The sequence below is a fragment of the Parasteatoda tepidariorum genome, chromosome 8, assembly GCF_982258835.1.
Source record: "Parasteatoda tepidariorum strain Cologne lab strain chromosome 8, Ptep-v5.0, whole genome shotgun sequence".
Lineage (NCBI taxonomy): Eukaryota > Metazoa > Arthropoda > Arachnida > Araneae > Theridiidae > Parasteatoda > Parasteatoda tepidariorum.
The window spans coordinates 111150632-111272527 of record NC_141762.1 but is presented as its reverse complement, the minus strand read 5'-3'; the positions used below and the strand labels follow the sequence as shown (position 1 = coordinate 111272527).

The 121896-nt window shown below is 31.8% G+C and overlaps 3 protein-coding genes and 1 long non-coding RNA gene across 4 annotated transcripts in view; 3 read left to right on the top strand and 1 right to left on the bottom strand.

Annotated features, from left to right (window-relative positions):
* Window positions 1–1484: 1484 nt before the first annotated feature.
* LOC147806690 (uncharacterized) lies at window positions 1485–7859 on the bottom strand. Its single transcript, XR_015428512.1, has 2 exons — window positions 7664–7859; window positions 1485–3443 (listed from the first exon to the last, which is right to left on the bottom strand). It is a non-coding gene; the product is annotated as an uncharacterized LOC147806690 (long non-coding RNA).
* A 6765-nt stretch (window positions 7860–14624) lies between these two features.
* On the top strand, window positions 14625–106190 carry LOC107441917 (paramyosin). Its single transcript, XM_087149334.1, has 16 exons — window positions 14625–14944; window positions 33807–33863; window positions 39413–39499; window positions 42824–42990; window positions 48241–48319; window positions 54855–55100; window positions 61044–61240; window positions 66926–67058; window positions 70470–70686; window positions 90317–90557; window positions 91117–91312; window positions 91477–91605; window positions 95972–96136; window positions 98890–99096; window positions 101854–102054; window positions 105372–106190. Exons 1-16 carry the CDS (start codon window positions 14831–14833, stop codon window positions 105573–105575), a joined length of 2640 nt encoding a protein of 879 aa, XP_087005460.1. The 5' UTR covers window positions 14625–14830; the 3' UTR covers window positions 105576–106190.
* Window positions 106191–113859: 7669 nt separating this feature from the next.
* LOC147806689 (acid-sensing ion channel 2-like) lies at window positions 113860–115575 on the top strand. Its single transcript, XM_087149704.1, has one exon. The coding sequence runs from the start codon at window positions 113860–113862 to the stop codon at window positions 115447–115449; it is 1590 nt and encodes a 529-aa protein (XP_087005830.1). The 3' UTR covers window positions 115450–115575.
* Window positions 115576–121435: 5860 nt separating this feature from the next.
* LOC107447272 (bile acid-sensitive ion channel-like) overlaps window positions 121436–121896 on the top strand; it is a 1803-nt gene continuing 1342 nt past the window's right edge. Inside the window, exon 1 of the mRNA XM_087149703.1 lies at window positions 121436–121896. This exon is cut by the window's right edge and continues 1342 nt beyond it. Coding sequence (XP_087005829.1) covers window positions 121436–121896 — 461 coding nt within the window.

Sequence of the window (121896 nt, the reverse complement as noted above, 5' to 3'; positions counted from 1 at the left end):
CGGTATCTTTTTCAGGAGGCAAAACCTTGATTGAAAAATATTAAAATGAAGTAACTACAGTAGAGTCTCGATTATCCGAGCCCCGGTTATCCGAGTTTCCGCTTTAGCCGAGCTATCAAATATTTCAAGGATTTTTTTTTGTTCTAGTTTATTTTTAAAAAAACCGCTGAAAAATAAATCTGAATTTTATCTTCCAAACACTCAGAAAAACAAAATCCAACAACTTGGTCTGATGAAATTATCGTTAATATCGTCAATAATGATAATGAATCTAGCGAAGATGATGAAGACAGCGATTATTAAAATCAACATATAAAAATCTCTCATACAGATGGACTAAAAGCTATCGAATGTACTATTGAATATATAGAACAAAAAGAGGCGACACCAACCTTCCTGTTATCCCTAAAAAAGGCAAAACATTACAACAGAAAAGCGCCAAAGTTACGTAGAACGAAAAACGATTAAGGACTTTTTTTAAGTAAAAACTATTTAATTATCGTAAAGTATGCTTTTTAAATGTTTTTAAGTAAGCTTTTTAATCATAATATGAATTGAATGTGTTATACATTTTGTATTTCTTAAATATATTACATTTATACCTTCTCTTTTTCTTTCCGTTTTTATACTCTTCGCTTTAACCGAGTTTCAGTTATCCGAGTTTGTTGCGGTCCCCATTAACTCGGATAATCGGGACTCTACTGTAATTATAAAACTGTAAATCACTGTGGTAAACTCTCTCGGAAAAATCAAAATTTCACCCCAATGTTCAATAGTTGAAGTAAAAATTAGCAATTCTATTTCTGCAGGAACCAATGTATTAGTACAACCCATTAATTCCCAACACAATATTGAAATGAATCGTTCTATATGTACCGTGAAGAAAAACAAAAGTATTTCTTTGGGTGTCAATAATATTTCAAATAACAAATTACATTTAAATATAGTAAAATATCTCATATTGAGCCAAATATAGATATTAAATCAAATGAAAATTTACTCGAATTGCGGAGACACGATCTTAAAGAACATTTTGATTGGTCAGGTGTTCCTTTGCACGCGAAACAGAAATTAAAACATTTAATTTTCAATATTCTGATATTTTTAGCACAACAATTAAAACAATCAATAAATGCACTCTCGAAGCCCCCTCCAATGGAAATCACCAATTCCACACAGAATTGAATGGACACAAAATTTAAATATTTATAAACATTTAAATTCACTTTTAAGGTCAATTCTTTACAGTAAATAATTTTTGTAAGATGAGTATCAAAATAATTTAAGCAATGCGCTAAATTTTATAAATTAATCTCAATCTGGAAAATTAATTTAACAAAATTAGTATTTAAAAAATCCCTACGAAAGGTTAAGAGTATAAAGAGCTAACCTCAGTAATGAAAAGAAATTTAAAATCTAATCAAAAAGACAAAATTAGCTATGCGCTCGCTTAGCAGGCAAATAAAGTATTTGAGATTTCATCTTAAAATGTTATTATTTAATATGAATCAAAATATACAATATGATTGAGAAAAATTGACTAATGTATGAAAGTCAATCGCGTAAATATAATTTTTTAAATTTAAATTTCGCCTAACCTCAAGGAGTATCGCATATTTTCTGAATAAAATAAGTCTGTTTCAGCAATTTGCGTAATTTTAAAAGACAATAAATTGTACAGTCATTGCTTAAATATTACTGATACATTTCTTTGATCTATCCAAAAACTTTCCATTATATAACTGTCGAAAGATACAAAACAACTAAGTTATTTGCAATCTCATTTTTACTTTATTTTTACAGTATTGTCCAGACACGCAACATTCTTACACGAAGAGTTTTAAAAGAAAAGTAGTTCAGCAATTTTTAAAGTTACCTACGAACTTGTTTTTATTTTTATAAAATTGATTATGCGTGCAGATGAGAAATTTTTACTATACTTTTTAGCGTCGAGAAAGCTTAATCCATTGCCACAAAAGTCGACAATCAGAAAATAATCATAAATCAAAATTCGACTCAAAATATCAGTGCAAGATTATAATGTTCAAACTTAAAGTAGAGCTCTGCGCTTAACAAAGACTAACCTACTTCTTTAAACTACAACCTGCAATTTTTAGTGTGCATTACATTGAATGTAAAATTGATTTCACTGGTTTAGCATTAGCCTATGTTACAAGTTAAACTAGTGACAATTCAGCTCTCCTCAAATATTTAAAATTAATTTTTAAAGAGGCATTTCTGTATAGACCAAATTTTTAAAGAGGCATTTCTGTATAGACCAAATTTTTAAAGAGGCATTTCTGTATAGACCAAATTTTTAAAGAGGCATTTCTGTATAGACCAAATTTTTAAAGAGGCATTTCTGTATAGACCAAATTTTTAAAGAGGCATTTCTGTATAGACCAAATTTTTAAAGAGGCATTTCTGTATAGACCAAATTTTTAAAGAGGCATTTCTGTATAGACCAAATTTTTAAAGAGGCATTTCTGTATAGACCAAATTTTTAAAGAGGCATTTCTGTATAGACCAAATTTTTAAAGAGGCATTTCTGTATAGACCAAATTTTTAAAGAGGCATTTCTGTATAGACCAAATTTTTAAAGAGGCATTTCTGTATAGACCAAATTTTTAAAGAGGCATTTCTGTATAGACCAAATTTTTAAAGAGGCATTTCTGTATAGACCAAATTTTTAAAGAGGCATTTCTGTATAGACCAAATTTTTAAAGAGGCATTTCTGTATAGACCAAATTTTTAAAGAGGCATTTCTGTATAGACCAAATTTTTAAAGAGGCATTTCTGTATAGACCAAATTTTTAAAGAGGCATTTCTGTATAGACCAAATTTTTAAAGAGGCATTTCTGTATAGACCAAATTTTTAAAGAGGCATTTCTGTATAGACCAAATTTTTAAAGAGGCATTTCTGTATAGACCAAATTTTTAAAGAGGCATTTCTGTATAGACCAAATTTTTAAAAAGGCATTTCTGTATAGACCAAATTTTTAAAAAGGCATTTCTGTATAGACCAAATTTTTAAAGAGGCATTTCTGTATAGACCAAATTTTTAAAGAGGCATTTCTGTATAGACCAAATTTTTAAAGAGGCATTTCTGTATAGACCAAATTTTTAAAGAGGCATTTCTGTATAGACCAAATTTTTAAAGAGGCATTTCTGTATAGACCAAATTTTTAAAAAGGCATTTCTGTATAGACCAAATTTTTAAAAAGGCATTTCTGTATAGACCAAATTTTTAAAAAGGCATTTCTGTAAAAACCATTTGCATAGTTCAATATAGCGTAAGCATTTAAATATAAAAAGAAATGTTTAATAAATAAGTAAAACACGACCTGTATTTAAGCAAAGCTCCATTTTGAACCGGTACCATCAGTTCTAACCGGAACGGGATTAGGTTCTCCAATTTTAGTCATTCCTCCAGGGAAGGGATCCTGTCGAAATAAATAATGTTAATAATGTTCTCAGTATAGAAAACTTAAAATAAATGAAATACGTATACACTGTTTACAATTTTGGAAACTCTTCTGAAAATCAACCAAGAATAATTAATAAAGTTTAAAGCAGAGATGGGAATTTGTCATTCAGAATAATGGATAAATAATGATTAATGATTATTCAAAGTCTTCTTTATTCAGGAATAAAGATTTATTCATTAGTCAGAAATATTTTGAATAAAGAATAAATCATTCATTATTCAGTATCCTTTATTCATTAGTCAAGAATAACTGAATAATTTCACTGCTCAACAAAAATGGGCACGGAATACTCTAATTGACTAAGATTGTGACTACTGCAATTAAAACATGCATGGTAATAAACTAGTTGTAATTATTTTATAAGTTACAAGCAACGATTTCAGATAAAAAGTGGTTATAATTAATTGTAATCACAACAAGATGCTATAACTGGCATATTGTTACAAGTGACTGAAATCTTATTTTAAACAATAAACGGTAATCAATATGTACTATTATAAACAGTCACTTTTATCAGCAATCATGATCTAACGAATAATTGTTCAGGTTTGTCCAATGAGTGAATAGATTTACAATGTATGTAAAGCTAAGTATAATTACAATACAATGTATACAACTTATGTAAGCTATCTAAATTTCAAAACTGTAATTATTACAACCACTAATAACAACTCAGGGAATTTAAATTACTCTAACGATATTTAAAAAAAAAATCCTTTAAGTATTTTTATGAATTATAGTATTTATATGAAATTAACTTTTGCATAACAAAATGCATAGTTCAGAGTAATGTTTTTATGACAAAGCCTATAATTTTTAAACTGAAAATAAGTGAATTTAAAATGAGATTTTTAAGCGAATTTAAAATGAGATTTTTAAGCGAATTTAAAATGAGATTTTTAAGCGAATTTAAAATGAGATTTTTAAGCGAATTTAAAATGAGATTTTTAAGCGAATTTAAAATGAGATTTTTAAGCGAATTTAAAATGAGATTTTTAAGCGAATTTAATATGAGATTTTTAAGCGAATTTAATATGAGATTTTTAAGCGAATTTAATATGAGATTTTTAAGCGAATTTAATATGAGATTTTTAAGCGAATTTAATATGAGATTTTTAAGCGAATTTAATATGAGATTTTTAAGCGAATTTAATATGAGATTTTTAAGCGAATTTAATATGAGATTTTTAAGCGAATTTAATATGAGATTTTTAAGCGAATTTAATATGAGATTTTTAAGCGAATTTAATATGAGATTTTTAAGCGAATTTAATATGAGATTTTTAAGCGAATTTAATATGAGATTTTTAAGCGAATTTAATATGAGATTTTTAAGCGAATTTAATATGAGATTTTTAAGCGAATTTAATATGAGATTTTTAAGCGAATTTAATATGAGATTTTTAAGCGAATTTAATATGAGATTTTTAAGCGAATTTAATATGAGATTTTTAAGCGAATTTAATATGAGATTTTTAAGCGAATTTAATATGAGATTTTTAAGCGAATTTAATATGAGATTTTTAAGCGAATTTAATATGAGATTTTTAAGCGAATTTAATATGAGATTTTTAAGCGAATTTAATATGAGATTTTTAAGCGAATTTAATATGAGATTTTTAAGCGAATTTAATATGAGATTTTTAAGCGAATTTAATATGAGATTTTTAAGCGAATTTAATATGAGATTTTTAAGCGAATTTAATATGAGATTTTTAAGCGAATTTAATATGAGATTTTTAAGCGAATTTAATATGAGATTTTTAAGCGAATTTAATATGAGATTTTTAAGCGAATTTAATATGAGATTTTTAAGCGAATTTAATATGAGATTTTTAAGCGAATTTAATATGAGATTTTTAAGCGAATTTAATATGAGATTTTTAAGCGAATTTAATATGAGATTTTTAAGCGAATTTAATATGAGATTTTTAAGCGAATTTAATATGAGATTTTTAAGCGAATTTAATATGAGATTTTTAAGCGAATTTAATATGAGATTTTTAAGCGAATTTAATATGAGATTTTTAAGCGAATTTAATATGAGATTTTTAAGCGAATTTAATATGAGATTTTTAAGCGAATTTAATATGAGATTTTTAAGCGAATTTAATATGAGATTTTTAAGCGAATTTAATATGAGATTTTTAAGCGAATTTAATATCAGATTTTTAAGCGAATTTAATATCAGATTTTTAAGCGAATTTAATATCAGATTTTTAAGCGAATTTAATATCAGATTTTTAAGCGAATTTAATATCAGATTTTTAAGCGAATTTAATATCAGATTTTTAAGCGAATTTAATATCAGATTTTTAAGCGAATTTAATATGAGATTTTTAAGCGAATTTAATATCAGATTTTTAAGCGAATTTAATATCAGATTTTTAAGCGAATTTAATATGAGATTTTTAAGCGAATTTAATATGAGATTTTTAAGCGAATTTAAAATAAGATTTTTAAGCGAATTTAATATGAGATTTTTAAGCGAATTTAAAATAAGATTTTTAAGCGAATTTAAAATAAGATTTTTAAGCGAATTTAAAATAAGATTTTTAAGCGAATTTAAAATAAGATTATCGTTTGCTTTCAAAAAAGATTGGAAATTTAGTTTTATGGAACAAAATTTTAACATAAATTTAAGTAACTAAACTGTCATAAACTACTTTTAAGCACTACTAAATACAAGAACTTGTAAAACAATAATGTTAAGCTAGAGTAAGTTGGAATGACAAAAATAAACATTCATACTTGTTTTAGTTTCAAATGTTATGGTTAATTCACTTGTTATGGTTAAATTCCTAAAATAAGACGTTTAAGATCGAACAATATTTTGCATCTCTATAGACAAAGACATCTAGTTATAGGAAAAGACATAACCTTGATGTGCAAAGAGTTTGACAAACATTCACATAATGTATGTATATAAATTGTAAAGACATACTGCATCGAAATCTATACATTCATATATAGATCTTATATGCCTACTTACTTACATAAATGTACATGGATACGTAAAAATAGTTTAAAATAAATCTATGTATGAGCAATTGTACGCATGCTACATATAAATATGTACGTCTACATACATACAGCACCTACATTAATAATTTGTATTTATACACAAGCGTTAATTCTATGTACAGAAAAATATGTCAACACATGCAAACATGCATACAAACTGAATAAGCATATTTTACTGAATGAATAACTGAATAAGCATGCAATCTTAATTACTTGTAATAGTATATTTTAAATGTCACTATTGCATGTATCATATTTTGATTACTCAATCATAATCACTCTTAATCGTTTCGTATTTTGATGACAAGTAATCACACTATAATGTTATTCACGTATTTTCGTACAAGTTTAAAAGTTTTCATTTAATAAACGAAATAATAGTAAACTAATCAATTCACTTACATATACAATTTATGCAATGTTTTAAAAGTATTCAATTAACCTACAATACCTATTTCGAAATAATCAATTCCTCCTGAAATTATGATAACATCTACTCGCGCTGTAATCAGTAAAACCCGGAAATTTACTTGTCTGGAATGATTACTTGAAGAAAAAAAATCGAACAACCATTTCAGAACTTATTCATTTCCCAGATTTTTAAATTGCTTTTAATCTGGTTCATTCTCAAACATACTATCAAAAAAAAAAATTTAATTTTCAGATTAAAATCGCGAAGTTTCAGAATATTTTAATAAAGTAATATAAACACATCTTTTTAGATTTGAGAAATTCTAGAGTTATATTAAATTATTATAGTTTGAACAGATGAAACTAATTTGTTAATTGTAAACTTTTTTTCGCGATGAGCGCAAACAAGTAGAAAGCATTGAAACTTAAAAGTTGAAGCGTACCAATTGAACGTCATCAATTAAATCTTCAGGTTTGTGTATAATATTTGAAAATAAATTAACATTCAACCTATGAAGATATAATAAGTGAATTTTCGAGTGTTTAAGCATTCTAAAAAAACGTCTATTTTTAACAGACAGATTTCACAGATTTTTAAAATGTCTCTTGTATAAAAGTTAATTCAAAAATTTAAAGAGCAGACACAAGCGAAAATTCAACAATAAAAGAGATATGACATTTTTTAAAAAAAGTTTATGACTATTCTCAGCAACCAAGAGACTAAGCGAAAGCAGACTTACCCGTGAATAATATCCTATGCCACGATACAAGTTCCCGACATCGTCCGACAAAAGAATTAGAGAAGAGAAAAAAAACTGGATATTGGAGTTATCTCGGCGTTTGGAGCCACTAACCGATTCATTGAATCTATTTTCTCGCATTCTAGGAGGTCCTAAATATCAATGAAGTTAAGAGGGAATAAAAACGAGAAAATGATGCACTTTTATAGAACGATAACTACTCATGAGAACGCTTCGATCCTCCGGTTTTTGTTCACATCCGAATTCACAAATATTAAGTTAGTGCAAAGCGTGGAGGTAGCGGGTTCGAATCCGGCTGCTACCCTGGATGTATCTTCGTGCTGCAATTCTCTGTATTGTGCTATCTGTCCTTGTATTTGACAAAGGTTTATAAGCCTAAATTGAGCACGCAAGCCTACAGATGTATGCCAATCCAATGAAATAATTAAGTTAGTGCCGTCAAGGGGGTCCTCCATGGCTGAGCGGTATCACCCACCGAACGCTGTGTGAAGCCTGGAGAGGGCGGGTTCGAATCCAGTAGTAATCCCGGATGTATTCTGCTCGTTGTTATGTTTTGAAAATAAACAGCAATTGCTGCTACTATTTTAGAGATGCAACATACAAATATTTAGTATATAACCTATACTGCTGAACGCAGAATATTAATTTCGGACGAGTAATGGACGAAGCGTCTGCCGAAGACAAAACTTAATTCGTTTACATCTGTCTTTCTCCCCCCACCCCCTAGGAAGGGTTTATTCGATTAACAAAACAATAATGAAGATAAATAAACTTGTCAAGGGTCCGATTAAAAGATAAATTATTTTGCTAAGGGTCTGTTTTTACGAAAAGATATTTTGTGAAGGCTCCATTAAATTTCTTCTAAACAAACCCCATATCTAGCACACACGTGAATAAGTAAATAAAAAGATTTTATGTGGTTAGGGGGCTGGGATAGCATGGCTGGTAGGTCTGAGAGGTCGTGAGTTCGATCATCGCCGAGTGAAGACTCTCCATGTTTCCCAGATCGACTTCAAGTGTGCAGCTCCTAGGGCTACTTTAAAAGAAATACAAGCACCAGTAGCAGTTATGTGTTAAGACATTGATAAAATGATTGCAGGAAAGAATATAGTTAAATAATAGTTAATTCGTATAGCAGTGAAAAGAGAGGGCGTTTTAATAGTGATTAAATAATAGTGGGTTCAAGCTTTGAACCAAAAAAATGAGTTCAAAAATTAAACAAATGATAATAGGTAAGGTTCATGTACCGATTAAGAGATTGTAGGTTTGAGTACCTACGTAAAGATAGTAAGTTCATGTTTTAAACAATGTGGATTGTAAAAATGGATCAAATGATAGTGGGTTCAAGCAACGGATAGTGGGCATCAATAAAAAGAGAGTGGGTTTAAAAACTGTCTAAAGGACAGTTGGTTCGAGAAGCTTAAAAATTATTGTGGGTTTGAAAACTGATTAAATGATAGAGGGTTTGAGTAAAGATGAAGGTGGGTTCGAGTACCGATAAAAAAAATAGTGAATTCGAGATTTAACTAAATGATAGTTGGTACGAGTATGCTTATAAAATCTTTTTAGATTTGAGTATTTATCAAAAAGATTTATGGTTTCTAAATCTGTTGAAATAATATTGGGTACCAATAAAAAGGCTGTAAGTTAGAGTACTGATCAAATGATAGCGGGTTTTATTGTTGTTGTTGTTTATTTACGTCGCACTAGAGCTGCACAATGGGCTATTGGCGACGGTCTGGGAAACATCCCGGAGGATGATCCGAAGACATGCCATCACAGTTTTGATCCTCTGCGGAGGGGATGGCACCCCCACTTCGATAGCCCGACGACCTGCGCGCGAAGTCGAGCACTTTACGGTAGCACAGTTTAACGAAGACCCATACCGCACACCCTCGGTCCCGACGCATACTGATCCAAGTGGTCACCCATCCGCACACTGACCGCAGCCAGTGATGCTTGACTTCGGTGATCTGCTGGGAACCGTGTCTTAACGATCAGTCCACTGCGGGACGATAGCGGGTTTTAAGTATCGATAATAAGGTAGTGAACTCTGAACAAACAAAATGTGGGTTTAATCAAAAGTTATATAGAGTTATATCTTAACTGAACACATTTAAATGATATTTCAAAGCTATTTACATTCTTTGTGTCGCAATTTTGTTAAAACTTATTTTGAAAAATGAAAAAGTGTCGTAGTTCACAGTTGCAACACAATTTGTAAGTTTACAAATTTTTTTTATGAATTTATAAGCTCATTCACTTTCTCATAAATAAATTAACTGCTGTTAATATACTTACTCGTTGTTAATATGCATATTCACTGCTCTTAAAGCAATGTTAATCTTAGACATGAAACTTAAAACAATTCTTGATTGTTGAATTCCTTGCTTATTGAACATAAATTGACATATTGAACATTAACATAAATTGATTAGACAGATTCAGTTGATAAAATGTTGAAAGCAGAAGTTCTTTATAGAATATCCGTAGATTGGTGCCATCTGAAGCAATTGTTTCTGATTAAGCCAAAAATTGAGTTTTACAAATCATTACCAAAAGCTAGTTTCCCAAATATTTCATACCTAAAAAATCAGGGCTATGTTTGCTTCATTTTATTTAAGTGTTTTCATCGACGAACCCGAGAAAAAAATCATTTCAAAAGTAGAATAACAGACAAACATTTACCCTTGTTCCTTAAAATAAGTACATCTCACTTGGAAACCTTACTGTAAGGAATTTTTAAAAATGAAATCGTAATTTCATTCATCTCATTAAATATTTATATTGAAAATTGCATATAGTATTTAATTTTTATTTTAGATGTTTTTACTTAGCCCAACAAATTTTTTTTTCTTCGATTTTTTGCCCTCGATCAGAAAAGTTTGCCCATCCCTGGCTTAGAGAACACATGCGGAACTGAAAAATAGGAAACTAAATTTTCAAAAAAAAAAAAGAAAAAAAAAAGATTTTTCTGCTGTGCATTTTTCTTCCCGTCTTTAGTAAAACTTATATGTGAAGAATTTTAATGCCAGGAAAGCTAACCTCAGATTATATGATTAAAAGAAACCTATAAATATATTTTTCAAAGTAATAATGTTTTTAAAAATTAAAATATTAATAATTTGTGAGACATAAATCTGGATCTTGTTCGTGGCTTTTCTAACCAGACACTTCGGGCAGTCGGCCGCCTTGCCCGTCTGAACTTTTGCTCTTGGATTTTACCTTTCCTCCTTGTTTTTTTTAAAATTTTTATTGTGTCTTGACTTTGTTTTAACTTAGTTTTATCAATTTACCATTTTATACTTTTTCTGGAGGTTTGTAATGTTTTGCTGCACTACACCTCTTTTTAAACTTGTATTATTTTACTTGCGTTCTGCTATGCTATTGTCTTTCTTTTTTGCTTTATTATTTTTATTAGGGCCAGTTGGACTGATTTGTCATTATCTTCTGTTTTATTTTCGGTATCTGTCACAAATATATTATATAAGCACTGGTTTACATTTTTTACTGAATTTTTATAATTCTGTTTTCGTGTCCACCTCTTATTCTGATTTTTATACTCGTTGTTTTTGGAGTTTTATGTATGTATAATGTATTATTTATGCTTGTATAAAGTATGACTCTTCTCTCGCATGCCCTTCAATAGGGCGGGTCCAAATAAACATATACATGCATTGTAACCTATAGGGCCACATTGTGGGACCCTTGTACCCGGTAATAGAATAGGTCAGGGGTGGCGAACCTTGATGCACCAGCGTGCCTTTTTTTATAAAAAAAAAATTGTGTAATGAGGCCATAGACGTGCCGTCAAATAATTTTGACTTCGTGATTATTGGGAAAATAATAATACTAAATACTATCAACTCAGAACTCTTTATTTACTATGAAAAATAATACATTTTGCAATGTCTCAGTTGCATGCTTAATTAAACTTAAAGTAACATCAATGTGACTTATGTTGTTGCGGATTAGATGACAAATAACTTATATTAGATTGTAAGATGTTACTTACTTATCCTCTACGTGCCTTTGAGCACTTAAGGCCTCTAGCATATCCCTCCAACGCCGCCAGTCTCTAGCAACAGATCTTGCTTCCTCCCAGCCAGATATTCTACATTCTTTTAATTCGCCCAAAAACATGCGCTGGATATTAAGTCTGGGTCTTCCTCTTGTTCTTTTACCATCGGGGGCCCATGTAAGAGCAACAGATGTAATTTTTTCTTTGGACATTCTAAGGATATGTCCGAGCCAGCTCCATCTTCGTTTTTTTAATTTCATCTTCTATTGTTTTTATTTTAACTTTCTTTAATGGATTTCGACTTGATACTTTGTAAGGCCAGAAAATTTTACAAATAAATCTTAAAATTTGTTTTGAAAGGTTTCTAATTTTTGTATTTCGATCTTAGTCTGCTTCCAGCTTTCTGCGCCATATAATAGTATTGCTTTAACAATAGCTTTGTGAACAACTATTTTTGTCTTTATTTCAATATTTGACTCTCTCCAAAATTAATGTAATCCCTTAAAACATGTTACTGCTTTGATTATTCTCTGTCTAATATATGCACTACTTCCTCCCTTTTTTTTTATCTACAATAGAACCTAAATAGCTAAATGACTCTATGTCATCTATTTTGTGATTTTCGATTTTAATTTTGTCATTTTTCCTTTGATTTATTCTCATTTGTAAGATGCTAGTTCAAGCATTACTGTTAATTTTTTGCTAGTTATTTATTGTTAGCTTGTTTTTTATGCTCATTAATTGTTTTTTGGCATTAATTGTTAATTATTTGGTTAAAAATTGTTTATTTTTTTGTTTGTTTGTTGTGAATTTTAATTTAATTGTTAATATGCTTCATAGTGAGACTTTGTGATGGGTGGCGTGCTCAAAATATTGTGCCATTGGTTCGCCATCCCTGTAATAGGTTGGTCCAACCTGAATATTACGAGACAATATGACACGGCTAAAGTTGTTTACTATGTATGTTACCGTTAAAGTATGAAATCCGTTATTTTATAGAATACCTAATTATTCCATGAAATGACTGATCGTGTCCGTTAAAGTGTAAAACTCTCTTGTATTTCATGGTTTAACTAGTTATTTCATAGAATAACGATCTGCAGCCCGTTAAAGTGTAAAATAATCTATATCATATATCTTGCACGACAGTTTAAGTTTAGGTACTGGTCAGGGATTTAAAAAATGTTCGTGTAAAACCCAGTGTGTCAACAAAAAATGTTTTTGTTTTAGAAATAATGTTCCTTGTAATTCCAAGTGTCATTTTAGTAATCCTTGTTGTAACAAATGATTTTATGGTGCGTTTCCATAAATACCATTTATGCGCTGCATAAATGAGATAAATTGCTTCCTTTTCATTTTAATTGTCTATCATTAGCTTATTTATAGAATACCTAATTATTTCATTTTAGATAAATTGTTTATTTCACACTTTAACTGTCTCTCATTAGTTAATTTATAGAATACCTAGTTATTTTATAGAATAACTAGTTAAAGTGTCAAATTAATAACATATTACACACTTTAGCGGACACGATCAGTTATTTAATGGAATAACTAGGTATTCTATGAAATAACTGTATTATATACTTCAACGGTAACATGTAGGGTAAACCAACCAGTGAAGGAACACTACCCAGTGGAGGAACATTTCAAATATATTGATTAAAAATAAGAATTTGAAAGTTTCTCTTTAGATTGATTGGTAACAATAGCTTACTGCCAAACAATAGGAAGTCATCAAGCAATGTTTCGGATTACCTGGTCAAATAGACTTCTCTGGAAAATTTTTTGAATTTGTTATTATCTGTGCAACACCTTGTTTCGTTGAAAAAAATTATAGGGTGAGTTTCTGTATTTATAAGTTTGAAGTTCAATTAATAGCATGTAATAGTTTTATTTTTCTCACGGTGAAAAAGAGAATTCAAAATATAGTTATTGAAGTTACGTTTTATTTTTTTTTAAGCATCAATGCATAATAAAGTACTGAGATAAGGGGGTGCTTATTCACTGGATCACCAAACGAAGAAAAACCAGTGAAGCTCCTTTACTGGGTTTAATGAAATAAAAGTTAATGAAAATAATAGATAAAATTTAATTTTCTTGTACCTTTCGTGATGTTCCGCATCAAAAGTATGTTAAAAATACGAAAAACAACTTCTAACCAGTGAGGGAACAGGCATGCTCCTTTACTAGACATAGATTTCCCAGTAAATGAACAGTATGTGTTAATATGTTGACACTTTAATTTTCAATTCATGATTACAAAAAAAAGTTAACATTTTCCAAGTATTTATATGTAATAATTTCAAGAATAGGCTTGCTTTTAAATATTTGTATGGCTTATAAATTCATAAAGAACATTAAAAAATAACCATAATTAAGTGTTCCTTTACTGAGTGTTTATTCACTAGTAAGAGCTGTTCCTTCACTTGGTGTTCTTGTTATTTGAACCTCCAAATTTTTAAAACAATATATAGCTCTCTAAAAATTTTTTACATAATTTGCAATTAGTAACAAATATGTTGACACTATCATTTAACTAAATTTATTGAATTAAAATTATTTATTAAAATTATTGAACTAAAATTATTGATTACGAATTTTGAAAATAATATGATTTTTTAGAAAGCAAGCGAAGCTTAAGCGTTCCTTCACTGGTTAGTTTACCCTATGTCAAACAATTCTAAAATTATTTAAAGCGCCTAACTGATGAAGTGTTCTTTCAGCTTATTGTAATAAAAATGAAATGTTGAAATATAATGACGAAAACTTCATTAGCATCCTTCAATATTTTGATAGATTTCCGGGAGAAATAATTCGAAGAATAAATCCTTCGAAATTTCAAGGATCACACAGACCGAATCAGCAAGGTTATTACTAAACCCCTCAAGGAAGTAAATCCTATAAATAAACATTAACAGTTCCCACAATGCACCTTACCGCGAAGTGATGGTGGCACTAACCTCGTCTCAGATTTAGGATCTTCAACTATCGAAGGGGGAAAGGATTTCTCTCTGCGATTTCTCTCTGAACTCAACTAAAGAGTCGTCCGAAGAACCGTCTTCCTGCAGTTTTTCCTGCAACGCTCTCTCTTTCTCTCAGCTGTGGTTTAAACCAGTAATACCATGTCCACGACGGTGAAAACCACGAAATACACCTACAAATCAAGTACCGGTGGTGCGACCAGCGACGTCACCATGGAGTACGGAACAGATGTCGGTGCATTTACACGTTTTGAGGTAAATTATTCAAAATTCGAACATTTCGTTTTTTTCTCCACCCCCAGGAGTTGTTTCCGATTTTTAAGCTTGATTCTTTTTAGTTTAAGGGGTCACAGTACCTTTGCAAAGGTATAATCATTCATTTTGTGGATGCTTTACATGCTCATTTAACTTTTAATCAACAATTTATCTTCAAAAATAATTAAACTGTTTAGTTTTTTTTTAAATTTAGGAAAAAATTTTAAAAAAATCAAAATTTTTAAATCCGTAAGACTTTTTTATTTTAACCTATTTCCAAGCAAAATTTTATTCTCTTGAGCTCACACTATTCATCTTCGCAATTACGTGCATTCATTTGTTGATATATCAGTTAGAATATTTTTTATCGATTATTTGTTAAAAATGTTGAGAAAAAAAGGCTAAAAATTCCTGTTAGGTATATATAACATGCTGTAAAAATTGTAGTACTTCATAAAATGCCGATACCATGCACAGCCTAAATAAGCGTATTTCACTTAAGATAAAACATTTTACTTCAAAGCTTTATCTTAAATAGAAAATGTTCCATAGGGATTTAATTAAGATTAAAACCCGAAACTATCATCTATGAGAAAAAGCACTTTAAACTCTGTCTGCAGAGTCTGTATTTGGGCAATCTAAAATCTTTCTTAACTTTTTTAAAAACGTAAATAGAGAGATGATGTTTGTTTCAGTGCATTTGAAATAGTTCGAAGTTTTATTATTAGCAATAAAAAATTTCAATATTTTGGTCATATTTTGGGTATTGTGACCCCTTAAATATATAAAAATTAATTTTATGAGTGTCGTTGACAAAATTGCTACTACAAAAATATGGACCTACGTAAGAATAAAATGTCGTTAAATATCTAAGGATAGTTAGTGATACCAAAATTTCAATATCACTGCCTAAGACAACGAAGAAATAATTTTGATAAGTAAAGATAATATGAATTTAAAATTGCACGAATTTTTTAAATTTTTATTAAAATTGTAAAAATGTTTTCGATCAAGATTGATTCTTTTTTTTTTGTTTAAATATATAAATTAACTTTGATTTTATAAAGGGACGATTTTTAATTTAGATTGGGTATACTAGGTTTGAATTTTAATGTCATTGATTTTAAAACTCGTTATGTTTGCGTATTTTTAAAGTTATTCACTTTTGATTATAGCATGAATTGAGTATTTTTAAGGATGCGTTATTGCTCAAAATGTAGGAAGTAATGGAAAAAAAAGTTTTGTTAACTTCTCAATTTTAAATGGAATTACTCTCTAATTTCTAAAGCGTTAGATTCTAAATTTGAATGCATTTATTCCTCTTCAAATTTGAAACGTGCTTTTGTTTCCAGTTTTAAATAAACCGCTTTCAAAATTTTAATTGTATTAGCTTTTAGTTTCCTTAATCTTAAATTGTATGTTTAAAATGAAGGGTTTTGTAACTTGTAATGAGAATTTGAAGATATTTAAATCAAGTTGATAAATAAATTCTATGCATTTTGTATCATAATGAATGCATTAAAATCTGTTGTCACAACTTAACATTAATCTCAGCAACAAGTAGATGACATAATTGAATATTATCCACATATTAAATGTTCATTTAATGTTACAGAAATAATATGTTACTGTGAAAAATATCTAATTGACACAAGGAATGGTACAAGGACCTACAAGTATAGTGAAGAAAACATTTAAGTGGTGGGTCAATATACAGGTATAGGACAAAATAATAGGAACACCTGTACATAGTACCGCTATGCACAGGTGTTCCTATTATTTTGTCCTATACCTGTATAGCAGATGAGTGGGCCAATAATAATTACTATTTACTAACGTATTTAAGACTACAGTGCTACATATTTAAGCTCTTTAATAAGTTCTTCTTAAAAAATGATGTTACATTGCTGTAAATGACAGGGATTGCTTATATTTAGAAAGAGAACATTAAAAAAAAATAATTGGATACATAATTCATGCTACAACACGAAAAATGTAAATTTTTTCAAAGAATGTGTCGATTTATGTTGAAGTTTAAATAAGTTCCTTGCGCTATATTTTCCCGTAAATTCAAAGATTGTTTGTTCATTTCAACTCTATTTATATTTCTCTTCGAATTGTAGGGAAAAAATTGACACATTTTTTTACTAATTTGTATACAAAAAAGCAAGTTTTGGAAAAAAAACACGAAAATTGTGTCCCTATGAACATTTTGAAACATTGAAATGACTATAAAATATGTTGTGGCACATTATATTGAAATTATTTCTCTACAAGTTTTTTTTTATTGATGTAGAGATTGCGTCAAAAACGCTTCATGGAATAGTTATCAAAATTACAGCTCTTTATTTCTCGAAGTTCCTCGTTGAAATGCATTGATATTTCGTGAAATATGAATGAATTTTAAAATAAATATTTGTGCCGATTTTTTAAAATAAATAAATATCAATATCTTAAAGACCAATGAATATACTGGATATTGTATTTACGAAAAATACGAACAACTCAAATTTCAGGATTATTCACACTATTCAATATGGATTCCGATAATGAAACACATATTGCTCGTAACAGTAATTAGCAAATACGGTATTATCGCGATTATTATAACAGTAGAGTCAGATACTATCGTAAGTGCTGATGACAAAATATTGCTACCAAAAATAGTGACCTATGTAAAAATAAAATGGTTTCCCTGGAAAAAGATGACCTTACATCGTGAAATATCGATGTTTTTTTTTAACGATATGCAGTGATACTAAAACTTCAATATCACTGGCTAAGACAGAAGAAATAATTTTAATACGCAAAGCTAAACATAAGATGAATTTAAAATTTCTCAAATTTTCTGGGATTAAGTTTTTTAAAAAAATGTTTTCAATAAGGATTTGCAAAACTCTTAATTTGGGAACATTGAACAATAACTCCTGAACAATAAAGTAGTACAGCCGAAGTTTTCCATTATTGGCTTAGAAACGTGTCCAAATTTCAGGTAGATACTTTATTTACGTCGTGCTGGAACTACACAATGGGCTATTGGCGACGGTCTGGGGAACATTCCCGAGGATGATCCGAAGACATCGCCATTTTGATCCTCTGCAGAGGGGATGGCTCCCCTGCTTTAGTAGCTCGACGACTTGCTCATGGAGTCGATCACTTTACGATTGAACAGTTTAACGAGGATTGATACCACGCACTCTCGGTCCCTAAGCAGGCGGATCAAAGTGGCCACCCACCCGCTTACTGACCGCAGCCAGTAAAATTTGACTTTCACGACCTGCTCATGGAGTCGAGCACTTTACGGTGGAACAGTTTAACGATACCACGCACTCTCGGTCCCTAAGCAGGCGGATCAAAGTGGCCACCCACCCGCTTACTGACCGCAGCCAGTCATATTTGATTTCGGTGTCAAAATTTAAGACGTCTGACAACGATTAAAAGCAAATCTGGTTGAAGTTTGAATCGATCGGTTCCCCAATTTCTTTGCGGCTCTGGAACCTTAAATTATGGATTTTGAAAAGTTTTATTAGAAATTTTGGTTAACATGTTAAGTTAAGAAAGACTACTCATAAATTTTGAAAATATTGATCATGACATTTCTTCGTTTTATTATTAATGATCTTGGAAATTAGGTTCGTCTGATAGTCTAGTTCTAATTGATCTTGATTTGCACAAATAAGCTGAATTATGGTTTGTTTTGAATTTATAATTAGAAATAGAATGCTAGAAACGTTGAGAATGGTTATCAGAAGTTAGTCATCATTTTGTGCATAAAGCTGAAAGTTAAGTTCTAAGTTAAGTTCATTTACGGAATCTCTTTAACCGTCATTCATAATAGTATATCAATGTAATTTGCGTCAATAATTAATAATTATAAAACGGTAAATAAGACTATAAACACATCAAAATAACTTCATCTTTAAATGTTACGTATGATTACATTATTCTAATAATAACAATAATTAAAACTTATCCATCTAAACCCCTAATTTACAAATCAAAAACGTAATAAAAACAGTACAGATAATTTCAACATAAAACATAAATATTTATAGGAAAACAATAACTTAAATCAATTTTATGCTGATGACAACCAAACCAATCTGAATGTAGAAGAACTGGATCCTACCACGTGATTTCCCAGCCAATAAATATCGATCAGATTTATATATATTGTAAGATATTCATCATTCGATTTTGTCAATGTATATTTTTATTTAAATTTTACTTTTTCCCAAGTATTTTATTAAAATAATTTCATTAAGATTATATTAATTATTAAATTTGATTATTAATTACTTAATTATAAATGCCATTTATCAGGCAAATTTAGATTAAACTAGTTTCAAATGAAGGGGTAGGGGAAGTTCTTAAATAACTATTATCATTAAATTAAGTCTGAGTTTTAGAGATGAAAACATCCATTGGAATAAGTTTAAAATTTTAAAATTAGTTTAAGTTAGATAAGTAAAAAATAATGATCTCTCTTTTTTTAAAAAAGTTTGGTATGTTTTTAAAGAAAACACTTACATAATTTCGAAAAATCCTTCGCACTAACCAAGGTATTTTTTATTGTGCTTAAGATAAATTTTTTCGAATAATTCACTTTTCTGGAAAAATGCTTTTCGTTGCTATGCAACTGGAAGGGGGTTTCTCATTGATGCTGTTTCTCCGCCTGAGCTATAGACTTGTCTGCGAAGATATTTTTTCTAAACATCGTAGTCTTAGAAATTTGATCTTTGTGAAATTGAAGAAATGAGTAGGAGAAAGAACCAAAGTAGCGTTTGGGTTTAAAAATATAGGTTACATTCAGATAGGTGCAAATAGAACAGTGATTCTCAACCTTTTTTTTGTAGCGGCACACTTTTAACGATTTCGAAATTTGACGGCACACAATGAAAAAAAAATAGGTTAAAAGTTGTTTAATTACCTATTTTACACTGTGTTAAATTGTTTGTGATAATAATTTTGAATGTGAAATAAAATAATGTGTACTACAAAAGCACATTTATTAAGGGATTCATTATTTCCTTCGATTAATTTTTTATGAGTTAGTAACAGTTATTTATTTTTTTGCTAGTTATTAATTGTTAGCTTGTTTTCTATAGTTATTAACTGTTAGTTTTTTTTTACATGCACTGTTATTTTTTTGTGATTTCTTGTTAACTAGTTTTTTTGCTAATTATTAATTGTTAGCTTCATTTTTGCTAGTTATCCTTTGTTAATTTTATATATTTGTTTTTTTTTAGTTATCCTTTGTTGAATTGTTTATTAATTGCATAGCTTACTTTAATGATTAGCTCTTACAACATTTTTTTAAAATTGTGCGTCATATACAATTTAAACACTTCCATCTTATTTTAAGATTGTCAGAGACAAGACAATCGCCGACAAAGATGTTCACGCGGTTAAAGCGTGGTATTTGTATTTATTTTTAACGTATTGTATTACGAATTTTAACCAATTGATACATAAGAAAGATTTTACATAGAATCTCACAGTGCGTCTAGTCATTTGGCAAGGTACTGTATGTCAAAAAATAATCTATATTAGTTATTGTTGCATTTCTGATTGTTAAAAGAGGATTGTGAAAACGCGTGCTTTATATACCCGAGTTAATAATAATAATAATAATAATAAAAAACATTAATTCATTAATGACTTTTTTACGCATGAATTAATGAATAACGTGCTTTTTCTATTAATTATCTAAGTTATTTATTAATAATAAGTTCATAACGCATTCATTCTTTAATAAGAATTTAACTAGGCTATTTTTTAAAGCGATGTTTTGGCGGCCATATTCTGTTGAGCTCAGCTTAGAGAATTATCCGATCTCTCGTGCTAATCAAGAAAAAAGAAGAAAGCCGGGGGGGGGGGATAAAACTCTCCTTCAATCTGGAACTTGTCAGGATCTAAATTAAGATCATCTCTTCTTCTTCGGTTAGGAAGAAAGAAGACACACACAATGATTGTAGAGGAAAAAGAATTCTGGCAGAGAATAAGTTTGCAAGAGAAGCACATTCTTTGTTCCAACGAGAGCTCCCTCTATCTGACACAAAAAAGATGCCAACCTTATAAGACTGTACAACAGGAGATGGGAGTTTTTAAAAAAATCTTAAACACTCTTTGATCCTCAGGTCCTATCAAATAATTGTTTTTCTCTCTTAATCGGTTTCTGATTGAATATTTATGCGCGCAGATGGACATCTAAGCTTATAAAATACATACTCAATCAGAAATGTTCCTGCTCTAGGCATGCTAGGCAAAGAAATTTTCTAGGTCTGGTGTTTACTTTCATAATAAATCAAGGGAAAGAGCTGTCGCCTTCCAATGAGGTGAACCGAGTTCGAATCCCAGCGATGGCGGATCGAAACGAATTTCTCACCAGGCTCGCACCGACCACAGTGCTGATTCTAAGTGGTAGGCGGATCATGGGTTAGAGATCCCCTTGCCGTCAGGCTAACCACGGGAAGTCTTCGTGGTTTTTCTGTGACGCAAATGCTGGATAGTGTTGTTGTCGTTTGACAAGTGTAGTAAAGTACAATTCAAATGGGACCGAAGGCATGGAGCACAGCCCTGGCCACTTCCCTTCTACCACCCACTGGTAAACCAGTGGAGGCATTCCCCTATCCGCCACCTTGGGGACGCGCTCTCTAGGGGTTACCTGGTAATGCTGGTTAGTTCTACTCCAACAAAAAGTCCTCCACGTAGGTAAATTTCTCCCATTACTTGATCCTGGAGTTCCCTTGTCTTCATTGTCTTCATCCCAAAAAATGGAGTCCGCTGTTCAACGACGGTTATAAAATGAAATTTATTTAGACCACAGTAGTTTTTCAATAATATACTGAAGGGATGTTGTTGTTGACGTATGCCTATTTTAGGCAGAGGGGGTGCGAGGGGGTTCTTGTTTTTTTTTTTCAGTGGCGCAATGTAGGGCCAAGAATTCGACTTCTGCCACACCATACGTCACACCCGTTTACAGGGCGAACCCATTCATACATCCATTCATTCATCCACAGATCGTCATTTTGATCTGAAATCAGAGAATGATCGATCTCCAATCCAGTACCCCCAGAGGTATTGATTTGTTAGGGGAACATGGAGGACTTTTGTGACTCGACAGATTGAACGTGCATCAGTCACTTTACTACACGGGGAGTCTTCGGCCGGCGGGGTTCGAACCCACGAACTCTCGGACACAGCGCCCTACTAAAGGGATATTTCCAGTTGGTAAAAAAAAACTAAAAAAACCTGCTATTTAGATAATTATTATTTCTCTAATAGGATACTAAGAAATCTGTTTTGGTTGCTCTATATCCGATTACAAAATATTTTGGCTATCATCATGGAGACTTCAACAAAAGTTACTTGCTTGTAAAATTGTTTTCGCTTCATGTTATGGATAAACAGTCATTGAAAATTTACCGCCTTTTGGTCACCTATTTTAAATATTCTATTCTATGTTACCAAACTGTTATTTATTGTCAAGTTTTGATGTCATTTAAAATGACGTGAATAATGATTTTACAAGAATCGGAGCCATGTTTAGCGCTTACGATGCAAAAATGTCATTTGGCGACAAAAAATTTAAGGTATTCGCTTTCAACTGTCGCAATAGGTGATGGCTCAGAATCCATCTACATTTATAAACTTTCCATAACTTTATAAAAATTTAATTTAGGGTATCAGATTTTTTACCGGATTTAACATAAGTAGGGGAGAAGGGGGTCAATTGTAACATTTTTACTTAACTATTTTTAACTAACAAAAAATCCAATATATTATTAGTATTAATTGACAGACGAGTAAAGTAGACTATCCTCTACTAGAAAAAAAATAAATACCTTATTTCAAATGTTATTATATTAGTTATTAACAATTTTTGACAGTCGTGCACTTGTTACAATCGTCCCCACTTACGGGGTCAATTGTAACAGCTCATAAATTCAACTAAAACATAGTTAATTATACATAATATCATAGTAGTGATATATTTTTTTATAGATCAAAATAGTAGTGATATTTTCGGAGTAAAAATAATAATGAGCAGAGACCTAAAGGGTTAAACTTTTAATTTTAAGGGGTTAAAAATTTTAATTTATGCTGTGAAAGGTGACAAATAAAATAATGCACATGCAACATAATATAAATGATATAGGATTGGTGGTTCTTAAAGAGTTAAGTAATGGTTTGTAAACATAAGATTATTTATTTTCAGCTGTTACAATCGTCCCCAAGACGCCATTTCAGCTTCATTTGTTAAAAACAATGTTAGTTAATTAACAAAACTAATCTTTTTGTTTGAAATGATAATTAAGGTGTTCACTTACATATTCGGTTTATAATTTTTATTTGTTTAAATCAAATTACTTTATTACAATATAATATTCTAATACCAAAAAAAGTACTTACGTAGCGTGAAAATATCTTTTGTGATGTAACTCTTTCAAAAGTACATAAAAATAGTTGCCAGCAGGGGTGTACATGTAGATTTATTAAATACACCTTGTGCGCCACCTAGGAACCAAATCTAGAACTCGACACTCGAAATTTTTGCTCTGTTACAATCGTACCCTGTTACAATTGACCCCACTCTCCCCTATTATTTAAATGTAAACGCGTAAGTTAATCAATGATAAAAATTTTAATAAGCTGATTTCTGTTAGAACTAAAATGCGTCGAAAAAAATGCTGGTGGTTTCTGCCGAGTACGAAAAAAGCCATGCAAATCATATGTCAATGCCTTAATGTATCACTAGTATTATTAAATATCAATTTACTAGCATTCAGCTATTTTGTGAAATAAGTAAATTCCAAATTCATAATATATTTGTTGTTGTTGTTGTTAATTTACGTCGCACTAGCCCTGCACAATGGGCTATTGGCGACGGTCTGGGAAACATCCCTGAGGATGATCCGAAGACATGCCATCACAATTTTGATCCTCTGCAGAGGAGATGGCACCCCCGCTTCGGTAGCCCGACGACCTGCACGTGAAGTCGAGCACTTTACGGTAGAACAGTTTAACGAGGACCCATACCGCACACCCTCGGTCCCTACGCAGACTAATCCAAGTGGTCACCCACCCGCACACTGAACGCAGCCAGTGATGCTTGACTTCGGTGAAACCGCGCGGAAGAAGTCAAACTTCGCAACCTGCGATGTTAATTGTAGAAGAATCAGCAGTCGTAGAGAGATCACTAGTTCTATTCAACGACTCTTTTTCCTGCTCCGCTCGCTTCCGTGCTCTGTAATCACGGTAATATTGTGCATTTTTCCCTCGCGGACCTCTTGAACCAGTGGAAGTGCTTGTGGTTGCCGTCTCGCCATGGAAAATGTATTTGTATTAATAATGTATGTGAATGCGTCATAATGTAATTTCAAAAGAGAAACAATCAATTGATATTCACAAGAGACCTACCTTGACATAACCTTAAATCCGTCGCATTGTCCGTGCGATTGTTTTCACTCATTTTTTACAATTGTTATCCACTAAATTTGAAAATAAAAATGCTACCCAATTGGGTATAATATAGCCTACGTCACAGGTTGTGTTGTTCCTACTAAATTTAACCCATGAACGGCATTTTCTGCGAGCCTAACTTCAAGCCACAAATAAACAAACGAAGTGTTCGATCGTTTAAATAGCTGCTCGCCAGATTTTATTGCATTATAAAGAAAAGTTATTGAAACTAAATACAACTAAATAAACAACAACAACTAAAACAAATAACAACAACTACTAATAACAATAACTAAATAAACAACAACTAAATTCCATTCGTTTAGCATTGCGTCATATGTTGTTCCTACTAAATCGAAGTAGTTGTGTTTTTTTCATATTATACCCAATTAAATTGTATGTGTATCAAAACAAACTAAAAAAAATATTTATAGAAAAACAATATTTTTATGCTAGTGAGAACCAAAACACTATGGAAATGAATGAGGGAGAACTGGATCCTACCACGTGATTTCCCGGCAAATAAAAATGTAGCGTTAAACGTTTAACGCAACCTTGTTGGAAGTCGCATAAGAAGTATAACTTCAAAAAACAAACTTTTTTACCATGTCTTTGACTCTAATTAAATTCTTTTCTCCTTTGTACATTTTCTTTTGTAAATTCTTAAAAGGCCCTTCGTGGCCTCTCTTAGTTCAGTGAAGCATCCAGGAAAGACTACCACTACGTTGCGACCACCTCTACTGACGACCATTCTTGGGGGGGGGGGGGGGGCACGGAATTTTTTCTTCTTCCATAGACTTTGTGTGTTGAAGAAAACCTTTAGGTGAGATCATTAAAACCTCTCCCAGCAACCTCGCAAACATCTGCACAAAATGCGGAAAAGGAAAGGAAACTCTAAAACAATATCGAAACAAAATATTTAACGAAACAATTAAGTAGATTAAAATGTATTCAAAATATATCTAATTCAGAGAGCTCTTTCTGACTCTCATGCTGCTATCAGAGTGCAGTAAAGACGATGCTTAATAATTAATTTTTAGAGTTAAATTAGAAACAAAAAGTTATTTTAGGAAAAACAAGCATCTCAAATAAACCACTTCTCATCTTCTAAAGCTAACTCATTTTTTTTGCTATAAAATCAAATGAAAACTTAAACAAGAGACGTATTTGTTTACTTGTGTAAAATAACTTTGCCTTTCATAATTGTTAAATTTGTTTTTACGCATAATTATATCGCTAAGGATTCTTTTTATAGACGCTTCATTTTATTCCTCGATCTGTCTTTTCATGACGTCAGCGGAAGTGACGCACCAAAAAAAATGACACCGACAAAAATTTTAATTGCATGCGAAAAATCACGTGTTTTCGATAACAATTTTGAAGTCAATGGAGGTAACCTTTAAGAACGACTAAACTCGATCAACGACCATTTTACTATAGAACGGTGGGTGGTAGCTCCCGAGAGGTTATACCGTATTTTAAAGAGTTTAGGTCACCTTTAACCCCTTGGGCACGGGTGATTCAGAAAAACATTCGTGCAAAAGAAAAGCATTCGTTAATTACAACTTGATTCGTGCGAATCAGGATGTAATTAAATAAAAAACGGTAACTTAAATGTAGTCGTTGCTAATTTGACAGACTTACTTTACTTTAATTATTGTTAGTTTAGTCATACATATAATCAATGTTAATTCGAAGTATAACTAAATAGTTTTATTTTGAACAAAGTAATGGTGAATAAAATAAATCAAACAATTTTAACTCCGCCCACAAATAAACTGTTAAAGAATTACTTTGATTACCAGTTTCATCTTTTTACCCTGATTGATATGGTTTTATGCTGGCACTTATTTGTGACAGTCGGCGCGAAAGAGTTAAATTTCAATTGCTGAAACTTTTGTTTCACACTTTTGTTGCAAACAAATTAAAAGCAAAGGTTCATTAATAATTTGTTTCCTTTGCCATTATTTGTTTGAATTTAAATATTTTGGAATTATTCTTCCCTCATTTGAAACTTTATGGTTTATTACCCATTTGTAAAATGGCTCTTGGTTTGAATTTGATTTCGTCCACACACTTTTCAGCTTTGTTCAACAATAATAGTAAACAGTGCGCATGCGTTGCTATGGCCACCGCTGCTGTTTTTCTTTTCATTTTCACCAGCAGTCATTCTTAATGTATTTACATAATAATAATTTAAAGTATTTTTATATTTTTTTTATTATTAAAGTATAATGACTGGCTTGACGGTGATTTTGTAATAATAAATATGAAGGAAAAATCACAAGTTCTTTTAATTAATTTTTATTGGTGATTTTATTAATTTTTTTCTCCTAATGTGTTCGTTTGAATGTCGATGCAGTGCAGCGATAAATTTGATATTCTCCATAAAGCTGAATTATCATAGAATCTTGTATACATTCAAGGTATTTAATACTTTCCTTGCCTGTAAGGAAATTTTATTTAGAATAAAATAATCTCCAATTCTCAATTTGTCGGAACTCGCTTTTTTCTAAACCTTGCATTTTAAAATACCAGTGGCGGCGAAACATCCATAAAGGGTTTGTAACGCAGTGTAGCGTCCTCTTTAATCCATGTTGTTATGTTCTCTTTTTGTTCTTCAGTAGTTGTTCTCTTAAAGAAAAGAAGGGAAAAAAAAAAGAAAAGCACTTTCTGCCGCCTGCTTAGCTCATTTTTCACGCCGTGTTCGAAAGAGTTTTAAAATAGCAAAGGCTGCGGCACCAAAAACATGCTGGCAATTTTTGTTTTAAATTTAGATCCGGTCGAACATATTTAAGGATAAGTTTTCGGCAAAGTGTTCTTTTGTTCACCCCGGCTGAACACAGAATATAAATAAAATATTCTTTTTGTTAAAAAAGTTTTATTTCTCATTTTTATTTCGATTATTTTTTTTTTAAAGTTCTGAAAAGAAAAACTTGATATTTGACTTGAAAAACTTGATATTTGACTGAAAAAATAAAATTATTTGATCAATATAATTTTTTTGTCTTGAGTTTTTTTTTTGTGTGCTATAACTTTAAAAATATTCAGTAGAATTTGACAAAAGTTTTGGAGCAATTTATAATTAGAAACGCATCGTTTCAAAAAAAAATTCCTAATTGTTTAGACACAGGGACCCATCAAGACTAATTAAGAATTGTTAAGATATAAAACTTTAAAAAAGGTTGGTATTAAAACTTACACACAAAATGTTCAATTGAGGTTTGTGTGCTGTACTTGCATTCGAATGGAAACTTAATAAAATAAGGATTATATTTTGCTATATAAGTTTTTTTTAATATTAAAAAGCAAAGTAACAAGCATTAGAAACAATTTTGTTGCGTATCATTTCGAATCTTCTCTTAATCAGAAACTTAGAGAACATTTTTTTTTTCTTCTTCTTTTTAATTTAATTCTGAGAAAAATAAAAAATTTTTTGCAGACTTATTAGGATTTGAAGCAAAAAAGAAAAAAAATTTCTCGAGCATCTGAAATTAATTTTGTTTTCTTTTCCGCCCTATTCGATTCAAAGACTTTAAATAAATATGATATTCATTACCTCCTCTATGCGTTTTAAAATATACAAATGTAAATATTTTCGTCCAAAATGAGTGGTTTCTAAAAGTTAAATGGGAGAATTTCTTCGAGAAAATTTCTGATACGCACGTGCTAAATTATATTCACAAAATACAAAAAAAAAATTAAATAAGAAAGAACAACATACACGATTATTTTTGTATTTGAATAAATATTTTCTTGGATGCAAAACCTGAGAAATTTTTTTTTCACCGTTGGTTTGTTAAATTTCGCAGAAACGAAGAAATTAGTTTCTTTTTTAATGAAGTAAAAGTATTTTAAACAAATATAGATTTTTTACGAAAATTGTCCGAAAAAAAATGACAACTAATATATTTTAGTATGCGGGCCACAAAAAAAGGGCTTCGAGGGCCGGATGCGGGCCGCCACTTGGAAACCCCTGATCTATAGTCTGTTCTTAGTTTGAAACGAATGTGTATTTCGCACTCCCAGAATTTTTTTTCTTTTCTTTTCTCCATGATGGCTGATATTTGTCTTCACCAAGATTGGCAAGACGATATTGAAAATTTTCATTATTTCACTTATGTGCATTCTTTGAAAATAGGACTCGCGCATATCAAATATGAAACCAAGTTTCAAACGAAGCCTACTTCGCAAAAAATTATGTAACATTCGTCACGCCTCTAGCTTTAGTGTAGCTCTAATTCTGCTCCAGAAGTTGTCTGTTCATTATTTAAGTGTGGTGTAGCTCTAATTGTGCTCCAGACGTTGTCTGTTTATTATCTAAATTTTTAAATGATTTCTTTAAACATTTTTTGACATAAATGGGTATTTTCTGAAAATGATAAGACTTTATATGAAGCAAGTTTCAAAATAAATCCTGTTCTGAAAAAAAATTATAAAAATCGTAAAATATCCAGGTTTATTGTATCTCTATTTATGCTCTGTGTGTTTATGGAATAAACTCAATTTTTTTAAATGATTTTTTTTAAACATTTCTACACATGATTTGATATTTTGTGAAAACCTGAAACCAGTTTCAAATGCTTGCAAAAAATTATGATAAATTTTAAAATTGTCCACGTTTTTCATATGTTTATATGTGGAAGTATGTTATAAGTAGAAATGACGTGCCTTGAACTAAATTAGATTTTAACTTTCTATAAAGATTTCGACGTTTTTTAAAATATATGAAACTCTTAATAGCAATGCAGTTTTTTAAAGAGTAAAACACGTTTTTTCAAAAATAAATAAATTATAAAATTCGTATTATGTTCACCCTTACATAAACGCTGTGAAATCTCTGAATTTTGTAAACTCTAGAAAATTGTGATTTAAATTGGCTAATAATTGTAACTTTAAATCAAGGATTTAGCGCTTGACTTTCATTCCCACTCATAACTTTATTATCACAAAGGGTTAAGCATAAAACTTAAATATAGCTCGTTTTACCCTCTTTTGTATTGGTACCAGAAATGTAAAAATTTTTTTTATTTATATGATATACATATATATAAATATATATAGTTTCAAAATGAAGATAAAACAAAGGAAAATTACAGACATATGAAAAAAGGGGGGGGGGGAGAGAAAATAATAAAAAATAACAAACAACTGGGGAAAAAATTAAAAAAATGATAATTTTTTTTTAAAAAAACCGGAAAATAAAAGATATAATCTTTTCATCAGCCCACACGATTATATCCGCAAAAAAGAGTGCTTTCTGATATTGTATCAATGTAGCCAAAGCAAAATATATTAATACAATAGTGTGAGGAGGATTCAAAAAAAATTTTTACAAAAATTACAACAAATAAAATAGAACACAAAATGTAAAAATAACGCGTAAAAACAGAAAATAAAATAAAAGGAAAAACAGAATAAAACATAGATGAAATATAAGTTTCATCTATAAAGCGAGCAGCGAATTCAAATGTACTTAACATAGACGGGAAATTTTTCAAGAATGATTTAAAAAATATTTTCGTAACAAGATTGCCAGATTGCAAAATACGAAAACAAAAGCGCAAATATATATATATATTATTCCTGTATTGTACATATGCGTATGTGTTCTTAATTAAATACAACACTCTTTAAACCTAACATAGAATAAAATTTTAATCATACAAACTGTCAGCAAATACATAAAACGATAAGTAAGGGTGTTGCCAAGACAAGAAAGGTAAAAGTAGTAAACTAAAAAACATGACGCAGGTTATGCACTTACGCCCGGAACAATTCATAACTTAAACAGTCGAAAAATTTATTTACATAATTTATTTGAAATAAAAAAAATATTTAAAAATATCGCAATTATGAAGGCTAGTCATTTTCTTCTCCTAATAAACATGTCATTTTTGTATCTTCAATTCTAGTATTTTGTTATTACATAATATTAGGTAACTTGCTCAAACAGCGAATTCTTAACATGCTCGTTGCATCGAATTCACTCCTTAAAACGGTACTTGCTTAAATACCGAATTCTTAACATGCTCGTTGCATCGAATTCACTCCTTAAAACGGTACTTGCTTAAATACCGAATTCTTAACATGCTCGTTGCATCGAATTCACTTTTAAAACGATCGTTTTAAAAAAACGGAACCTTATGAAAGGGTTTTGTTAGAGAAGGGCCAACTGCAAGTAGCCAAAAACTAAACTAATGAATGTTAAGGTAATGAATGAATGTTAAAATAATGAATGGTATCTCTCTTAAAAAGAATTCTGAAGTGAGTGTCCTAATTATAGCGACAGGTTTGAAACAAAAGGGAATGTTACCTTCCTTTTGACCTTGGCCTACTTTCTTTCCTCCCCGCGAAATTGTTTTGAGTAGAATAAATTTTATTCTCTTTTACGAGCACAAAGAAATGAATGCTCTGCAGATTTGAGAAAAAATATCTGTTTACCCTGCATTGATCTTCCGCATTCAGATATCGGGAATATCAATCGATTCGCAAACATATGTCCATTAATTTATTCTAAATGTGAAACTTACCTTTTCGATGGGTTTAAAAAATGATGCTCTAAAAAAATATGCAATTTTTAATTCAAATAAATTATCAGTATTAATATAAAATGGAATTACGATCAGTTTGATGATGTTAAAACATAAATTCAATAAATAATTGAAAAATTTATTAAAGAGAAGGAAAAAAAAAAACGGAGAGCATTGTATACACTCATTTTTGTGTATATGTTACTGAGAATGACAGAAATGGGCAGTTGTTGACTTCCACCGGTGAATGTAGACAATCACATAGTCGCTTTGGTCAACGTTCGAAGTATAAACTAGGTCTAGTTAAGGGCCACTGCCCGGTATACATTTGCCCGGTATGCCCTACAGGAATGTTTTTTAAAGGATTAGTGCCTCCCGAACATTGATATTTCTCCTATTCTCTCCTCAGCAGATATTAAAATATCGAATAAATATAATAATATCGTCGAATAAATTAATATCAAATCAGATATGGCAAATATATATTATATTTCTTAGAGCCGGGTTAGCCTGGTCGGTAGGGCGTTCGTGGGTTCGAACCCCGACGGCCGAAGACTGTAGTAAAGTGACTGATGCATGTTAAATCTGTCGAGTCGCGAAAGTCCTCCATATTCCCATAACAAATCAATACCTCTGGGGGTACTGGATTGGAGATCGATCGTTTTCTGATTCAGGCCAAAATTACGATCTGTGGATGAATGAATGGGTTCGCCCTGTAAACGGGTGTGACGTATGGTGTGGCAGAAGTCGAATTCTTGGCCATAGATAGCGCCACTGGAAAACCAGAACAATCGAACCCCCTCTGCCCAAATAGGCATACGTCAACAACAACAACAACAACATTAAATTTCTTAAAAATAATAATCTGTTGATAAAAAAATTATCACAACACAATGGGTGTAGTTATTCGAATTCAGAAAGCTGCATAAAAATTCTAAGAATTTTGTTAAATAGTATAAAATTGGGTAAATTTCCTTTTATGAAATTTGAATTAATACTTATACTTGAGTTGTTTTTTAAGTAAATACCTGATTTCATTAGAATAAATATTCAATGACTCGAAATTCGGGCGTAATTCGTTTTCGAATCAAATTTGACGTAAATTCATACAATGTTCTTTGCTTTAAGTGGTGTTTTTTTTTCTGGCGACTTTTTTCAAAAGCTCTTTTTTTTCCGGTTCTTTACGGTATTTTTTTTCTTCTTCTGTTTACCATTTGCTACTGTGAGAATGATCAAGATGATACTTTAAATGATAAGAGTACCTTATTTTAAAGGATGTAATATGTGACCGGCAAAGTTTGAAATCCGGCATTCTATAGAATGCCTAGGCATTGTATATGATACCAAAGACTAGCCGGCAATGCATGAAACGATATATATTTCACACATTTCCTAGACATTCTATAGAATGCCAAATGAAAAACCGGCAAAGTATAAAATCTTCTGTGGCCATGCTAGTAAGGGTGACGAAATGGATATTTTGTGCAATATTTGCTTTCAAACTGAAAATAATTGTGACTTAAATGTGATTTTTTTATATGAACATTTTGTTTCCCTTAACACTAGATTGCATAAGGATGTCATTTTGACGGCTTTTAATTTCAATTAGAAAAACAATGATGTAAATAACGACAAAATTTCTCAGAATTTCGTACAACATATAATTTTTTTATTGTTAATATTAACTTATAACTTGTTATATAACTGTAAATAATGTAAATAATATAAAAAACAAAATAAATGCTTTGGGGCAATATAGGTATATACTAAGTTTCAGTATTTCTAGTGTTAATAAGAAAAACATAAATTATGTTTTGTACAACTTTCATTTTTCTTTACACATTTTGAATAAATTTTTTTAATGGCACTCTCATTATTATTTTGGGATAACATTTTAATTTTTGAGAAATGCGCATCATTTACATAATAACCTCATCAGGACGTTATTTGTCCTACTTTGCCTAAATAGCATTTGTCATTCTATAGAATACCTAGGTATTATACACAATGCCTAGGGAAAGTATCTAATACTTCTCATATTTCATACCTTGCCTAAAAACATCCGGCATTGTATACAATACCTAGGCATTTTATAGAATGCCGGCGTTTCATACTTTGCCGGTAACATATATATCAAGATGGGTACTTTAGATTAGGTATGAATTTAATATGTACTGTATTTTGAACTAGAGTTTTTCTATACAGTATATTTGTTAATGTGAATGATTGAAATAGATGGTTGTTGATTTCCACCAGTGAATGTTGATAATTGCATACTCGCTCTGGTATACGTCACAAATATAGACTAGGTCTAGTGAAGTGCCCGGTATGCCCTACATAAGTGTTTTCTTTTAAGTTCAAGTGCCGCTAGCCAGCATGCATTTAACCTGTACTCCGAACACTGATATTTCTCCTAATATATCCTCAGCGGATATTACAATATCGAATAAATATAATATAATCATCGAATGAATTGATATCAAATCAGATATGATAAATATTTCGTGTCATTCACAAGTAAAAGTCGACATTCTGTTGATCTCGGTCATTCCCAGTTTCATATACAAGGTTATTCATAATTCCCTCTGGGGGTTTCGAAGCGTTATAGTTAAAAAATGAAGACGAATATGGCAAAAAAGGAACATATGAAATTATTCCGAAAGTATTCAAGTTTTTATTTAAGCAGTTTGCCGGTAGATGGCAGTAACATGTACCACTGAAGCCAGCTGTAGTAAACATAAAAGCTGTAGTAAACAGAGAGAATTATGAATAACCAATATGCTCTCGACTTTTATAATGATATTTATTTATTATAAATTTCAGTTATATGAATGATTTCATTTTTCTTCTTTTTTTTCTTTCAGGACAAAATTCGTCTGCTTCAAGAGGATTTGGAATTCGAAAGGGAACTCCGACAAAGAGTAAACTCTATACTATTCTATTTATTCTATTCTATTTATTTTATTCTATTTATTCTATTCTATTCATCCTATTCTGATTATTCTATTTATTCTATTCCAATTATTCTATTCTATTTATTCTAATTATTCCATTTATTCTTTTCTATTTATTCTATTCTACTCATTCTATTCTATTCATTCTATTCTACTCATTCTGTTCTATTCATTCTATTCTATTTATTCTATTCTATTCTAATTATTCTATTCTATTCTAATTATTATATTTATTCTATTCTAATTATTCTATTATTCTATTTATTTTATTCTAATTATTCTATTCTATTTATTCTATTCTATTTGTTCTATTCATTCTATTCTATTTATTCTATTCTATTTATTCTATTCTATTTATTCTAATTATTCTATTTATTTTATTCTATTTGTTCTAATTATTCTATTTATTGTATTCTATTTATTCTATTCTAAATACTCTAATTATTCTATTTATTTTATTCCATTTGTTCTAATTATTCTATTTATTGTATTCTATTTATTCTATTCTAATTATTCTATTTATTCTGTTTATTGTATTCTATTTATTCTAATACTTCTATTTATTGTAATCTATTTATTCTATTCTATTCTAATTATTCTTATTATTCTATTCTATTTATTCTAATTATTCTATTCTAATTATTCCAATTATTCTATTCTGTTCTATTCTATTCTAATAATTCTATTTATTCTGTTCTATTCTATTCTATTCTCGATTTTATTCAATTTGATAACTCGGATAAATGCCGATTTATTTATGAATGCTAATTTCATTTTGGTCATTATTTCTTTCACTATGTGAATGATAAAACATACAATCACTGGAACGATTTAGATCATTTCTATATTTGTTTTTTAACATTGTATTCTTTATGTGTTTTAAGATATTGTAAAGTGAAAACCTCAAAGCAATTTATCTATCATTATAAGCACATAATGTCAAATACAATGTGTCTCTAGTTGAACAGCGTTAAAATGAAGAAATTCGAAGGGTGTTTATAAAGTCCCGGACCCATTTTGATGTTTAATAACTTATAAAATAATAAAGATAGATTGATAACATAAATGGTTAGATAGACTCAAAAAGTTTCATGACCTTTTTCAATGAACTTCCACGTGTGGATGGAGAATCTTTTTGGAAAATTCTTCTGCAATTTCTCTGTATTTGCACTATCGATTTCGTTTCTATGAACCACCATAAATTCTGTGCTTTCTCTTGTGGTGTATGCATTCTCTTTAATATCCGCTCAAATATAACATCACATGGAAAAGTACTACATAGAACAAACAAATCAAAAGTAAACATAACATTGCAATAGTTGCCAAAAACAAAAGAGAGAAAAGTGCAATTAATAAGCAGACGATATTTAGAAAAGTACAGATATTTAGACTGGAAAATAAAATTATCTGAAATTAACCACACGAGCAGACGATATTTACAAAAGTAAAGATATTCAAACCTGAAAAGGAAAATAATATGAGTTATTCCATCAATAAATGCCATAAGTTTGTTTATATCTCCATTATTTTACGAGTTATTAAACATCAAAATGGGTCCGAGAATTTATGAACACCCTGTATTGAGTATTACAACATAGCCCGATATCTTATGTTAAAATTGACCCATAATATTCAAATTGGACCACGTATTATATTGCCGGGCACTAATCTACCCTACCTGAGGGAATCATTATAGGCTTAATAGGGGGTTCACAATGTGGTCCTATAGGTTACTATGTATGTTTATATGTAATGGTGTGTTGAATAGTGTTAAAATGAGGAAATTCGAACCAAGATCTCGGATTTTTCCTTGAAAAAAGTTAGAACATTTCATCATTCAATAATTTCATACGAATGACTATTAAAACAGTTTGCTTTATAATTTATTTATTTCTGAATTACCAGGTTGTTAACTATAAATATTCTATCAAATACTTACGTAAATTGTAAATGTACAAGGTTCCAAAAAAGAAAAGGAAAAAAAATACTAGGCTTACATTAAATACCAGGTACTAAATACTAGGTACAAAATACTAAGTAACTAATACTAATTAAATACTAGGTAAAATTTAACCCCTATGAAATGGTGTCTCAAATAAATGATTATCAAAATTATTTGTTTGGCTGTGAAAAATATTTCACAATGTAAAAGCATTAGTATTTCATGCTCGGAAATAATAGGTTAAGATCGAACAGTGGGTTAAGATCGAACTGTGGGTTAAGATCGAACTGTGGGTTAAGATCGAACTGTGGGGTAGATCCGGGTAAATCGTTTCTGGTGAAATGTGTTCTCTTTATAAAGGATAAACTCTAAATTACTTTCTACTATTGCTTGCCTAAAAACTTTACTCCCTTCAAAAATATATTCATTGAGAATAATATCCGACATGTTTCAAGCGCTCGAAAACAGACACCCATTTTCAAGACTTGCCAGACGTGAATGAAAAAAAAAGTGATTTGAAGTATAAAACGTTTACGATACGTTTGTCTTTGTAGACAGTGATACTGATTTTCAAGATCTGGCCCACTCGGTTGCCCCCAACTTTCAGAGGCTGAACTTAACTTTAATTTACCTTTTTTAGATGTTCTTACCCTGCCTTGATTATGTTCCATCTCTGTTTATCATGTTATAACCACCGTTGAACAGCAGATCCAATTTCGGGATTACGACCACTAATGTTCAACTCCGTAGCCTTGTCATTTTCAACCCAATACAGAAGACAAGGGAACTCATGGATTTGGTGAAATATTGGGTGGAATTTTGCCTTCGTGGAGGACTTTTTGAGAGAACTCACTCGCATTTGCTTCACATGGAGAGGAAAACCACGAACATATTTCATGGTTAGCCTGACGGAAAGGGGACTCATGATCCGTCTACCATTGTGGATATTTTTAGGCCAGCACTATGTTCGGTGCCAGCCGGATTCGTATCGACCATTATAAATCCTAGAATTTTTTAATTTTATTATTTAATTTCTTAGATTTTTAAAGCTAAACTATCATAACAAATTAATACCTTTTAAAAACTCTTACAATTAAAATAGATGTATAGAATTATATCCGAAATATTTTCGTTACATTATTTATCGCTCCATAGAGTTGTAAATTGATAAAACAACAACCATTTGCCACAAGGTTTAATCATTAATAAGTGATTAAAATTACAAATTAGCGAAAGAGATTATGTATTTTAAGAATTCGCGCTTAGTAAATCTCTAAATTGTATACTTAATTGTTAATGAAAAAACTTTTTAATTATTGGAAAAGTTGCTTGTCATGTATTTATTGTGCGAGACAATTCATGAAGAATTGACAATTTATCAAAACCAAATATAATTGTATAAGATCATCAAAAGAGAACAAGACGAATTTTATTTCTTTTTTAAATTTTTTTCAAAATGTCACAGATTGAATGCTTTTATATTTATAGTGGTTCTTATTGTAAAAAGTATTTTTGAATGAAATCAGTTGAACCTCGCTAACTCGAACCTCGATTTCACGAATTTTTCGATACTTCGAAGAAAAAATAATTCCCTTTAAATTTCCTATACACTCAACGTAAAAAAAAACCTTGATTTCTCGAATTTTTTTTCTTCTAATACCTCGATAATTTGAATTTTTTTTCCATAAATAGTGGATTTTTTTCTGAAAATAAAAAAATATTTCAAAAAAATTTTAAGAATAGATAACTAATTATCATAATCACAACCAATTCTCAAACAAGCACTTTCTGCAGTGGACACTGTAATGAGATTTATTGAGAGATAGCCGAATATGTCGGAGGAGACATTTAAAGCTACAGTCCACTTAGAAAGTGTTATAGACAAACTTTCTTACACATCTCTAAGGCAAACAACAATTGAATTTTTTTAAATGTAAAAAATGTTTTTAGAATAAATATGGAATAGTAAATAAGGTATGTAAAGAATATATTTATTTATTCTACCATCGACAACATGCGATTTTCGATAATTCCAATTTTTTCTCCTCTCCCTTCAAGTTCGAGATATCGAGGTTTGACTGTATATATATATATATATATATATATATATATATATATATATATATATATATATATATATATATATATATATATATATATATATATATATTTCATTATTATTATCCTATGGAAGAAGGGGAAGTCAGGAAGAAAATTAAAACTTTATCAGAAACGCCATCGAATCACTACTGAGGTACGCGGAATGAAAAGCATTAAAACTTGTTTCATTGCTGGAGGAAACCTGGAGTAGGTAAAATGTGATTATTTCTAAAGATTTGAAGCAGAAAATCAAAACGATCTTGATTATTTTCTTTTCTTCCTTCCTGTTAGTGAATGGACGGAGTTCGGCAGCGTTTTTGTTTTATTTCCCGTAGTTTAATTATTAATTTAAGTAACCCAGATGAGCATTTCTTTTATTTTTGAAAAGTATTCAAAAGTCATTTATTGAGAGTGGCTATTACGGAGTTTTCTGTAACTTCGGGTTTTTATTTGTAAATCAAAATTTAAAATTTGGAGAAAAATTGGTAATTTTTAAAAAAAAATTTATGTCCTGAGTCGTGGTGGCTCAGGGGATAAAGCGTTCGCCTCGCAATGAGGCAAACTGGGTTTGAATTGCAGAGATGGATGTTCAATGAGAATTCTGCACCCGTGCTGACACAAAATATCCTCAGGGTTTAGATTTCCCTTGTCGTTAAGCTAACCATGGGAGGTTTTCCTTAGCATGGGAGGTTGTCGTTAAGCAAAATTAAAATCTATGTATCGACACTGAACATTCCATTTACAGAAGAGTGTGCTGTGGTCAAATCTTCTCTGTTGCTAAGCAGCTTTAAAGAGTATAGTAGAACAGATCTAATTCATACCAGCGCAAGAAGAAATTTCCTCCAAGCAACGTAGAGTGTTCCCTTATCAAACTAAAAAAATTTACTAAAAATATGAATTTGCACCTTGCAATAGTATCGAACTTGTTGTTTGTTTTCGAAAAATTTATGGGAAAAGCACGAATCTCTCAGCTATTTCTGAATTTTGAAGCGACTCATATTTTGTGATGCCTGTTTCAATGACTTCGATGTCATAATTTAAACCTTTTCTTAGTGTTTTGCTCTCCTATATTATTAAATAAAAATTCGTTAAATACAAATATGAAGGTGCATTTCGACATTTTTTTCTCAATTATATCATATAAAAAGCAGTTTCCAACTCTGATATGTATTCCAGACATTTTCACCCATCCATCGTCCCCACAGAGTTGCAAAGTTTGTATTAGTATTGAAAAACATATAATGTATGTTTATTTAGTGTTACATTTTATTTTCTCAAAATCCCGCGAAGTTTGTCTTGAAAAATTTCAGAATTCTATCACCAATTTTAGCGCAAAGGCTGACTTCATAACTATTATTGGATATTTACGAAATTTGGCTTTGAGATAGTGCAGAACTGTTTTATAGTGGTAATATTTGATCACTGGATTAAAAGTTATTAAAGTAAGACTAAAGAAAGAATGTTATTGTTTCAGATCGAACGCGAGAAATCCGACTTAACTGTCCACTTGATGCAGTTGACTGAAAGACTGGATGAAGCAGAAGGTTCTTCAGAATCACAGGTCAGTCATTTTTGGATCGTTATGTATATATATATATATATATATATATATATATATATATATATATATATATATATATATATATATATATATATATATATATATATATATATATATATATATATATATATATATATATGTTACGGTGTGAAACACCGAAATCTGGAGAATGTCGACATTCACGTAGTCGCTTGGTGTATGTCCGAAATATTTGCTAAATACCCTTATTTCTGACTCTCACCGGTAAATGTCAACAATCACATAGTCGCTTTGGTGAATGTCCGAAATATTTGTTATATCCAATTTTATATTAATAGATTCGTTAATATTATTATATTTATTTAATATATTTATATTTATTCTATATTTTAATACTTACTGACTATAGATTAGAAGAAACATCAGTGTTTGGAGTATCGGGCACATATATACCGGCAATGGCACTTGACTTTAAAAAAACATCAGTGTAGGGCATACCGGGCAAATGTGTACCGGGCAGTGGCACTGAACCTTAAAAAAACATCAGTGTAGGGTTAAAATATCGAATAAATGTAATTATATCCACGAATAAATTCATATAAAATCGAAAGTAATAAATATTTCGGACATTCACCAAAGCATATCTGTGATCGTCGACATACACCGCTGAGGGTCCGAATGTACAGGAATGTAATGAAATATTCGATCTTTCACTGCCGTATTTGGCGTTTGTCGACATTCACCGGTGAAAATCAACAACCACCGATTTCGGCCTTTTGCTGTGACATTTTATATATTTATATGTATGACATATGTCATACTTATCATTTTTTATCGTGTTTTTTGTATTTATTTAATACGCTATGTATGTGTGTGTGTGTTACCATGAATGATCGAAATCAAGAGAATGTCGACATTTACCGACGAATGTCAACAATCACACAGGGTGAATGTCCTAAATATTTGCTATATCTGATTTGATATTAATTTATTCGTTGATATTATTATATTTATATCTGCTGATATATTACATCTGCTGAGGATTGATTAGGACAAACAGCAGTGTACAGAATACCTGTTACTGTTCAGTGGCACTTCACCTTAAAGAACATTAATATAGGGCATACCGGCCAATGTATACCGAGCAATTGCACTTAACTAGACATTTACCGAAGCTATTAATGTGATTGTCAACATTCACCGTTGGAAGTCTACAACCACGCGTTTCCGTCATTCACATTAACACATTCACAGCAAATAAGTATTTTTTTGAATGTAAGTAGATGTCTTTTGAAGACTGATTAATATGCAGAGATTAATTTTAATGCTTGTGGAAGCGAACTTTTAATGCATATTCTGATTTTTCTTAATAGAATATAATAAAATTATATATTTATTATTATTATTGTTTATAATATGTTTATTATTATTAATGTATATAATGTAGCGATTAACAATGTTTTCTCAGGAGCTTAATTCTGTGATAAGTTAAAAATATTGACAAAAATTATAAAGTTTTTTTAATGCAGTTTTTTCAAAAAAAATAACCTCTTCATAAAGCATCATCATAGCACAATGGGTTTAGTTATTGGAGTTCAGAAAACTGTTTAAAATTCCTTAAAAATTTCGTGAAGTAGTATAAAATATGTGAAGTTCCTTTTATGAACTTTAAGTTAATGCTTGTACTTGAATTATTTTAAGAAAATATTTTAAGCTATCTTATTAGTTATGTTTGTTATTTAGTTGTTATCTTTGTAGTTTTCTTGCGCATTTTTTTTAATTCGCTTAATATCTGTAATCTTATAAATGAAAGAACTTGTGAAGAACTATTGTTAAAGTAATTTGTTGACAAAGTTGTTGAGATCGCTCGATTTCCATACCAACTGCATGTGACGGTGGTTAGCAGCATTTCTTAAAGGCAGTTCATGGCCATTAAAACAGTTTGATAGAAATATTTTTGACTGAATTTATCTGATCAACCAACGATTAGTTTTATAGTCAAAACGTTTACAAAATGTCTTCATTGACGAAATTCACTTTTTAGGATTAAAAAACAATTTTATTATATGAAATATGTATATATATATATATTTACAATCGGACCTCTATTTAGCGAAGTCGCTGAATCCCGATAATAAGTTCGTTATATGGATACCTCATTAAATGGAAAAATCACCTTTTAAAGAACTTGAACAACGCAAAACAGGTTTTAAATTCAGAAACATTAGGCATCATTAAAGTTGCAACGGAAGCGCCTTTATCTTGTAAACTAGTATCTACTATTTATTTTATAAGTCTTAACCATAATAGAAAGTTGTATGGAAAGCAAGAATAGAGCAAAACATTATCCAGTGTTACGCTATCATGCGACATGCATTTTCAACTAAAAAAAAAAGCTAAATTTATGCATGAATTGATATTTATTACAAAAGTAATTTTAAACATACATTATTACCGCATGCGTTCTTTACTGATTCCTCTAGAATAACTTTCAGAGAAGGCAGTAAAACATAAAGTAGTGGAAAACCAATTCAAGGTCGTTTCCCCCATAAAATGCGTTAACAAATTTGGAATGTTCTGAAATATTTTGGAAAATAGGGAAAGTGGCTCTCAATGAAAAGTTCGTTAAATAGGAGTCCGAATATATATATATATATATATATATATATATATATAGTAGATATATATATATATATATATATATATATATATATATATATATATATATATATATATATATATATATATATATATATATATATATTGAGAAAATAATAAAAAATAATGACAAGAGAAGAAAATTAGTAAAAATAATTTTTCAAAAGTATTTACAAAAAATATAATTTTTGATATCCAAAAAAAAGAAGAAAAAAAAAGAAAGAAAGAAATTAAAAAAGCACTCCTTTTTGCGGATATAATCGTGCGGGCTGATGAGGAGATTATATCTTTTCTTTGTTTTGTTTTCCTGGTTTTTAATTTCTTTCCTCCTTTTTTTTTTTTTTAGATATGAAAAATTACATTTTTTTAAATACTTTTGAAAAATTATTTTTAATAATTTTCCTCTCTTGTCATTATTTTTAATTATTTTTCATATTTTCTCAATATTGTATGAGTTCTATATACTTGCAGCTTACGCGCAGTTAATAAAACTTATTAATTTTCTTCGTTTTTCTCCTTGTTTTTATTGTGCTATATATATATATATATATATATATATATATATATATATATATATATATATATATATATATATATATATATATATATATATATATTATATTATATATCATATATATTATATATATACATGCATACATTAACATGTATACATAAATAATGTTCCAGTGTGAGATGAACAAGAAGCGTGACACAGAGTTGTCGAAACTGAGGAAGCTGTTGGAAGACGTCCACCTGGAGAGCGAGGAGACAGCCCACCACCTCCGCAAGAAACACCAAGAGGCCATCGCAGAAATGCAGGACCAAATGGACCAGGCAAACAAGAACAGGGCCAGGTGACTTTATTTTCACACACACACTGTATTTGCATGGTTTGTCTGGTGTCTTGATCAGTGATGGGCATCATTCATGAAAATTTTATCCATGACTAAATTTATTCTGAATGATTATTCATATAAAAATTTAGTCATTATTCATCATTCATTATGCAAATGTATAAAAAATTTTGAATAATGATTGATGAATAAACTCATTAGTCATGACTAATTTTTTTGAATAAAATTTCGAATAACCAGCAAAAAATGCAATCGATATGTCTTTGTCTATAACGAGATGCAAAACATCGTTTGCTCTTAAACGTCTTATTTTAGGAATTTAACTATAAAACTAAGACAAGTATGAATATTTAGTTATATGTTATTCTAACTTACTCCAGCGTAACATACTTAGTTGTGCTAAAAAAGTAGATTTATAACAGTTTAGTTACTTAAGTTCATTTTAAAATTTTGTTCTAAAATCGATAAAACACAATTTCTTATAGTTTTTGAAAGCAAACGATAATCTTATTTTAAATAAGATTTTAACTTAAAAAATCAAACGCTTTTTTGTCATGTAACCATTTCTCAAAGGTATGCATTATGTTAGACAAAAGTAAATTTCCTCAAACATTATATAAATATACTTGAAAAGGATTAACGTTTTATTTGTAGTTGTCATAATCGTAGTCAATTAGAGTATTCCGTGCCCATTTTTGTTGACCAGTGAAATTAGTCAGTTACTCTTGACTAATGAATGACTTATTCTTTATTCAAAATATTTCTGACAAATGAATAAATCTTTATTCATTATTCAGATTTTGAATAATTATTCATTATTCTGAATGACAAATGCCCATCTCTGGTCTTGACCAACATTCGAAGATCTGGGGGGGGGGGGAGAAAATAACGAATAAAGGTGTTTGATACCATTCCAATGCTGTAAGAAAATAGTCAAGTAATTATTAAAGTTAGAGAATCTAGATATGGTTATTTAATTGTAATAGTAGGTATTGCTGTTATTGTGGTAATAGGTACTGTGATTATAAGTACCTGATATCGGAACTGTGGTAATAGATCTGTAACGGAACACCCAAAACTGAATGGCACCGACCCGTATGGATACTTGTTTAGAGTTTTCAGTGAGATCAAGTTTTTTTCTTCAAATATTCAATATATCCGGCTTGAAAATATTTTCCAATAAATGCGTGAAAGTATTCCGTACTTTACTTAATGCTTATAATTTTCTTTTTAGAGAATGCAATGCGCACTCACTTATAAGAAAAACCAGTGTATCATTATTAACAAATCAAGTGGGAGAAAAACTGTTACGAGGGTTGCTATTTATATTTCTGGCCTTGGCAACAGTAAGTGTTGCTAGGCGACCGCAGGCGATTTTAATCGAAAGCTTGATATTTTTAAACATAAATTCAGCAGACGATTTACCACTATAGCTTCATTTGTGTTGTTGACAGTAAATTGAAAAGTTCTTCTCTTTCAAAAAATGGAATTGAATTGTGAACATTTTCGTGCCATTATTTTTCATAACTTTCGACGTGGATTGTCAAGACAAGAGTGCTTCGATGAACTTAATTCTTTATTCAGCGATAAAGCGCCATCCTACAGCACTGTAAAAAATTGATATAACGAATTTAATCGTGGTCGATGTTCGAACCAGGACGAATCCCGTGCAGGTCATCCAAAATCCGTTGTTGTGCCAGAAAAGATCGATGCTGTGCGTGAACTGATAAAGCAAGATCGTCATGTGACATACCGTGAGATAGAGGCGTCTTTGGACATTAGTATGACTAGCATCAATAAAATAGTGCATGAACATTTGAGCGCAAAAAAAATTTGTTCGCGTTGGATCCCGCATAATATGACAAACGCTCAAAAAAAGGCTCGTGTCGATTGGTGGTGCAAGGAAAGGTTGGAAAAATACGTTCAAGGTACATCAAAGGCTGTGTATAACATCTACAAAGGTGACGAATCATGGATCTATGCATATGAGCCGGAAACAAAACAGCAATCAAGTGTATGGGTCTTCCAAGTCGAGTCAAAACCAACAAAAGTTGTTCGAGGAAGAAGCACATCGAAACAAATGATTGCCTGTTTCTTCGGCATTAACGGTCATGTGGCAACAGTGGCGTTAGAGCAACGCAGGACGGTCAATTCTGAATGGTACACGACCATTTGTTTGCCAGAAGTCATCGGAGAAATTCGAAAAAAGCAGAAGAACAGGCGAATCATTCTTCATCATGACAATGCGAGCTCTCACACATCGACTCAAACAAAGGCATTTCTGACGGAGCGAAAGATCGAACTGATGGGTCATCCACCGTACAGCCCTGATTTGGCACCCAATGACTTCTTCTTATTCCCACACATCAAAAATAAATTACGTGGACAACGATTTTCGACCCCCGAAGAAGCGCTTGATGCATTCAAAACGCATGTTTTGGAGTTACCTCAATCGGACTGGAAAAAGTGCTTTGAAAATTGGTTCAAACGCATGCAAAAGTGTATTGATCATAATGGAGAATATTTTGAAAAACAAAAAAACCAATTTCGATCCTACATATTTGTTTCTTCATTATTAGGCCAGAAATATAAATAGCAACCCTCGTAGAACTGCAAAAATTTCAAACGCTTTGTGGTTTATGTTTGGAATCGTCGCTCCCATTTTGGAACACCTAATTAACTTCTCAAGTTTCATTAGGTAGCGCAGTAAAGAATTTTTTTTTCTCATCGAAATGAAACGGATTTTAAATTTTAAAGTTGAAACACAATGATTTCATATGAATCAAAATTAAATTATAAAGTTTCAAGTGAATTTTTTTCCTTCAAAATATCATTATGTTGGAATTATAGAAGACAGAAAGTTATTGTTTGTTTGCAATATGATAATTAGAAAATTAAAAGAACTTTCAAAATTTAAAATGTCATTTTTTTTTGTGGTTTAATTTAGCCTATTTTCATCTATTCATTAAAATTTTAAAATACTAATGCAGTTAAAAGAGAATTAGCCATGAATGGTTTGCCGTGCATGGGGTATAGCGTAAAAAACTTGTCTCGTTTGATTTAAATTGTCAGATAAAAACCTAGTTCGTTAGCTCGACGGTATTCGAAATTGACGTATTCTCTCAAAAATAAATCAAATTTTATGAAAAAAAAATAGTAGTATTTGCGTGAATTACTTATGAAACTCCTTTCATCCATTATTACAAAAATCCTTTAATAATTGTTTTTAAGTACAATTATTTATTTATTTGATAGAAATGAAGAATTTTTTCTTTTCTTGTTAACATGTTATGAGTTAACGGAAGAAGAAAAATATCTAATCTAGTATTTACAATATATTACAATTCGTGATAATTTAATGCGAGGCATCGTGAATCATCGATGTTAATGGTTTTAGTTTAAGGTGGTTTATTAATGGATTAATGATTTTTAGTTTATACTCATGAAATTCTCGGCAATTATTACTGGAACAAACATTTTACCACATAGAAAAAACACTAAATAGTGGATTGAGTATGTTAGAGAAATATGCTGTAAGACTCGTTTTGTATTAACTTTCGATCGGATTTCCATACAAACTTAATGGTTCGAAGACTTTTCTTAAGTTGTCCGATTTATTCAAAGCAATTATTTATGTTTTAAGATACAAAGCAGCCGTTGAAACAAAAAAAAAATACTATCTCTGAAAAAGCGTCCTTTTTTTTCGTCGCCTTCAGTTTCTTTAAACCTCAAACTACGGGGGTGAGGGGGTGATGGGTCAGGGGATAGAGCGTTCGCCTTCCAATGAGATGAACCGGGTTAATATACCAGCGATGGCTGGTCCGCATCCAGCTAGCACCGACCACAGTGCTGATGTAAAATATCCTCAGTGGTAGACGGGTTAGAGTGGTAGTCTGGCTAGTCGGGGGAGGTTCTCGTGGTCTTCTTCCCTATGTAACGCAAATGAGGATTAGTTCCAGCAGGAAGTCCTCCACGAAGGCAAATTTCTCACACTACTTGATCTAGGAGTTCCTTTGTCTTCTGGATTGGGTTCAAAATGACAAGGTTACGGAGTTGAACACGATTGGTCGTAAATCCAAAATCTGCGTCGGCTGTTTAACGACTGTTATAAAACAAACTAAAATCTGAGAAACACGATTGTCATAATTTAGTCAGTTAAATCTTGAGTTTCTTAAAGTTAATTTTTGTGCACTTTGCTGTATTTCCAGAAAGGTATATATTTCTAGAAAGGTATATATTTCTAGAAAGGTATATATTTCTAGCAAGGTATATATTTCTAGAAGGAATGTATTTCCAGAAAGGTATATATTTCTAGAAAGGTATATATTTCTAGAAATGTATATATTTCTAGAAAGGTATATATTTCTAGAAGGAATGTATTTCTAGAAAGGTATATATTTCTAGCAAGGTATATATTTCTAGAAAGGTATATATTTCTAGAAAGGTATTTTGAGAATCGATGCTTAACAAATCTTTCCATCTATTCACAAAGTACTTTTTTAACACAATTTTTTTGTCAGTAGTATTTAATAATGATGCAATAAGTTGTGAATGATTCGGTATCTAAATGAACGTCATATAAAATGGCTAAAATTCCAAAATTTAAACAAATGGTTCTGAAGAAGCGAAAATTTAAAGATACGACTTTTCGAAGCTGTATTTCTCAAAGACTATTCGATTGATTGCTCTAAATTTTGAAATATTGTCATTTACGATTGGTTTAAGATTCTCATAATTCAAGAGAATGCAAAATGTTTAAAATAGTTTATGCATAGCAACTAGTAATAATTCTTCAAAATAATCATCTGGATTGGATTATCTCAATATAATTTCATTAAAAGCTAAACACTGTAAAAAAATCACCGTTTAAAAAGTTTTAGAAATGTGGTGATGTAGACAAAATAAAAAACTAAATTTGGAGATCCTTTGCTAACTAACGATTACGACCACACTTTACAAATTGTTATTTAACCACCCCCTCCTTTGAGGTTCTCCACAACTTTGAGTCAGGATTTTAAATCTGTTCAAGAAAAGAGATCGTGATTTGAACATTCGAAGTATTCCGACTCATTGGAATAGACAAAATAGTGAACGAAAATCTGATTATTGTAGCTATAATTATCTGCCTTATATAATGCGTGTTTTTTTCCTGTACTTTATGTTATGTGTGCATGAGTATTTGTAGAAATTATTTGTTCTTAGTAATGTTTATTTTGTTCATCGCATTAAAAATTCTCGTGTATTTTGTAGGGTCGAAAAAGAGAAACAAAAATTTCAAGCAGAAGTATATGATTTATTGGCACAAGTGGAGAACGCCCACAAAGACAAGGTATTTCTCAAGATGTATCAAATCAATAACACCCGTAAAATAGCTTTTTTTTAAACAAAAACCCGTCTCTCACTCATTTTCTTTGTAAATGACGGCAAGTGTGTAAAGATAAGGAAAAATATAGCATTAAATGCGCTAGCATAATTCGACTTTGTGAGCAAGTATGTGCAGATGGGAGGAAAATCTATTATCAAATGGGTTAGTACAATAAAACTATATGCACAGGCCGCAAAAAAAAAAAAACTAATCACCCTGAATAACTTTCGTTTTAATGATCGGATTTTGACGACCTAAATGCCAAGGGTTCTTGGGGGTGACCTCAAATATGCTAGTTAATTAATGCTAACTATTAAGTTACGAAATCAGACACAAAAATCTACTTTCTCTGAATAAACATATATTTTTTTTGCATACTTGGATTCTTCAAAATATAGGGGGTAGCCGCAATCTGGGAAATAGGGTCCCCATAGTTTGGTCAGGAGAGCGATTCAAAGTTCGTACCCTTTAATGTTAATTTCACTTTTTACGTTTTTAGTCATATTTTTAAAACTAATGAAGCAATTCAAAGAAAATTGCACCCAGTCATAAAACTCATTTATCCAAAGATAATTTCATGAAAAAAATAATTTTTAATAATTACTAATTATTTTTTATTATTTAATTGTATTGAGGATGAAAAAATTTTGAATTATAAGGTATGAATTTTTTTATACCATATTAATCTACATATTTTTCAATTGAAAAATCTAAAGTTTCAACTGTTTTTATTTATTAGAAGCTGAGAAAAATTAAAATTAATTATTTTTAAAAAAATAATTTGACGACAGTAAGGAAATAATTAAATGGGACGATTAATATTAAAATGTGATAAACTTGCGAGGAACTTGACTTCGTGTAAAATTTCATTCATATTTTTTTCGCTAATAATCATTTGCATTTCTTTTTATTTTTATTTCTTTCAAACTATAAAATAAGATGTTTCTTTTTTAGTCGTTTATTAATTTATTTGCAATTTAGTAGAGAAATTTGTATAAAAAATACTTTATTCAACGAATATCTGGTTTTATAAAAGTGTGCTTCTGATAGAATATGATTATACACCAGATTGTGCTTATTTAATGTGATTATTTTTTATTTTTTGATTTTGTTTTTCAATAACTGATACAATTTCAATAATATACATACGTATGCATAGATTTGGAATAATATATTTATCAATTTCTTGAATATATATTTTATAAATATTAATAAAAATACGTATTCAGCATTTTATCTTGAAATAAATTTGTAAATTATCTGTCTGCGCTTGTTTCGCAGAATTATTTATCTAACTTTTTAATTAAATTTTAACGCAAAAACTTATTTTTTATTCTACCATATATATTATTTTCCAATAATATACTAATCAATCGTTTTAGTACTTTAATTTATGTTTTCCTTTAAAATAAAATTACTTTTTAAATTATTGCTAAGTTCTTATTGAAAGAAAATTTAGATTTATTGCCAGCTATCTGAGAATTAAGTCTTGTTAAGAAATTAAAAATATTCTACTGATCACACACAATATCATTCGATGCAGAACAGCTGACTATTTACTAAGAATACTATTGTTTACGAAAAATGAAGATAAATTATTACTTTTTTTTATTGTTTCTTATTTATTCGAGTAATGAAAAGTAAATGCGTATGTGTACACAGCAAAAAACTACAACTAATTGTTTTTTTTAAATGAACAAAAAACTATGGACATACAATTTTATTTCAACATTCAAAGTTATTCGTGTGCGCTAACTTAAAGAAAGTTACCCCTTTCTTTTAAAAAGTTGAAAATATCTGCTTGAAAAGTTGTTCATATTATTTCGCAACTTTTGCACAGTTCAGAAAAATATTACTATATCAGGAAAATGTTCGATATGCCTTGATTTGTTAAACAACTACTAAAATAAAAAATTGTAAAAAGATCCGAAAAACGTGCTATTTTTAGAATCCTCATTTCAAAAATTGTTCTTTTTCTAACATTAGGATGTACTTAAATAACCTGTAATAATAGTTTTAATACACGTTTTGAAGAAATAATGAATACAAATTTGAATCTAATATTTCGTAATAAGGAAACAAGCATATTCATTGATAATTGTTTCATTGCACCGAAGTAGTTAATTCTTTTCGAAATAATCGGCCATGCAACTATTTAACTTTGACTCTTTGAACTAGGGGTCATTTCAGCATGTCATTCGGCTTTAAAATTTCAAATATAAAATTCAAAAATTACAAGAATGCGTAAGCCGTCTTTAATTAATCATAAAAACGGACAAAATCGTCGCAAAAGAAGTTATCTCATAAAAAGAATGTCAGAGTTAAAAACTGTAACAAGTGCTACTCTTGTTTAATTTGGGGTATTATAAACCTAAATTTTCCTTTCTTTTACTTTTTTAAATTATTTTTTAAATAAACTAAAGAAATGAGTATGTAAATAATATCCATTCGTTTTACTAGAAACCATAGTTTACTTAGTATCATTCGCAAATCATATGAAGTGCAAATTCTTGAGCTCAGGTGTAGGGTAGGATATTTCATGCATGATCAGTAGCTTCAAGAGTGAACTCTTATATTAGAAGGCAGCTAACTTCTTTAAAAATTCTAATTCGGAAAAATACTTGTTATTTTACAAATGTTATAAGGCATGTGTATTTTTTGAATGGTTATTTATACAATTTTCACAAGTGTGAATGGCCATTAGTTTTCCCTTGATGAAGCAAAAACGAAGCCAAAAACTAAATCAGTATGAATTTTTATCTTTTATCTTTTTTTTTTTTGAATTCTCTAACCTTGATATTTAAACTCTATGATCCGCTGTAATATGTTTTTGTTTGAGTCTAAATATTTGCATTTTTTATATTTTTTACGATTAACATACATCAACATAGTGCAAGAAATTAACATTTTTAAAAATTTGAATTCATTTTTTCAAAGAGCGAATCTCTAACAATACTTCGGTGAATCATAAAAAAATAATTTAGCACAATTTCTGAATTAGTTTATCCTCTAAATACTCCCCCCCCCCCAATTTAAAATGAGATGATAAAATTGATTAGTTTTTGTAAAAAGAGACTGTTTCAAAGAAACAAAAATAAAGGAACTGACAGGAAAGAATACATAAAAGTTTGCTACACTACACTATATAAATTATTTATATTAAATAATCAAAATATAAATTTACAAAATATTTATTTGTTTTATATAATTTTTACATTTAAAAAAGAGAAGTTTTATGGTATTCAACTAAGTTATGCTTTACAATATTTGCAATGTTCGAAATGCTTAAAAGATATCCACTTAAATCCTATAGGAAGGAATTCAAACATTTTTATTCTACTTACAGTTTTCTATTAATTAAGTCACAGATTATTTAACCAAAAAATGTTACTGACTTATTCATCAAAAAGTTAAATTATTAATTTAACTCAGTAAAACTTAAAAGAGTAAACTACCACATATGCATTAAATTTCAGATAATTTCTTTTATTAAACATTTTTACCTTATATAAAGCGGTGGGTTGAATAGTTCCCACCAACAGCATTAATTTTTAAATACTGTTGCTGGGCTATTTTTTCATCTATAATTCAATATACACCATCTTTCTATTAATTTCAGAAAATAAAAAAATATCAATAAAAGGATATGTTTGCATAAATGCTGGAAACAGTTAATGGTAGAGGGGTCTTATTATTTTCTCTAATTCAACAATTAAAACTAGTAAAATTCTAATTAAAATTGGCAAATCTCTAAATAATCTACAACTGAAAAATACAACGATAAACTCTTAAGTAAAATTGATTCCAACTTATGACGAATTTCAATTTTTTCAAAGATTTGAAACTCTTTTTTTTTATTTGACCTTTCATTTAAAAAGTCAAGAATTTAGTCCTTAATAAATTAAGAACACTGTGGTATCAGTATCGATAGTAATTATAAATTTATCATTAAATTAAAATTAAATTTTTAAACCCAACATTTTGTGACAACAAATTTACGAGTTTTTGAAATTAAATATTGAATGAAATATAGAAATTAGAGTGAAATGACCTTTAACAATAAAATAAAAATACAAGTAAAATTTACTCTTATACTATTATATATATACTAGTGGGCTGCGCCCCCTTCTCGCTGACGCTCGCCAACCCCCGAAAAATGCTACTCAATCTTATATGGTTTGCTTCGCAAACCAAGCTCGCCTCGCTCGCTACTAACTTAGATACATTGCAAATGCACAAAATTCTAAAAATTCAAAAGAATCATTCAAATCCATAAAAAAACCTTTTTAAAAAAAAATTACATCTTTTTAGTAAATACTAAGTCAATAAAATAAATATGAATTCAAATAAATGACATGCAATTCGTTAAACTTATTAGAAATGTGCTGTAGTATAATTCGTGATATAAATCAAAAATCGTCAAATAAATTCGTAATATATAAATTCGTGAAAAAAAGCGCTTTCGATAAAATACTAAAATAAAGATCTATCGACAAAGACTACTCATTTCTGCCTAGCTTAATAGTATGAGATTGCCGCAGCTGATGCTCTCTGGTTACTCCAGTTTCCGTTTTTAAAAGCACTATATGTTGAGCCACCTCACCTAGATTTGTCATGTGACATTTTTAGCGGCAATCATGGGTCGATTTTCTAGCGTTGCCATTCGGCGAGTTGTAATGAGGTTTTTTTTGTCGCCGTGTAAGAGAAATAATAACGTAAACAAAACAAAGCAAACGTTGCCAGCGACGGAAAAGAAATACAGCCAAAATTTGGGAGCCACGTAAGAGAATTATATATATTATATAATATATATATATATATATATATATATATATATATATATATATATATATATATATATATATATATATATATATATATATATATATTTCAATTTTATAGAAAAGAAATACCGTGAATTTTATGAAACCTTCTGATCGCGCAGTGCCCCAAATTTTTCGCAGTATCTCTTTTTTCTATTCCTTACCTGAAAGACTTAAACTGAGTTGTAAAAGCAATTTGTCCTACAACTCTTCATAAATTTATAATAACTTAAGTAAATTTGGTTTTAGAACAGCATTTTCATACAAATAATATCTTTAAAAAAATAAAAAATGCCAGTTAAGAAGTTCAACGGTCAAATTTTGAAATATTGGAAAATCAAAAATAACTTCATTTTCATTTCTTCATTTAAAATTCACATTTTATTTTCAAAGTATTAAAACGAATACTATTTTCTATGCCCAGAAATCAAATCCAAAAATTATCTTCTTGGTTGCCTATAGCAACAGAGAGACACGATGTTATGACGTCTCGTCATTCATTCAGTTTCTTCGTGGTTGTTTTAAATTTTTCCACTTTCTATGGCGAGGTAATTTGGCATTTTTTTAAACTTTCGCTACATATATAAATCGTTATTGCGGCCCAATTTGAGACCCAATTTTTTCGAAATTTCGTCTACCCCCCCTCCCCCCTATTTTAAGGGTCAGGATTCCAAATATGTATAAAAAAAAGGTTATTCAGAGAAAGTACGTTTTTGCGTCTGATTTCATAACTTTATTAATAGTTAGAGCTGATTAATTAGCATATTTGAATTCACCCCCTGGAACCATTAAGATTGACACTTAGTTCGTGAAAATCCGATCATTAGAACAAAAATTATTCAGAATTATTCGTTTTTTTTTTTTTTTTTTTTTTTTTTTTTTTTTTTTTTTTGCGGACTGTACAAGTGTTTAAAGATAAACGGAACATTTATTATTAAATACGCTAGCACAATTAGACCCAGTCTACAAATATGTAAAGATAAGGGAAAAAATATATTATTAAAGGTTTTATTATTTATATATATTATTAACGTTAGCATATTTCGACTATGTATGCGAGTAAGTAAAGATAAAGAAAAAAAATCTATTATTAAATGAGTTAGTATAATTCAACTATACAGTCCCTGGTGGCCAAATTATTAATTATAATTATAATTATATTAACTCATATATATTCACCAAATTATAATTTTTTTAATGTATTATTATAGCGATTTTTCACTTACGGTTTCTTTTCTTTATGGTGCTTCTGTGTACGTCACCGCTTCAGGAAAGCATTTCCGACCCCACATTGCTATATGATTTCGAGTCGTCAGGGTGCCCCCTACCCCTCTTAGAAGTTCTGAAACGCTTAACTGAGACACCCTGTATATATGTATATATATATATATATATATATATATATATATATATATATATATATATATATATATATATATATATATATATATATATATATATATATATATATATATATATATATATATATTATTGCCAGAGGAGAACGGGTTTATAATCACGCTGAATCAATTTTCAGACGATGAGATTTAATGCAAGCGACGTGCGTAATTCGATCCTAAATGGCTGTCCTCCCTTGTCCTCGCTTGGAAGTATCCAATGAAAACATTTCTATACTTTTCGGAAAATTTGCCCATTAATGTTCTTTATTGTTTCAGCTTATAGCTCAGAAGACAGTTGAGAAGTATGAGGTGACCATCCACGAGATGAACATCCGTATCGAGGAGTTGAGCCGATCCGTTACAGAAATCACAGCTCAGAGGTCGAGACTGAGCTCAGAGAACTCAGATTTGATGAAGGAAGTGCAAGAATATAAAATGTCACTCGACAATGTGAATCACATCAAGTCTCAATTGGCATCTCAACTGGAAGATCTGCGAAGGAAACACGAAGACGAAGAAAGGGTAATTCACTTTGTGATGTTTGCTTCTTCTAAATGTCTCCAAAATAGTCTATAATAACTAAATGTAAGTAGTCTAATGACCAAAATAGCTAAATGTCTCCAAAACAGTCCATAATAACTAAATGTAAATAGTCTAATAACCAAAATAACTAAATGGCTCCAAAATAGTCTAATAACTAAATGCAAATAGTCTAATAACCAAAATAACTGAATGTCTCCAAAATAGTCTAATAACTGAATGTAAATAGTCTAATAACCAAAATAACTGAATGTCTCCAATGATTTCAAAAATATAATTTTAAAAAAATTGGAGGAAAATACAGTTAGCTGTGCTGCTTAGGAAACCAGACCAGAAGAATGTGCTACCCATTTTCTCACCCAAATTTCAAAATCAGTTACAAATTTCGTCAAAAGATGGCACTGTTGACTGTAAAAATGATAAAATAATATTTTCGATTGCATATAAGACCATTTCAACTGAAAGTATTAAAACGGACGTATTTTTTTTTATTTTATTTTATAGCCATCGTTGAACAACCATCCCAATTTTTAATGTTCAACAACGTAGCCTTGTTATTTTGCACCCAATACAGAAGACAAGGAAACTCCTGGACCAAGTATTGGAAAACATTTGCCTTCGTGGGGGGCTTTAGGTGGAACTAACCCTCATTTGCTTTACATGGAGAGGAAAACCTCTCAAGCTTAGCCTGACGACAAGGGGACTCTAACCCATGATCCGTCAACCACTGAAGATATTTTACGTCAGCTCTTTGGTCGGTACAAGCCAGATGCGGAATTCTAATCGACCATCCATTGCTGGGATTCGAACTCGGTTCACCTGATTGGAAGGCTCTATTCCCTGAGCCATCATGGCTCGGCTCGGCTGGTGTTAAAAATTGAACTAAAAATGATTAAAATTCAAATATTTATAGCAAAACAACACATCACTGATTTGTTGATAGGCTTGCAATAGAACTTAAGATTAACATTTCAGCAATATTCCCTGATCTATATCCGTAAAATAATATTTTCCATTGCATATCAGATCGTTTTAACTGAAAATAATAAAACGGACGTACGTTAATTTTGCCCTTGGACTGCATCGCGTTGTTGTTGCAAATGCTGGTTGCTTTAAAATAGTGTTTACGATTGTTTAGTTTGCTACGCCCTCTGCTGATGAACTATGTAACTAATTTTGAAACTTGATAAAAACTATTCTCTTGTTTCTATGTAGTACGCTGTAAAAATTCTTCTGTTTTACCCTCTTCCTTTTTATTTATATATTTTGATTGATATTTGCAACTATCGAACAATTTTATTGACACTTTTTTGTTAAATTTATTATTAATCTTATTATTATCTCATTATTATTAATTTCTTATAAATGGATGTTTATTTAATATATAGGGGAGAGTCGGGTAGCCCCGCCCACTTAAGGAGTATTGCTTATATTTCTGTATAATATTGAGTTATAATCAATATTTTGTATGTTTCTATTGTTTTAACATCTAATTAAATAATGCAAAAGGAATAAACCAAAAAAAGAATAGTTTAACTTAAAAAAATAGAAATTAAAAAAAACATGCTTTTCAGCTCTTTTCAAAATGTGTCGGGTAGTCCCGCCCAGTTACAAAAATTTTGTTTTTTGACTGTTTTTTCAGGTGTAAATAAAAGTGACCAATGTATTGACAATAGATAAACCTCATTTATCATTTTTATCACAAAATTATTTTATTTATTACATATTTATATACTTTTAGTGAATTCTATCATTTAATAACAACAATATTTGTTGTTAAAAATGCATAGAACATTCAAATTTGAAGCAATAAAATAATAATCTTTGCAACCGTACATTTATCGACGAAATAAAATTGGGCGGTGATACCCGACATTCATGTGAGCGGGGCTTCCCGAAATCCAATTTTTTTGTAAATTTGTAATTACTCGAACAATTTTTCACATATAAACTTCTTTCTTTGTGCAAATTAAACTTAAGACTACATACTTTAATGCTGTATGCATAGAAAAAATTATTTTTTTAGTATTAAAAGGAAGTTTAATCGAAGCATTCAACCAATTTTTCTTAATTTCATGACTACTGTATTCAACATATTTTCGAAACTATTGTTTAGCATGTTAACAGCTGCATAAATAGTTGAAACTTTGAAAGTAATTTTTTTTAATATAACAATTAATGTCCGATGGCCCATTGACTTGAAAAAATATTCTATACATATGAAATTGACTGTGGGCGGAGGTACCCACTGGGGGGGGGGCTACCCGACTCTCCCCTATGTATAATAAATTAAATAAATATCATTTAACAAAAGTCATTTTTTAATAGTGATTTTTAAAATTCTATACTTCTTTTGAAATAACTACTTCATTGAAATTTTTTATTTAATATATAATATGATACAAAAAAAATATCCTTTTTGCTAGTTTTTACTATTTTGAACTCATTATTAGGTGATTCACGTGACCCTGGATTTAAAAACTGGAATGTTCCAAAATCCCTCATTGATACAAAATATTGAAACTTTCCAAAGTCAATGAGGGTTCCAGTTTAGGTTGAATGAGGGTTTCTCAATTTATGAGGTTCAATGAGGGTTTCCCAATTTAGTCAATGAGGGTTCCAAAAACCCTCATTGACTAAATTTTAAAACTAAATATTGAAACTTTCAGCAAACCCACCAGCGAACTCAAAATTGTAATTTAAAATATAATATAAAGTCTTTTAAGTAAGGTTTTCCTCTTTTTTTTGTACTGTATCCTCCCTTTCCGAAATTCTTCATGCCCTTAAAAAATACACAATTTTTACTGCTCAAAAATTAAAATGATCACTGAAGACAATTGAATGGTGGAATGAAATAAATAAAAAATTATTGAGATAAAGCAGTAAAGATATTTTCAAAACGTAAAATGAAAAACTGATATTGAAATACAAATAATTTTAAAAAAAACATCAATTTTTTATTATTGGTATGTATTTCTTATTAAAATAATTAAGCGAGATCTTTGATGCAGAAAAACGTTACGTTAATTTCCAGTTAAGGTTGGAATTTCACCAACCACCAAGAATTCCCGTTTTATACTATTACGCCTATTTTAAGTATTTTCTCACAGCTATTCATATTTGAATCAAACAAATGTCTCCTGGCCTTTACGAAAATATCTTTTCAAAGCTGTGTTAAAATTTATAAATTTGAAAATTAGTATTTTAAAAGCAAAGTTTTCGATTTTTAAATTAGTAAAGTTGGGACGTATTCTACTGTACAGTGCGCAAAATAAAAGAACAGATCACACTGAATATCTTTAGATATAACGATCGAATGTTCACGTTCCATTACTCAGTTTTAATGGTTCGACCTCAAATATGCCAATCAATTAGTGCAAACGATATTTTAAGTTACGCAACCAGACACTAAAAACGTCCTTTTTTAGAATAAACGAACTTCTTTTTCCGATGGATTTGGATTTCCGCCCCTCAAAATATAGGGGGTAGCCCCAATTCGGGAAATAGGGTCCCAATAGTTTGGTCAGGAGACAGGTCCAAAGTTTGGAACCCTTAATGTTAATTTGATTTTTTCCGTATTTCGCCACATCTAGAGAACTTTTTAAGCGAATTGAAACAATTTTGAACGCACTTATAAGACTCGTTTGTCCAAAGAAAATTATATGAAAAAAACAACAAAATTTCGTAAATATTTCTTATTTTTTTATAATTTTATTTAGTAATAATTAAAAAAAAATTAAATTGTAAGGTAAATTCTTTTTTTGCATCAGATTAAAGTTTGAAATTATTCAAGGTAAAATACAGAAAATAATCAAATTCGTTTGAAGAGTTTGTGAGAAAGAGAATTTTAAGAAAGTTGTATATTTTAACCCTTTAACGGGCCCTTTATTTCTAGTAAAGGTAAATTAAAGTATTTTTGGAATTGAAATTGTTTTAAGAACAGTAATTGATATCAATTACAAAAAAGAACTAATTTAGTTTATAAAAAATGCCATTTTTTTGGTGGTAAATATATTAAACATGACCTATTAGGAACTTACTAACTTTTATTTTTCTTTATTTATAAAATAAATTCCTTAAATGCTACACACTTCAAAAGGAATTATGTATTTTATAACTTTTGTACGCTTTTTTGAAAGTGACAAATGGTTACCAATTTTATTCAAACTCACTTCAAGAAAGCTGAAGTTATTGAAAAATGGAAACCTAAATTAAAAGTGGTAAAACGTGGCGGTAAGTATACTTACCACGTCCTTCAAAAGGGTTAAATTCGATTTCTCAGAAACTATTCAGCCCATTTCGGTTGAATTTTGTATTTTGCCATTTTAAAATACGTACTTTAAAATGATGCAAGCATTTTATACCTGACAATTCAAAACTTCTTGATTGTTACTAATTAAAATTTAAAAAAAAAAGTGAATATTTACACTGTTTTTTTTTTGCATGGAATTATTGTTGGACAAACGAATTACATAATTCTGCGAAAATTCTTTTTAATTCTCTCAAAAAGTTCTCGAAATAGAGCGAAATTCGCAAAAAATCGAATTAACATTAAGGAGTCCAAACTATGGATTGTGAACATGTTTCCAGATTTCAGCTACCTTCTATATTTAGGGGGTCAGAAATCAGAATCCGTCTAAAAAGTACGTTTTTGTGTCTGATTCCGTAGCCTTGCATTTTTGTCAACGTTTATTGAATACCATATTTACACCGACCTCAACTTCTGCCATGGCACCCCTTATTCCGTAAAGTAGGAGATGTGGCCAGGGATGTGCTCCATGCCTTCGGTCCCATTTGACTTGTACTTTTCTGCACTTGTTAAACGACAACAACAACAACAACAATACCATATTTGAAGTCACCCCCTCGAACCATCGAGTCCTAGAACGTGAAGATCCGATCATTAGGCCAAAAGTTATTGACGGTGGTCGGTTTGTTTCATTGCACACTCTACAAGTTGATGCGTTGTGACCACTCTTAATAAGCAATTTTTAAAATCGTTATCGATGTTTAGGGCTGAAGAATTCTTACGCGAATGAGAAACAAAAACACTTCCAAAATCTAATAAATCAAAACAAGAGAATGGAGGGAGGAAACGCATCAAAAATTGTTTCATTGCCGAAAGATACAAAGAAGTTTTGAATGACCTTCACTAGGAACCATCGGGTAAAATGTAAAAAAAAATTACTGTCGACCAGTGGTAGCATTTTCAACAATGCCTTCTTTTTTAAAATCGGAACATTTTAATGTTGATAATATTAAGGTATTTCTTTTCGACCATTTCCAACAATACCGTAAACATTACTATAGCTACACTTCTGAAATGTATGTTGAAAGAAGCTTGAAAAAAACTAATTTTCAGAATATTATTAAATATAAAGTAAATATTTAACTGTTGTGAAGAGGCACTAAAACTGGTTTTGATGTTTCCCAATGTACCTTCGTTTATTAGATAGCGTTTTTCTTTCTGTCCCACTGGAAAAAAATTTTTGTCATACCTAATTTGCATATTTTTCAAAAAGATATATATATATATATATGTTACAGTGAATGACCTAAATCAAGACCACCAGTGAATGTCAACCATCACATAGTTGTTTTGGTGAATGTCCGAAATATTTGTTACATCCAACTTGATATTATATTATATTTATTCGATATTTTAATATCTACTGAGGATAGATTAGGAAAACATCAGTGTTTGGAATACCGATTAAATGCATAATGGGAATTGGCACTTGACCTTAAAAAACATTTATGTAGGGCATACCGGGCAGTGGCACTAAACTAGACCTAGTATATATATTTCCAAAGCGAGTACGTGATTCTCAACATTCGCCGGTGAAAGTCAACAACTGACCATTTCTGTCATTCTCAGTAACTAAGATACCTTTATAGTATAGTACAAATTATGTTTTTGTATAGAGACGCTCCATGTTGGAACAAACAGTCCACACCTTAGAGATGGATGTAGAGTCCTACAAAGTACATTTGGATGAAGAGTCTGAGTTGAGGATTGACATCGAAAGGCAATTGGTGAAAGCAAACGGAGAGTGCGCCACCTACAGAACGAAATATGAAACAGAATGCTTGGCTCATGCTGATGAAGTGGAAGAACTCAGGTAAGCACGGTCAATCTATTGTTCTCAGAGTAATTTTCTGTATTTATGGTGTTTCCTAATGATCGCCCTTGACGCGCTGTATTTGAATCTTCGCCCTAAATAACCTACAATGGCAGTCCCGACCCATGAGGTGATCCAGGATAAAATATGCATTTATTTTTAACGCATTGCATTAAAACGTTAAACCATTGATACACGAACATACAACAAGTAAAAACAATACAGCTGCATAGATAATTAAGATTTTGCATAGAATCTTACTGTGCGTCTAATGATTTGGCCAGGGACTGTTGTACTCGAATCCTCGCCCTAAATAACCTACAATGGCCGTCCCATGACCCATGAGGTGACCACAGGATCGAATTCCAGTGATGGTCAATGTAAAATAATTCCCAGTGAAAGATGAATCCCATTGGTTAAATTGCTGTCGAGCTGCTCGTTGTACAATTTCGTAACTCCCTGTAACGCAAATACGGATCAGTTTCATTAAAAAGCCCTCCACGGAGACTAGCTTGCTCTTAACGCTTGATTAAGGAATTCTCTTGTCTTCTGGGGTGGGATCAAAGTCAAAAGGCTGAACATTGATAGTCACAAACTCAAAAATGGTCCCGCTTTTCAACGCTGGATATAAAATAGAGCATAAAATATTAATCCCAAAGAATAAAAAGATCTATAACTAATTTTGGAGGTGAGCACAATTGGCTTTGAAATTTCAAATCTATTGGATAGAATCATTTAAATGAGTCTAACCAATAAAAGTCTCCTCTTTCAATATGGAAAATAAACTAGTTTTGATGATTATTAATAATGATTCATCGGAAAAGCGGTGATTTTTGGAACTCAATATTCAGGATGGAATGTTGTACCTTAATACCAAGATTGGCACTTCTAACCTATTTCTTCTTGGAGATTAGAAGTAAATGGAAGAAAAAAAAACCCGGAAGAAATGAAAGAAACAAAAATGATCAATTCTAGTATTTTGAAATAAGTGCTATAGAATAGCTCAAATTCACGTAAATTAAATTTAATATATAAAAAAAACTATGTTACAAGCTTTTATTTTTTTTAAAAAAGTAATTTTTTTCATATTTTTATTTTGGTTCCACACAAACTAAATGTTGTGATAAATGCGTTATCACAACATTTATTTTAATAAAAGAAATGCAATTTAAATGTGTTATCACAACATTTATTTTAATAAAGGAAATGCAATTTAAACGTGTTATCACAACATTTATTTTAATTAATTCGTCTGCAAGGAACTTGTTTTATGACTTATAATAAAGAGGCGATATTTTTTTTTCCATTACTAATTTTTTTCTTTTTTCCCCTAAAGCATTTGCTTCATTATCCACTAATGCCTTTTATGCTTTTCTATTATGCTTTATAAATTTAATCATTTTTAGTAAAATTTCCAATTCATTAAAAACATTAATGAAAATTTTTAATTTTCATTTCTTTGCTTCTGTTCTTAAAAATGAATAATGTCTAAATTGCATAATTGGGAGTTTCTGGTATTACTATGAACCATTCATGTAGCAATAAATGCTCTCGTAGTATGTGAAATAACCATTTCTTTAAGGGTACAAGGGACCTTGAAAACAAATTTTTTAAGTTTAAATCCTACATTTATGAAATTTACAACATTTACTTATATCACATTTAGAAATCTGTGTAAAAAATTTTATGCAGATTACTTCAGTAGTTTCAAAAATATTGAACTTTTAAAATTTTAAAATAACGAAAAAATTTTAAAGTTCAAAACATCCCATGCGCAAATAGTATGATTATAAATATGCAATTTTTTGGTAAGATACTTGTTTCATACCTATAAATAAAAGTTAGCATCATTCATTAACTAAATATTTTGCATTAGCCAAAAAAATTAAATTTGAAGGAATTACACTGAAAATTTTCAAAAATTTTATTAAAAAATAAATATTTAATGTCAAAATATTTTTTTCACTAAGTTTTTACACAACCAAACATGCTAACTTTTAATGGTATATAGTTAAGGTATCTGTTTGTAAAGTTTTAACACAAACAAAAAAAAATTGAGCCGCTTGGAACATTTTGAAAAAGTAAAATCACTAAAAATTTTATTTTGAGAAAAAAACATTTTTATTAATATATACTGTTTAACATTTTTATTTTTGTTTTAATACCTTTTAGTTCATAATATTAATATACACCAACTTTCATCATTAGTTTTTAATTAAAAATTTAAAGAAAAAAAGGTTTGGATATAATTCTACATCGACATAAATGGAAGTATGTAAACATATTATGTAAACAATTATTGCATAAAATGATTTTTTTTTAAAATCCTCCAGGAATGTAAGTAGGTCCTTCTTGTTTTATTGATTTTTTATCATTAGAAAGTTTTTTATATTTTTTTGAGCTTCTTTCCAATTTAAATTGTTGAGAAGATTTACGTTTTTGTTGATATGCTCTACGATTGTCGCGTTTTTCAGCAATTGTGAACGAGTTGTTGTGGACAGCATTTGGAGCATTCATTTTCATCGTTTCCACATAACCAAAATTGTATTCACTAACTGCAGCTGTTATTGCCAGTTCTAGTCTTTTTTTCGAGACAAATGTCTCCTTTGGACATTTGCGCCAGATGCAACTATGGATGCTTTCGTTGGTATTTTGGGTTTGGGCAGAGGTACACCGCGAGAGCATGGCATCAGACGCAAGGCGCTGATACACTGGTAGTATTTTCTCCACAATTTCAGCCGAAAGACTAGTTTTCATCAGTTTGTGGGATTTTGGTGTTTTATTCATGGCTTTTGCTCTTTTGTAAAAGCACCATGAATATTCACCATCGGGACAATTGTGGTGTTGAGGCTTGCTGTCAGTGGACATGCAGTGAAAAAGAGTTGCGTACACTGATGCTTTCATAAGGGGCATGTTAGGAGCACAACTAACAATTGCTCTTCTGAAATAATTTTGCAACTTTTTAATTGTTGCCTCTGTTAATTGGCCCCGTTTTTTACCCCCGAGTGTCACTTTTTTGAGGCGCCATTCCTTCACTTTATTTCTAAGTGCTGTACCTAGTCTTTTGGCGACATGGTTTACACAGTCTTCTTTTTGAACTTCTGTGTCTCCATACACTTTATTTTCATTGAGATACTGATGAGTTTTTGCATCTCCATCAGATAAAACAGTAGTGTATCTCATTTGGCATTCAGATATGGATCTCTGCCATAGCATGAGAGCACCTTTCATCTCCATGCTACCAGAAGAACCTTCAAAATTCTTCTGGCATAATGCTAGATGGGAAGCTTTCCAAAAAGCAAACTCGGCGGAATCCTTTCCTAAGTGTTTTGCTGTGATAGTGCAGTCATGGCAGTATTTGGAAAGAAGTTCATAGTCAATTATGAGTCCTGTTAATATGTCCACTACAAGGCCAATACCATAAAGAGAGGTATGACCCCTTTTATGCCATGTCCCATCATAAGAGACATTAATATCAATGATGGCACCGGCTTTCAGTGAGGGATTTGCTCGAACATGAGCTTCCCGAACTGTTTCACGCGAAGCACGTAGCATATCAGCTTTAACAATGTCATTTTTTTTGCACAAATTTTCCATACACCGTGAAAATACTCTTTTGTCCATTGTTTTCATTCCCAGAATCGATGAGAAAGTCTCCATCGCTGCATATCCTTTCCCTACAGCTAGGAAAGCAGACACTAGTTTTGAATTGATGTCAAACTTTTTCCCAGTCGTCTCTCTCGCACTGGTAAAAGTTGAACCAAAACTCTTTTTGCAACTTTCACACGCTAACTCTAGTTTAGTTGCATATCCAAAAGATATGTCCTGTTCTAACACCTTCAATGTACATTCATTGCATCACTACAATTCACATTTTGCAGTAAAGTAGCTAAGGAGGATATATCAATGAAGTTATAATGTGTAATGTTATTAGTATCACTGCTAGCTTGTGATTGTAGTAGGTTTGAATTCACAAGCTCCCTTGATTCACTAACTGCAGAATTATCCAGGTTTTCTTCCATCAAATCAGTGACAGAAGAATCTTGTAAAGGTTCATTCTGAGCCCATCTCAGTTTTGCATTTTTAGATGCAGCACGTTTCCTTTTTGTCATTCTTCCTTTAGGTTTCCTCCATTTAGAGGAAATTGCATCCATTATTGAATAACAAAATTTAATTAAAATGTAACAAAAACAAAGAGAAACGTAATGAAACAATTAATAACGTAACAAAAACAAAATAAGATAAAACAAAAAGAGTAGCTTTGAAAAAAGCTGTTTTGAAAATATTGAAGAACTACACGCTAAATAACGGCAATAAAAACCAAATAAAAGCATAAACAAAATCAATCTATCAACTAGACAATATGCTGCCACTTTTAGTTCGACAAATACAATATAAAAACTAAATAATTTGAAGATTATCTGCAATAATTAGCTTTTAGCTCGAAACGAAACTAAAAATTCGTCTGCCGTCAACTACTGACTTCAGCACTTTCATGAGTAAACAAAGGGGCGTGGCCTCATGAAAATGCTAATATCTCGGTAAAAAATGGTCCAATTTAAATAAATTTTTTTTTTGTTTGAAAGCATATGATGTCTACTATCCAAATATATAAAAATCAAAAATTCGATATTTTGATCATTTTTATCGAATTTCAAGGTCCCCTGTACCCTTAACTGAGATTAGGTTCAAATAAGATAACCTACATTGTAGGTATGAACTGAGAGTAGGTTCAAATGAGATTACCTACATTCTAGGTGTGAATTGAGAGTAGGTTCAAATAAGATTACCTACATTCTAGATATGAGCTGAGAGTAGGTTCAAATAAGATTACCTATATTCTAGGTATGAACTGAGAATAGGTTCAAATAAGATTACCTACGTTTTAAGTATGAACTGAGATTAGGTTCAAATAAGATTACCTACATTCTAGGTATGAGCGGAGAGCTACTGCTCCTTGTGTAATACATCTGCAATATGTGCAGTAAGAGTCTGTTACAACGACAATGCACAATAGCAGACTTAATTGTCGTTATAGTGAGCTCATCTTTATAAACGAATACATATATTTAATTTAACAGCAAAAACAAACTAAATGATGAAAGGCGCACATTTTCCTTCTTTCTTTCCATTTTGAACATCGATTTTAATTTAAATTGCGTTCCGCAGTGGACCGATCTTTCAGACACGATTCCTAGTTGAGCACCGAAGTCAAGCATCACTTGCTGTGGTCAGTGTGCGGGTGGGTGACAGCTTGGATCAGTCTACGAAAGGACCGAGGGTGTGCTGCATGGGTCTTCGTTAAACTGTTCTACAGTAAAGTGATCGACTTAGCACGAAGACCTTCGGGCTACCGAATCGAGGGGGGACATCCCCTCTGCAGAGGATCAAAATTGTGATGGAATATTTTCGGATCATTCTCAGGGATGTTTCCCAGGCAGTCACCTCTAGAATGACGTAAATAAACTACAATAATTTAAAGTACATATTTAGAATAAACCGCTTTTGTCTGAAGATTGCAGACGAGGCAGAGACTTTTTTCAAGAAATAAAATTAATTGCATTTGACCCTAATTCGATACTCAGATCAGAAAAAGAAAATAATAAAGTAGACTTTTCAATTATCTTCCCCCCCCCAGAAAAAAAGTGTGCATTTTGTACAACTTGTTTGTTCTCTTGTGTGCAGACGTAAAATCACCCAGAAGACTGCTGAATATGAAGAACAACTGGAAGCTCTCCTCAACAAATGCAGCTCCCTCGAAAAAGCAAAGTCCAGACTGCAGAGTGAAGTGGAAGTCCTTGTCATGGATCTCGAAAAGGTGAGTCGGTTTTTTCATTCAGCCTAGCAGGAAAACCTGGTAATCGACTCCTTTCCGAATAGCTAGAATGCTCAAATATTTTAACTATATCTCCAAATCTGATGACAATATAAGTTTCCATCACTTTCTTACTTATACAAACAGAAGTTTTTGTCATTTTATGCCAAACAAAAGTAATATTAGTCAAAATTCCGACCACTTTATGATCAGCTGAGGAACTTGTGCTCGACTACAATACAAGTTCTCATTATTAGTGGAATTAATCTTCCCCATCTTTGTAACAAATGTCATGAGCAGATAGGGAAAACCTGGTAATCGAAATGTCGACTACTTTCCGACTAGCTAGAATGCTCAAATATTTCAACTGTAGCTCCGAATCCGATGCAACTTTCTTACTGATGCAAAAAGAATTTTTTGTCATTTTATGCCAAAAAAAAAATTTATATTTGTCAAAATTCCGATCACTATCCGCTAAATAACTTGCTCTCGATGACAAGTTTGTTTTATTAAATGAACTAATCTTCCCATTTTTGTAACAAATGCCTTAAGCAGATGGTGCTTATGACAAAAACAAACAATATTTTTCATTGAATGGCAGACCAATCGAAATATTTACACTACGTCTAAACCTTAATCATTTGTTTAAAAATCTTGTAAAAACTTGGTGAGCATTTTTTAAAGAGCTCGCAGCAAACCTTAAATCCATTCAATTTTTCTCTAACTGATTAGGTAAATTTTTGGAGCTCATATATTTGACCATTTCTATCGGATAGGATACGATCGGATTTCAATAGGATACGAAGAGAACTTTTTTCCTATGTTACATGATACAAATTACGTTATGGATCATAGGTTCAATGTGGTAGCTGTGGAAACTATAATTTCGAGATGAAGAAATTCGGTCATTTAAATATTTTTTAATGGGTCATTATCAAAATTCTTTCGGGGGAAAAAAGAAGAAAAAAATGCTATAGGAGAATATACATTAAAAAAACATTTAGACACATATAGTACTATAGTATTTTTATGGAACATCTTTTTCTTATTCTCTTTATTTTTTTTAAAAAATGGCAACAGACCGTTTTAAGAAAATAAGAAAATACATATCTTCAAAAAAATATGCATTTAAATTTTATGTAAATATGACTAGAAGCCGTTGAAATAACAATTTTTTTATTCAACTATTTGTGGCAAGAGACGAGACATAGCAAAAAACACACACAAAAAAAGTTTCTGCTTTATTCGAGCATAAAACATTCGAAATAAAAGCTTATGTTTTTAACAATGACAAGGGCTGCCGATCATTGTTGTTCGAAAAAATTGTAAATGAGTGAGAAATATAGCATGAATTCGCCTGTTTGCAAAAACTTCTTTTTTCATTATTTTTAGAATATAATTGAACGAATTTAATACAAATATGGCAGAGAGGAGAATGTTTCGTTTCGAGAAAGAAAAACCTTTTAAGTTTTATGACAACTATGCTACCGTGAACAACCGAAGTCAAAAGAATGTCGACTTTCACCGGTGAATGTCAACAATCCCATAGTCACTTTGATCATTGTCCGAAATATTTGTTATGAAATTAATATATATGAAATTAATTTATATGAATATGAAATTAATTTATTCGCGGATACTAATTTATTCGTTGATATTAATTTTTCGCTGATACTAATTTATTCGTTGATATTAATTTATTCGTTGATATTATATTTATTCGATATTTTAAAATCTGCTGAGGATAGATTAAGAGAAACATCAGTGTTTGAAATACCAGTTAAATGCATACTGGGCAGTTACACTTGACCTTAAAAAAACATTGATGCAGGGCATACCGATCAAATGTATACCGAGCAGTGTTACTGAACCTTAAAAAACACTAATGTAGGGCATACCGGGCAGCGACACTTCACCTTAAAAAAACATTGATGTAGGGCATACCGATCAAATGTATACCGGGCAGTGCTACTGGACCTTAAAAAATATTGATTTAGGGCATACCGGGCAAATGTATATTGGACAGTGGCACTTAACTAACATACACAAATGAAATTTTTTACCTTTTGAGGCATCGTGTTCAGACAGACAATTATTTCGGTCTACGTTTTCATAAAAAAAATCAGTTCAATGTTGATTCGTAATGTCAATACTTTGAACCCTAATATATCAAGCGAATTTGCAGTAAGTTTCATTATTTATTGAGTTAGAGCCCTATTTTGTCTCAATATGAGCTATTACTTCGTGCATGCAAGTTTAAATAAGAATAACTTGAACAATCGTTTGAAATAATTTGAAAACTTATTGTATCAAATTTTTCTCGTGAAAAAGGCTCCGTATTTTGTAAAAATAAATTTCAATATGTATGTAAATTTAAGGAACAAGTACTACTGTCCATTAGTCAATTAGGACTATAATCTAGGTTTGAGAGTCCGGGAAAGCCTGGTGGGTAGGGCCCATGTCCAAGAGGTCGTGGGTTCGATCCCGGCCGGCCGAAGACTCCCCGTGTAGACTGATGATCGTTAAATCTGTCGAGTCGCAAAGTCCTCCATGTTCACATAACATATCAAAACCTCTGGGGGTACTGATCCAGAAGGTTTCTTGTCTTCTAAACAGGTTTAAAACTACAAGGCTACAGAGTTGAACATAAATAGTCGCAAACCCCCAAATTGTGTCGGCTGTTCAACGACGGATATAATATAATACAATATATAAGCTAGGTCTAGCCATACAATCGCTTGCCAGTCTCTTTAGAAACGTGTTTTACCATACATAATACCATGCAAATGGTCTGTTTGATGTCCAGTTAAATGTTATTGTTTCGAAAATTGAGAGTTTGCACGCTTTTTCACACTATAATATTGAAAAACAGGAATGTGAATAGAGTTAAAACCTAACCTAGCTTAATATTTTAGTGTGGTTTATATTGGAGGCGGCTGTCATACCATGGTTCAAATACTAGTTAAATCGCACAACTATGATTTTTTTTTATCAATGTTTTAAGCTTAAATGTTCATGGGCTGCAGACATAAAGGATAATACACTTCATTGCATAAAGCAATATTATGATGTGACAATACCAATATTTTTTTTCAACTGTGAATACGATCTTGTGATAGAGAAATCAACACAAGCGAATAAACTTTGAAATTGAGATTTTTTTTATATTTGTAAATTTTGTAGTGTAAGCTACATACTTCAAAAAAAAAATTTTTTTTTGCAAATTTTGGTTTCAAAATTTTTTCAAAAATTCAATTTTTAAAAAAATTTTTTTTTTTACAAAATTCGGTTACGTTTTGCTTATTTATCTTGTTTCTACACTCGCAGGGCAGTATCTTGTTGAAAAAATATCAATGAATTTTTTTTTTTAATTTACTAGCGGTTTAATGTATGATTTTTGTTTTGTTTGCTCAGGCAACCAGTCACGTGCAAGTCTTGGAGAAGAGGGTGGTCCAAGTGGAGAAGATCAACGTTGAGTTGAAGACCAAAGTGGACGAGATGACCATCCTGTTCGAGACCTCACAGAGAGACCTCAAGAACAAGATTGCCGATCTCCAGAAGGCACATCACGAGATCGAGAATCTCAAGAGTACCATCGCCTCCCTCACACGAGAGAACAAGAAACTAGCAGGTCAGTTTCCCTTTTTTACAATGCTACAGTATTTGCGATACACGGAAAAAGAAAATTATGAAAATCTTATGTTTGTAAGATCAACAACCCTGGGGAGGGGTCTAATCTGTAACTTAGCTATCATTGGGATGACTTTAAGGCAGAACTGTGGTTGAATGCTCCCATGGAGTAGTATGTGAATCCGCTGTCTTAGTTAAGATTTGATAAGGGGTACTTGTGGCAAAAATGATACCAAAGTCATAACTGTCCATACAAATGCTTTGGGAAAAAGAGCCATGTTGCTCAAGGGATGGAGCTCTTGTCACAAGAAAGTGACACCAAAGTCATAACTGTCCACACAAATGCTTAAGCAAAAGAGCGAAATTACTCAAAGGTTGGAGACCTGTCATTAGAAGGAGACACCAAAGTCATAACTGTCCATACAAATGCTTCGGGGAAAAAGAGCGAAATTGCTCAAGGGATGGAGACCTTGTCATTAGAAGAAGACATAAAAGTCATAACTGTCCATACAAATGCTTTGGGGAAAAGAGCGAAATCGCTCAAGGGATGGAGACCTGTCATTAGAAGGAGACACCAAAGTCATAACTGTCCATACAAATGCTTCGGGGAAAAAGAGCGAAATTGCTCAAGGGATGGAGACCTTGTCATTAGAAGAAGACATAAAAGTCATAACTGTCCATACAAATGCTTTGGGGAAAAGAGCGAAATCGCTCAAGGGATGGAGACCTGTCATTAGAAGGAGACACCAAAGTCATAACTGTCCATACAAATGCTTCGGGGAAAAAGAGCGAAATTGCTCAAGGGATGGAGACCTTGTCATTAGAAGAAGACATAAAAGTCATAACTGTCCATACAAATGCTTTGGGGAAAAGAGCGAAATCGCTCAAGGGATGGAGACCTGTCATTAGAAGGAGACACCAAAGTCATAACTGTCCATACAAATGCTTCGGGGAAAAAGAGCGAAATTGCTCAAGGGATGGAGACCTTGTCATTAGAAGAAGACATAAAAGTCATAACTGTCCATACAAATGCTTTAGCAAAAGAGCCATGCTGCTCAAGGGAAGGAGCTCTTGTCACAAGAATGTGACTCCAAAGTCATAACTGTCCATGCAAATACTTAAGCAAAAGAGCGAAATTGCTCAAGGGATGGAGCACTTGTCACCCATTGAGGTGACTCTAATCGCTGCGATGGCTGGTCTATTGTTCCCGTCTCGCATTGATTACAGTGCTGACCGAAACTGTAGAGGCCCACTGGTAGATGGTTCATGAGCCCCATTGTTGTCTGCTAATCATGTGATGGTTTTCTCTTGATGTAATGCAAATGTAGAGATTGGTTCTACTCAAGAGTGTGTCGTAATGCATGATCCAGCAGTCTTCGGATTCGAAATAACTGAACTACAGAGTTGAACATCCGATATGATTAAGCCTGATCGTAAAATGTTCCGCAATGCGCATCAAAGGTAAAAAGAGAAAGAAAGAAATGCCTCCAATGCCAAAGAAAAAAGTTGCTTGCTATAATTCCAGAGGTGGGTCTTAAATCATTATCACTATCAATACGCAAAAGTTTGCCTTTTGCCATTCATTAGAGGGTTATGACCCCTGCTCGCTTCGCTCATCAACCTAGCAACAATTGCTGCACATTTTTTTTCATTGTTTCTGGATGATGAACGGATTGTTACTTCTAAATAGAATGAAATTTTTTTTAATAAAAATTATTTTGCTCGGCAAATTTATCTATAATTTCAGTTTGATTGAAAATTTTTCACTCAAGTATTGGTTACTACAAAAATCCTAAAAATGTTTTTCGCCTGAAAGATTATTAAATAATAGTGCAAAAAAGTTAGTTTAAAAAAAAAATAAAGTTTTGAAATTTTGTTTTCGTTTTTTTTTAATGACACACGTTGAGTGGGCACAGTTTTACGCATATCTTGTAATACATGTAAATATAGATAATTTACTATTCCATTACAGTTAATAAAATTAATAATGATTTAAATATGCTTATCAAGAAGTGTTGCGTAATAAAGTAATATTATAGGATTTCTTTAAAAAAAATTTTTATAACCGCCGTTGAACAGCCGACCCAATTTTTGGGTTTACGACTACTAATAACAAGCTTAAGCCCGTCCCGCCCCCGTAAGGGGGCATCCGGGGGCACTCCGAAAGTTCGAAGTGAGCGTAACAGTTCAATTACATGAGCAAACATATTCAAAATTTCAAATTAGAGTTTTAACAAATAAGCAGAATATTAAATATGAAATCCAGAAAACAGTGCTACTTAGAAATAAACTAAACTAAAATAACTAATGCAATTAATTAATGCAAATTACGAAATAAACTAATGCAAACAAACATTACGAAGAAAATAAACAGTAACAATCAGAAGAGATATTGATGTCGCATCTTCAGTAGGGGTGCAAAGTTAATAAAAGGAAACAATTTCACATGGAAAATATAGTATTGTTTGTAACATAGAATATAATTACAGCTGGCACAACAGTACTGAAGGTATCAAATTCCAGGAACTTTTTTTAAACAAAAAATACACATTTATTTACGACTACTAATGTTCAACTCCGTAGCCTTGTTATTTTGAACTCAATCCAGAAGGCAAGGGTCAACACCTGGATCAAGTATTGGTAGAATTTTGCCTTCGTGGAGGACTTTTTGATGGAACTAACTTGTATTTGCGTTAGACCACGGAACCTCCCACGGTTAGCCTGACGGCAAGGGGACTCTAACCCATGATCCGTCTACCACTGAGGATATTTCACGTGAGCACTGTGGTCGGTGCGAGCCGGGTGCGGAATTCGTATCAACCAGCCCTCGCCGGGATCGAACCCCGGTTCACCTCAGTGGAAGACGAACGCTCTATCCCCGGAGCCATCGCTGCTCTAGGATTGTTTTTATCGGGTTTAGGAAATTAGGGTTACTTTAAATAAATATCACGGGTTTAAATTTTTAAATTACAGTCCCTGACCTTATAAGACTCACCATAAGATTCTATGTAAAATCTTAATTATCAGGTGATACTACAGTCGAACTCGTTTATAACGAGCACAAAGGGACCGTAACATGTACTCGTTAAATCCGAGTGCTCGTAATAAACGGTTCCTTAAAGCAGGCGTACAACCAGAAGAGGGGGGGAGGTCAAATTATTGAGTTTACATAAAATTTAATTAATACTTACTTAATTTAATTAAATACTTTTCGTAATTTAATGACAACTATCCCCCCCCCCAACCAGCAAAAAATTTCTTGTTGCGCTACAGTCTTAAAGGAAAGAAGCAATAAACGGAAAGAAAAATAAAGGAAAAGATTCTTACCAAAACATTTATTTTTTTCATTAATCTACATATTTAAAATAGTAGTTTGTTAGCTCACTTTGAAGTTTCAGTTCGCGGTTTTTTTTTTTTTATTTCGCGTGCATTTCTTATCATTTTGAAAAAAAAGATTGCAAGACAGAAAAATATTGCTCGCTAAAACCGGGTTTTGCTCGTTAAAAGCGACTTCTGTTCCATAGACTTCACATTCATCCAACCAAATATTCTCGTTTCCCTCGGTAAATCCGAGTTCTCGTTATAAACGAGTTCGACTGTATTCAGCTTCATTGTTTTTTCGAGACTGAGACAGATTTGCACTTGTTTATGTTCCTGTATTAATGAGTTAACATTGTAATGCAATACGTTAAAAAATAAATACAAATAAGAAGGATATGAAAAATCTCCCGAATAAAAACCCATTACATGTAAGTTTAAATATAAAAGTATTGTATATAAACTCGTGCAAATCATGTCATTATTAAAAAACGACAGTGCGTCTGATAATATGATATTAATTATTATATGATATTATATCTCATTTAACCCATTGGTACACTAACATAAACAAGTGCAAATCGGTCTCTTAAAAACACTATAGCTGTATAGTATTACCTGATAATTAAGATTTTACATAGAATCTTAGAATGCGTCCAATAATTTATCCAATGACTGTAAGTTACTGGTTATTACCCTTAAACCAGGGATAAAGAAATATTTTACACGCATACCTTTAAGACGTTTATTAATATTATCCTGATCAAAACAAAAAAAAATCATGTTAGTAAACGGATCAAGCATGTGATTTGTCAGTCCAATGAAAATGCACAGAAAGGCTCTAATTTTCTGCTGCAATTTAAGTATCTTAATATATTTTCATTATTTTTTTGTTTTTGTTTCTGCAATTAAACTGGTGGTGGATTCATGGTTTCGCTAAAATTTAATTACTTGTAAGTGATTTTAACAGATTGTAAATCGTGCGAGTGACATTATCTAGTCACATGTTTTAATGCAGATGTACCCTCAAATTGTTTTGTGTACCTGGCAACTTCGAATCATGAGTAGTTTGTTTATGCTCTACATAGCTGTTAAGTAGGAAATAAGTAATAAACGTGTTAAGTAAGTGCCTGTGTTAAGTAAGGAATATGTAATGAAAGAATTGAAATCGTTATGAAAGAATCTTTGTGTAAAAATATGGAATGCGCCACTTAAGGAAATTGATATTTGATGGGCCAGGCTTACTCGAAATTGATTAGAAAGAACAGTTTCAAGCGTAAACAAATGCCACTTTTCAGCAACCAATCAGAATAGAGGTAACCACACTACGTCACTTGTAAGTATCCCATTGCCGGCACATTCATGGGAAAGTAATGCTTGAAATCCGAAAAATACAGCAAAAAGTTAGAAAATCACAAGAATTCAGAAAAAACATTTCTAGTTAAATAATTCTACTTCCTGTTCTTTGTACAAAATTCTTTTTTTAAAAAAAGTGCTGAATCAATAGCAATTGAGCTGGAGCATATATTATAGGTGAGATTATCAAACGGTGATATAAGCTAAATCTGATGCAGAAAAGAATGGCACTGCTGACCATAAAGCAATGAATAAAGCAAAGCAACGCGAATGAAGCGCAAATAAAAACACTAAAATGGACGGTTCTATAAGCAATAATCTTCCACAGTGCCGAAACACAAAATGACAGTAACGAGACAAACAAGTAGCAATAAGGAAGGAGACAATCAAATTAGTAATTATAGTAGTATTAATAATTATGGTGGAAGTAGGTTGGGGTGGAAATCAAGAAATTGAAATAAAATAAATTTTCGAACATAGGAAAAGAATGTGCAATCGAAAAGATTACGTAATTAATTAAATTATTAGAGTTTTTCAAAATATAAAATATCTTCTAATGTCGAGGAATGTACATGAAAAATAGTGTTGAAAAGAATGGGTAATTGAAGACACTAGAAAAAAAAGGATTTTTGGAAAGATTTTGTAATTATCCAAAGTTAGAATTTTTCAAAATATGGAATGTTTTAAAAAGTCGTGGAATGTACATGGAAAATAGTGTTGAATGATTTAAGCTGAGCAGCAAAACTTAAAGAGTAAAAATTCTGATTTCTTAAGCAGAACACAGCAAACCTTACATTACAATCTGCCTCTGGTAGCTTTGTCTTTTTTTCATGTGGCATTTTTGTGATAGATATATTACATTTAGCCTATAATGAGTACAATTATTTTTATTTGGAATAAATAAGTTTAAATTTTAAAATCACTGAATGAGTATTGCTACAAAATCTATACATTTGTGTTTAATTACTTTATAAGAATTTTAATGAATGTATTTTGATCAAATTTTGCAAAAAAATAATTAATTTTCGTAAATTTTACAAGGATTAAAATTTTTAATTTTTCCGTTAGATCAACTGCTAGTTCATTCAGCTAGGATCAATTTACTAAAAATTAATTTTACAGTATACATTCGATATCTTGAAAATCTTGTTATGACAAAAAAATATTTTTTCCGTTTCACATTATATATCCATGCATGTCAATTTGAATTTTCGTGTATTTCATCATTTTTTTTAAAACTGTTGTTAGCTAATTAAAAAAGATTTTCACATAACTATTATCGAAGGATAATTCCATGAATAAAATAACATTTTTTATTATTAGTTTATTTAAATAATGACAACTTTTAAATTGTAAAGTATAGATTCATACTTTAAGAACCGGTAAATTGTAGCAATCGGACAAAAATGATAATCTAGTTTCTGGGAATGCTTAAAACTTACAGAGCAACAGCAGTATTTTTACACTTATCCAAAATAAGAAAGTACCGGCTGACCCGGGACCCGACTTATCACAAATCGGGAAGCATTTATATTAAATACAATTATATTCAGATGTATTTTAACCTTAGAACTAATCAAAGAATAATTGATATTCCATCAGTTTCTAAATAACCGATTTGGTTTTGCATAAATGTTATATTGCTATGAAAGGATAATAAATCCAAATTTTACCGGGAACCGGCCGGGTAACCGACCCGGTACCTCTCCAAGCCGCAACTATTATCTCTCGCGTCTCACTTAGGGGACAGAGCGTTCGCCTTCCAATGAGCTGCACCAGATTCGAATCCCATCAGTGGCTGGTCCATACGAATTCCGTGCCCGACTTGCGCCGATCGCAGTGCTGACGTAAAAATATCCTCAGTGGTAGACGAATAACTGGTTAGAGTACCCCTTGTCACTTGGTTGACCTTGGGAGGTTTTCCTCTCCATGTAATGCTACTGCGGGTTAGTTTCATCGAAAAGTCTTCCCTGTTTAATTCGGGAGTTCCCTTGTCTTCTGGAATGAGTTCAAGATCACGAGGCTACGGAGTTGAACATGAGTAGTCGTAAGCCCAAAAATAGGGTCGGCTGTTCCACGACGGTTATGAAATATAAAATAAAATAAAGAGACATTACTGAAAATCTTAACATTATATTAAAAGTTACTCGATAAGTTCTGTTTTTTTGTTTCGTTTTTCTGCACTGTGCAGATTAATTCCGTTTTTGTTTTTGTACCAACAGTCACTGGTCAAATTATTAGACTTACTATAAGATTCTATGCTGAATCTTTATCACCAAGTGATTCTACACAGTTTTATTAGTGACTTAAAACCGGTTTGCACTTGTTAATGTTCGTATATCCATTGGTTAAATGAGACAATACACAATATAAATTCGACTATATGTTATATATATATAGAATAATTATTATATCAGGGATTATATTAGTATATTATAATAATTAGATCCAATGATAAGACGAACTATAGTTTTATAGTAATGACACGTTTTGCACGAGTTTATAGGCAATACTTTTGTATTTAAACATACACGTAATGGGGTTCTGTTTGGGAGATTATTTATATACTTCCTGTTTGCATTTATTTTTTAACGTATTGCATGACAATATTAACCAACTGATACACGAACGTAAACAAGTGCAAACCGGTTTCAGCAGCGTAAAAACAATAAAGCTGTATAGAATATCACCTGATAATTGAGATTTTACGTAGAATCATATAATGAGTCTAATAATTTGGCTGTATATACCTATCTTGAACATAAATCATGTATTTTTTTTATTGTAATTAAATGCACTTATTGTGTAGTTAAAAACTAATGAAATGAATAGCATCCAACCTAATACAGCTTTTTCTTTGAAATAAATCATTTTTTTAAACTTCTTGTAGGTCTTTTCTGAAACTAGTACTATTTTAAAGATATTTCTTTCTTTTTCTATTTCATTTAGAATTAGTATTTAAACTCTAACATACTTATAGATTCTTCATGCATCCTTAGTAGCCAAATTACTTCAACTAATTATTCGACTATTATTAGAGGCGGAAACTTTGGAGACCTTATCTGTAGTGGGTGCGGAAAGTCCCCATTTATAGGCAATACTTTTCTATTTAAACACACATGTAATGGGTTTTTATTCAGGAATTTTTTCTTCATATACTTCCTATTTGTATTTATTTTTTAACGTATTGCTTTACAATGTTAACCCATTGATAGACAAGCGTATTATATACAGCTGTATAGAGTATCACCTGATCATTAAGATTTTACACAGAATCTTATGGTAAGTCTAATAATTTGACCTTTGGCCATTACCTTGTAAAGAAATTAAATGTCTTACCTGGTACAAAAAAAATATTCAAGGGAGGAAGATTTTAAATGTCATTTTTAAAGGTATCAACACAAACTGTTCTAAATTTATCAGAGGGTTCTGGAAGCGATCCCACTTTATTACCATTAGTATTATTTTACTTTGTTAATGAGGATATTCCACACCATGGGGGGGGGAATAATTCGAAGTGGATATTTAAGAGAGTCATTAGAACACTCTTTATTTTGGAGATAAAAATAAAATTGAAGGACGACTCTTCCAAGTTCATTGTTCAAGGACAGAAACCGGTTTTAATTTACACTTTTCGCTTAGAAACTAACTTAGTCTCTCCATGAAATTGGAGAACAATTTTTTTAATTCTATGGAAACTATAATAGTCCTTGGTCAAACTATTAGACGCACTCTAAGATTCTATGTAAAATTATAACTATCAGGTGATATTCTATGCAGCTGTATTGGTTATCCCGCGACAGAAACCGGTTTGCACTTATTTAAGTTCGTGTATGAGTTGCTTTAATTAGACGATATATTACATGTTGTTGTTAATTTACGTCGCACTAGAGCTGCACAATGGGCTATTGGCGACGGTCTGGGAAACATCCTGGAGGATGATCCGAAGACATGCCATCGCAATTTTGATCCTCTGCAGAGGGGATGGCACCCCCGCTTCGGTAGCCCGACGACCTGTACGCGAAGTCGAGCACTTTACGGTAGAACAGTTTAACGAGGACCCACACCGTACACCCTCGGTCCCTACGCAGGCTGATCCAAGTGGTCACCCACCCGCACACTGACAGCAGCCAGTGATGCTTGACTTCGGTGATCTGCTGGGAACCGTGTCTTGACGATCAGTCCACTGCGGGACCGATATATTATATAAATATAGAATATTATATCAGGCATTATATTAGTATAGTATAATAATTAGTTCAAATGATTGGACGCGCTGTAGTTTTTTAATTATGCCATGGTTTTGCACGAGTATATAGGCAATACTTTTATATTTAAACATGCGTGTAATGGGTTTTTATTTGGGAAATTTTTTATATACTTCCTATTTGCGTTTATTTTGAACGTATTGCATCAAAATGTTAACCCAACTGATACAGTAACGTAAACTAATGCAAACTGGTTTCATCCGAGTAAAAACAATACAGCTGTTGAGTTTCACCTGATAATTATAATTTTGCGTACAATCTTATAGTGCGTCTAATAATTTGAGCAGGGGTTGTATAAACATCATTAGTTTGCTTATGCTCGACATGGTTTCGTGTCTAGTAAGAAATATATAATGAAAGAATTGAAATCCTAGTGAAAAAATCTTTGCGTAAGAATATAGAATGTGTCACTTAAGAGAGTGGATACTTGAGGGACTTGCCTCATTCGAAATAGGATGGAAAGAACAGTTGCTAACGTAAACACATGCCGCGTTTCAACAACCAATCAGGATAGAGATATTCCTACTACGTCGTTTGCACGTACCCCATTGTCATGTTGTATCTTGATTATCGTCTTAACGTACTTGTACATACAGTCCATGGCCATATTATTAGACTCGCCATAAGATTCAACGAAAAATTATATAGCTGTATAGTTTCTACTCGGATGAAACCGGTTTGCATTTGTTTACGCTGCTGTATCACTTGGTTAACATTAAAATGAAATACGTTGAAAATAAATGCAAATGGGAAGTATATAAGCATATAAAAAGTTTCCAGAATAAAAATCCATTGCATGTATATTTAAATATAAAAGTATTACCTATGATCTCGTGCAAATCATGTCATTATTAAAACACTACAGTGCGTCTAATAATTTGACAGTATGTGACTGTATGTGACTGTAATTTGACAGTATTTGACAGTATGTGTAGTACTTTGTACAACTAAATAAGATTCTTTTCACAACACTAAATATTTACTTTATTTTCTTCATATATAGAGATAACAGTCGGCAAAGAATTCTGTTAGGTTAAAAAACATAACGCTAAAAAAGAACGAATTCTAAAAGAAATAAAAATAAACAACTTAAAAAATAAAAATGCTGTTGCCAGCCATAGAATTTTTTGAAAGTTAACTTAAAATGACAAACAAAACGATGTTAACACAATGACGCAGAAAGCGCAACTAGATCAAAATTATACAAGCGCAACTAGATCAAAATTATACAAGCGCAACTAGATCAAAATTATGATACCTGAGCGCTTGACGTAACAGTATGTTTACGTAAAAAACGAGAGAAAATTGTTGAAGGGCTTAAAATGTATTTTTGCTTTTTTTAAAAAAAATACCTTGCTTAAATAATGATCGATATTTAATTTGGTACGAGTCGTACCACGAGGCCATATGCTGCCAAAATGTGGTTTGCTTTGGAGAAAAAAAAGTTTTTAAGAGCTCATCTGTATAAATAGCTTGATACATTTAAACTATTCCGCATCATTTAATCGTTAAATGTAACAAAGGATCCTTTTTTTTTCGAACATCAAACGAGTTTATGTTCTGCTGAGTGTGAAAGAATAGCTTGATGAAAGCTCGTTGAAAGCAGGAATACACTGTGAAGGTAGAAACAGGTAGAAAATAGTTACGATAATAAATTTCAAGACTTGTCTTGGGGCTGTTCCATCCTTGAGTTTCGTCCAATTCTACATCCTATTTGCATTCACTAATGTCTTCAACCTCTGACCCCTCGAACACTTCATACGCACGCAAATCTCGATGAATCCAACTAGGGATTTTCTAAACTTATAGATGAAATAATTTTCCATTTAAATTTGAAAGCAAATAGTTGAGATTTAATAGTTTTTTCAAACTTTAATAACGTTTTTATAAACTTGATTTCCTGTTTTATTTTATTTTATAACCGTCGTTGAACAACCGACCCAATTTTCAGTTTACGACTGCCAATATTCAACTCCGTATCCTTGTGATTTTGAACCCAATTCAGAAGACAAGGGAACTCCTTGATCAAGTATAGGGAGAAATTTGCCTCCGTGGAAGACCTTTTGAGGAAACTAACCATCATTTGCGTTACATGGAAAGGAAGACCACGAGAACTTCTCACGGTTAGCGTGATGGAAAAAGGGATTCTAACCCATGATCTGTTTACCACTGAGGATATTTCACGTCAGAGCTGTTTTCGGTGCAAGCCGGATGCGGAATCGTATCGACTAGCCATCGTCGGTATTCGAACCTGGTTCAACTCATTGGAAGGGCAATCCCCTGAGCCATGGCCGCTCATGGTTGAGAGGAACGAAAGGAAAAACTCTTGAAATCACTCATATTTCTATTTGAGCTCCGTGTCATTTAAAGTTCGTGCAATTAATGTGAAATGTAAAGTATCGACTTTGACATGTTACTGCAACAGAGTGGTCGAAATGTTTGGCCTATGCTCTTACAACCTTATATCTCTAAAATGATGAATCAGTAAAATGCACTCCATTTAAAAATTAAATTACCGAAATATGAATTTAGAGAAAAACATATTAGAAATACATAAATATTTAAGTAAAGATCGCAGATAGAAGTTGAGACATTTTTATGATGTTGAATTGATGTTTTGTTCTATATTTTGTCTTGTTGCCAACATATATTTTACTACTTTCAAGTCTTTCAACTTTTTTCACGAATACATCAGAGACAAACGCTTCACTGTTCCATTTCAGTTCGCTGCCCTTTTAGAATATTCTCTTTCTGGGTTCCCATTTTTCACCTTCAATTTCTTTCGAATTGTCAACCTGACGTTTCCTGCCTCCCATTGCAACTATCAAATGCACACAGTCTTTTGCTTAAGAAAAAGTCAACAAGAATAGACCTGGAACACTACAGTGTGTTTGGGGTGAATGAATAGTCTGGAAGGTTCCCAAAGAATAAAACGAAAAAATAAATTTAATGTCGTTTTCTCTTCCTTTCATTGCTTTCGAAGAATCGAGCAGTTCCGGAATGGTCCTGCTTAGTGTGAATTTTTTCTCCGCAAGTATTAAAGCGGCACGAGTACCGCAGCAATTGTTGCCACTTCCTAGAATAACTCTTGCCGTAAATAAGAATTTTTTTGTTACGCCTGATAGATCATGATGTATCATCATTTCAATCTTTCAGTTTCGTTTGCTTGTTTCCTATGGAAGTTTAACTAGTTCATTTGACTCTATGGATTTGCAAAAGATATTCTGTAACAGCGTCCCTTAACATCATCATCATATTTTGATATTCATTGTTCTCGTCTGCTTAGAGCTTCACCGCAAATATTGAAGCGTTACCGTAGCAATTGTTGCCACTTCCTAGAATAATTCTTGCCGTAAATAAGAATTTTTTGTCGCGGCTGATGGATCATGATGTATCATCATTTCAATCTTTCAGCTTCGTTTGCTTGTTTCCTATGGAAGTTGAACTAATTCATTTGACTCAATAGATTTGCAACCGATATTCTGTAGCAGCGTTCTTCACCATCATATTTTGATATTCATTGTTCTCGTCTGCGTAGAGCTTCACCGCAAATATTGAAGCGTTACCGTAGCAATTGTTGCCACTTCCTAGAATAATTCTTGCCGTAAATAAGAATTTTTTGTCGCGGCTGATAGATTATGATGTATCATCATTTCAATTTTTCAGCTTCGTTTGCTTGTTTAACTAGTTCATTTGACTCAATGGATTTGCAAAAGATATTCTGTAGCAGTGTTCCTTAACATCATCATCATATTTTGATATTCATTGTTCTCGTCTGCTTAGAGCTTCACCGAATGTATTGAAGCCTTAGCGTAGCAATTGTTGCCACTTCCTAGAATAACTCTTGCGCCTGACACATCCTGATATTTTTTATGTTACTCTGCTTCTCTTAAATGAGAGTCTTTATTAATTTACAATGGATGTCAGATCAATTATTGTATTTTTTTCATATTTCATCTGATTACCTTCTTTCTGTAATTAATGCAGATTTTAATTCTCAGAGTTGAATCACAATACCGATGAAAATCTTGACATAAAAAGTGGATGATCCTAGTTTCATATTGCTAGTTTACTAGTCCACATCATAGTCAAACAGCATACGTTATCTTTCGCCATTTTTAGCCATTTTTTTCTTCCATTTCTTAGAACAAAATAGTAAATTAGACTTTCCGTCCCCCCTACAGACAAGGTCTCCAAAGTTTCCGCCCCTAATAAAGGGAATTAAATTTCTGTAGAATTCGCAGAATTACATAACAAAACATAACTGAACCCTAGAAAATTAAACTTTCATCTTATAAACTATCAATTTTTGAGTCAGTTTTGTGTTAGTTTCAAAAATTGAAAATGCTAAATTACTAAACAATTATTTATATTTCAAAAAAGAGTATTTTTTATGCACTAAGCTACTATTTTTTGTGAAAATAAAGAAACAAAAATTGTTCTGTCAATTCGCAATTGAATAATTAGTTGAAGTAATTTAGTTACTAAGGATGCATGAAAAATCTATAGGTTGGAGTTCAAATACAATAAATAGGTTAGAGTTTAAGTACTAATTCTAAATGAAATAGAAAAAGAAAGAAATATCTTTGAAATAGTACTAGTTTCAGAAAAGACCTACAAGAAGTTTAAAAAAATGATTTATTTCAAAGGAAAAGCAGTATTAGGTTTGTTATTCATTTCAATAGTTTTTAACTATACAATAAGTGTATTTAATTTCAATAAAAAATATATGATTTATTTTCAAGATAGGTATATACAGCCAAATTATTAGACTCATTATAAGATTCTATGTAAATTCTTAATTATCAGGTGAAACTATACAGCTAGATTGTTTTTATGTGACTGAAATCGTTCACACTTGTTTATGTTCGTGCTTCAATGGGTTAACATTGTCATGCCATACGTTAAAAAATAAATACAAATAGAAAGTATATAAAAACCTCTTGAATAAAAGCCCATTACGCGTCTGTTTAAATGTGAAAGTATTGCCTATAAACTTGTGCAAAATATGTAATTAATAAAAAAACTTCAGTGCGTCTGATCATTTGCTCTATTTATTATAGTATACTAATATAGTACCTGATATTAAAAATATTCTATATTTATATAACATTGTAATGGAATACGTTAAAAAATAAATACAAATGGAAATGTATAATGTAAATGGAAATGTACCCGTATAAAAACACAATACGCGTCTGTTTAAATATAAAAGTATCATCTATAAAAGCGTGCAAAACATGTCATTAATTAAAAAAAAATAGTGCGTGGAGTGCCTCCGCGCAGAAGAAGTTAAACTTCGCTACGTTAATTGTAGAAGAATCAGCTGTCGTAGAAGGATTACTAGTTCTATTCAACGACTCTTTTTCCTGCTCCGCTCGCTTCCGTGCTCTGTAATCACGATAATATTGTGCATTTTTCCCTCCAATTGTTACACTTCTGAAGCAGATGGAATCTCTCAGAGTTATATTTAAATTGTCTCCCTCCGACAGACATCGCAGCTTCTAATTTTGACGGATGAAGTCCTTCCTGTCACTTTCATGTCAAGGAAGTTCTCATCTGTAGTTCTCTCGTTTTAACTTCCACAAATCAGTTATTCTATGCAGATTAACTGGAATCATCCCCCCCAAAATGTTTCATTTACCTACAATCTCAGGTCATATTATTCGACGCGCTGTAAGATTCTATGTAAAATCTTAATGATCAGGTGATACTCTATACAGCTTTATTGTTTTTACGCGATTTGCACTTGTTTACGTTTCTGTATCAATGGGTTTACATTGTCATGTAATACGTTCAAAAATAAATACAAATAGGAAGTATATAAAAAATCTCCCGTATAAAAACCCATTACTTGTCTGTTTAAATATTAAAGTATTGAACGCGTGCAAAACATGTCATTATTAAAACACTACAGTGCGTCTAATCATTTGATCTAATTATTATAATATATAGCTTGATATAATAAATATAATATATCGTCTAAATTATCATCAAATTTACATTATATGTCGTCTCATTTACCCCATTGATCCACGAACGTAAACAAGTGCAAACCGGTTTGAGTCGTGTAAAAACAACAAAGCTGTATAGTATCACCTCATAATTAAGATTTTAGATAGAATCTCATACCGCGTTTAATAATTTTACCAGGGACTGTAGATAACGCATTAGCAATGCCCGCGCTATGGATTTCAAATTATTAGCCAGTAAATAAGCCAAACAGCAAATGTATTCGCCAGTTTTCGAAAGTCTTCGCCAAATGCAATTTTTTATGATTAATTTCTTTTCCCGTAGAAAACTATTTCACGGTTTCAGGCTTATAGTATTTGGACCCAATTCTATAATAGGTTATGCTGCGCATTTACCGAAATTTTCTTTAAACGAATAAAAAATACTGATTTGTTTAGAAAAATTCATTTTGAAGTAACTTAGAAGATCGAGTTAAATATATATTTTTATTTCCAGTGGGAAAAAAATCATTCGTCAAAATACAATTTTATTCTCTAAATTTACGATTTTATCGCATTTGACGAGAGCGAAGTGCGGTCCTTACATTCGATATTACAGTACGTTATCTTGATTATCTGCACATTGGGCAGTCATAAGAATCTTTGATAGAACAGCAGCAGCGTTTTTATAGTAATATAATATTATTCATCAATTTTGTTTCCATTTAAGGAATCAATAATATATTCAACAAGTTTGTTGATAGAATCAATCGATTAAACACTTACGATACGAAAAATAAAACGGTTTCCAGCATTTCACCAATCGAGAATGTTATAACAAAGAGAAATAAACATTTGAGCTTAAACGTTGCGTCTCCCACTTTAATTTCGAGAATTTATCTCTTTTTTTAAATTGATGTGAATATAAATAGACTAAGTTACAGACTGTTTAGTCTGAGCGCTAAGTCTATGATTGATTTCGAGTATTTAATTTCTAGTATTTATTCCTTTTCGAATATTTAATCATTTTTCCTCTAGTATTTATTTATTTTTCCTCTAGTAATTATTCTTTTTCGAGTATTTAATTTCGAGAATTTATTTCTTTCCTTTAATCGATGTGAATATAAATAGACTAAGTGACAGACTGCTTAGTCTGCGCTCTAAGTCTATATTTGATTTCGAGTATTTAATTTCTAAACTAATACTGACTTCTGTCTCTACTGACGTCTGTTTATGATAAGACTCTTTCTAAAATTGAACTTCCTCAGAAACAACAAACAATGGTCTGGAGCAAATCGTTTTTAAATCGCTCGGAAAATTTTTTCTTCCTCTTTGACGTTCGGGAGAAGAGCTTTTGTGTATTGAAAAGTTTTATTTGGAAACAATTCAAATCGTCAGATGTGGACTTAAAAGTGTTATTTCAGAAGAGAGATCTTCCTAAAATAATTCTAAAAATAATTCCATAAGGCGATGCACCTGCTGAATGAGATAACTGAAAAGATACCGCGCTCTCCCACAAAAAAAGTTTTTTCTTTTCCTTCCGAAATTTTACAGGCAAATGTCGGCCCACTTGCTTGACGTCACGTGACTCCTATAGGCACCACCGAGTCTCTCATTGGTCGAGAGAAAAAATGACGCTTTCAGCTCTGATCGAGAAAGCGTTCTCGCTTGTTCCGATGTTAAATACAATTCTACAGTATTGGACACTTTGGACTAGAATCGAGAATTGAATAATCGTTTGCTTCGAACAAAGTTGTACTAAATACAAATCTACAGTATTGGACACATTGGACTAGAATCGAGAATTGAGTAATCGTTTGCTTCGAACAAAGTTGTACTAAATACAATTCTACAGTATTGGACACATTGGACTAGAATCGAAAATTGAATAATCGTTTGCCTCGAACAAAGTTGTACTAAATACAATTCTACAGTATTGGACACATTGGACTAGAATCGAAAATTGAATAATCGTTTGTTTCGAACAAAGTTTTTTTACTTTTGGTGTATTCGAATTTGTTTATAAATGGGGGTGGAGGAAGAACAAGCTACCACCGGGTCGAGTCCATCACCAGATCTGAACGAGAAGACGCAAGGCAACGAATCACCAGCTATCGTAACCCTCTCGTTATCAGAACTTGGTAGTATTTTTTCTAAAGCGGCGCAAAGCGTTGCTTCAGATGGAGATGAAAATAAAAAAGATGATTCTTCTGAATCTCAATCGAATCAGGACACAATTTCGGACACTATCGTGGTTATTCATAAGTGTGAAGATTCGGAAGACGCAAATGAATCATCACCAATAGTCGAATCCGCTGAAACCGAGGAAGTTGCTGGCGGTAAGTACCAACACGTACATAAGTACCAATACATACGTACTAATACATACTGACTAAGTTTGGTAAATTCGTGATTCAGTGAGAACACTTATTCATATTTTTTCTCGCAATTGTTTACTTGAAATGTCAATTTTGTTTTAAATAGTTCTGAAAATTATGTTGTTGAAATGATGGTGAAAATAATGCTTTTCCAATTCATATTTTATTTCCATTTTTTTTTCACTTTTCACATGTTTGTCTGAAAAATATAAGATTTCGCACTTGCTACTAGCTCATATTTAAATGACATTGCAAAATCCTTATTTTTTGTTAGTTATTCCTATATTCAACCTTTTATTTTTGAAACTTCAACACAATAAAGTTTCAGCTAAATCTTTACAATAATGGCATATATTAGTTATTATTGGGAAAATTGTTGGGCGTAGTATTTTTAAATTTTAAACCTCTGCGAAAGATATTAAATTATTGAATTCCTAAATTAATAATTCTTACTTTATATTTGTACCGTAAAAATAACTCAACTGACTTTTTATGCACATCGTATAAAAGTCAGTTGAGTTATTTTTACGGTGTACTGTATTTATAAATTTTAGTACCATTGAATACGAAAAATGGTGGCAGAAAAGAACAATTTTTTATGTTTTACTACACAATCAACCAAAAGTTATCTATGATGTATCACTACATTACGTTGTTGTTACATCCATTTTCCGTGTTTATTTGCACTAAAATTATTTACGTGTAGTGTTAGTGATAGCTTTGATCATAATTCATATAGTTGAATCATAATTCTTATTCATTGTCGATGAATCATGATCAGAATTCTTACTTTATATTGCATCACAAAAATAACTTAACTGACTCTTATGTATCTTATCTCACCGTAATTATAAATTTAAGTGCAACTGTGTACCGGAAATAGTGGCGGCTAATTTACACCAAGAAGTGAAGAAGAACATTTTCGATGTTTTACTAAACAATCAACCAAAAGTTATCTATGATATATCACTACATTACATTGTTGTTGCCCTCATTTTCGGTGTTAATTTGCACTAAAATTCTTTATGTGTAATGTTGGTGATAGTGTTGATCATAATTCATATGGATGAATCATAATTCATATCTATTGTTGATGAATCATGATCATAATTCATATCGATGAATTATGATTCATTGTAGATGAATCATGATCATAATTCTTACTTTATATTGCATCGCAGCTGCGTGCGAGAAATACTGGCAGCTAATTTACACCAAGTAGTGAAAAAGAACATTTTCGTTGTTTTACTACACGATCGACCAAAAGTTATCTATGATGTATCCCTATATCACATTGTTGTTACCACCATTTTTGGTGTTAATTTGCACTAAAATTCTTTACGTGTAGTGTTAGCGATATTGTTGATGAATCATAATTCATACATATGAATCATAATTCATACATATGAATCATAATTTATACATATGAATCATAATTCCTACATATGAATCATAATTCATACATATGAATCATAATTCATATGGATGAATCATGATCATAATTCTTACTTTATATTGCATCGCAGCTGCGTGCGAGAAATAATGGCAGCTAATTTACACCAAGTAGTGAAAAAGAACATTTTCGTTGTTTTACTACACGATCGACCAAAAGTTATCTATGATGTATCCCTATATCACATTGTTGTTACCACCATTTTTGGTGTTAATTTGCACTAAAATTCTTTACGTGTAGTGTTAGCGATATTGTTGATGAATCATAATTCATACATATGAATCATAATTCATACATATGAATCATAATTTATACATATGAATCATAATTCCTACATATGAATCATAATTCATACATATGAATCATAATTCATATGGATGAATCATGATCATAATTCTTACTTTATATTGCATCGCAGCTGCGTGCGAGAAATAATGGCAGCTAATTTACACCAAGTAGTGAAAAAGAACATTTTCGTTGTTTTACTACACGATCGACCAAAAGTTATCTATGATGTATCCCTATATCACATTGTTGTTACCACCATTTTTGGTGTTAATTTGCACTAAAATTCTTTACGTGTAGTGTTAGCGATATTGTTGATGAATCATAATTCATACATATGAATCATAATTCATACATATGAATCATAATTTATACATATGAATCATAATTCCTACATATGAATCATAATTCATACATATGAATCATAATTCATATGGATGAATCATGATCATAATTCTTACTTTATATTGCATCGCAGCTGCGTGCGAGAAATAATGGCAGCTAATTTACACCAAGTAGTGAAAAAGAACATTTTCGGAGTTTTACTACATATTCAATTAAAAGTTATTTGTGATGTATCACAACTTGTAATTTAGACTAATTGTTGATGGAATCATTTCAGACGACCTCGGTGATGCAAAGGCTCACTTGAGCGATGCCACACGTCGCATCCATGACATGGACATGGAGATAAAGCGTCTTGAGAACGAGAGGGAAGAGCTGAGCGTTGCCTACAGGGAGGCCGAGACACTCAGGAAGCAGGAAGAAGCTAAAGCTCAGAGATTGAGTTCTGAGCTGGCATCTGTCAGGCACGACTATGAGAGGAGACTCACACAAAAGGAAGAAGAGCTCGAGGCTCTCAGGTAATTCATTTTAGCTTTTTTTTTTTTTTTTTTTTTAAAATGCAATCTTGATCTTAATTTTGACGCTTAAAATGAAACAGCTCCGATGGAGGAAAAATAGTTTCCGCATTACATTTTCAAAGTTATTATTTTTTTTTAAAATAATTTTTAAATATTAGCGATAAATTATTTCTCTCAAAACAAGTTGATAAATCGATGCAAAGAATTTCAGATTACTTCAGTAAGCAGTTAGTTTCAAAAATATTTGAAAATGCGAATAAAATGAATTAAAATGGCATAAATAAGACCGTATTCAATCACGTGTGTCCAAATACTTATAGGTAGATAGTGTTCATATATATATATATATATATATATATATATATATATATATATATATATATATATATATATATATATATATATATATATATATATATATATATATATATATATATATATATATATATATATATATATATATATATATATATATATATATATATATATATATATATATATATATATATATATATATATATAATATATATATGTGTGTGTGTTACTCTATTGTGTGCAGAAAGCAGATGGCTATTGAGATCGATCAATTGAGTCAGCGCCTGGCTGAAGCTGAAGCTAAAGTGAAGACCGAAGTTGCCCGCATCAAGAAGAAGATGCAGGTGACCATCACAGAACTGGAGATGAGTTTAGACGTTGCCAACAAGCAGAACATCGACATGCAGAAGACCATCAAGATACAGTCTACCAAGATCACGGTAAAAAAAAAAAATTTAAATTATTTAAAGAATAATATTTAAAAAAAAATTTTTTTTAATGTATCGTATGAATGTAAGGTTGAATCGAAAGAAATTTTTTTTTAATATTGTTCCGCTCTTCTGTTTGATCTTTTTTGTTGTTAAAGTGATGTTTTGATTTGTAGGAGTTGCAAGCTCATTATGATGATGTGAGCCGACAGCTGAATCAAGCAATTGATCAATTGGGAGTCTCTCAAAGGCGAATCCAGGCTCTGATGGCTGAACTGGAAGAGCTCAGAGTCTCTCTTGAATCCGTGAGTTTCATTGAAATTATAACTGTTTAAATAACTAAATATGTAGTATTATAACTGTTATTTTGTTGGAAGAGCTCAGAGTCTCTCTCGAATCCGTGAGTTTCATTGAAATTATAACTGTTTAAATAACTAAATATGTAGTATTATAACTGTTATTTTGTTGGAAGAGCTCAGAGTCTCTCTCGAATCCGTGAGATTCATTGCATTTATAACTGTTTAAATAACTAAATATGTAATATTATAACTGTTATTTTGTTAGAAGAGCTCAGAGTCTCTCTCGAATCCGTGAGTTTCATTGAAATTATAACTGTTTAAATAACTAAATATGTAGTATTATAACTGTTATTTTGTTAGAAGAGCTCAGAGTCTCTCTCGAATCCGTGAGTTTCATTGAAATTATAACTGTTTAAATAACTAAATATGTAGTATTATAACTGTTATTTTGTTAGAAGAGCTCAGAGTCTCTCTTGAATCCGTGAGTTTCATTGAAATTATAACTGTTTAAATAACTAAATATGTAGTATTATAACTGTTATTTTGTTAGAAGAGCTCAGAGTCTCTCTCGAATCCGTGAGTTTCATTGAAATTATAACTGTTTAAATAACTAAATATGTAGTATTATAACTGTTATTTTGTTAGAAGAGCTCAGAGTCTCTCTCGAATCCGTGAGTTTCATTGAAATTATAACTGTTTAAATAACTAAATATGTAATATTATAACTGTTATTTTGTTAGAAGAGCTCAGAGTCTCTCTCGAATCCGTGAGATTCATTGCATTTATAACTGTTTAAATAACTAAATATGTAATATTATAACTGTTATTTTGTTAGAAGAGCTCAGAGTCTCTCTCGAATCCGTGAGTTTCATTGAAATTATAACTGTTTAAATAACTAAATATGTAGTATTATAACTGTTATTTTGTTAGAAGAGCTCAGAGTCTCTCTCGAATCCGTGAGATTCATTGAAATTATAACTGTTTAAATAACTAAATATGTATTATTATAACTGTTATTTTGTTGGAAGAGCTCAGAGTCTCTCTCGAATCCGTGAGATTCATTGAAATTATAACTGTTTAAATAACTAAATATGTAATATTATAACTGTTATTTTGTTAGAAGAGCTCAGAGTCTCTCTCGAATCCGTGAGTTTCACTGAAATTATAACTGTTTAAATAACTAAATATGTAGTATTATAACTGTTATTTTGTTAGAAGAGCTCAGAGTCTCTCTCGAATCCGTGAGTTTCACTGAAATTATAACTGTTTAAATAAATAAATATGTAATATTATAACTGTTATTTTGTTAGATGAGCTCAGAGTCTCTCTCGAATCCGTGAGTGAAATAACTCTAAAATATTTTGATATAAAAACTGTTTAAAAGAGAATCTTACGAGGCGTGACAATGAATGGGAAATTCATTTTTTTTCTTCCACTAAACATACTTTAAATAAAAATTTCAGAGAAAAAAATTATTTCAGTTGCATTTTAACATTACGCAAAAAATAGTAATTTTCACAGTTGTCCCTGAATTTGCAAACGGTAATGTTTTAATGCAAAATAACACCGAGTCTGAGTTTCAATTCTGCATTTTTTTAGCATCGATAAAATATATTGTATGAAGTGATTCAGTTTAAACAGGCCCCTTTACGAACGAAAGTTTTAATGTAACAAAACTAAACTTGTTGTCTTTACGAGACTGAAACCGGTTTGCACCTGTTTACGTTCGTGCATCAATGGGCTCAATGAGACAATATATAATATAAATTCGACGACTGGATAAATCAGACAATATATTATATAAATATGGACTATTTATTATATCAGGTATTATATTAGTATATTACAATAAATAGACCCAATTATTGGACGCAGTGTAATTTTTTAGTAATGACATGCTTTATACGAATTTATATCCATACTTTTGCGTCTTCAGTTTTGACCAGTGCTCCGAAAAATCCTATTAAGAGCGATTATTACGAAACACCCTGTTATAACATCAGCTACTTTATACGTAAGAAACTAAATGTATATCTAATGGGAAAGCATAAAATTTCCATTCTCTTCAAATTTTTTATTCATGTTGCGTAAAATTTTTTTTCTAGTGTTTATACGTAATAATAAGTTATGCTAATAAAAAAGATAAGCACTATCTTTATAGTGCTATTTGGAAATAAGCCTTCTTTCGCAGAAAAAGAAGAAATATCAATAGCAGGAATTCTTTTCTTTAGAAAAACACGCGTATTCCCCAGTTTCCTTTATTCATTACATAAAATGTTTTATCTCTCGTTTATCCATTATAATTATTGCCGCATTCAAGCAAATAAAATATACTATACCATGACACAAAAGTAACGGCATTTATGTTTATTATATGATAATCCATTTATTTTAACAATAATAATTTGATTTTTATTAATAATATTTTTATTAATTTAGTGCAATACAGTGATTTTTAATTTTTTTTGTTTTTAATAAGTAAAATACTATTAAAGAAGGATTATGAAAGGGTTTATTAAGGTTTAATGAAAAAGTAAAATCGTGGATCATTTTTGAACAATCGAAAAAAATAAATGAGTTTATACGTCGTATTAAAATACTGATTTTTTTTTTACCATAAGTTTACTTCTGCGGAATTCTGAAACATTGTAAATGCTGCCAGAAAGATTTGCACTTTTCGCACAATGAAAACAAAAAGGAACGAGAGGAAAAAGAAGAAAGTTAATAAGTTTTGTATATTGTATTGATATATTTTTCTTTGGCTATATTGATACAATATTAGAAAGCACTCTGCAGCTGTTATCGTTTGAGCTGATGAAGAGATTATATCGTTTCTTTATTTTGTTTACCGGATTATAATTTTTTTTTAGATAATTAAAAAATGAATTTTTCTTAAATACTTTTGAAAAATATTTTAATAATTTTCCTCTCTTGTCATTATTTTTAATTATTTTCTCAATATTTTAACTTTATATATATATATATATATATATATATATTATTACAACATGGCCCTATATCTCCTTTTAATATTGGACAACGCATTATAACTACCGGGTGCTAGTGTACCCTAAAAGAGGGAATAACTATAGGCTTACTAGGGGGCCTAGAATGTGGCCCTATAGGTTAGATATATATATATATATATATATATATATATATATATATATATATATATATATATATATATATATATATATATATATATATATATATATATATATATATATATATATATATATATATATATATTATGGATAGACGTTTTTACTTATAGAATGAGCAATTACATTATCAGTTAGATTAATAGTATTAAAATTGTTAAAAAAATGACATCGTAACAATTATTACTGAGAGTCAAGCTCTCAGTAATAATAATAATATTTCAAAAATTGCAAATTCCTACTGAGACTCCTAAAAAACCTAAAATATCGTCTTTTCCTACTGATTGATTGTAACATATTTTTGTAGATATTTATTCAACTCCTATTATTAGTTCACCCTATATCTTGTTCAAATTTTCAATCGATCATAAGATACTTTTTATTCATTCACTCAACTTCAAATAAATTTTGTTTTAAACTTATATTTCATGACACTTGATGTTAATACATTTTGTTTCAAATATTAATTCATGAATTAAATGTAATGAATTAATTTCAGTTTTATATGGGAGCAAAAATTGTAATTACGCAATAAAGCGTCGTTAAAATAGAGTTTTTCTTTGTTGCCTTGTCTTAATTTTTTTTAAATATTACTTAGTGTAAATTAAAAGTAATATATTGTCGCTCACAGAGAGACACGAAGAATTCGTGATTGTGACTCAGCATTACACACACATCTCACCTATTAGACTCAAAAAAGGTGACACGAATCTGTGTGGACATATAGCCGACACTCGAACCATCACGATAGTACAGCTCAGCACCTTTAAACCACCGAGCCACCGGGCCTCAAACTCCTCGCACTGTTGCTACTCAGTCTCGATCACGCACAACGTTGGCCTACGTACACTCGACTGCTAATGACAACACAGGTGCAACCACGACCGCGAACTTAATACAGCTCTCACCATCAGCAAAAGTACGGTGATCGTAATACAGCTCTCCGGGCTTCTCACAACACTGCAATGAATCCACTAGTGGCATCCGTTCATCAAATTCTATCGCAGCTGCAATTCTGGCTGGGGGAGTACTGTAGTGTGTCTACCACAACATAAATACCATTCCAATTCAGTAGTATATAAGACATGTTAACTCGATTCTATGGTGGGTTACCTTTTCATAGATGAGGATTGACATTGTCCATAACAACTTTACCCACAAAGTTGTTTCTGCATGAAATGTGTAATAATTCCCATATTTATTTTCAGACGTTGAGGGCGAAACGTGCCCTTGAGCAGTCCCTGGATGAATCACACTCCAAGATCTCAGAACTGACCACCATCAATGTGAACTTGACCTCCTCAAAGAGTAAACTAGAGAATGAATTCCTCACTCTCCACAACGACTACGAAGAGATATCCAAGGAACTCAGGGTAATTACACATTCTCATAAGTATAATAACAGCTGAGGAATTTAAGGTAAAAATAATAGACTAACACTTTAACAGCTGAGGAATTTAAGGTAAAAAAATAGACTAACGGTTCAACAGCTGAGGAATTTAAAGTAAATAATAGACTAACACTTTAACAGCTTATGAATTTAAGGTAAAAAAAAAAATAGACTAACACTATAACAGCTGAGGAATTTAAAGTAAATAATGCACTAACAATTTAACAGCTGAGGAAATTTAAAGTAAATAACAGCCTAACACTTTAACAGCTGCGGAATTTAATGTGTCTTTAAGAAAACAGTACCTTAAATTCATTGTAAATGTTGCATTTTTAGTACAGAAAACTGAGGAAGGAAGAATATAACCTACTTTAACGAAATTCAACAAAAAAAAATAGATCAGAAGGCAAAAATGGAAATACATAAAATCGAACTGAAAGTAGCGCAATAAGCCTAAGAAAATTACCACGCTCTATACCAGTGTTTCCCAAACTTATGACTATTGTGTACCCTTTCTACATTTTTCGTAACGCTGTGTACCACTAATAAAAAAATGAATGTATATTTTAAAAAATATGTTTTTTTTAACATATTTATTAATAAAAATATATGTTTTAAAAATATGTTTTTATTAACATATTTTAGTTATTGACTGTTAACTCTGCAAAAAATTGCCAATAAAAAAAACGTAATCGTAAATTTTCATGGTTAGCTTTGTTTTTAAATAAATTTTTGTTGCAATATTCGTTTGTTGCAAGGTATTTCGCATACGAACGCGTACCCCCGTTAAACTGATCCCGTACCCCTGGTACCACACTTTGGGAAGCACTGCTCTATACGAACATTGCTTTTTCGATGCAGACAATAGAGTCGTGGTGGCTCAGGGGATAGAGTGCTCGCCTCACAATGAGATAAACCGGTTTCGAATCCCAGCGATGACGGGACGATACGAATTCCGCACCCGACTTGCACCTACCACAGAGATGACGTAAATTATCCTCAGAGGTTGACGGGTAATGGGTTAAAGTCACCTTGCCGTGAGGCAAACCGTGGGTGGTTTTCGCGGTTTTCCCATCTATGTAACGCAAATGTGCATGAGTTCCATCAAAAAGTCCTTCACAAAGGCAAATTTCTCTCAATACTTGATTTAAAAGTTCCCTTGTCTTCTGTATTGGGTTCAAAATGACAAGGTTAGGAAGTTGAGCATGAGTAGTCGCAAACCCAAAATTGGGTCGACTGTTCAACGACGGTTATAAAATAACGTAAATTAGAGACAATAAAGAAAAGGCACGCTTCCTAACAATTCGCATACTCACCTAGTATTTAACATACAATTAAACAAAAAGGAAACTACAAAACAGGTGTTTTAGTCTTACATTACGTATTATTACCCTCCTATGATTTGCGCAAAAATCTGGCCGAGATAGTCTGCTGGGTAGGGCCGATGTTCAAGAGGTCGTAAGTTCGATACCCGCCTGCCGAAGACTCTTTGTGCATAAGATAGTGATTGGTGCATGTTAAATCTGTCGAGGTCACAAAGTCCTCCAAGTTCCTATAACAAATCAGGAGGTATTTGATCGGAAATGGATCGCGTTCTGGTTCAGATCAAGATTACGATCTCCGGGTGAACGGATGGCGTGTGAATGAGGTTCTCCCTGTAAAACGGGCCGTGACGTATGTGTGTGGCAGAAGTCAAATAATCGGCCATACATTTCGCGTCTGGAAAACAAGAAGATCATTCCTCTTCCTTAACACTAGATTGCCTACGGAAATCATTTTGACTACTTTTTAATTTCAATTCGAAAAACAATGATGTATATAATGACACAATTTCTTAGAATTTTGTTCAACATTTAATTTTTTTATCTTTAATACTTGCCAATAACTTGTTATATAACTGTAAGTAATATAAAAATTTAAAAAAGTAATTTTAAGCAAATTTCTTTACACATTATTTATTCTTTTACAATCCAGTCATTTTGACTGTTTTCAGGCAATATATGTAGATACTAAGTTTCGGTCTTTCCAGTGTTAAAATGGCCTTGACAGTATTTACAAGCGGCATAAGACAGCTACAACAACAAAAGCTCAAATTTATAATCCATTTTTGATAGTGGGTAACATTTTGAAAATACCATCCATCTTACCACCAAAAAATCAAATGTGTGTTTGTATAATAAGTGAGGGGAATTACTTTTTTAATGAATCAATCCCAAATGCATTTTAACCCCTTGCTTACGGCTCTTAGTAGGAAGCCCGCCTTTCTGGTTCCCCTGTTGTACCAACCGTAAGCAGAAGGTTAACGGAACATAACTGGAATGACATTAGAAATTTACTTTTATTATTATTACTACTACACTACTGTTGTTGTTGCTGTTGACGCATGCCTGTTTAGGGAGATGGGGTGCGATTATTCTTGTTTTCCAGTGGCGCCATCTATGGCCAAGAATTCAACTCCTGCCACACCACACGTCACACCCGTTCATAAGGCGAACCCATTCATTCATCCACAGATCGTAATTTAGACCTGAATCTGAGAATGATCGATCTCAAATCCCGTACCCCCAGATGTATTGATTTGTTATGGGAAAATGGAGGACTTTGCGACTCGACAGATTTAACGTGCATCAGTCATCATTTTACTGCACTGGGAGTCTTCTGCCGGCGGTGTTCGAACCCACGAACCAGGCTATCCCGTTCCTTATTACTACACTAATTGATGACTATTTATTGCAGGTGTCGGACGAGCGTTACAACAGAACTGTAGTGGAATTGAAATCAACAAAAGATCTTTTGATCGAAGAGCAAGAGAGGAGCATTAAGATCGAATCCATCAAGAAGTCCCTGGAGGTAGAAGTGAGAACCCTGCAGGTCAGAATAGAGGAAGTAGAGACGAATGCTTTGGCAGGTGGAAGACGGGTCATCAGCAAGTTGGAATCCAGGGTATTTCATTACACATTTCCTAATTTCTTCTTTTATAAATTAAAGCAAATTTCATTTCCTGTTCCACTGTGGGCCAGTGATCTTTGGCCAAAAGTCAAAAACTAATTTTTCAACCAAAATATGTGTAGGCAGTTTTAATATATCCCAAATTAAGTATTCATAATCATTCCAAACATTATCATTTACTTTTTGGACCGACGAGAGTACAATGTTATGAAAAATATGTTTAAAAAAATTGTTTTAAATGTAACCTTTAAATTTTATATTTCAGAAATATATATAGGAATTTCACCTTACTGTTACATTTTTATAAGAGTAATTAGTGTTAAATTATAGTACATTTTTTCAATGTGATGGATGAGTTAATACTCTAGACACACTTGTTTATATGTTATCTTTTGATATTTTACAAAATTTGAATGACTTTCGAAAATTAGTTTCAAAAAGATCCACGAGTTCATTAGCAAAACTTTTTTGTTGTTGCCTTCTTTGATGTTTCTTCTTTCGAAAAAACCTGCCCCATTTTGCCCGTATTGCAAAGGAGGATTCAGTATACCAAAAAACAAAAATTGTTTTTTTTCTTCATGTTTTCGCATTATTTTGTAATATTACATCGGAAATATAATTTGATTTTCATTTTTAATATAAAATGACGAAAATTATTATATTTTCATTTCTATATTTAGTTATTTAAACGTACTACATTATTATTTCTTTTTTTTGCTCGCCCTATTTCAGCCGCCATTTTGCTTTTTTTGGGTATTTTTAGTGTATTTCAAAATTTCAACTATGAATTCAATTTACATGCCCCAAATTTTGAAGCAAATTTTATCGAAATACTAATTTTGACCATGAAACCTTGGATGCTGGCCCACTGTGCTGAGTAGAAATGTTTTTTTTTCATTTATCTAAGAGAAATAATCTTCTGTTTGATTTAAAAATCGAGGCGAAGATTAATCTATCTTATGTTAAATTCTCTGCTTATAGTTCCTTACGTTTCTAATTTTTTAAACGATGATTTTTTTTATAGAAAAAAATAATAATTAAAAGGATAAATTGGAAAGATTATTTCCAGCAATTAAGCACAATAAGAAATATCTATAATGTACATGTTACTTTAAATAACCGAAATCAAGAAAATGTCGACTTTCACCGATGAGTGTCAGCCATCACATAGTCGCTTTGGTAAATGTCCGACATATTTTGTTATATCTGATTTGATATTAACTGATATTATTGCACTTATTTGATATTTGGTGTCCGACATATTTGTTATATTCGATTTAATATTAATTTATTTGCTGGTATGATTATATTTATTCGATACTTTAATATCTGTTAGATTAGGAGAAATACCAGTGTTCGGAATACCGGCTACATATTGAGCAACAGCACTTGATCTTTTTTTTAAAAAAAAACATTGATGTAGGGCACATACCGGGCAAGTGTATACAGGGCACTGAATCTTATGGTAGGCAGATCACTGGTAGGCAGATCTGGTTTTTTATGGTAGGCAGATCAGATCTTATCACTGAATCTTAGAATGATGTCATTGGTGACGAAGTCATTTTGACTGTATTTTAATTTCAATTAGAAAAACAATGATTTATATAATGACACAATTTCTTTGAATTTTGTGACTTTTTGCACAACCTATAATTTTTTTTATTTTGAATATTTACTAATAACTTGTTATATGACTGTAAATAATATAAAAAAATTTATTTTACCCCTTAACGGGCCTTTTATTTCTAGTAAAGGTGAATTAAAGTATTTTTGGAATGGAAATTGTTTTAAGAACAGTAATTGATATAAAAAAAACTCATTTAGTTTATAAAAATGCCATTTTTTTGGTGGTAAATATATTTAACATGACCTATTAGGAACTTGCTGACTTTTATTTTTCTTTATTTATAAAATAAATTCCTTAAATGCTACACACTTCAAAAGGAATTATGTATTTTATAACTTTTATACGTTTTTTAAAAGTGACAAATGGTTAACAATTTTATTCAAACTCACTTCAAGAAAGCTGAAGTTATTGAAAAATGGAAACCTAAATTAAAAGTGGTAAAACGTGGTAGTAGTAAGTATACTTACCACGGCCTTCAAAAGGGTTAAACAAATTTCCTTACACATTAGTTATTCTTTCACAATCTTCATAATCCAGTCATTTTGTCTACCTTTGAGCACTATAGGTATGTACTAAGTTTCAGTCTTTCTAGTGTTAAAAAACATGGATGTAGGGCATACCGGGCAAAATGCATACTGGACAGTGGCACTGAACCTGAAAAAACATTGATGTCGGGTACATACCGGGCAGTGGCATTGAATTTTAAAAATAAACATCAGTGTAGGGTATACCGATCAAATGTATACTGGCACTTAAGTAGATCTAATATATATTTCGAACATTTACCAAAGCGACTATGTGATTCGATATTTGTTCCGACATCGATTGACATTAGTTTAAATAATTGTTTTAAATCGTCTGCCAACTCTTGTGAAAATAATAACTGCAACTCTGGCTGGTTGCTAAGCAACCCAAACGATTTTTTCTTGTTATTAATGTTTTTTTTTATCGTTCGTCTGCGTATGTGTGTGGAAATAAAAGAATACAAAAGCTGACAATATTCTCTTGATGATTTCGGTCATTCACATATTTGGTTTTTATGTACGTAATTCGGAGTGAAAGAACAAAAATGTTATGTATTTTCTGTCACAAAATAAAAGAGTGTGTATTATTTTGTGATATAGATTCGAGACATAGAGTTGGAGTGTGAGGAAGAGAAGAAGCGACACTCAGAGACTGTGAAGATGATGAGGAAGAAGGAACACCGAGTGAAGGAGTTGCTGTTGCAGACAGAAGAGGATCACAAGACAATCACCATGTTGAACGACGCCGTCGAAAAACTCACAGAGAAAGTCAAGGTCTACAAGAGGCAACTCAACGAACAGGTAATCCCTCTATCCCGCAAAAATTTTCACGTCTTGGCTACAAAAAGATAGTCAGGATTGGGTACTATTCGAGTGATGCGTATATTTGTTACTAGTAAATAACAATTTATGAAAAGTAGTGATCATCATAATAATAAATGCAATAAAAATAATAGTAGTCATATAATAATGATAATAATAAATGCATTAAAAATAACAGTAGTCATATAATAATAATAATAATAAATGCAATAAAAATAATAGTTGTCATATAATAATAACAATAATAAATGTAATAAAAATAATAGTAGTCATATCATAATAATAATAAAAGCAATAAAATAATAGTAGTCATATAATAATAATAATAAATACAATAAAAATAATAGTAGTCTTATAATAATAATAATAAAAGCAATAAAATAATAGTAGTCATATAATAATAATAATAATAATAATAATAATAATAATAAAAGCAATAAAAATAATTGTAGTCACATAATAACAATAATAAAAGTAATAAAATAATAGAAGTATTAATAATAAGTAGTAGTAATATAATAATAATTGTAATAATAATAATAATATAATAATAATAATAATAATAATGGTAAGTATAATAATAAATAATATTAATAGTAACAACAAAAATAATAATAATAATAATAATAGTAATAATAATAAACTAAACTCAGTGGCGCGACAGCCCATAGAGGGCCAAGGCCTACTGTGCCCATCTCAGTTTTCTTGACCTTGGGCTCTGGGGTGCAGGAGCAGATGTTCAGGTGGTCAGTCGAACGCGGAACCCCCCGTGTTTAGTTCTCAAGCATGCTTGGTACTCATTTATCGACCCACTGATGACAGGCTAAGTCAACCTTGCCCGGTCCGAGGATAATAATAATAAGAGTAACAATAAAAATAATAATGATACTAAAAATTGTAACAATAATAATACTGAAACTTTTTTATGTAGTTTTTGAGCAGTTCAGCCAATTTATTTCACTTTTTTTTAACATAATAGAACATGTTATGTTCTATTATGCTAAAAAAATTGGCAAAATTATAATTTATTGACATGTTATGTTCACTTTAACCAGTTTATCCTATTTTTGTTCATTTATCACTCGTGGCCTTTAATATGTATGCGTCATTTCGAAACGTTTTAGCATCAACACGTTTCATCACCTTTTAAAGTTTGGAGATATCCTCAAATTGAGATAAATGCGTGATAATAAGCCAGATAAATTTTCATACGACTTTGTTACAGTCGGGTTATGAACAATTTTCGTTCGAAAAAATAAGTTACAAGCTCAGTTTTTGCTGAGAAAAATGAAATTTAAACTATTTAGGCTGAAACAAAATGTGTTGCGCTGAAAAGAAGAAAAAACTGCTGCGCTGTAACTAATTAGTGATGCTGAGGTGACGAACTTGTGTTGAACTAAATAAAAGTTACGAACAATTTGTTCCAGAAGAGTCTATCTTTAGTGTGGCGCAACTACCACTACAATAATTAAACACCAATTCACTAGTATATAAGACACTCGGGGTCACTTTTGATAGAAGAAGGTTGTCATTGTCGAAAAATCCTTTCCCCTCATTGGTAGGCTTCGGACGTGATCTGCTCACTCATTGGTAGACACGCCCACTTCGATGGATGGTCAACATTGAGCAGTAGACTTGATATTTGTGACTGCCTCATCGTCCTTCTCACGCTGTTGCCTCTCAGTCTCATTTTTATAATCGTCATTGAACAGCCGACCCAATTTTTGGGTTTACGACAGCTAATAACTCCGTAGCCTTGTAGTTTTGAACCCAATCCAGAAGACAAGGGAACTCCTAGATCAGATTTTGGGAGAAATTTGCCTTCGTGGAGGACTTTTTAATGGAACTAAGCCGCATTTGCGTTACATGGAGAGGAAGACCACGAGAATCTCCTACGTTTAGCTTCACGGCAAGGGGACTCTGGCCCATGATCTGCCTACCACTGAGGATATTTCACGTCATCGCTGTGGTCGGTGCAAGCCGGATGCGGAATTCGTATCTAACAGCCATAGCCGGAATCGAACCTTGGTTCACCTCATCAGAAGGTGAACGCTCTATCTCCTGAGCCATCGCTGAGTCAGTCTCTATTATACTTAAGGGTATCCGGCACGTACTCGATTGCTATTAGCAACACAGGAGCTGCCATGAACTTAATACAGCTCTCACGACTAACGCTCAAAACTCGATGAACACAATACAGCTCTCACAGCAAGAGCTTAAAATCCGGTGAGCTTTACACAGCACTTCCTGTCCTAGGTTTTTCTTAAAAGTACCTATTTTCTGAAAATTTTGACATAATTTGTGAAAAATTAAATATTATATTAAAAAGTCAACAATGACATGGTAAAAATATAGATTTATCGTTTCTTAAGGCTACAGTGGACGTTCAAAAAAATCTTTTTTAGTTTTTATGCTACACTAAAACTTTTTTTATAACTTATGTATTCTATCAAGATATGCCCTTGCAAAAATTTTTGTAAAAAATATTTGGACCATTTTTGAGAAATTTAAAATTTTTTAAAAAAAATTTCATCAATTTTAAAATGCTCCCAGCGGCTTAAATTAAAATTTTTATTTATTTTTTTTTAATATTCTTTTTTTAGAGATAAATGTTAAAAGCTTTATGCATTATATAGGAATTTTCCTAAATTTATTTTAAATTTATGACCAAAAAACAAATTTCATATAGATTTTTGTTTCAAAATAAAGGTCGTTAGGTACATGAAACCCGATAACTCTTTTATTACTTGTTATAAAACAGAAACAAATGCATAAACTTAATCTAATATACATATAAATAACTAGAAAAAAATTTCATCTCAATAGGATGAAAACAAAGTCGACTGGAACATTTTGAATACGTGAAACATAACAAAATTTCAATTTTGAGAAAAACAGCTTTTTGTGTAAGAAAAGGGGCGTGGCTTCATAATGCGAAAACGAAACTACCCTATAACTTCTCAAAAAATGACGAAATTTAAAAAAAAAAAAAATTCAGTTGAAAAAGCAATGAAACAAGTGTCTAAATATGTCCAAAAAAAAAAAAACCAAAATTTTTATCAATTTTTGGCAATATAAAGGTCCACTGTAGCCTTAAAGGAGACAAAAATAAAATTTTAAGAAAATGTATTTTGTTTCCTAAAGTTAAATTTGTGAAACTACCGTTTTACCTAAAATAGAATTTGTGAAGGTACCGCTAAACGGTAGTAAATTCGGACCCTGGTTCAATAATGATGTACCCTTTGATGGATGAAGTTTGGCATCGTCGATTTTAATTCATTTTTATGCCTCAACAGGAAGGAATGACTGCCCAAAACCTGACCCGTGTCCGCCGCTTCCAGAGGGAATTAGAGGCAGCAGAAGACAGAGCCGATCAAGCAGAGAGCAACCTCTCCTTCATTCGATCTCGCCAACGGACCATCGTGACCGGACCGGCATCTGTCAGACAAGTCCTAGTGACCACCACCGAGGAATCCAGCAGCAGTTCCACCAACTACTAAATATGAACTTTTTTGTTGATGTCATTTCTTGTACGTTATCTCGTTATGTTTCTTCATAAAGTAGCTCAGCTATAGATCCTCGTCTGCCGTTTACAATCAGGACCGGATTTAAATCTCAGTTACTTTAATTTAAAAAAATAAAAAAAGTCAACGTTGTCATAGTATTATTACTATTTTGTTTGTTTTGTTATCAATTTAGAGTGATATTAGCAAAGTATTGTCTGACGGTCGATTTCATTTATTTATAAATAAACAATTTTTTTTTCTATATGCGTTGGATATTTAACTGCTTTTGAGAAGTGTATAAGGTAAACTTTTATTTAATTTGCATGACACACGTGAGCTTGTTAACTTTGCAAATAATATTTATGCACTTGGGTGCTTAACAATTTTGCTTTTTTTTCTCTCTCTCTCTTCTCAATCATGCGCAAACTATTCCATATAAAAGAAATGAGGTCATGACCTTTTGTAACTGTATCCCAGCATTTTTCACTCTTGGCTAAAGAACAAAACCTGTAGTTATATCTGCTGTGCTTGATAATATTATGCAACCGCTTCTATTAATTGTCTTTCACTGGAATAAATTATGAGATGCAATAAAATGATTTCTGTAGATATTTGCTCATTCACTGTCTCTCTTAACTTTTTTCTCGCATAATATATGATGGAGATGTGCTATAATTAATTTGACTTTTATACGCTTTGAATACCTGGTCGGTAGGGCGCTGGGCCCTTGTCCGAGAGTTCGTGGGTTCGAACCCCGCCGGCCAAAGACTCCCCGTGTGGTAAATTGCAGGGCTAAAGAGAATAGAAGGGCTGGTTCACTCCTTTGAAGAAACTCTCGCCGCGCCAATCCTCCGATTATCTCTAGTGACGTCACTTCAAGAACTGAGCGTTCGGCCATACTAGCTCTAACTAATATTGGATCATTTCTTTTTGCGAGATATTCTAAGACATTTGTTATTTTCTATAATGACTTTCCTCAGTTTTTGCAGTGAATTTACAAGAATTTGAAACTATTATCGAAATGCCAGTTTGCGCGATTGCAACTTGCAAAAATTCTGATAGAAAAACAAAAGGAAAAAATATAATTTTCCGCGTGTTCCCTAAAGTAAATGATTTTGTTGTTGTAGTAAATTTACGTCGCACTAGAGCTGCACGATGGGCTATTGGCGACGGTCTGGGAAACACCCCTGAGGATGATCCGAAGACATGCCATCACAATTTTGATCCTCTGCAGAGGGGATGGCACCCCCGCTTCGGTAGCCCGACGACCTTCACGTGAAGTCCAGCACTTTACGGTAGAACAGTTTAACGAGGACCAATACCGCACACCCTCGGTCCCTACGCAAACTGATCCAAGTGGTCATCCACCCGCACACTGACCGTAGCCAGTGATGCTCGGTGATCTGCTGGGAACCGTGTCTTAATGATCAGTCCACAGCGGTACCTAAAGTAAATGAACAACTATGTAAAGAATGGATTCCGAAATGACACAGTTAATATAAAACAGCAATACGTTTATTCTGCCGTTAAGAACTTTTATAAAAATTCATTATCTAAATAGAAGCCACCTCGTTACTTCAAAAAGAAAGGCAGGTGAAAAAAATTAAAGAATGGATAAAGTCAAGGAAAATTAAAATGTAAATAAAAAGTATAAATAAAATATATAGTATATAGTTGAAATTCTCCTAATTTCATAACATATTTTTTAATGTAGTTATTCTAAATATTTATGATTTTCTTTTAAATATTATATTCTCTTAAATTTAAATATCTATAAATTATATCATCGTAAATTTAAATATCTAATAACAATTGTAAAATTTCTAATGTCATTATGAACCTAAATTATTATTTTGTTTCAGTAATTAGCGTTTAAGGTTGATGTTTCCTAATGATTAAAGATGAACAAATTGCTATTAACGGCATATTTGAAAATCAGGGATTCTTAATTTATCCCAACTTATTGTTATAAAAGAATATGTAGATAAAAAAGTGTCGATATATGCTATCATTTTTCTTAATAATTAAAGTTAAAACTGAACTTTTTAAAAATAAAGTATTGATAGTGTCATTTTCGTCAACTAGTAAAACATTTTTATAAGTTTAAAATGGTATTTTACCTTATATAGTGGCCAAGAAAGTTTTTTTGAACTATGCTTATGAGCGGAAATAATGTGTTAATTACGTAAAGTTTGAAAGCTAATAACCAGAAAAAGTCTAAACTTATTTTTACAAAGAGAAAGATGCAAAGTTATCATAATATCTTTGCTTGCGATCTCCGAGATCTGTGGACACAGTGACGTCATGAGGAGGGAAATCGTAGCTTCAGCTCTAAGAGCGGAGTGAACTAGCCCATCTATTCTCTTTAGCCCTGAGTAAAGTGACTGATGCACATTAAATCTGTGAGAGTCGCTAAAGTCCTCCCATAACAAATCAATACCTCTGGGGGGTACTGGATTGGAGATCGATCGTTCTCTGATTCAGGTCAAAATTACGATCTGTGGATGAATGAATAGGTCCGCCCTATAAACGGGTGGGACGTATGGTGTGGCAGACGTCGAATTCTTGGTCATAGATGGCGCCACTGGAAAACAAGAACCCTCTGCCTAAAACAGGCATACGTCAACAACAACAACATACTCTTTGAACTTGAAATAAATGACGGCATGTTATACTAATTGGCCTGTGATGCCACAATAGGCATTACATATTTCTTAGCTTTTAAAATTTCTTTCATTTCTCGAACTTATTTTTTTTCCTCATTCTTAATCGAATTTTAGTCCCGCAGTGGACTGATCGTTAAGACACGGCTCCCAGCAGATCACCGAAGTCAAGCATCACTGGCTACGGTCAGTGTGCGGGTGGGTGACCTCTTGGATCAGCCTGCGTAGGGACCGAGGATGTGCGGTATTTTTGTCCTCGTTGAACTGTTCTATCGCAAAGTGCTCGACTTCACGTGCAGGTCGTCGCGCTACCGAAGCGGGGGTGCCAACCCCTCCGCAGAGGATCAAAATTGTGATGGCATGTCTTCGGATCATCCTCCGGGATGTTTCCCAGACCGTCGCCAATAGCCCATTGTGCAGCTCTAGTGCGACATAAATGAACAACAACAACAATAATCGAATTTTAATTAAATTAAACTAACTATCTAATTTTTATTACTATCTAATTTTAATTTTTATTTAAAAGTGAATATAAAATATTTTATTCCTTTTCTTAACAATCAATGCAACTTTTGATTTAAATACTCATTCACTGTCACGACGCAATCGAAAACAAGAATCCATAACTCTTTACTATTTCTTACCACGAAAATGTTTCAGTCACATGGTTATACCAATTCTCAGTCTTTTTTGGTGATTCGTTTTCGCCACATTATTCTCAAATTTATGTTGATTGGCTTTATTTTTGATCTTTTTCGATAAATCGTGATGATCGATAGTCGATAAATCAACCATGGATCTCTTCCCATGCTCCTAACTGTCCGTTGGGAGTTTGGACAGGGAAGCCTTTGTGCCTCACAGTCCCAACCGTTGAATATCTGTGTGAACAGAAAGTCTCCATGTTAAGAGAATGATTTTTCTTGATCCCTTTAAGGAACTTTTTCTCTTTATTTTTATATTTTTGAATGCGGCCATATTCTATTTAATATTTATTTAATAAATCAATTTTTCCTAAACGATCTTATTTATTATTCTGGGATAAATAGCCCTTCATCATATCCCAATTAAGATGTATATAAAACAACCAAAAATAAGCTTAGTGATGCTACCTCATTTAACTACTAAATTGGATTGATAACCACAACCATAAGGCCTTAAGGAGATTTTCAGGTCAAAAGGTCCGATTTAAGCTCGTTTTTTTTTAAAAAAATTTTCACTGAAATGAAAGAACAAATTATGTAATGATTTTGTTTTGTCACCTTTCAGTTACGTTTTGAATTTGTTTTCTAGCCGGAAATAATTACAAATTAACACAAAAAATATGGTAGTGCGCACCAGGCACTGAAAGATGGAAATTAGCTGCATAATACTGTAACCACCATGTATAATCCCTACAGGCCATGCTGTATAATCTGAAGCACAAATTAATGATTATGTATGAATGAAGCTATGGTTATAACCAAAAAGAGAAAATCTGAAAAAAATGTCAGTTTTTCACAAATGAAAAAAAGAAAACAAAAATCGACTTTAAACGCACTTCAAAAACATTTTTAAATGATGGAAAGTGCTCCATTTTTTTTGGTTCCAACCATAGTGACATCAAAACCGATTGAGTTGTTTTTCTGTAATCCAAACAAAGAAGACATAAAATATGAAAACAAAACAACGAAAACATGATTTTCTGAAAATCGCGTTTTAAGTTTTTATTATATTCCGCTTCTGTTTTTTTGGGACTTACCTCCGATGCTTAAGTCATATCATCCTCGAATTAAATTAATTACATTTCGTTGGGATATATTGCTTCCTTCCCGGGGCCGCAAATGAGCCTCTTTGTTTCAGGTAGACGCGATTTGCTTTATGCCTCTTGGAAAACTGAAACGTCATGTTTCCAATTCGAATATCCATGACATACATTTTCCTGGTAATCCCCATCAAACCGCCTTTGAATATCACCGTAACCAAATTTTAAACGATTTTGAACATATCTTGTGAACATATTTTGACAATTTTTAACATATCTTTACCGTAAAAGATGCGTTTTGGAGAAGCCCTGATCGACGCGGAAAAAAAACGATCCGATTATCACGTTTTCCCAACTATATCGAATAGTTTCCCCATATCAAAAAGGTTTCGCCCACCTATACCCAATAGTATAAGGTTTCAAAATATGTAATGAAAAAAATCGATTTTTTAAAAAAATAATTTTTTAAGATAATTTATGGAGCTACAATAATTTAATTTGAAAAAAATTTTTTAATTTTCAGATGGTTTGATTTCCTAGTTAACGACATACTGCATTAATTAACAATTGGTAACGGATATACCGTTAATGATCATGCCAAATCAGTAACTTGCCCCCCCCACTTCAGTTTAGATCGAACACTTTTTTTATTTCCTATGAGCTGCACAATCGGTCTTGCCGATAAACAGACCTAGTGCGTTCTTCAGAGGTAGTATCCACTCCTTCAGGACCACCACAATGGGTGAGATACCGTTGGTCATGTTGTTTTGGGCGTCTAGTTTCTGTCACACTAGATGGCAGCACCGAGACTCTATTTTGGATGCTAAAGTGCACTGGGAATTTAATTTTGCCGGAAGTGCCAAGAGCCAATAATTCACTCCAGGGATCTTTTAAATGCCGCATAATCATACGACATGGCCGCTGACGATTTTCTGCATCCCGAAAATCCGGTGTCGAACTCGCAGACTTGGGCTCAGAAGGCCGACGATAAACCAACTGCGCCACCCAGCCAGTTAGATCGAATAATAGATGGCAGTATTAACAACCTGTCTCCACTCGAGTCGTGGTGGCTCAGGGGATAGAGCCTTCACCGTCCATTGAGCTGTACCCGGTTCTAATTCCAGCTATGGCTGGTCGATGCGAATTTCGCATCCAGCTTACACAGACAAAAATTGGGTCAGCTGTTCAGCGACGGTAATAATTACCTGTCTCCGCACCGCGCTCTTCCCACTGTACGTAGACTTCTGTGAATCTGAAATTGACATTTCAATGAAGTGGAGTGGAAAATATGTAATCCCCTCTGTAACTCCAAAATAAGATAACGCTATAACGAGGGAGAAAATTTTCATGGCCAATTCTGCTTCGAAACCTTTATTTTCCTCTACTGTTGCTGCTATTATTGCTAGACCTTAATTTTAGACCCACAATATCAACTCTCATTTTATGGTTATTTGACAAGCATTGAAATAATAAAAGTTATGTTTTGCATGGAGTTACCTTTGGATAAGCGAATTTTATAATTGTGTGCAAAAAATTTTCAATTCACTTAAAAAGTTCTGGACTTATGGTGAAGTAAGCAAAAAGCGAAATAGACATTAAGGGGCCCGAATTTTGGACCACTCTCCTGACCAGACTACTGGGACCTTATTTCCCAGATGGCGACTACCCGCTATATTTTGGGGGTCAGAAATTCACATCTGTCGATAAAAGTTATGTTTATTCAGAGAAAGTACGTTTTTGTGTCTGATTTCGTAACTTAAAATGTCGTTTGCACATATTTGAGGTCACCCCTTTGAACTATTTAGATTGACTAATAGAACGTGACGATTCGAACATTAGATCAAGAGTTATTTAGGGTGGCCCGTTTATTTATTATTTTTTTCTTTCTGCGCACTGTACATCACAGATGTGTGCATGTCTTCAGAACACTAAAAGATAAAATGGTTCGTACGCTATCAATTTAATACCACAAGGCTATCAATTTAGAACATTTTATTTTATTTTATAACCGTCGTTGAACAGCCGACCCAATTTCATGGGTTTACGACTACTTACGTTCAACTCCGTAGCCTTGTAATTTTGAACCAATCCAGAAGACAAGGAAACTCCTGGATCAGTACCCCCAGAGGTATTGATTTGTTGTGGGAACATGGAGGACTTTGAGACTCGACAGATTTAACGTGCATCAGTCACCATTTACTACACGGGGAGTCTTCGGCCGGCGAGGATCGAACCCACTATCTCTTGGATATGGGCCCAGCGCCCTACCGATCGTTGACTTTTAATGTAACATCGAAAAAGATTAATTTAAAAAAAGATACGGAGTGATTTAAGCAAAATGAACATCGCATTACAAATTTTAGTTTATTTTGTAAAATAAAAAAATAGTGGGTGGAGTCCCTCTGCGCGGAAGAAGTTAAATTTCGTAATGTGGAAATGAAAATAGGAAGAGGTAGAAATTGATTTTTAGTGAAATCATATTGTTTCTTTAAGACAAACCTTATTAACAATGCTTACAATTCACAATGGATCGAATCTTTTAATTATCATTTTCGAGTGGAGAAATATCCAAATCTATAACATTTACAATGGGATAATGATAACTAAAGTAAGATACGAAATGTTCTATTTTCTCAATATTTCTTGCAAAAACTGCATCAATGGTAATTCCCCCTGTTGGATCCTTCCCACCATTTATCATTTCAAATCCAAATTTGTCTTTAAGGAAGGTTAATAATGTTTCAGGTAACGAGAAATTCACATTAAAATCTCCTGCAAGGATCACAGGCCGCTCATTGCCATGGTAGCGTTAAACGTTTAACGCAACCTTGTCGGAAGTCGCATTAGAAGTTTCACTTCAATAAAAAGTTTGAAAAATGGAAAATAATGTCCATTTTTTATACATAAATTTTGAGTTATGTCCGTTTTCTTAAAGATGAATTCTGGGATGTGTCCAGTATAATGCGCTTACCGTTGAAATGAAGAAAAATACGCAAGAAGAAATCATAACAAAAACAATTTTCCAAATAGCAAATATTGCATTTTAAAAAAACTATCAATTTTATATCCCTTATTTTTCAACAAAATTATCGACATTTTACTCAATGTTCCACCGTAACGCAACGCAAATCATTAATATTAAAGTAGCGGCCATGAAACACATTTTTAAAATGAAATGCGTGTTAATTGATTATTTGAAATGACGATAAATTATTCATTGACCATTTACGGAGGACAGACGCTGTACCGAAATTGATCGGATTTTCTTTCGACTGGACAGAGGCTATTAAATACAGGAGACGATAATGAAATTAAAAGCAGAACAAAAACATAATTTTCGCTTGTTTTCAAAACTGAAAATCTTGTCCTTAATAAAAATACACATAAATTTTTAAAGAAAAAAATATATTTATTTTATTATTAGGCTATTATTTCGGCTTTCTATTTGAATACAATTGGTTATCGAAATGATTTTAAATGGAATGAAAGGTTTCAAATCATCTTATTGATTATGTAATCAATATTCCTCACGTGCGATGAAGACATCAAAAGATTGCTTTCGTGCATATATTAGAAAATTGCTTTTCAAGATGAGTCGCATGTTTCAGCTTTTATTACTCTCGACATTTCGTAAAAGATAATTAGATTATGAAGAGCTGCGTAGACATTGTATCTGAAAATAGTTAGGAAATATATTTTTTTAAACTTCAGTTCGGCTATTATGTGTCTGAAAAATAAAGAACACATGCAATTATTTATTTTCAACTGAATCTCTATAAATTTATTTCTAATAGATCAGGTTTTACGTTAGCCATTCTGCCATAATCTTTTAGAGAATACACCTGGTAGCGATTTGGTTTTCAGAGAGGAAAGCATGGGGAAAGTAAACGGACACTATTTTCGCAATGTGCTGGACAACAACAGAGTCGTTGATATTTCCAATAAAAATGCCAGAAGAATGTTTGCTTTTGAAGATGAAAAAAAACTAGAAAATTCATCAGCGAATTCACGCGAAGAAATTCACACTTTGAAGGTGAGCGCAGTCGGTAGTTTTCCTCAAAACTACGATACTCGCTTACGTCGAATCAGTCAAGAAAAATCTACTAAAAACGACGAAACGGAAGAGGCCGATCTGAAGAGCTTGACGACGACATTCTTCAAGAAATCTTCGATATACGCTTTGAATCAGATCGGAAACTCCCGCACCACCAGAAGGAAAGTATTCTGGGCGCTGATCTTGATCGGTGGTCTGATCGGTTGCGGTTCTCAAATATATCGATATCTCTCGGCTTATTACTTGTACCCAGTGGTGGTGAACATCGATTCGAAAAGCGTTTTCAATCAACACTTCCCGGCGGTGACGGTGTGCAATTTGAACAACGTTCGCAGGCAATATCAACCCTGCCTGTGGCAAAAACTGAACTATAAAGAGTGCAACATCACTTTGTTTGACGAGGAATTCGGTCCTGAGTTTACGGAACAGATGGAACTACCGCCGTGCCTCGACGATCGCAACATACGACTGGCAGATGAAATTAAACACCAGATCAAGTTCACCAATTTGTATTCTTCTGTCGATGGCGAGAGCAGGATGCATTACGGACACCAACCCGAAGACATGATTAAATCCTGCTCCTTCAACGGGGAGGAATGTTCTTACCGACAGTTTACCATTCATTCGGACGACGTGTTCGGGAATTGTTATTCGTTCAACCAGGTATCAGGCGATAAAGAGCCCCGTAGAACAGCCTTCGTGGGGCCGAATTCCGGCCTCACCTTGGAAATGGACGTCCAGAGTGCTGACTACTCGTGGCTAACTAGATCTGTGGGTGCCAGAATTGTCATACACGATCCCTACCAGGAGCCATTCCCTCAAGAACAGGGCATCAACGTCGCGCCAGGTTTCGAAACCATTCTCGGACTCTCCAAATCATCCATGGTCAGACTGCCCGACCCTTACAAGGACCACTGCAAAGCTTACGAGAGGAACAACAGTCAGAAACAGTGCAATATGGCGTGTTTCGAGGAACGGATAGCGGAACATTGCTCTTGCTACGTGAAGAGGAAGACGAACGAAACGGACAGATACTGCGACTTCACGAACGGAGCGGATTTCTGCTGCGTTCACGACGCTAAAGTGGAAGAGGGTGGATCGTGCTCGTGTCCACTGGAATGCGAATCGTCGCACTACAACGTGAAGATTTCGAGCGCCATCTGGCCGCTGACGAGCAAGAATGTCGGTTCTGATCTGCCGATTGAGGAGATACGCGAGAATATGCTTAAAGTGAAAGTTTATTTCGACACTCTGGAGCAGCTCATCTATCAGCAGAAGGCCATGTTCGACGATGCGGAAGTGTTGAGTCAGATAGGGGGACAAATGGGATTGTGGCTGGGCCTCTCGCTGGCTGCAATGTTCGAATGCGTCGAGAATGTTGTCCTCCTATGGTACTACAAGAATAAGTGAACTGCTTTCTTTTTTTGAAACACCGTTTGTATTCGCACCATTCATATTCATTTTCTGAATTCTTGCAAAACTCTAAGCTCAATTAGTATTTGAAGTAAAAAGGATCTCATTATTTTTAGAGCCAAGTGGAGGATTTATTATAAAATTATATTTAAAAGAATTTAATTTATTTACTTAGTTTGTCTGGAATTCACACGATTTTGATTTTCAACCTTAAATAAACAGTTTATTATTATCATTCCAATCCCATCTTTTGGCATAAATAGTGTTTATAAAGGTAAATAATGTGAAAAAAGCGCAAAAGAGGAAATATCTATACATATATTTCTCTTACACGGCGTCAAAAAATCCTCATTACAACTCCCCGAAGGGCAACGCTAGAAAATCGACCCATGATTGCCGCTATAAATGTCACATGCCAAATCTAGTGAGGTGGCTCAGCATATAACGCTTTTAAAAACGAAAACTGAAATAACCAGAGAGAGCATTCTCACCAAATATGAAGTTTTAACGAATTACATGTCATTTATTTGAATTCAAATTTATTTTAATGACTTAGTATTTACTAAAAAGGTGTAATTTTTAAAAAAAAAATTGTTATATGGATTGGAATGATTGTTTGGAATTCGTGATCGCAACGAACTATAAGGGGCGTTGTTGTATGAGACGAATTATTACTCATTATTTTCCCGAGTCGAGTAGAGCAGTGTTCCCCAACCCCCGGTTCCGCGGACCGGTACCGGTTCGTGGATCAAATTGTACCGGGTCGCCCATTTCATTGAAATTAAATTAAAATTCTTAGGTTTTTATCCCAAATTAAAAATATCCATTAAAATTTTATTTATTTAAAAGATTATTAAAGCTCCCGAAGGTAGTGACATAAATTTTTTGATGTTTGTAATGTATCATTGTCTCCGATTACCCCCAGGTCCCGCAGTGAACTGATCGTTAAGACACAGTTCCCAGCAGATCACCGAAGTGAAGCATCACTGGCTGCGGTCAGTGTGCGGGTGGGTGACCACTTGCATCAGTCTGCGTATGGACTGAGGGTGTGCGGTATGGGTCCTCGTTAAACTGTTCTACCGTAAAGTGCTCGACTTCGCGTACAGGTCGTCGGGCTACCGAAGCGGGGGAGCCATCCCCTCTGCAGAGAATCAAAATTGTGATGGCATATCTTTGGATCATTCTCAGGGATGTTTCCCAGACCGTCGCCAATAGCCCATTGCGCAGCTCTAGTGCGACGTAAATTAACAGCAACCCCCAGATGGAACCGTCTCATTGCAAAGAAACAAGCGTAGGGTTCTCATTGACTTAACGTTCTAACGTATCACTTTATATTTATTTTTTGATGTAACTGTATTTTATTTCGAACGCATGCTTAAATACCATTTGATTAAGATTAATAAATCAAAATAATCTGAAGTATAAACAATCAACGTCCCCCCCCCCCCCCCAGCAGGCCGTGGTAAAATTATCAAACTTTGACAGGTCCGCGGTGATAAAAAGGTTGGGTAACACTGGAGTAGAGGACTCACGTTACAATTATAATTTTAAAAAAAATCAAATTTATTTACTTAGTTGGGACTAGAATTCACACGATTTTGATTTTCAACTTTAAATGAACTGGATTTTATATCTTTCTAATCCCATATTTTCACATAAATAGTGTTTATGAAGGTGAATAATGCGAAGGGAAAAAAGCGCAAATAATGTCACGTGAGCAAACATACTATTGTTTCGATTTAGTGATGAAAAACTTTCCCCTCAATGTTCAAATACAAAAAAAAGAAGAACTATATAAAAGAAGAAATATATATGTTACCGGCAAAGTATGAAATCCGGCATTGTATAGAATGCCTAAAATTAGCCGGCAAAGTATGAAATGATTTATATTTCGCACAATTCCTAGGCATTCTGTAGATTGCCAAATGAGAAACCGGCAAAGTATAAAATACATCTCTGATTTGTTTCAAATATCACTTGGCAAGGCTCGTGACTTTTAACGCGTGACTCGTGACTTTTGACTAATAACAAAAATTATTTTTTTACTGTGCTACATAAAAATGGAGGAATTTAATGAAATTTACATGGAAAAATTTAATGAAATGTAATTCAAAATGTCATTCAAGCCTGCCATGTACACAACAAGTAGGTTAATTTCATATTTTTTATATGAAAATTTTCTTTCCCTTAATAAGAAAGGCTTAAATTTTGTTTTGCATAACTTTTGATTTTCTTTCCACATTTTGAATAAATATTTTTCAATGGCATTTTCAGTATTTTTTCAGAATAACATTTTTATTTTTGAGAAATGCATGTTACTGTGAATGACTGAAATCGGTAGTTTTACATTTATTCGATATTTTAATACTTACTCATGATAGATCAGAAGAAACATCAGTGTAAGGTATAGCGGGTAATAGCACTTGACCTTAAAAAAAACATCAGTGTAAGGTATAACAGGCAATGGCACTTAACTAGAACTAGTAAGACTGGACCTTTGGTAAGTGTCCGAAATATATACTAGGTTTAGTTAAGCGCCATTGCCCGGTATACCTTACACTGATGCTTTTTTTAGGTCAAGTGCTATTGCCCGGTATATCCTACACTGATGTTTTTTAAGATCAAGGGTCACTGCCTCCGGTATACATTTGCCCGATACTCCAAGCACTGATGTTTCTACTAATTTTTCGTCAATAAGTATTAAAATATCGAATAAATGTAATTATATCCATGAATAAATTAATATCATATCGAATGTAATAAATATTTCGGACATTCAACAAAGCGACTGTGTGATTTTCAACAATCACCGGTGAAAGTCAACAACCACCGAGTTCGCCCATTCACAGTAACATGTACATCATTTACATCATAACCTCATCAGGACGTTTATTTCCTACTTTGCCTAAATAGCATCCGGCATTGTAATTAATACTTTTCACATTTCGTACTTTGCCTAAAAGCGTCAGGCATTCTATACAATGCCGGCGTTTCATACTTTGCCGGTAACATATATATATGTTATCATGAATGACCGAATGTCGACTTTCACCGGTGAATGTTAACAATCCCATAGTTACTTTGGTGAATGTCCGACATATTTATTAAATCCGATTTGATACTAATTTATTTGCTGATATATTTATTCGATATTTCAATAGCCGCTGATTATAGATTAGGAGATCATACATCAGTGTTCGGAGTACCGGTTAAATGCATACTGGGCACTTAAAACAGCAGTGTAGGGTATACCGGGCAAATGAGTACTGAGCATTGGCACTGAACCCTAAAAAACATTTATGTAAAACATTAAACCCGTTTATAGGGCGGACCGATTCATACATTCATTCACAGATCGTAATTTTGACCTGAATCCGAGAACGATCGATCTAACCAATCCAGTACCCCCAGAGGTATTGATTTGTTATGGGAACATGGAGGACTTTTGCGACTCTACAGATTTAACGTGCATCAGTCACTTTACTACAGTCTTCGGCCGTCGGGGTTCGAACCCACGAACTCTAGGACATGGGCACAGCGCCCTACCGACCAGGCTATCCCGGGTCTAAGAAATATAATATATATTTGTCCTATCTGATTTGATATTAATTTATTCGATGATATTATTATATTTATTCGATATTTTAATATCAGCTGAGGAGAGAAAAGGAGAAATATCAATGCTCGGAGTGGCACTAATCCTTAAAAAAACATTAATGTAGGGAATACCGGGCAATGTATACCTGGTAGTGGCACCTAATTAGATCTAGTATATATTTCGGACAATTACCAAAGCGACTATGCGATTGTCAACATTCACCGGTGGAAGCCAACAACCACCCATTTCAGCCATTCACAGTAGCATATATATATATATATATATATATATATATATATATATATATATATATATATATATATATATATATATATATATATATATATATATATATAGTATAGATATCAATGCCAGGCAAGTATGTATCAAATTTTTAAATTTCCTGCATTTCGCTATGAAAATTTAGTTTAGCGGCCTTCCTCAAGGAAAATTCCTGTGCACATCTATGCTTTGTACATAAAATGCATATAACTTCTAAACTATGAGATGGTTTGTCTCGGGATTGATTTCATTCAATTCATTTTTAAAAGTTACATCGGAAAGTGTACTTTACATAAACAGATAGCTACTGTGTAGTAATGCAAAGAGAATGACAAAATATATATTTTTGAAGAAAAAGAAGACATGAAAAAGAAGGCATAATAACACTTGTAACTTTTGTTCTATTGACTTGTGTATAATCCCATTCAATTCAGTGTGAAAAAATACAATATTTACTTGTCTAAATAGCTATGTCATATGCGTAAATATGTACAAGGTAAACAAGTACATTTTTATTCATAAAACCCGTCTTATTGTTTTCAAATTTGTTTCATTTGATTTTGTTTAAACAAAATAGGGGAGTGTCGGGTACCCCCGCCCACTGTCAATTTCATATGTATAGAATATTTTTTCAAGTCAATAGGCCATCAGACATTAATTGTTATATTAAAAAAAGATCATTTTCCAAGTTTCAAGTATTAATGATAAAATATTTGTGATATACTCAAGTATTTGATATACTCAAGTAATACTCAAGTATTTGTGATGAAAATGATAAATAAGGTTTATCAATTGTCAATACGTTGGTCATTTTCATTTACACCTGAAAAAACAGTCAAAAAACATAATTTTTGTAACTGGGCGGGGCTACCCGACACATTTTAAAAAGAGCTGAAAAACATGTTTTTTTTTTTAAATTTCTATTTTTTTTAAGTTAAATTATTCTTTTTTGGTTTATTCCTTCTGCATCATTTAATTAGATGGTAAAAAAATAGAAACATCACAAAAATATTGATTATTACTCAATATTATACCGAAATATAAGCAATACTCATTAAGTGGGCGGAGCTACCCGACTCTTCCCTACATCGAAAACAATACCTCATTTATTTAATCATAATATCACTATTCAACAAATCCAGCAGTCATCATTGCCTATTTTCTAACGCCAACGAAGAATAATTTGTTCAATCCAAATAAATGTAATCATATGTCATTCAGATTGTTGATTAGTGTGCAAAAGAAATTAGTGAAACTTTAAGATTAGGAGGCGAACTTATAAAAATAATGAATGCAATTCTAAGCAGTAATTGTTTTTGCATAGTTCTTCCATAAATCAAGCTGTATTTCATTTAATTCAGTTAATTATTTTAAACGTCTAAATTTACAGTAACACATTATTATTCTACTTATAAAACATTGTTCATAAACTAATTTTTATTTATATGAAACAGCTACGCATTATTTACAGTAACACATTATTATTCTACTTATGAAACCTTGCTCATAAACTAATTTTTATTTATATGAAACAGCTACGCATTATTTACAGTTACACATTATTATTCTACTTATAAAATCTTGTTCATAGACTAATTTTTATTTATATAAAGCAGCTACACATTATTCACAGTAACACATTATTATTCTACTTATAAAACCTTGTTCGTAAACTAATTTTTATTTGCATAAAACAGCTTTTAAAATTATTTTCCGGATTTGGAGCTCAATTTTTTCCTTAGCATATAATATGAAACAGACAAAGAACTGAAATAGAATGTTTCCGATTCTTATCTGAATAAATAACGGGAGGTTTCTCTCAAATATTAATATTCTACCGGAAACAACTCCACCCAAAACTCTTCCTTATCACAAAACAACATCGTTTTATTTTTACCTTCAACGAATGTCACTACATCCCCCGTCATTTAGAACGGCCACATTCAGACGATTTTAATGGCATTTAAGAATCAACTCAACTCGGGCTCGTAAGACGTTCTTTTCATAACTGAGCATTCACAAGTTTTGACACATATTGCATTTAGTTTTTCAGAGCAATTCCATTTGAGAAAAATAAAACTATCGAAATCGAATATAACATAAATGTATGATCATACCGAAATCATTGATTACCCGGATGACGTTGACATTTTAAACGACATGATGAGGACTGATTCGTGCTTGAAAATGCTTGAAAATTCGTCCATTCCGGCACTTTCGAGAATCGGACAATCGAAAACGGCGAAGAAGAGGCTTTTTTGGATTTTCATTTTCGTGGCCTGTTTGTGCGGCGGCTGTTACGAAACCTATAGCTTCTTGCACCTTTACTTTCAATATCCGGTGCTCATAGACATCGGGGTGGTGCAGCAGGAGAGAGGCACTCAATTCCCAGCCGTCACCGTCTGCAATCTCAACAATGTCATGTCCTATCACGCGCAGTGCGTGTTCGAAAATACACGCTGGCAGAACTGCAAAAGTGTTAAATACAGAAGACCCGGTCACCGCCTACTCAACACACTCAGGAGAAAGTACAGAAATTGGTGGAAGCAACTCAGTGAAGACGA

Excerpts from the sequence above, each read along its gene's own strand:
- LOC107441917 (XM_087149334.1), top strand. The coding sequence starts at position 14,831 with ATGTCCACGACGGTGAAAACCACGAAATACACCTACAAATCAAGTACC. Across the intron at positions 48,320-54,854 it reads AGAACGCCCACAAAGACAAG|CTTATAGCTCAGAAGACAGT; the intron begins GTATTTCTCAAG and ends TTATTGTTTCAG. Across the intron at positions 91,313-91,476 it reads TACAGTCTACCAAGATCACG|GAGTTGCAAGCTCATTATGA; the intron begins GTAAAAAAAAAA and ends TTTGATTTGTAG.
- LOC147806689 (XM_087149704.1), top strand. The coding sequence starts at position 113,860 with ATGGGGAAAGTAAACGGACACTATTTTCGCAATGTGCTGGACAACAAC.